This window comes from Stegostoma tigrinum, chromosome 5 (assembly GCF_030684315.1).
Source record: "Stegostoma tigrinum isolate sSteTig4 chromosome 5, sSteTig4.hap1, whole genome shotgun sequence".
NCBI classification, from domain to species: domain Eukaryota; kingdom Metazoa; phylum Chordata; class Chondrichthyes; order Orectolobiformes; family Stegostomatidae; genus Stegostoma; species Stegostoma tigrinum.
In genome coordinates this window covers 22,292,457-22,436,635 of record NC_081358.1, presented here as the reverse complement: position 1 = coordinate 22,436,635, position 144,179 = coordinate 22,292,457, and the positions used below count along the sequence as shown (strand labels likewise).

Sequence of the window (144,179 nt, the reverse complement as noted above, 5' to 3'; positions counted from 1 at the left end):
AGGTTGCCTTATTATAGAAGGGTACTCAGGTAAAGCCAGTATCCTCTTAAGTTAGAGATGAATGAATTGATACATAAGATTCTGAGGGGATTTGAACATGTGGATATTGAAAGGATATTTGCTCTTGTTGGATAATCTAATACTAGGGCTCATAGCTTAAAAATAAGGAGTTGCCTACTTAAAACACAGATTAGGAAATATTTCTTTCTTGGAGGCTTGTGAGTCTTTGGAATTCCCTACCTTAAAAGGCAGTGGATGCCGAATCTTCAGATATTTTTACAACGGAAGTTGAATGATTCTGAGAGTCATAGAGATGTACAGCACAGAAACAGACCCTTCGATCCAACTCATCCAGGCTGACCAGATATCCTAAATTAGTCTAGTCCCATTTGCCAGCACTTGGCTCATATCCCTCAAAACCTTTCCTATTCATGTACCCAGCCATTGAGTTAAGGTCTTAGAAGTTCTCCGGAGGGGATTCTAATCAACCTAACTCAGCACTTGTCCATACTGTGCCTAGCTCTGGCTTCATCAGGCCCTGCATTCCACTTCACCTAGAGTAGGCCATTTCCATGCAGACAGGTCTGTCAGTTCAGGAGATTACAATCTTCACACTTTGCACATCTATGTCAAACTCCTGTCACGCGTGGCTGACAAGATTCTGATCAAGATTGAACCCACAGCACTGATGCTAAGAGATTCACTGATAATAATGAGACTGAATGTTGGAGGGGTTGGGTAGAAAGAGATAGGAGGGTATTTTTAATACTCAGTCTTGGGACTTGGGCATCGCTGGCTGAATCAGCAGTTATTACCTATCGTTAGCTCCTCTTGAGAAAGTGATGGTAAGCTGTGCTCTCAAACCACTGCAGTCCACATGTTGTAGGTTGATCCACAATTTTGTTCGGGAGGGAATGCTAGGATCTTGACCAGCAAATCTGAAGGAATAGTGATAAAATTCCAAATCAGAATGTTGAATGGCTCGAGTGGTCTTTTCTGGTAACGGTATCCCCGAGTATCTGCTGCCCCTGTCCTTCTACATGGAAGTGACCGTGTGTTTTGAGGGTGCTATCTGAGTATCTTTGGTGAATTTCCGCAATGAATCTTGTAGATAGTACACACTGCTACTACAGAGCATCAGTGGTGGAAGGAATGGATGCATGTGGTTGTGGTGCTAATCAAAGAGGCTACTTTGTCCTGGATTGTGTCAAGTTTTTTGAGTGCTGTTGGTGCTGCACCCAACTAGACAACTGGGGACTGTTCCATCACACTCCTGACTTGTTCCTTGTCCATGGTGAACAAACTTTGGGAAGTCACTGTGTCAATGTGATAAGTCCAGTTGTGTTTCTGGTCAATGGTAACTCCAAGAATGTTAATGGTGGAGAATTCAATGATGATAACACCATTGAATCTCAAATGGTGGTGGTGATTAGATTGACTCTTATTAGAGATGATCATTGCCTGGCACTTTTGTTGCAAATGTTACTTATCAGCCCAAACTTAAATGTTGGCCATGCAAGCACAGACTGCTTCAGTATTTGAGCAGTTACAAATGGGACTGAACATTCTAAACTTGATTGCGTAAAGTAAAAATCGTCTCAAGCTTTTTTCTGCAATTTGTGCCCTGATTACCAATTGTATGTGAAGTGGAAATTCCAGGCCCTTTTTTGTTTCTCTTTCTTCAGTCCAGGATTAAGGTAGTGCGCCACTGTTAGGAGTACTGTATTTCACAGGTGACATTAAACTAAGGATCCATCTGCTTTGTTAGGGAGGTGAAAAGAATCCAAGTCCATTATTCAAAGAAGAGCAGATAGTTCTCCTAGTGTCCTGACCTATATTTTTCTTGAATAAACCCCACTAAAACAAATTACTTGGCATTTGTTTCATTTTTTTGTGAAATCTTCCAGTGTGCATGGTGACAGCTGTGTGACAACAGTAACTGTGTCTCAGAAATATTTCTTTGGCTTTATTCTGCTGTCATGAAATGAAACTTACATTCTACCCTCTCTTTCTAAACACTATTATAGTAATGTTGAAATCACTTTGGCCATAAAAAATGCTCACTCAAATATGTTTGTAAAAAGAACAGCAATGAATTCAATCCTTTAATTTGCAAGCTTGGCTACTCAGTTTCATAGGCTGAATATAACTTGCTCAGTTTTGTAGATCAATGGCCTACTATTGTGTCAGTTCACCAAACTAGCTTCTGCTCATTTGGCAGTTTCAGTTCAACATTCGCATGAACTAATAGCTTGTCAGTCTCCTGATAAATACTCTGCCTCTCACAAACTAACACTTAACATTTCAGGGCACTCAGTTTCCTACCAGCGAACACTCTGTCTGTATTCAAGACTTTGTTTTAACCCCACGCACCAGGCCAGCTAATGCTCGGTTACGGCAAATTAACCTTCTGCCGTTTTCAAGTGATGTAATCACTCTTACCAAATCACTCTTTCAGTTTTGTATTAAGGGTGCCTCTAGAATCTCCATGCAGCATTCGACTGAATATGTGTTTAAGATTATCCTCACATATCAATTCGGATTTTGATTGGGAATTTGTACATTAATGTTAATAATACAAGACAGTTCTTGACACCTTTCAAGTATCTTCAGTAACCGGTGTATCAAAGTGTTTTTCCTAAATGCTGTCTTGATTTGCACTTGAAAATTTTGTTAACTATTTCAACCATCTTGTAAATGCTGGTGCAGTTTGAAACTAAGCACATCCCTTTCAACTACTTTCAATGCAGCTTGAAAAATTATGTTCAACCCTTCAGATAGTTTCCTTACATTTCCACGTGTGTGTATTATTTAGTCCATGGTAAGATGAGTGGAGTGTGTTCTCTGCAAGCATGGAATCTAACAACTAAACCAATTAGCAGATCCAAATTACATTAGATTTGACCCAATCATCCACTACAAAATCAGTACTTTCACATTGTTCATATTGAAAGCAAATGAAATTAGATACAAAACCACAAGGAGCACAAATTAGAGAAAATATTTTTTATCAAATATACATTTTCTGGCTACTGTACATTGTACAATAGTATTTTTCATTTCAAATGGTTCCAGCAGAAATGATTGACTACACATTCACCCAATTTTACTTCAGTAATATGATACAAATCCTGAAACTTCAAATTGTGACACATTTGTGCAATTTACACCACACTTTGCATCAATTCATAAGGCAATATACAGCAAAGGATATCTATAAGTTCATGAGAAACACACATCATCTTGCTAAGATTGGGCTGAAAGCTGAACTCTGAATGATACTAGAATTAGGACAAAGCACTCATCATATATGAGAATCAATCATGAAAAGGCAAAGAAGGAGATCACATAGAACATTAAAATCACCAAAATAGTATTTAAAATAATGGTAAATACAACATTTATGTTTAAGCCACAATGAATAATAATGCAAAGTTACATTCACTTTGGTTAAGGATGTTAAGGGTGGAAAATAAATAAATGACACCATTTCCAACAGCTGCACATCCAAAGAATGAATAAAAATATTTTTCATTTTCATTGTAACAATTAACTTTTTAAGATATAAATTGTGTGAAGCATAACATGAAATAATAAATGGTCCTTATGTTAAAATCAGAAAAGATGCATAAATGTAACACAGTGAACTTCCAAATTAGATAATACATTGGATTAAACTTTCCTATACAAAGCCATTTATTTTTGACTGGTTGGAGACAGTTTCATAATTAAATTGCATATATGTATGTGTTTGTTTCCCATATTCATAGAATCCCTACAGTGTGGAAACTGGCCCTTTAGCCCAACAAGTCCACGCTGACCCTCACAGCAACCCCACCCAAGCCCCCAACGCCCCCCCCCCCCACAAAGACCCAACCCCTAACCAACACACCCCTGAACACCATGGGCAATTTAGCATGGCCAATCCACCTAGCCTGCACATCTTTGGACTTTGGGAGGAAACAGGAGGAAACCCACGCAGACACGGGGACAATGTGTAAACTACACACTGACAGCCACCTGAGGGTGGAATTGAACTCAGGTCCCTGGCGCTGTGAGGCAGCAGTGCTAACCACTGAGTCATCGTGCCGCCCACAAAAATCAATTCATGGCCATCATTAGACCCTTAATTCCAGATATATATTAAATTCAAATCCCGCCACCTGCCAAGATGGAATTCAAACCTGGGTCCCCAGGATTAACAGTCCACCAATAACACCACTCTCTCTGTGGGTCCCTTGACTGCTCCACACACCTCTCCAACAGCACCACACCCAGCAGTTTCCCCTGCAACCACAGGAAGTGCTACACTTGCCCCCACACCTCCTCCCTCACTCCCATCCCAGGCCCCAAGAATACTTTCTACATCAAGCAGATGTTCACCTGCACATCTGCCAATGTGGTATACTGTATCCGTTGTGGCTTCCTCTACATTGGGGAAACCAAGCGATGGCTTGGGACTGCTTTGTGGAACACCTACGCTCGGTTCGCAATAAACAACTGTATCTCCCAGTCGCGAGCCAATTCAACTCCCCCTCCCATTCCGCAGACGACATGTCCATCCTGGGCTTCCTGCAGTGCCACAATGATGCCACCCGTAGGTTGCAGAAACAGCAACTCATATTCTGCTTGGGAACCCTGCAGCCCAATGATATCAATGTGGACTTCACAAGTTTCAAAGTCTCCCCTTGCCCCACCGCATCCCAAAACCAGCCCAGCTCGTCCCCGCCTCCCTAGCATGTTCTTGCTCTTACCTATCCCCTCCTCCCACCTCAAGCCACACCTCCATTCCCTACCTACTAACCTCATCCCGCCTCCTTGACCTGTCCATCCTCCCTGGACTGACTTATCCCCTCCCTACCTCCCCACCTACACTCATCTTTACTGGCTCCATCCCCTCCCCTTTAACTTATCTGTCTCCTCTCCACCTATCTTCTCCTCTATCCATCTTCCCCCTCTCTCCCTATTTATTTCTCTACCCTGTTGTCACACAGCCTGCCATTACACACTACCTATTATTAGTCATTAATTGTCCCCATTAACAACTATTTATGCTCCCAGCTCAGATCGTTATCAACTCCTTTATCTCTCTAACTGTTCTTCTCTATCTTTAGACTCTATCTTATTGTATATTCCCTAGCACACCCCCTCCCTATTTTCTGCATATAAACTGATGTTTTTCAAGCTACCGTGAGTTCTAAGGAAGGGTCACTGGACCCGAAACGTTAACTGACTTTTCCTTCACAGATGCTGTCAGACCTGCTGAGCTTTTCCAGCAACTTTTGTTTTTATTCCTGATGCACACATCTGCAGTTCTTTTGGTTTTTATTTAATCCCTCAAAATGTTATACTTCACTTGGAGGCTATAAAACATCACAACTAATGGGCAAGAACTTAAGGAACCTGTAACACACAATGCCATAGCAACACAAATATGAAAATGGCCGATTGACAGGAAACAGAGTCCTGGCTAGGGATTTTTGTTTTACTTTGGAGGATGTTTTAGGGGTAGTTCGCCAAGGCTCAGTTTTTGGGACCTTTGCTTTTCCAAAACATTAGTGGAACAGGCACAATTTTAAACTTTGTGCATAACTGAAAAATTCAAAGTACTCCAAACTATGAGGTGGAGATAATGTAGAACCCCAAAAGGACATAGACGAATCAGTGGTACAGTTGGAAAAATGCAGATGAAAACTTACACAGGGAAGTTTGAAGTGATTCATTTTGGTAAGAAGTGTTCAGAGAGAGACAATGTAAAACACCCTTTTCTAAAAAGGGTGCATGAGCAGTAGGACCAAGGTGTCAATGTGAGTCATTGAAGATGACAGGTCAATTTAAAGTGGGTTGATGAAGCTTACTGTATTCTAGAGATAATGGGAACTGCAGATGCTGAAGAATCCGAGATAACAAAGTGTGGAGCTGGATGAACACAGCAGGCTAAGCAGCATCTTAGGAGCACAAAAGCTGATATTTCGGGCCTAGACCCTTCATCATAGGCCCAAAACATCAGCTTTTGTGCTCCTAAGATGCTGCTTAGCCTGCTCTGTTCATCCAGCTCCACACTTTGTTATCTCTTACTGTATCCTAGGCTTTATTAATAGGAACCACAGAGTACAGTGAGGTCTAATGTCTCTGTGTCTAGACAAGAATTGTTGCCCCTGGACTTATCTATGGAAGGAACAGTCATAATGTGGCCAAAAGGTTGATTTTTAGGCTGATTATTAACCTGTAAATCCTTCCAATAGATCTATGAGAGGTGGTAAGAGTGGGACAGTCTCATAGTCAGTTATGATTGATATGGAGTGGTGCCCTTAAAGCTATAGACTTTGCTGACTCTCTAGCAACCCATTTCAGGAAAAACTAGCAATAGAAATAGTCATAAGCACATATTTTGTCTGCTTCATGCACCACTACATGTGGGAAGAGAAATGAAGACTAGAAGAGTTAGGATTTTACATTTAACTAATATAAAACACTCTCACCCTCAACTGGGATATTGCATACACCCCTGAAGCCATACTTCAGGAAATATGTGAAGGTTTTAGAAAAAGTGTACAAAACATTCTTGGAAGTTATTCCAGGGTGAAGAATTTTAATTATATTGTTAGATTGGAGGATTTTTCTCGAAGGGAAGTTTGACAAGAGATTTTATCAAGTTATTCAAAATAATAATGAGATTACAAAGTACCTAGGAGTAACTAATCCCACTGATGGAAGGTTGAGGAAAAAGAGGGTGTAACTTTAAGGTAATTGACAAGACAAACAATGGTAGATGTCAGGAAGAATATTTTCACGAAGTGACTGGTTAGGATCTGAGGGTACAGTGGAGGTACAGTCAATTGAGGCATTCAAGAGGAAGTTTGATAATTATTTGAAAAAGGTTAATGTGCATGATTACAGAGAGAAAGCACCGGAGTTGCCCTGCTCATTGGGAGAATTAGCACAGATATTTTGTGCCAAATGGCCACCTTCTGTCCTATAACAATGCCGTATGATTCTATGAAAATGTAAAGCAAAACCAGAGTGGCTCAGTAGTTAGCACTGCAACCTCACAGTGCCAGGGACCTGGGTTTGATTCCAGCCTCGGGCAACTATCTGTGCGGAGTTTGCATACTCTCCCTGTGTCTGTGTGGGTTTTCTCCGGGTGCTTTGGTTTCCTCCCACAGTCCAAAGATGTGCAGACTAGGTGGATCGGCCATGCTAAATTGCCTGTAGTGTTCACATGTGTAAGGGTTATAGGGGGCTGGGTCTGGGTGGGATGTTCCAAGAGGCAGGGTGGATTTGTTGGGCCGAAGGGCCTGTTTCTACACTGTAGGGGATCTAATCTAATCTAACCACATTGCATCCATACTCTAAGTGCTGCTTACTGCAATGCACCATTTGATTATTATACACTATCTATGACAATTTTAATTAAAATGAACTTGTAAGCTGATTCATTGCACTTAGAAAATTATGCAATAGAGTTGTAAAATATATAGCTTAGAATCTGTTAAATTTTCTTAGAGGAAACCATGATATTAGGATTCTGGTTAAATCCAGTATCCCAAAATTATATAATTTTATTTTCAGCGGGATTGAAAGATTTGCTTGTGAAAAGATTTAGTAGAATACAGTAGAGTTAATCTTCTCTAAATTAGCCGATTATGCACAAATTCTGACCTTCAAAGTAAAACACCTACTTGCAAAGAGATTTCGGTTAAATATTCCATTTTAGATTGATCGAACACATGACAAGAGACAGCTATTGGGCTATGCACTTGTTCCAAGAGTTAAAGAAGAAGTTGGAGTTATTAATGAATCGGATCATCTGGGTATTATGTGTTAACTGCTGTGGATTTGATTTGTCACGTAAAATAATCCAACCAAAACATAAAATTCTAGCTGCAAGAAAAAAGTAGGTTTGACAGCTAATCAGAATCTCAGAATCAGCTGGACTTCCAAAGGGCTGTACCTAAATTCAGGTATCGTAGCCGCTACAACAGCAGCCACCCCTTCATCCTCAGGGTTAAAAAGGTGTTGCTCACTAATTATTTTGCAGTAGTCCATCAGACCATAAAACATCAGAACATCAATTGACCATTCAGCCCACCATAAATGCCCTGCTATTCAATAAGATCATGGTTGATCTCAAAGTCCTTTGACTCTGCTTTTCTGTCTTTTCCCACACCCTTGATTTCTTTAACGCTTAACAACCTGTCTAGTTCTGTCTTCAATATACTTAACAGCCCAGCCCCTACAGCCCTCTGCAGTAAAAAAATTCCATGGATTCACTCCCATTTGAGAGAAAACAATCTTCCTCATGTCTGACCTAAGTGGTTGACCCCTTATTCTGAGATTATGTCCTTTGGATCTAAACTCTGTCACAATGGGACACAACCTTTCTGCAGGTACCCTGTCAAATCCCCTAAGAAACTTCAATGTTTCCTGAAGGTTGCTTCTCACTCTTTTAAACTCCAATGAGCACAGACCCAAAATTCTTAACATCTTCTGACAAGACAGCCTCTCCACACATGGGAACAACCTCGTGAACTTTCTCAGTACAGCCTGCAATGCCAATAAGGGGCCAAAACCAGTTAAAGTATTCCAGCTGGTGTCTTACATCATTTTAGTAAGATCACCCTTTTTTTTTACTTTAAATTTCCTTTGAAGCAAAGGCCAAGATTCCACTTGCTGTCTTTATGACCTGCTGAATTTATATGCTAACTTTTTGTGGAATGTGTTTATATCCATTCTCAATTCTTCAGATAATAAAGCATTCTACAGGCACTGATACAGACCATTCAACCCCTTGACCCCTTCTGCTATTCAATTAGATCTTGAATGATCTATGATTCATCTCCATATCCTATCTTTATCATATTTGCATAATTTATAGAAAACATTAAAAAGCCGATAATCTCAGATGTGAATTACCAGCATCAATTCTCATTGTGGAAGGAATTTCTGATTTTCTATGTTTTATATTTTTAAGCAGTTCCTAACTTCACTCCTGAAGATATGGCCCTATTACTCACAATGCTTCCTAGTCCTCGTTGTCAACACAGTGTAAATAGTCCTTCTCTATTTACCCTATCTGTTCCAATTAATATCTTGACATTTTTAATCCAGCTGCCAGCCAACCCTCTACATACAGGGAATAGAATCATAGAATCCCTACAGTGTGGAAGCAGGCCATTCAGCCTATTGAGTCCACACACTGACACTCCAAAGAACATCCCACCCAGGCCCACTCCCCCAACCCTATCCCTGTAACTCTACATTCCACATGGCTAACCCACCTCGCCTGCACATCCATGGACCCTACGGGGCAATTTAGCATGGCCAGCAGATGTTTGGCTAACAGGTCTATCGTTGCCAAGTTCCTCTTATCCAATGCCTCTAAATAGCACAGTTAAACGTGTAATTTCCTAATCTAACGAAGAAATATCTAAATCAAGAAAACTTTAGTTTATTTTAGAATATTCCCAGATCTCATTTAAAATCTTTGGATGGAAACTATCTGGTCCAAGAATGGATCACTCTTTACTGCTGAGGTAATAAGGTGTAGAGCTGGATGAACACAACAGGCCAAGCAGCATCAAAGGAGCAAGAAGGCTGACGTTTCAGGTCTAAACGCTTCTACTGTCATTTTCTCTATCACTGTTATTTTGCTTATTTTAAGTCGAGGTAAGTCACCACACTTGATTCAGTAGCAATTTCCCTGGCTGGTTAGAGACAGTTCACTCATCACTGGATGAATGATGCCACAAACGTACATTATCACAGTGACATGCCTGCCATTTCACTGTTTGATTTACACATCTCGTGTTTAAGTACGCTGTGAAGTGGAACTATGATTTCCAATGCTTCTTTTTTATAAGGGATTAAGCACTTGAATGAAACATTTGTTCTCATAAAGTATCATGTAATCATAGGACTGTAATTGTAGAAATTGGCTCTTACAAATCAGAGAGCCTTTTGTAAATAAAGTTTAAAGTAGACTCTTATAAATTTATTTAATCTCAGCCTAGATCCTGAGGTCTGCCTATAATAGATTTTGAATTAATTAGCATGGTAGGTATAGGATAAAGAATGGCGTAACGGGCATGGGTTGGCACTATGTTGGAATAGTGGCTATGAGGAACCAGGAGGAGTTGGTTGATGGCATAGGTTAGGCTATAAAGGATTGTGGGGTGATGGGTGCAGACATATTAGTTGATATGGGTGGTATAGGAATTATGAAAGTGGGTGGAAGGCATGGGGTGGCATGGAGGCTCTGAAGAGCCATGGGTATGGATAGCGTTCATGAGATGGCATTTGTTTGCATCAATGGGACATAGGGAATGTTTGGCAGTGGAGGGATGTGAAGGTTGGAGGACAATTTAGGGTTTTCTTTATAGTTTGTCACAAGCTTGGAACACTGAGATAGGCCTCTGTAGGGGCCACGTTTAGCACCCATACAGAATGTCAGATGATCTGCCTCTGCGTTTTTGACCCTGGGGAGAAACCCCAGGCCTTGGAGCTCACTTTCTGCTGCTTTTGGACAGTAACCTGAAAAGTTTTTATTTCCTACTTCAGACTTTGCGAGTAGGCTCCTGTCAAGAGATGATCTGTCACTGGCCAGGTCACATATCTGTTGCAGGAAGCATAGTTAGTCTTCTCCAGTTTGGAAGGATCCCAAAACAAAGAAATTCGAAGCCTATATAGTCAATTTCTTGATCACTGGCAGCGTCATTCTTGGCATGCCCTGCAGGCCCAGTGTAAGAGGTAACAGAATATGTGAGCACCTCCTCCTAAAACACAGCTGACACACACTGCAGCTGACTTAGCTGGAAGCAAGAGAAATGCTTCAAGAGGACACTGGTGAACAGTGATCTACAAACCCTTCCCCCTCCTCCTCTTACGCCTGTGAGCAACTTGCTCTCTTCTTTTCTGGTCTTGTTCTATCTCCCTTTCATGTTGCAGTCCTAAGGGACGTGTAGCTAAAGCGTCAATGAGTTGAAGCAAATATCTGTCTGGAGGTAGTGTACTCACAGTGAAGACATTGACACACAGCACTATTCCCTCCAAACTTCAGCAACTATAGCCAGTTCTTCAACATACCAAGCATTTGCACAAACTTAAATAGCCATTGACAGTGTTTGATTAATTAACATTAATCAGCAACCAACATGATTTTGTAATCCTGGTGGTAAAGAAATGGCCCTTCCACTTGCTAGAGATAAAATCGCATGGAGCTGGAGGAACACAGCAGGCCAGGGAGCATCAGAGAATCAGGAAATTTGATGTTTCAGATCGAGGCCCATCTTCAGAAATGGGGAGGGGAGCTCAGGAATAAATAGAGGGAGGAGGGGTGGGGCTGGGGAAGGAAATGGGACGGTAGTAGGTGAGTGCAGGTAGGGAATGTTGTGGATTGGTCAGAGAGGTGGGAGGAGTGGATAAGTGGGAGAGAAGATGGACAGGTTGTGTCAGGCCAAGGAGGCAGGGATGAGAGAGAGGGTTGGTCATGGGATGAGGTTGGGGGTGGGGAGATTTTGAAACTGGTAAAATCCACGTTCAGGCCATCGCGCTGTAGGCTCCTGAGGTGGAATATGAGGTGCTGCTCCTTCAGTTTCCGGGTGGTGTCATTGTGACACTGGAGGAGACCCAGGATGGACATGTCACCCAGGGAGTGGGAGGGGGAGTTAAAATGGTTTGCGACCAGAAGGTGTTGCTGTTTTTCATGCACAGAGCACAGATGTTTTATAAAATGGTCTCTGAATCTCCACTTCAGCAATGGAAGCAGTCGACCAAGTTGATGGATGTGCAGGTGAACCTATGTCTGAAGTTGAAGGTGTGTTTTTTTTTGCCTTGAATGGAGGTGAAGGGTGAGGGGTAGGGGCAGGTGTAGCATAGTCTGCAGTGGCAGGGAAAGGTGCCAGGATGGTGGGATTAGTGGGGAGTGTAGAGCAGATGAGGGAGTCATGGAGCGAGCAGTTCCTGCGAAAGGCTTGATAGGGATGGGGAGGGGAACATATCTAAGGTTGTGCGATCAGCTTTAGGGTGGCAGAAGTAACAGAGACTGATACATTGGAGGCAGAGGTTGTTGAGGTGATATGTGGGGACAATTTTTGTTTGTGCTGGGGGAGGCAATATGAGGGCAGAGATATGAGAGACGCAAGAGATGCATTTGAGGGCATTTTCAATCACTGGTGGGGGTAAGTTATGCTTCTTGAAATAGGAGGATATCTGGGACATGGGCGAGTGGAACTGGTGGAGGAATTGGGAATAGGGGATTGCTTTCTTGCAGGAAGGTAGGTGAGAGGAGGTATAGTTTAGATAGCTGTGGGAGTCAGTGGGTTTGAAATAAATTTTGATTACAAGGCAGTCATCAGAGATTGAAACAGAGAGGTCCAGGAAGGAGAGGGATGTATTGGAGATGGTCCAGGTGAATCTGAGGTTGGGATGAAAGGTATTTGCAATGTTAGTAAAGGTGTTCAAGCTTCTCATGGGAGCACGAGGCAGCGCCGATGCAGTCATTGATGTAACGGAGGAAGACATTGGGATGGGGCCAGTGTGCAGCAGACGAGGGACTGTTTTACATATCCTACGAAGAGGCAAGCATAGGTTAGGCCCATGAGGGTGCCAGTGGCCACTCCCTTAGTTAGTAGGTGTGTTAGCTGTATACGTTAAAGCAGGGCTGTTTAGCTACTGCGGTGAGGTCAAAATATCAGTCAGTGTCAAATCAGAGACACACAATAACTGAGAACACAGTCAGTTACCTCTGTATGCTTTTGGTACACAGTTCTGGCACCCAATTAATGTCTTCTGAATGGGTGCCACATGACTGATGCTGATGCTGGTAAAATGCCATGGCCAGATTCGTAAGAATATAACAGATGTAATGGATCTAGAAGTGCCTAGATGCCCAACACAATTTTCTTTTAACTATCCACACAGCACATTTGCTCTTGAATTAATACTATCTAAGTTCTTTTTTAATCTTTTTCACATCTTTCCATCATGGAACATTGACCACTTATTATCCACCTTCCCCACCCCTTTGTTTCTCTCAATTTAGGATCAACATGGAGTACAACTCCTATGCCTTTCTTTTCTGCCTCTTCCCACAAGTGTCAGAGAAATTACTGAGTAGATTGAGACAGTCTCCATCTCTCTGTATATCTAAGAGAATCGAGACTGCCAGTTACAACAGGGTTACATCCATAGGAGAAAAGGTTGTTTCATCTCACTTCTGTCAACACAATGCCATCTGCCAGATGTTTAGGCCAATAGAGCTCAAATAAAAAATGTGTTTAAGCTTCAAGAGAAACACAAGACCTCTAAATAGTATGAATCAGTTTTAATTCTCCAGTTTCTGCCAAATCTACAACCTTGAAGATAGCTAGATTAGACTAGATCAGGCAGGGGTTGGCAGTACCATATTTCATGGAGCTATTGTGCCAGGCTGTGAAGACCTTCACTTATATAAAGCAACACCGCCATGTCCACAGCTGCCACCTATCTTCAGAAGGTTATCTTCAGGCTGTTCAAGAATTATAGGATTTTTCTCATTGAAGTTGAACTTAAAGTCAAGCTCATGTTTGTTATATTTATTTTGTAATTGTGGTCACATCTGTGAGTAATAAAGGTCTTCACTACAAATGGAAAACTGTGGGAAAGGAAATTGAGGTAACCATTGCAACAGTGACCAGCCGAACAGGCAAAGTTGAGAATAGATTTCTAAGAAACCAGAACCTTAAAGCATAAGATAAACACTTGACACCATCACATTACGTGGCCTTTATTCTGATGTTGCTCAAATTCTTTCTTTGTTCAATAACCTGCACAAGAAAGCTGTAGTTTGAAGGAAATCTATGATTTGTTTGTAAAGCCTGCATTGATTAATGTGTTAGGGTCAAACGGAGACCTGAAGATTCTCATTCTAATCATTTTAGAGAGGCAGAACAAACACATTTGTCCTGTTCGAACGTCTTTTCCTGTTTCTACACAGTTTCCTTTCTTGGTGAAGATTGCTTAGTATTACCTATTTTGAGATACTGGAATTCGAAATACGTAGCATCAGATTATTTTATCATCAAACAACAAAGACATGGGTTGTTGGCACAGCTAAAATATTATTTGCAACAGATCTTGCAAAAATCTTTTTGGAAGTGATTGGTGACCTACAGTAAATTGCAAACATACATTTGACGTAAGTCCTGTGTTAATTACAGTGCCAATGTTCCAGATCAAGGTTAGGTTTGGAAACCTCATCAAATAATAAGAATGGCTGAGGGGGTCAGGAAGCGTTGCTGGATAATGACATGAGCCCCTGTTTCTGTTGAATTAGTATGAGTCATAGAGTCATAGATTCACACACCACGGAAACAGACCTGGCTGTCCAAATGGTCCACACCAGCTGTGCTCGCAAACCGAATTAGTCCCATTTTTCTGTGTTTGGCCCATATCCTTCCAAATCTTTCCTATTCCAAATAGTCCTTTAAATGGTGTAGCTGTACCTGTATCCACCCTTTCCTCTGGCAGTACATTCCACATACGAACCACTCATGTGTAAAAAGTTGCCCACATGTCCTCTTTAAATCCTTCTCCTTGCACCCTAAAAATAAGCCCCCTAGTTTTGAACACCCCCACCCTAGAGAAAAGACCATCACTGTTCATATTATCTATGCCTCTTGTGATTTTATGAACCTCTATAAGGTCAACACTCTTCCTCCTATGCTGCTGTGAAAAAGTCCCAGCCTATCCTCATAAACCAAAACTGAAACTGAGTGTTGAAGAGCTGTAAAAGAAAGCTGGATTAATGCAGTGAGCATTCCATTTTATATAGGCACATCATTCCTTTCTTCTGCAAACATTGTTTGTGAATGTTTTCTAATTTATATAAATATATGTACAATGACATAAGCATATGGAATAAATAACATCATTCTTTTCTGTTTGATTCACCAATATGATTTGGATGTACATGCCTCAATAGATTATAGTTTTCAGGACAGTATGAATGTTGAAAAATAAGTGATGTATATCAAATGGTTAGAAGTAATGCATTTCCAGTTTCTTTCTTCATTCATTTGATGAGGGTGTTACTAGTTATTACCAGCATTTATTGCCCAGAAGGCAGTTAAGAGTCATCTATATTTCTGTGGGTCTGGAGTCAACAGTGTTTAAATTAAATCCTACACTATAACAGTTTTAACATGGCAGCATCTAGACTAATCTATAATATCTAAGAGCTTGTGGTATGTAGGTACCCATCTGTCATAAAATAAAGCTTTACTTTGAACTGCAGGTAGAACTTATTTGCCTGACACCCCACCCTTCAGTCCCTGTTTTCTTTTCTCATAGGTATGGGGACCTGCTCTGCTTGTGATAAGCGTAAGATGAATTTATTTCTAACTTTGCATTTATGTGCAAATACATTCACTGATATCCTGTTTGCTGTGATTTTCATTATTGTGAAATCACCAGAGCTTTTGGCATGTGCAAAATAATATGTTCTGTGGAAAATTTCTTATTCATAAATTTAGGAATAGGTCTGGATTTACCTCCAGTGAAATATTGCAGAATTCCCACCCCAAGTAAACCAATAGGCTGCGAGATCTCTTTTCTAACAATCAGTGGAAACTATCAAATTAAAATGTGCAAATGGCTGTCTAGAGATGTTCTAACAATGGTTAGTCTGAACAGTAGTCACTGTCAGCAATTAGGAGAGGTTGAAGGGCAAAATATTAAGCTTAGTGACCAGCTGGGGGCTGGTTTGCAGCAACAAAATGATTTTTATATATCGTCCCATCCCCCATATGCCTTTTGCGCACAGGAGAAACCTTGCCCTTTGAGAATAGATTCCAGCTGTTCCCACAGACAGATGGGTCCCTGTATAAAGCTCAGTGCGATATTGGTAAAACAAACCTCGGGCTATGTTCGTCTCTGCTGGTGTACAAAGAGGAATCTTAATAATATTGCAACTCATCGTCATTATCCTTAACACTTATCAACAATATATACTGTGGTATTACAACTAAAACCATTAGCTGTTAATACAAGGACATTAAATATCTGAAATTTTAAAAATAACTTTACTTTGCAATAAGTATTAGAACTCCAAGCCAGCAATGTCAATTCCAGGCCGCACCTTGAAAATGACATTGCTAGACTTTTCCTGAAGGTTTAAAACCTTATAAACTACAATAATTCCCTGATAACACAGGGCCTAATGAACAAAGGAAGAAAAACCTGAGCTCCTACTATATGCCCAGACCAATGTAAAGTAAGCTGACCCACTTTCTGAGATTTTTATATTGATGACTAGAAAATCAAAGGACGCTGGCTGACTTTGAGCACAATAATCATTTCTACTCAGAATATTTCAAAATTAACTCCACTTTGCTCCAGTTATTTGTTTAGTCCTGATCTCATTGAGGATCATTTTAAGACTTATAATGCTCATTGGACAATGCTTGTTACAGTTGTATCAACTCCCAGCTAAGACTACAATAAGAACAGCTATGTAAATGGGCACAAATTTAACAGCTTTAGTGGTGCAGTGGTGGCGTCCCTACATCTGCATCACAAGGCCTTGGTTCAAGTTTCACCTGCTCTAGAGGTGAGTAAAGACATCATTGAACAGATTGATTAGAAAATATCCATAAGCACAAATATTGAACCGCTTACACCCATTCCTCTCTAGGTCATGTGATGCTCATTAATGCCACGTACTATGTTATCTTAACAAACACAGACTTGACATTCAAAAGCAGGGCATCAACAATATCAGACCAGACCATCTTGCAACTACCCACGGTGAAGTCAGAGTTTAGTGCAGGTCCAGAAGAGGCTGTAGGCAAAAGTATTGTTTAAAGCCTTCCTTGATAGAAGCAGTGCCACAAGGAACACTTCAGTGTTCCAAGGCCCACAGTGAGCTAGAAGATGCAGCTTTCGGCTAACATTATGGGGACCATCCTACAGGGTATAGGCTATGACCATGGGAGTATGGCCTCAACAACTCAATGACCCAAGTGTAGACCATCCTCTTTAGTCAAGAAAACTAAGGCTTCTAATGTGGCAGAGAGAAAAAACAACTTTCTGGTCTAAGTAGAAGATCTCTTGTAGTTAGGAAGACATAGCATATTGCATGTTAGCAATTAATTACAGACAACATTGACATGATAAAAATTATTACAGAGGCTTTGAGCAGGTCTAAATGTTCGGTTTCACTCCTTTAAGATCCAAACATGTTCTGTCCTTTCACCTATATGGCATCATCATAATTTTTGCTGAATGTTAACCCTTTCAGAAACTTGTACAACAAGCACCTGATCTGCTTGCCCAACTTTTACCCACTGACGGGATAGCACTAGCATTAGCATCACCTCAAAATGGGACCAGTCTGTGTTCTTGAAATCTTGGAATTACATACCAACCCATCTGGAAGAATTTGTGACTTACCATGCTGGTTCCTCACTTGGCTCAAGTTAAACTCAGATATCTTTTATATCTGTCCAAACTGAGCCTCTTTAAACCTCTTCAGATTAAGCAAATTTGTAGAAAGCTTATTGTGTTGATGATAGTGCAACAATATGGTCCTGAAGGAGCTTGATAGCATGACTCCATCATTCACTAAACTCATTAAGGCCTCAAATTGTAATTCTGATCTGCTAGTCCCATAATTCAACCATAACTTCGAAGAAGCATTGCAGTGACTCATTATTAAGAACAATGGAAGAGATATAAGGTTATAAGAGACTGCTGAGCTGAAATAAAACAAGGCCAGTGAGGAATTTAAAAATGAAGACAAATGCACTGGTGGACAGAAAGGCAGCAGAGATCAGTGAAGATTCATTTGACAAGTGACCAGAACATTGCTCATTTTCATGGCCTGCAGTTTAGTCGAATGGTCAGTCAGCACTGTATAAATCCAGGGCATTGATTTCTCCATTAATGCCCCAAGTTTACAGCATGCTTGGAGGGGGTATAGAGGTAGTGTCGCTGCTATTAAACCAGGTGGCCTAGGTCCAAGTCTCACCTGCAACAAAGGTGTATGATTGCATCTCTAAACAGGTTGATTCAAAAACATCCATAGATTGTGTTGTCCAGTTTTGTCCTGTGCTTCACCTATCAGGTAACCAATAGACTGACCGTATCAATGGTTGATGGTTGAGGCTATGGTGAGGCAGGATGCTGCGCAGCTCCAGGTCACAGGTTTCAGGAACATTCCAAGGGATGACATTTTCGTTCTGATGAAAGAGCATTGATTGGGAACATTTACTGTGTTTTCCTCTCCAAAGAGGCAGTCTGGCTTGCTCAGCATTTTTTATTTTCACTTCATTTTCTGGAGAGCTGTGAATGTAGAGCTGTGATTGTCAGGAAACATTCCCACATCTGACCTTACAATGGAGGGAAGGTCATTGGTGTGATAATTGCAGGTGTTTGGATTTAAGTCACTACACAAACTGAACATCCCTGACAGCTACTTGTTGAATAAGTGTCACTTGATAGCATGATCAATGACAACTTCCATCATCTTACTAATGATTAATTACAGGCTGGTAGGTAATCATGGAATGATTGGTTTTGTGCTGCGTTTCACGGACAGGATATGCTAGATGTCAGTGTTATTTCTATACCAGAATAGGTTGGCTAGGCACATTGCTAATTCAGATAACAAATCTTTAGCCTTGATGTTGTCATGGCCCATAACCTTTGCACTCAGTACCATTTTTTGACTTCACATGGAGTGAGTTGAATTGGCTGGAAATCAGACATCGATTTTTATGGTGTTTTGCCCTCCAGGACTGTCCTAGAGTCTCAAAGAATCGAAGATAACTCTCCATGGCCCTTCTGAGATCAATCGTAAAGAAAAATCACAACGACATTTAAAACGATTGTTATTTGTAATTTTCTTTTGACATTTCTTTTCACCAAATATAAAAATGTTGAAAATCAGGTAAAATTGCCATTTAGTTGATAGTCAAACATCATCCAAATGTCCATTGAGACTTTTTCCATTCCAATCAATAGAAGTCAGTGCAACACAGAATGGATGCGTTGGACACTTAATGACTTGAGAGAGGCTAAGTCATTTGACGACATTTCCAGGAATGCATTTATTTGCAGCAAGCCAACCTATTTGGGAAGACTGAGATAGACCATCCACTCAAAACTTCAACATGGAGATGGTTGCTTCAAGCATCCATTTATATTCTGTTGTCCACTATCATTGATGAAGGGAATTCTTATGGAGGCTGCATCTGCAGTTTGCTACAACTAACTGAGCAAGTGCGCTGGAAGTTGAACCCAACTATTCCCAAAATTATCACAAAAGTTTAAGATTTTTCAAAATTTGCAAAGTTCCCAATCTACCTGACTTTCAGACCCAGATTGAAAGAAAGCATGGACTAAATTTTTGTATTTAACATTGATTACTATTTATTAAAGAAATTCGACTTTAGCTACAGACAAGCTGTTATCAACATATAATACAGCTGACTAAAATTCTAATCCCCTGATAAACTTCCCTTTAGACACACATAGAGAGGCAAACGCACAGGATAAAGAGATTATGGACAAAGGGGGAAGACTGGGGGAGACTGATAAGTGGCCTTTGTTCCCAGGTACTGTCATTGAGCTTATCTTTATGGCTCTTCTGCTGGCCAGCACTTTACTTTAGCTGTTCATCTCTGATTGTGCCGCTTGTTGGTGAGAGACAAGAGGTGGCTGGTCCCCTTATAGAAAGCCTATGATTTATCACCTAAAAAGTCACAACTTACTATAACTGTTTCAGGAATGATAAATTAATTTTCTTCATGTTTCAAGTGAGTTTTGGTGGCAAGGAGCAGATGTGGAGGTGCCGATGTTGGACTGGGGTGAGCAAAGTCAGAAGTCACACGACACCAGGTTATGCTGCACCTGCTCTTCGAAAGTTTGTGTAATTCCAAATAAAACCTATTGGACTATAACCTGGTGTCGTGTGACTTCTGACTTTGTAGAGAACAGAGACCACACCTGAGCTGGGAAGAACTCAACACCTCCCTCACTCTCTATCTGTCTGTCTGTCCATCTCTCTCTCTCTCTCTATAACTTGTTGCCAGCTCCAACCTGTTCATTTTCTTGAGAACCAACCACACAGTAGTGGGCGGGATAAGAAAAAGGTCCCTGTCATTAGGAACTGGTCACTAGCTCATAAACATTTAACTTTTTGTTGCCAGCAAAAGCTGCATCAACATTCCCTCAGTTCCAAATTGTCTACAGCTCTACAATTGCTGCTTGTTCAAGAATTTGTTTACATGATGCATGGCACGGGTATTAGCGTACTTGCTTTTCAAAATTACAGCCACTCTTTTAACCACTGTTCTTAGTTTCTTATCTCTGTCCCTAGTTTTGAAAAACACAAAATAAAAAGATGAGCCCTTACAAATTAGTGTAGAATTAGAATGATGCATTAAGGCTTTAATCTTCCTTTCTTAAGGAACAGATCTTTCTTTCTGTTTCATGTGATAATGCAAAATTGTATGTCATTTGTCTTTTCAGAAACAAGACCACCAACCATCCAATCCTCTTCACAACTTAATGTGGCAGACTGTCGACCTCTTACCCATTGAATTGGACTTGGGATTATTCAGCACCGTTAACATGATGCTTCTGCGGTTTCGTGTGTTAATAATCCAGTGTTGTATTTGTCAAATAGACAGGTTATTTTCAGCAACGCTTTGTGCTACTGCCGACTGTTCTCCTTTATGCTTCATTGAATCAGGATTGTTCTCCTGGCATGATGGTAATTGCAGAGTGAGGGGTACCTCAGCCCAATTTGAGGTTACAGATTGTAGTGGAATATGTTACTGCTGGAGTTGATGGTCCACAGTGCCACATGGGCGACCAATCCTGAGTGACTGGATTTATGCTGGTCATGATGAGCAACCAGCCAGACGGTGTACTCAATGTGAAGATGGGAATTCATCTTCAGATAACTATACCAATCCTCAGGAAAGATAACAAAGTGTGGAGCTGGATGAACACAGCAGGCCAAGCAGCATCTCAGGAGCACAAAAGCTGATGTTTCAGGCCTAGACCCTTCATCAGAGAGGGGGATGTGGAGAGGGAACTGAAATAAATAGGGAGAGAGGGGGAGGCGGACCGAAGATGGAGAGAAAACAAGATAGGTAGAGAGGAGAGTATAGGTGAGGAGGTAGGGAGGGGATAGGTCAGTCCAGGGAAGATGGACAGGTCAAGGAGGCGGGATGAGGTGGTAGGTAGGAAATGGAGGTGCGGCTTGAGGTGGGAGGAAAGGATGGGTGAGACGAAGAACCGACTCCGCGACTCCCTTGTCCGCTCCACACTCCCCTCCAACCCCACCACACCCGGCACCTTCTCCTGCAACTGCAGGAAGTGTTACACTTGCTCCCAACACCTCCTCCCTCACCCCTACCCCAGGCCCCAAGATGACATTCCATATCAAGCAGATGTTCACCTGCACATCTGCCAATGTGGTATATTGTATCCATTGCACCTGGATACATTCCTCTACATTGGAGAAACCAAGCGGAGGCTTGGGGACCGCTTTGCAGAACACCTCCGCTCGGTTCGCAATAAACAACTGCACGTCCCCCAGTCGCGAACCATTTTAACTTCCCCTCCCATTCCTCAGACAACATGTCCAGCATGGGCCTCCTGCAGTGCCACAATGATGCCACCCGAAGGTTGCAGGAATAGCAACTCATATTCCGCTTGGGAACCCTGCAGCCCAATGGTATCAGTGTGGATTTCACAAGCTTCAAAATCTCCCCTTCCCCTACTGCATCCCAAAACCAGCCCAGTTCTTCCCCTCCCCCAACTGCATCACAAAACCAGCCCAGCTCGTACCCTCCCCCCACTGCATCCCAAAACCCGCCCAGCCTGTCTCTGCATCCCCAACCTGTTCTTCCTCTCACCCATCCCTTCCTCCCACCCCAAGCCGCACCCCCAGCTACCTACTAACCTCATCCCACCTCCTTGACCTGTCCGTCTTCCCTGGACTGACCTATCCCCTCCCTACCTCCCCACCTACACCCTCTCCACCTATCTTCTTTACTCTCCATCTTCGGTCCGCCTCCCCCTCTCTCCCTATTTATTCCAGTTCCCTCCCCCCATCCCCCTCTCTGATGAAGGGTCTAGGCCCGAAACGTCAGCTTTTGTGCTCCTGAGATGCTGCTTGGCCTGCTGTGTGCTAACTACTGAGCCATGTTTACAGATATTTTGTATATCTTATTTATTTTATTCTTTGTGAAGATGTTTCATAGTGAGTTGGCTATTATAGACTATCGACTATATTTTCTTAGAAATGCTTTTCAGAAAATGTCCTGCTTTACCTTCTATTCAACGTTTTGGACGAAAGTTCACTCAAATTACTGCAAGTGCATCTTTAATAACTTCCCTGGGGATTTCTATCTACAATAGTCTACAGAAGACCACGTATTGCAAGTGTGACTTATCATGCAGCTGTCAATCATTAAACAAAGTTGCAAGTTGCGATTTAAATGCATGCTGAGAACTAGAGCACTAAATCAGCCTGCTCTCTTCACCTAAAAGTGTATTTAGGATTCTCCATGAACATGTCTGAGGATCTTAATATGCATATATACCTTCAGTGAAAACAACGTCACAGGTAAATCAGACGTGGCCAGTTTTATTATACAGGTAAACTTCATCATATTATTTTGTAATTGTATGTCTTTGTTGTGTTGCAAATCAACAGTGGAATTTTCTAGGCTCAGAGCAGAACATCCTAGCCCAGCGAACACACATTTTGGAGCATACAGAGTGGGAAGGCGTTGGAAAATGATATTGAGTTGGGGAATTACTGTCTGGGAAGGCTTTGATCAGTTACATTGAAGAGCTCTAACAATGAGTACATAGAAACCACTGTTCATATCACTCATGCACTCAGAGAGTGCTCTCACTGCTTTACAACTGATTGCCAATATCTTGGAAAACATTTCACCTGTCCAACACTTCACTCACCTTCAGCTGCTGCCAGTCTTGGCATGGGAACACTTTTCGCAGTACCACCTTCCGGATCTGCTGACCGACAAGAGTGATGCTCAATGTGTAAACTTCAGAATTTTAATAAATGTTCAAAGATTGAAAAAAAAATCAACTAAGATAAACTGTTACACATGGATTGAAAGAAGCTGCAATATCTCCTTTTCTGCAATAAATTGTTTCTTGAGCTGAAGGGAACAAGGAGAATCTATAATAAAAAAGAGTTACAACAACATGTGAATTGACCATCCCTGGAAAGTAGAAACGTAAACAAGCTGTTTCCCGGGAGAGAGGAGATAACACTTACTGGATAATCTGTGCCTTGTGATTAATGGACAATTAGAGCTGCCTGCAGAAGCAAAGCTCTGAAGTAAAGGGGTAAATTGCAGGAAGAAGCTGTGTTTTAAATAGGTGGCTGACCCTGACTGTAACAAGGAACAAATAAGTTATTTTTGATTAGAAGACAAGCCACAGACTTGAAGTTTCCTCAAGTATAGTCAATGTTGGAGCTGGAAGAATCTAAAGGATAACAATAATGTCACACTGCAAAAGCAAATTACTGCAAGTGCTGGAATCTATACTGAAAATAAGTGCTGGAAATCACAGCAGGTTAGGCAGCATCCATGGAGAGGCAACAAGGTAACGTTTTGAGTCTAGAGGCTTTGATGAAGATGAGTCATCTAGACTCAAAATGTTAGCTTGCGCTCTCTCCATGGATGCTGCCTGGCCCTCTGTGATCTCCAGCACTTGGTGTTTTCATGTCACTCTGCAAACTTGAAAGAGAGAAAATTGTATAAGAAACTAACACCAGAACGAATCAGCAGTAGAGCTTCAAAGGACCAAATCCTGAAAACATCCACAGACAGTCTGTTAAATTGGTTGAATCCTGGCCAGATTTCACCATTAATCCAGCAAAACCAAGCTGGGTCACAGGCTGATACTTGCCTACTTGAGGGGTCTTAATAACATTTATATCATTATTTCAGTATTTGATTATCAGTGAAATTTCTTCATAAGTAACTGTATTTAAGATAACTTGTGGTAGTTAACCCACAATAAATACCAACTGCTCCAGTTGTAGCAACCTACTTCACAGTTGCAATGGTCCAATACAAACAAAGAGAGGATTAAGATGAGGAGGCTATCCATACAATCCCTCCAGTGGGGAAATAGGCCATTCAGCCCAACAAGTCCACAATGATCCTCTGTACAGCATCTCACCTAGACCCACCCAACCTGCACATCCCTGCACAATTTAGCTTGACCAATCCACTTAACTTGCACATCTTTGGACTGTGGGAGGAAACTGGAGGACCCAGAGGAAACCCATGTAGTAACAGGGAAGCCTGGAAAAAGAGGAATCTGTGGAACTGCAGGGTGTGTTGTTCTGAGAAATCATATGCAGGAGAATGCTGGGAAGGTCAGTGTGGAGTGTTACAACATTCACCTTTGCAAACCTTTCTGAGGTCTTGAAACCAGCTGGTGCAATGTTTCCAGTTGGAGAGAGCACACTCCTGCTCTTGACTTTCTCAATCACTTCCATCAGGTCCTGCATAATTAAGAAAATAGGAGCCAGAATAAGCCAGTCAACCTGTTCTGGCTTTCCAGGTCATTGCCGATCATCTATCTCAAACCCATTTTTCCAAGCCTTACCCATATCCTTTAATGTCATCAATACCCGGTAATCTATTAGTCTTTCTTGAACATACTCAGGATGAGCTTTCACAGTGCTCTGAGTTAGAAAACGCAACATTTCACTGCCTTGAGTGAAGAAATCCCTTTTTATCCCAGTCCTCAATGACATCCCTTTATTCTGAATCTGTTCTCCCTGGTTTCAGAATCACCCACCTCACTAATCACCTCCATCACCCCTTCACCACCCAGCCAGAGAAACACTTTTTCTGTTCTACACTGTCTAGCTCTTTAAGAATTTAGTAAGTTTTAATAAGATCTCCTCCCATTTTCCTAAACTCCAGTCGACATCAGCCCTGATCCACAAGCTCTTCAAATAAAACAATTCTGCCATCCCAGGACCTCCGCTGCACACCCTCTCTGCAAAGTAAATGGTTAGAAGTGATGTCCTGTTCTGCTGTTCTCAGGAAGGCTGACCTCATTGCAGAACCTCAGATTTTATAGCAGGACGTTCAGGCAGCAGCCAGACACACAATTAGGCCTGATATCCTAAACATGGAATTCACCAGTTTTAAAATGTCCCCACCCCCAGTTTCATCCCATGTCCAAACCTCCTTCTCATCCCCACTCCTCAACCTGACACAACTTGTCTATCTTCTTTCTCACCTAACCACCCCACCCATGCCACTAACCAATCCTCACCACTCCCTACTTGCCCTCACCTATCACAATATCACCTAACATTCCCTAGCCCCACCCCTCCTCTCTATTTATTTCCCATCTCCCTTCCCCTTTCCCATTTCTGAAGAAGGGCCCCTACCAAAATGTCAACTTTCCTGCTCTTTTGGCCTGGCCTGCTGTGTTCCTCCAGCTCCACACTGATATCTCTAACTCCAGCATCTACAGTTCTTGCTGTCACTAATGATTTTCAATTCTGCTTTCTCCCTGGAGATGAGGTACAAGCAAATAAGTAATAAACGGCATTGACATTTAATGTAAAATGCATTAAGTGTAGAAGCATGTGTCTTCCCCAGTGACTAACCCCAGCCCACCAGCAAGAAAGCCCATAATTAGGAATTTATGCACAGATTCGTGGCTTCTCAGCCTGTGAGATGACTCAGCAGTGATGTGCTGTCCTGCCTGAAGCTTTGATTAACATTTTGAGTTCAATATGACTCTTCTTCAGAACCCTAGCATAGAATTCTTCTTCAGTGCCTTGTACAGACATTTCAGACAGCAATTAATGCCAGTCATTTTGTAGCCCGATGTGGGTTGACACTTGTGAGAATGGCAGATTTTCTTTCTCTAAAAGCCATGAGTGAACTGGATGTTTGTTAAAACAATCAACAATGGTTCCATGGTCACCATTAGACATTAGACTAGCTTTTGTTTCCAGATTATTTTATTTCAAACTTCGCCATCTACTGTTTTGGGATTTCAACCTATATCACCAGGGCATTAGCTTGGCCTCTGGTTATTACTCCTACAGCACCACCCTTGTAGGATATGCCAATACACCCAGTCCTCCCTCTATACCTGAGTCTGTGGGAAGCACAGGAAAGTAGGATTGACTACTCAGCATACTGTGCAGACAAATCAGTACAACCAATCTAGGAGAACAGCAATTGTGTAGCCAAATCATACTTTGGGTTGGAGTGGCCTACATGTACTTCAGGTGTAGAATAAGCTAACAAATCATCTTGCTCTGGATGATCTCCCATTTCTCCATCAGCCAAGGTTTGATGTAAAGTCACCCTCACCATCTCCAGCTCTTCCTCCTCCATTCACGTCAGTGGGATCAGACCAAGGCATCTCCAGAATGATGTGCTCTCTTCTTTTGCAGGAGGAAGAGAGGAAAAGTTATGGGAAGGCTGTCCCTCACCCATTCCAGCATGATATATGCATTAAAATGCTGCACACTTCATTGTTCAAATGAACTCCATATATTAGGATTATTGATGCCTCTGTGGTTTCGCTGCCTGCTTGGCCTGACAATGTCAAGGAGATCTATGAGTGTTCAGCTTGTGAGCCAGCTAGTTTATACAGTGCTATAGACCTATCATCTAGATATCACTGACCTTATCAGATATAAAGCAGAGCATTGAGGCAATTTCTGCACAGCATGTACATTTCTGAGTCACTACCCAGATCTGACATCTATCAGGACTTCTATCTGTGTCTTTGTGGTCTCTCTTGCAGTATTTATTTTTCTGGACTGTGGGAACAGTATATCTATCTTCTCAGAGGAGTGCATGTGTTAAAGTCTCAAGGGAGACATCTCAAAAGCCTGGCGATGCTTACCCGGGGGCATGCTGGCCCTTTGAGATCTCTGTTGCTCTAATTCTTCAATGAATGGCAAGTCATGTGATGCTTACCATTTCAAAATCACCCTACATCACTAGATCTTGACACCAGGCTGTCAGTTAACCGGCTGAACTCACTCCAGGCCGATTATTGACTTTGTATTTGAAAAGTACGTGACGCCACTTAAGTTGATGCGATATGGAGTCAGGACATTGGCATTGTTTTCTCAAATCCACGTTGAAAATCCAGCCGCAACATTAGGCTTTTTGCCTTATCCTACTTTCTAATACTGTTTGATATCCACTGAGGTCTCGATCTGTGAGTCCTATCAATTCTCTTTGTGGGAGAGCACTTGTTCTGATCCTTCTTTAGCTCTTCGTTGGAAAAAATCCTACTGTTATCGTTCTGTTATTGTTGAAGAATTGGTCTTGTAAAGCTACAATATCCAAAATGTACTGTGAAGAATCAGACAGAAGATCTGTAATAAATAACAAGACATCAAGAGTAATGATGGCTAAAAATACACACTTTTTTTGATTTCAGCATAAAATGAGATAGCCTTTAAATAAATTCCTCAACATTACTCTGTTATTTGCCGTTAGGTATCCTGCTTAGTAACACTGCCAGGGCTATTGCTTTCACTGAGGCCAGAGGGGCTTATTTACAGAGTGTTTCAGACTGACCTGAAACATTTGGCCTAGAATCAGTCTGCCAGTCAAGCCCATAGCGATAGACCCATTGCACCTAATGAGGAGTTAGTGGTTGAAAATTTGACAAACTAGCAAACTGCCGAGTACATTTCAACCTGAATTAAAACTTCAACAAGAATTGCAAACGCATTGTTAGGAAAATCAGGACAATAAATCGAATCTAAATATATAAATAAATAAAGCCTTTAAAAATGTCATGTGATTAACTGGGAACGCGAGATTTTGAGAAAGAATAATTTCTACCTTATGCAGGTTTTATAAATTAAAGTTACATAGGTAGGTCCTGTTATTTCAATACTTAGCAGCTCTGTTTAAGTTTTATTTTGTTCAGTATGACCATGTCAATGATCGAAATTACTTCCCCCAGTCCTTAGGCTCACCATAAACAAAATAATAAACAAACTAATACTTAAACCATTCATTTCTCCATAATAACTGTGAATCTTAAGAGCTGAATGTGTTCCCTCCGATCCCTGTAAGACCTTCAATGTTCTGATTATTTTTCTCCATAAATGCACGGTCTTGCCAGCACTATCTTTTTTGCAAACATAAATCATTGTTCCGTAACTGTTTCATTACCCTGCTTGGTAACATCATCAGTGCAGCCTCCAATGAAGCGCTGTCGTGTTTTCTCACCAGTTATTTAAACTCGGGAGGCCGTTGAGCTGGATTACCTCACTTCCGGTTTTTCCTTCGCAGTGGAGTGTATGTGGGGTCAAGTTCTATGTGTTTGTTGATGGCTTTCTTCGTGGAGTATCAGGCTTCTAGGAATTCCCATGCTAGTCTCTGCTTTGCTTGTCCCAGGATCCTCGTGTTGTCCCAATCGAATTGGTGGCTCTCCTTATTCATGTGGATGGAGGTGAGTGAATATTGGTCGTGTCTTTTTGTAGCCAATTGATGGTCGTGTACCCTTGTTGTTAATTTCCTTCCTGTTTGTCCAATGTAGTGTTTGTCGCAGTCTCTGAAGGGAATCTTGCATATGACATTGGTCCTGTCCATAGTGGGTAGTGGGTCTTTGGTTCAGGTGAGCAATTGGCAAAGGGTTGATGTGGGTTTGTGTGCTACTCTGATGCCCAGTGGTCATAGGAGTCTTGTGGTCACTTGACATGTGTTCCTGATGTAAGGTAGTGTGATGAGTGTGTTGGGGCGTATAGTATGTTACTTGTGTCATTCATGTGATAGGCATCTTCTGACCCAGTTTTTTGGGTATCCATTGTCTTTGAACACCTGGAAGAGGTACTCTTCTTCTTGGTGTAGCTCTGTGTTGCTACAGTGTGTTGTTGCCTTTTTAAATAGTGCTCTCACGCAACTTCATTTGTGTGTGTTAGGGTGGTTGTTGTCGAAATTCAGTACTAGGTCAGTATGTGTGGCTTTCCTGTGTATCTTTATTAAAAACTCCCCATTTGTCCTGGGTTCCACCAAGATATCCAGGAATGGGAGCTGTTTGTTCTTCTCCTCTTCTCTGGTGAATCTGACCCGGTGAGGGCACTGTTTACTAGTTCATGTATCTCCTCTAGTTTGGTCCATTTAATACTGATGAAAGTGTCGCCTATATAGCACATCCACAGTTTATGTTGGATTAGCCGAAAGACTGTACTTTCAAGTCTCTGCATCACTGGCAGTGCTATTAGTCCAGAGATAGTTGATCCCATGGGTATCCCGTTGATGTGTTCATATATCTGACCGTTAAAGGTGAAGTAGGTGGTGAAGCATAGGTCCAGTAGCTTCAGCATATTGTCTGTGGAGACGGTGTCACTGGGTCATGTTCTTGTTTTAGTAGTGCTGTCATTGTTTCTCTTGCTAGGGGTATGTCCATCAATGTGAATAGGGCAAATAATACCATTGTCTCATTGTCATCTATTCTTATGTCTTTGATGGAATTGAGGAACTCCTGGGCTGAGTGGATTGAGTGGGACGAGGTGCTTTAGTGTCCTTTGCAGCTCCTTGGCTATTCTTTGTGATGGCGTGCCTGGCAGGGAGACTATGGGTCTGAAGGGTACTTCCAGTTTGTGTATTTTTGGGAGGACATAGAATCGGGGTGCGTTAGCTCCTGGACATTATGGTGGAATGCAGGACAGATGGGGAATTCCTAACAAAGATGCACAGGAAAGTCACACACGCTGACCAAGTAGTGAATTTGGACAGCAACCACCCTAACACACACAAACAAAAAGGCAACAACACACTTTAGCAACACAGAGCTACACCAAGAAGAAGAGTACCTCTTCCAGGTGTTCAAAGACAATGGATACCCAAAAAACTGGGTCAGAAGATGCCTATCACATGAACGACACCAGGAACATACTACACACCCCAACACACTCATCACGCTACCTTCCATCAGGAACACATGTCAAGTAACCACAAGACTCCTATGACCACTGGGCATCAGAGTAGCACACAAACCCACATCAACCCTTTGCCAATTGCTCACCTGAACCAAAGACCCACTACCCACTATGGACAGGACCAATGTCATATGCAAGATTCCCTTCAGAGACTGCGACAAGCACTACATTGGACAAACAGGAAGGAAATTAACAACAAGGGTACACGACCATCAATTGGCTACAAAAAGACACGACCAATATTCACTCATCTCCATCCACATGAATAAGGAGAACCACCAATTCGATTGGGACAACACGAGGATCCTGGGACAAGCAAAGCAGAGACTAGCATGGGAATTCCTAGAAGCCTGATACTCCACGAAGAAAGCCATCAACAAACACATAGAACTCGATCGCATATACACTCCACTGCGAAGGAAAAACCAGAAGTGAGGTAATCCAGCTCAACGGACTCCAGAATTTAAATATCAGGCGGGAAAACACAACAGTGCTTCATCAGAGGCTGCACTGATGACATTACCAAGCAGGGTAATGAAACGTCTGTGGAACATCAGATCAGCTCAGTGAGACAACCAACCACAATATGCATCACCCGAGCTACAACTCTACCCTAAAATCTTAGAAATATAAATCAAATGATTTCCAGTTGACATAGGACATCACAAGATTTGGTAATAACATGCAAATTAAGTTTCTACAGCTATTTCAGTTTATGCAGCTTAGTCATTTGCTAATATGAATAAATTTCCAAGAACAAAATAAAGAATGATCAAATTAGAAGCTAAGTTTCGACACTCAACTTTTAGTCACCAGCCCCAGGGACAACCCATTTCAGAATTACGATTTTTAGCTACAAAACAGAGCTGTTTATCCATTGGCCTGTGTACGGTTTTTATTTACAGGACGTGAATGTTACTGGCTAAGCCAGCATTGATTGTACAAAGTGCAGTTGAAAGCCTACCACATAGCTGTGGGTTTGGAGTCACATAAAGGCCAGAGTGGACAAGGATAACAGTTTCGTTCCCTAAAAGACACTTATGAACTGGGTATCTTTTTCTTGACAATCAACAATAGTTTCACGGCCATCATTAGACTTTTTAATTCCAGTTTTTTATTTAACTGAATTCAAATTCCACCATCTGTCATGGTGGTATTCCAACCCAGGTCCCCAGAACATTATTTGGCCCTCTAAAAGCCTAGCAATACTATTCAGCCATCTCCTCCTCTATTACAGCAATGTTGTCTGTTTTGGAGATTGTAGTGAATGTTCCCCCATCAGGCAGGATGACTTGAGACTGAAGGCAAAGATTATACAATGAAAGAAGTTTTTAAGAGCTATTGGGCAGCATGGTGGCTCAGTGGTAATCACTGCTGCCTTACTACACCAGGGGCCAGGGTTCAATTCCACCCTTGGGTGACTGTCTGTATGGAGTTTGCACATTCTCCTCGTGTCTGCGTGAGTTTCCTCTTGGTGCTCTGGTTTCCTTCCACAGTCCAAAGATGTCTAGGCTAGGTGGATTAGCCACACTAAATTACCTGTAGTGTTCAGGAATGTGTAGACTAAGTGGGTTAAGTGAGTCTGGGTGAGATGCTCTGAGGGACGGTGTGGACTTGTTGGGCTGAAGGACCTGTTTCCACACTGTAGGGATTCTATGATACTACTGGACCTGAGGAGGCAATGGCCTAGTGGTGTTATTATTGGACAATGAATCCAGTACTCAGCTAGCGTTCTGGGGACCCAGGCTCAAATCCTGCAGGACAAATAGTGAAATTTGAATTATATAAACTCACAATTGTCAGAAAGGAAAAAGCTATCTGGTTTACCAGGCAAGGCAACCTGTCATCCTACATATGCAGTTATGTTAACATCATTGAAGAACCAAATTGATCGTGTAGATTTTTAAAACTGATGGCAGGATTTGGGGTTTTGGATCAAGACCTCGCCATTGTGGTTGAGAATAGTTCAACCTTTCACTGTGCTGGAAGGCAGCTCAAGAGAAGCTGCAAACAGCTGATCCAAATACAGGAAGTGGAAGGTGCCTCCAGCTTCAAGCAGCCTCTCAACATTTGTAAATCTTTACAATGCAAAAATTGTGAAGAGGGAAGCATGACATCTGTGGCCAGGGCTGTGACAAGTGCAGATGGAGCACAGGTTTCTTGGTCTGTCTCCAGCCAGCTGGCCTGCACCAGACATTGGGCGGGGGCTACCAAATGACCAGAAAATTCCCATCAGCCTCTGACAATTGGCCTTATTTGTAGCTGACCGGATGTCTTAACTTTGCTGGGACAGTCCAAAGTTTTCATTAAATTTCAGATGTCCTGACAATTTCCTAAATGCTCCAGCTTTCACAATATCCATTTTGTCAAATATCTGGGGTCTAAAACAAGCTGTGAATGCATCCTTCTTCCTGTAAACACCCAACACATTGCATTATGTGCAACAGATTTGTATTCCAATATATACCAGCAACTCCCACTCGCTCTTTCATTGATGCCCCCAAGGGAGTTGGCACTATATTTTATGGCCAGTACCTGCATTGCCAATGATGCCTTTTAAACAAGCTTACAAAATACAGTTTCCAAATCTGGCTGCACATATTGTAGGAGATATCACCACACAACCTCTCACTTTCAACTGACCCGCCCGAGACTCTCGCAATTGGTCCCCCAATGCATCAATCGTCATGGAGCCACATCTTTGAACTTTTCAAAATGTCCTAGTTTTGACTTCCAAAAATCTGGTGACCATACGTATGAAGTTTTCAAATCACTTTGATCAGCAGTACATCACTTGCAATTACTAGAAATATAAAATTACATAGAAAGGAGGGCCTTTCAATGCATTTATTTCATCTAATTTGTTCATGAGATTTGGATGTCACTGGCTGGGTCATCCCTAACTGCCCTTGAGAAGATGGTGATGAGTGCCTTCTTGATCCATTGTAGTCAGTAGCAGCATCAGCTTGGGACATTACTGTGAATTACTGTGCAGCACCAAAGTTTCTAATATTAGTCAGTAACCATAGAGAGGTTGCTTCCCCTCTGCAAAGGGACTATCAGTGACAGTGGATATAAACACAAAGACAACACAGTATGGAGCTGGAGGAACTCAGCAGGCCAGGTAGCTTCAAAAGAGCAGGAAAGGTGGCATTTTGTGTTGGGACTCTTCTTCAGAATTTCTGAATTCAGGTAACAATCTTGAATTTTACATTCAGAGGGAGGTCATTGTCTTTGAGAATATGTTGTTTACCTGCTTCAGACATCACAGGTAACATAGCTCCTCAGTGGTGAGCACTGCTGTCTCACAGTGCTAGTGACTCAGTTTCAATTCCAGCCTCAGGCGACTGTCTATGTGGAGTTTGCACATTCTCCTTGTGTCTGCGCAGGTTTACTCCAGTTTCCTCCCACAGTCCAAAGGTGTGCACGTTAGGTGGTATAACTATGCCAAATTGCCCATAATGTCCAGGGATGTGTAGATTAGTTGAATTAGCCATGCATGGGATATGCAGAGTTACAGGGATGGGATGGGCCTGGGTGGGGTGCTCTTCAGAGGGTCTGTGTGGACTCCGTGGGCTGAATGGCCTGCTTCCACACTGTAGGGATTTTATGATCATGACATTGACATCAAAACCAACAAATGCTCTCCAATAAAACACTGCTATTACAATATATGCCTGAGCATTAAACAATCATTCTTCAATACTAATATAATAAAATGTGAGGCTGGATGAACACAGCAGGCCAAGCAGCATCTCAGGAGCACAAAAGCTGACGTTTCGGGCCTAGACCCTTCATCAGAGAGGGGGATGGGGTGAGGGTTCTGGAATAAATAGGGAGAGAGGGGGAGGCGGACCGAAGATGGAGAGTAAAGAAGATAGGTGGAGAAGGTGTGGGTGGGGAGGTAGGGAGGGGATAGGTCAGTCCAGGGAAGACGGACAGGTCAAGCAGGTGGGATGAGGTTAGTAGGTAGCTGGGGGTGCGGCTTGGGGTGGGAGGAAGGGATGGGTGAGAGGAAGAACCGGTTAGGGAGGCAGAGACAGGTTGGACTGGTTTTGGGATGCAGTGGGTGGGGGGGAAGAGCTGGGCTGGTTGTGTGGTGCAGTGGGGGGAGGGGATGAACTGGGCTGGTTTAGGGATGCAGTGGGGGAAGGGGAGATTTTGAAACTGGTGAAGTCCACATTGATACCATATGGCTGCAGGGTTCCCAGGCGGAATATGAGTTGCTGTTCCTGCAACCTTCGGGTGGCATCATTGTGGCAGTGCAGGAGGCCCATGATGGACATGTCATCAAGAGAATGGGAGGGGGAGTGGAAATGGTTTGCGACTGGGAGGTGCAGTTGTTTGTTGCGAACTGAGCGGAGGTGTTCTGCAAAGCGGTCCCCAAGCCTCCGCTTGGTTTCCCCAATGTAGAGAAAGCCGCACCGGGTACAGTGGATGCAGTATACCACATTGGCAGATGTGCAGGTGAACCTCTGCTTAATGTGGAATGTCATCTTGGGGCCTGGGATGGGGGTGAGGGAGGAGGTGTGGGGACAAGTGTAGCATTTCCTGCGGTTGCAGGGGAAGGTGCCGGGTGTGGTGGGGTTGGACCGCAACTTCCCCCCCACGGTGATTGAGGACCGCAACTTCCCCCCCACGGTGATTGAGGACCGCAACTTCCCCCCCACGGTGATTGAGCAGCTACCTAGAATACACCTCCTCCCACCCACCCTCCTGCAAAAATTCCATCCCCTATTCCCAATTCCTCCGCCTCCGCCGCATCTGCTCCCACGATAAGACATTCCACTCCCGCACATCCCAGATGTCCAAGTTCTTTAAGGACCGCAACTTCCCCCCCACGGTGATTGAGAACGCCCTTGACCGCGTCTCCCGCATTTCCCGCGACACATCCCTCACACCCCGCCCCCGCCACAACCGCCCCAAGAGGATCCCCCTCGTTCTCACACACCACCCTACCAACCTCCGGATACGACGCATTATCCTCCGACACTTCCGCCATTTACAATCCGACCCCACCACCCAAGACATTTTTCCATCCCCACCCCTGTCTGCTTTCCGGAGAGACCACTCTCTCCGTGACTCCCTTGTTCGCTCCACACTGCCCTCCAACCCCACCACACCCGGCACCTTCCCCTGCAACCGCAGGAAATGCTACACTTGTCCCCACACCTCCTCCCTCACCCCCATCCCAGGCCCCAAGATGACATTCCACATTAAGCAGAGGTTCACCTGCACATCTGCCAATGTGGTATACTGCATCCACTGTACCCGGTGCGGCTTTCTCTACATTGGGGAAACCAAGCGGAGGCTTGGGGACCGCTTTGCAGAACACCTCCGCTCAGTTCGCAACAAACAACTGCACCTCCCAGTCGCAAACCATTTCCACTCCCCCTCCCATTCTCTTGATGACATGTCCATCATGGGCCTCCTGCACTGCCACAATGATGCCACCCGAAGGTTGCAGGAACAGCAACTCATATTCCGCCTGGGAACCCTGCAGCCATATGGTATCAATGTGGACTTCACCAGTTTCAAAATCTCCCCTTCCCCCACTGCATCCCTAAACCAGCCCAGTTCATCCCCTCCCCCCACTGCACCACACAACCAGCCCAGCTCTTCCCCCCCACCCACTGCATCCCAAAACCATTCCAACCTGTCTCTGCCTCCCTAACCGGTTCTTCCTCTCACCCATCCCTTCCTCCCACCCCAAGCCGCACCCCCAGCTACCTACTAACCTCATCCCACCTGCTTGACCTGTCCGTCTTCCCTGGACTGACCTATCCCCTCCCTACCTCCCCACCCACACCTTCTCCACCTATCTTCTTTACTCTCCATCTTCGGTCCGCCTCCCCCTCTCTCCCTATTTATTCCAGTTCCCTCCCCCCATCCCCCTCTCTGATGAAGGGTCTAGGCCCGAAACGTCAGCTTTTGTGCTCCTGAGATGCTGCTTGGCCTGCTGTGTTCATCCAGCCTCACATTTTATTATCTTGGAATCTCCAGCATCTGCAGTTCCCATTATCTCTCATTCTTCAATACTGATTAGTTGAGAATTATTTTCTCCAACTCTGTTCTTTTCCTGACGAAGAAATCTGATGTTGTAACATATATTTATACCTGAATATTATGTAAGTTCCCAATAACAACTTATGTAGTCAATACATGGAGCACCATGATCCCTCATAACTCGATATTTTTTTTTGGCATCAAGCTTTGACACCTGTTGTGAAGAATCGTGATTAAGTTCTAATAAGCTAACCCCTTTCTGGAAATATTCGGCCAGGCATAGATTTCTGAGGAATTTCAGTACAGTAGTAGTGAAAGGTTGCTCTCTGTTGACTCTGTAACAAAGTAAGGTGCTCATTGTGAGGCTTGGGAAAGATGCACACAGCAACTAATAGTGTTTAGAAAGAGATTTTTCAGGGACAGGACCCTGACAAGAATACTGGTGGTTATCTGAACTCACCAAGCAGGTATCCTGCTGCAGCTTCCTAGGTCTTTGAGAACACAAAATCCATGCAAATCATAGCTGTGACAATGACAATGAGTTTGAGTTGTGCAAGAATGTGCCCTGGGAACTGTTGCACTGGAGGAAGATAGACTGGGTGTCTGGCAACTGTGGTGTTCCAGGTGTAACAGACAATGTTTAATATCAATCATGAACATTCATGCATGTTATTGAAATGAATAGAAGTGAAACGCAATTTCTCTTAAGATCGCTTGATTATGGGCACTACAGAGGCAGTGAACAATGGGGTTAAAAGCAAGCACAACATTTGGTTGCTTTTAATTGCTTTCACCATTGTTGTTTATCAATAACATTCCACATCCAATTTGAAACATCCTTTCACTAACTGGAAAGTTGAGCATTCCATATGCAGCTGCGCAATGTGTTTCAGAATCCCCACAACATGTATTCCTTTTTGCAAATTTATCTTTGCTTTATTATTGCTTTGATTTGATTTGATTGAGAAGTTAATAACTGTCCAATTTTCTATTTCATTTCATTCTATTGCTGTTGCTAACATTTAACATTCTTCTCAGCATTCCTTTAAAGATTACTATGCAGTATGATTATAAGAATTGACAAACTATCCTGAAGGCTTTGGCAGTAAAATATGGTGACTGTCTGGCATATAGTTTATCTAAATACTTGCTGTTGAAATGAGGGAAGAGAAAATGGTCATCAATACATGGTTCTATAAAATCAGTTAGTGATTTTGTTAGAAGCAAATATTGCTATTCCTTATATATCAGCACAGTTCTAATGCATTACATATAAGATGGTTATCAGCCAGTAAAATTTGTATAGTTTCTCTAGGGACATGGCTCTAAAGTGCTCTGTCAGAAACCTAACAATCAATGCTGCGAAGAAGCATTTGGGAGATTTATCCTTACCAAATAATTAAATATGACTCCGGTTTAAGATACAAATTCACAGCATCATCGCATCGGAAAATAAGATCCCAAAATAATTATTAGTCTTATCGTTTTGCACATCATTGATTGCATTGGTGTGATGAGATCAAGCTGACAATAAAATTCCTTATCAGCATATGAAGAAGACTTAGATAGTCAGACTGGATTGCACAGCAAGTAAATCAGAAATTCAATATAAATGCATCAATGAATATTCAAATGATATCTCCACTTGGGATTCATTTCGTATGGAACTGAATCTGAATTGTATAGGAACGATCCTGCCATCAGCTACATCTGAGTGCCAACTATCAGAAGCAGTATTTAGAAACTGAATAGTCATTCCTGATTTCATATCAAAATCAAAAATAGCAAATCCTAGGTATATGACACAGAGAATATTGCAAACTCACAGCACGTCAGTCACTAGGTCAACATTTGGAGAGTTGGCTTTTCTTCAGAATTATTATATTCTTCCTTTTCTTATAAATTTGGGGGCTCCTGATGGAACATACATTTCCAGGGCTTTAACCACAAGAGCAGAAGGAAAGCTCATTACTTTATAATTAGGCTGCCTGAACCCTACCTTCATTCAGCCAGAACTCTAATACAATGATTGTCTGAATGATTTATATGGCACAGTGATTTGGCCCCTTCGTTTGGACCAGAAAGCCTAGGTAGAAGTCCTACCTGCTCCAGATGTGTGTCATAGTATGTCAGAATAGGTTTATTAATTGGTAAGTGTTACACAGAGAAGGCAGGACAATGGGATTAAGAAACATATAAGCCATGATTGAATGGTAGAATAGTCTTGATTGGCTGAATGGCTTAATTGTGCCCCTTTAACTTACAGTCTTAAAATAACTACAATTGTCACCTTGTATTTGGTTGAGGGACTTACCTAAAGCAGGCACACTTTTAACTTAGTGCTAGTGTTACTGCTGCTGAGCCAAATAATGCAGGGTTCAAATCCTGCACCAGACAGTCACAGTAAACTAAAGGTCAGAGTCCCAGCCTTGAATTATGCCACAATGCATGCCCATTCCTGTTTTTGTATGGGTTTCAGAAAAGCTTTCCAACCCTATTGACTGAACCATTCTTTGCACTTGTATCTCTTCTTCTGATTTCTATGTGTAACACCAACAAAAGTAATTTGAAAAGGGCCCAATCTAACTATTCAATTGGTTTTCCTGTTTTTTTTCTTCAAACTACATTTCCTGAGATGACACGTTTGTGTTTCTCACAACTGCAGCCAGTACTGAATTGTAATTGGTTTTGTGACCACTTACACTTTATTTTTCTTTGTTTTTTTTGTGTGTTTAGGTTTGATGTAGTCGTTCTAATCAATTCAATCAATCAAAGCAATTAATCACTGGAATTGATCTATCCAATCAACTATTCCAATCAATTCAATGAATCTGTTCAATGTATTATTCTGATTAATCCAACAGATGGAGGGGTTTTTTTGAAGGGATAAAGTAGCTATTCTCAGTATTCATTTGCTTGATTGAACTTTGCATTTGTCAGTGGTACTACTGATTATTTGTCGGTCTGACAATATTAGATTATGTTATGACGTAACTGGGCTGAGTGCACTGATGCTCCATTATTCCACAGGCCATTACAAAATGTATAAAATAGCAATTATCTGGGCCCTGTTGTGGCACAGTGGTAGTGTCCCTACCGTACACTGAGAGGTCTAGGTTCGAGTCGAACCTGCTCCAGAGGCCTGTGACAACACCTCTGACAGGTTGATTAGGGAAAAATAGGCTAAATACATTTCTAAAAATTTAAAAACCCACAGTCATAAAACTGAAACAAAGTACCCTTCAGTCATTGCCGGGGTCTGTTCTCAGCAAGCCACCTGTTGGACCAACATCCAACTACATTTTTAAAAAATCCCAATTGGAACTGCACCCATCTGTGGTGCAGTGGTAGCATTCCTACCCCTGGATTGGGATGCCCATGTCCAAATACCACCTGCTCCAGAGGTATGTAATGACATCTCTGAAAGGTTTGTTAGCAAAATTGGTTGGATTTTTAAAAATTAAATTCAAAATCAGAGTCCTTGCAGCACACTAGTAGTGTCCCTCCTGCTGGACCAGGAGGCAAATGCTCAAGTCCTATCTGCTCCAGAAGTACATAATGATATTTCTGACAGGTTCATGAGAAAAAAAAATGTTAAATTAAGAAAATCTGAACATCAAGGACCCTCTTGTGGCACGGTGGTAGTGGCCCAACCCAGGATTGGGAGGCTCAGTTCAAGTTCCACCTGCTCTAGAGGTGCGTAATAATATTTCTTAACAGCCTGATTGAAAAATAGGTTAATTTTTTTTTAAGAAAATCTCAATTACAGTTCTTTGTGGTGCAGTGGTAATGTCCCTACCTCATCGCTAGGAGACCTACATTCAAGTCCCAACTGCTCCAGAAATGTAATAATGTCTGTGAACAGATTGATTAGGAAGATATAAAATACCAAGATGACGAATTTACTGCTACTCAGGACAAAATCAAATTGCAAAACTCACTTGCAATATAATAGCCCAACTCCAATTTTGTTTCTTTCAGTCCAAAAGGAGAACAAAATAAGCGGTGTTTTACATTTATTTGGCATTTAAAGAGAAAATACTGGAAAAAACTGCTTGTAAATAAGAAATTGCCCATTTAAAAGTGAGATAGGTCCTTTTTCCTCGGACAGGGGTTTGTGAGTCTTTGTGAGCCTTGTACATCAAAAATACACTGCAAGGCTGGCAACATTTGTGGGGACAGAAACTGAGCTAGCAGTTCAGTTCAATAATCTTGTAGTACTGGGAAAGGAGAGAAATGCTTTTAAGTATGGTAAAGGAGAGGAGTGGAAAAGACCAAAGGGGAATGATTATGTTAGAGTGGGAGATAGGAGAGTTAAATAATTATTTGAGTTAGGAAAGGGAATGGTGATGGGAAAAGTAAAGAGCCAAGGAGTTGTGTCTAGAGGAGGTGTGAATGGCAGATGATTAGCTGCTTTGCAGAGACAGAGCCAAAAATGACACAAGAATCAAAACCTGCAAAGGCATTAAAATGGGAGATGAGATTTTGGTTCAAAATTGTGGAACTGCTGGATCTGGAATGTCTATGCAAAACTTAAGGTGCTGTTTCTTGAGTTTATGTTGAGGTTTGTTGGAACACTGCAGAACAGACAAGTAATTGTGTTACCAAGTGAGAGAATTAAAATCCAGGTGACTAGAGGTTCAGGGACATGCTAGTAGACTGAACAGGGCTGTGCTGTAAAGTGGCCACACAGCAGAATGTGGCATCCCAGTGTTGACAACTATAGAGTAAACCATTCATTGAATGTAGAACAGGTAGATCATTGTTTCTTAACAGATACTTCCTTACCTGTTCAGCACTTTTCACTACTTCTTTATTTATAATTCAGATATCCAGCAGCTGAGTATTTTGAATTTTGTATGTCCATTTCGCTGAACTCCAACTCTCAAGTTTGGATTGACCTGAATACATCTTCCTATATTGATGCCATTTGAACTCTTCCTTGGTCATATATGTTGTCAAATAATAATTTATTTATCAGTGTCTTCAACTGGATAAGTAACAGATATTCCACAATTAAATAATTGACCAGCTTTCCTGCTCCTCTGATGCTGCTTGGCCTGCTATGTTCATCCAGCTCTACACTTTGTTATCTACAATACTACTGTAATTGTTTGTAGATGAACCCAGAAATGGGGATCCTTTAAGACACAGATAAAGGGAACTTCTCTTCAAAGATTGTGTGACTTTGGATGTCTTAGCCATGAAAGGTGGTGGGAGCAGGGACACTGAGCATTTCTAGAGGAAAATAGATTCTTGTTAGGCAAAGGAATCAAAGGTTATTAAGAGTTGCGATGTGAAATTGGAAGCACAAACATAATAAGATCAGCCATGATCTTATTGAATAGTGAAGTAATGGAGGACCAAATAGCCTACTTCCATTCCTAACTTTGTGCACTTATACATTCTAACTTATTCATTTAAAAAAAAACTGCCTGGTGTTCCAGGAAAAAAATAAACTAAATTCTGCATTTGGCAAGGAAAATAACTTGAGATAAAAAAATAGAAAAAGCCTTCTCTACATTCGACAGAAACTAATACAGGGAAGTATCATGAATATGTAGTTATTTCCAAATGTCCAAGCTATTTAAATTCATACAATTCTGCAATATTTCAGAGGACAACTGTTTGGATTTTGTCGCAACTTTCTTTTTCCTGATTGCTATGGACAGTCCTGCAAGCAGGAAACCAAATTATTGTCTTGTACAACAGGGTGCATTGTCAGCCAGTAAGGAGCTAAAAGTGGTTGCTTTCAATGTTCCTTGAGCACCACTGCATTTAGAAATGCCAAAGTAAGGCATTTTTTTTAAGTTGATCTCAGTCCTGCTGGGAGCACTGGTGATGTCTCAATTACTCTGTTGTATATTTTGAAATTAACAGCAGTGCCCAATGGAACTAAAATCATTTTAAAAATTGGCTACAATGATAGCTTTCAACTGATCCACCACGGGCAGAGAATAAGCAAGCTGAGCGAACATGTTCTATCACTTTCACACCTGAGTCTGCCAACAGTTTGAGGGAATTACCAAATTTGTAAAAATGGTTACTGAGGTTTCTTGTTGGCATTTCGACAGGACAAGTATTTGCATTCAGTGACAAGGGATGTTTGCTTCATGTCTGTAGCTCGCTCCCATGTTTGAATTTCTAGTCAACAGTATTCCTCCATGATGCTGGCAGTGGGGGATTCAGTGACTGTAATGCCATTGAATGCCAAGGCAGATAGTTCATATCTCTTGTTGGAGATTGGCACTACTTGGAATGCCCAAGTGTTATTTTTTGCTTATCAGTCCGTGCTTGAATGTTTCCCCAGGACATGCTGGCTGTAAATATGGATGTCTTTGGTATCTGAAAAATTGGGATTGGCACAGAGTCCTGTGCATGTTCACACATATGAAAAGATGAAGGGAAATCATTGATGAAGTAACTGAAGACGTTGAACCCAGGACACTACCCATGGGAACTCCTGCAGTGATGTATTTTGGTTAAGATGATTGGTATCCAATGATCACAAGCTTCTTTCCTTGAGCTGGGTTTGATTCCAAACGGTGGAGCAATTTGATGTCAATTTTGAAAGAGTTCCTTGGTGCCATAATCAAGGCTTAATCCTACTTGGCTAAGTGCCAGTTGCGCCAAGGTTTTTGAAGGCCTTTTCATGCAAGGCCTAGAAAGTTACCTAAACAAATCTTACCAAACTTACCTCATGAACTACCTACCATACCACAGATATATACCGGTCATCCAATTCTATCACCATCTTACTATGTGCCATCTCTTCCAGAGGAGCTCACTGCTCAGCAGATATCTGCTGGAAGACAAGCATCCCTGGTGGCTCAGTTATATTTAAAAAGTATGCCCCCGGACAGCACTGGAATTCTAAATCTTCCCGTTCGGTGATGTACATACTGTGTGAAAATGTCATGGGAGAAGGGGAAGATGGTATCATGATCTTCCAACAGCCAGTTGGAGGTGCCGGTTGAGGGGGTGGTGCAAAGGAAGGGCATCTTTTTTCCAGAATACTGTCAGGAGGCCATACCACCAGACCCTGACAGCCTTTTCTGAGGCTGCCACCCAAAGACGTGTACTTTCCATACTGTGATAGAATAGCCTCACGAGTATGTGTAATACTCTTCCACCCTCTACCTCACACTCACTCTGTCTCAGCTAATGCACCAACACTCACCAAGGCTTATGCTCAGCCATTCTATTGCCTGAAACATCTTCCCTCTCTTGCTTTCACCCACCCAAGTCCTCACACCACTGACCACGCAAGGCGTCTGTGCTACGTTCTCACTCCCTTGAAACACCTCACCGCCTTTCATCCAATTGAAATGGCCCATGAATCTGTGCAGTTCACACAATCCCTCCGTTTCTCTAAACCCAGGAGAAGACAGCTCACAATCGGGCAGAGTGAGGCCAGATGTGTGGATGAGTGCCCAATGACAGACTCCTCACCTGTCATGGTGTAAGAATTATAAGACCATACAGAATAGGATAAGGAGTAGTCCATTCGGCCCCTTGATCCTGCTATGCCATTCAACAGGATCATGGCTGATCGAATGCTGCTCACATCCCTCTTCCTGCCCCTTCCCCAATACCCTTAATTCCCCAACTGATCAAGAATGTATCTGTGTCAGCCTTAAGTCTACTCATGGACACTGCCCCCACAGCTCTCTGTGGCAAGGAATTCGAAAGACTCACAGCCCTGCAAAAGAAGAAATTCCTCCTCATACCATTTTTAAATTGGCACTCTTTAATTCTGACTCTATACCCTATGGTCTTCAACTGTCACATGAGGGGAAACATTCTCTAAGCATTTACTCTGTCATGCCCCTTAAGAATCCCAAATGTTTCAATGAGATCACCTCTCATTCTTCTAAATTCCAATGAATAGTGTTTAACCTTTGCTTATAGGACAATCCCTCCCTGCCAGGGATCATCGTAGTGATCCTTCTTCGAACTTACTCCAAGAAAATAATATCCTTTCTTCAATGAGGGGGCCAAAACTGCTAACAGTACTCCAGATGTAGTCCCTGGGTAACCACTGTCCTAAGTCATTGTGACATTGCTGCCAGCTTGCTGCACATGCAGGCTGTTTGCCACCTAAGCAGCTGGCACATGATGTAGGGGTAAGATTGACATAGCTCACTGCCACACAACCAGATGCGCTCTCACTGAGGACTGATGCCTGGTCATGCGACTGCACCAATTCACAGGATAACATAGACAAGGCACGTGAATGGTGGGCACATGCAGCTAGGTGCTAAATGAGAGAGCACTGAGAGCAAACAAGCAGCCAGATGCAGCCTGGTCCAACCTGTGAGCGTATAGTGTCCTCACAGCAGCCTTTCAATGCTAGTTGTCAGTGCATCCTGCAGTGCTTCCTGCAGATCCTGCAAGTGGATCAGAGAAGTGCCAGAACGATCATGGGGGGCTTCCCAAATGTGGGATGCCAGTGTCTGTGAGAGAGGGATGCAAAAGGCCGGTGTTCATGTATGGTGTCTTGTGATGCTGCTTGAAACAGAAGCTGTTCGCACTCAGCCATGAGTTGAAGTTGCCAGGCACTCCCTCTGAATACCATGTCAGGAACTTTCCATGTCTAGCTTGTTTGGAGGATGTGGTAAAGTAGGGTGCTGAATGTTAATAGGTTGTGCCATTAATAAGGTGTTTCACAAGCAGTAGCTCCCTCCTTAATTTCAACTCGCTGTTGCTTTGTGAGAAAGTCACCTCACTGCTTGGCAGATACGTAAAAGATGCAGCGAGGTGCTCCTGATGTCACTTAGTCTCATTGGACATTGGAAAGTGGGATAAAGTGGTATGTGGACCAGGCAGGAAAGTACAGTTGAGACCAGGATAAGATCAGCCAGGATCATGTTAAATGGCAGAACAGGCTCAAAGGACTGAATTGGCTAATCCTGCTCCTAATTCTTATTTATCAGAGATAATGGGAACTGCAGGTGCTGGAGGATCCGAGATTACAAAGTGTGGAGCTGGATGAACACAGCTGGCCAAGCAGCATCTTAGGAGCACAAAAGCTGATGTTTCAGGCCTAGACCCTTCATCAGAAAAAGTCTAGGCCCAAAACGTCAGCTTTTGCTCTCCTAAGATGCTGCTTGGCCTGCTCTGTTCATCCAGCTCCACACTTTGTTATTCTAATTCTTATGTCACTATTTTATTCAGGATCTGATCTCAGAAGATTTTGGAGAATCTATCACAAATTTAGAGGTAGATAGAGAAATCAAATTCTTCAAATTCACATTCTATTCTGTAAACCATTGACTGCAGCAAAACAGGTCCATTTGTGCTTTCTGGTAATACAATAAGGGCAAAGGCATGTTGCATGTCTAGAACAGATATTTATAAATAAAGGAATGATGTCAAATTAATTCCCCCCTACCCTACTAATACCCAGCCCAGATGTGAAAATACACATCATATCACTCATTTGTTTTCCCAGTGTAACCTAAGGAAGGAAGTAGAATCATAGAGCAGCACTCAGCCAAAGGGCTACTCAATCTTGCTTATTAGAATGATTAACTTGCTCTACCCCCATCCACCATAGTTAATCTTGTGCAAAGCTCACCTCAGTCATACCCAATCCTTTCAAGAGTCATATCTGAAGCCAGGATTTAGTTATATTGAAGCGTGCTGTCTTTGGGAAATTCTTCAGACGTAAGCAGCTAAAAACAGTTTTAGAGTAAATATGATGCTTAATACTGAAGCATTTCCAGTTCGGCCTGGCTAATGTGGCAGCTAGCTCTGCAACCACTACCCCCACCCCTAAGATTCTGTAACATTCTTGAGTGCTGTCCCTTCTAATTAATGCAAAGGTGTCAGTGCCTCAAGAGGCTTGTTATTGAACGATCAAAGCAGAAAAATCAATTGCTTTCAAAGCTATTGTATTCTCCCTTCCATACAGTCTCTGCAGCATCTGCTTTACAACTTTATAGTTGGCAAAAGGGTTTGTCTAAGTGCTTAATAATGCATGAAATAACTCGATTACTATCCAGTGTTCGAGTGATACAGAAGTCAATTGCTCTAAATTATAAAGTGGATTACAATTAATTCACAAAGCATTAATTACTCAAAATAAAAGACTTACGAATATTAAGAAATTTAGATTTACTTGAAACAGCCTAAAGGTTATTCCTGCAACCCTACCCTGCACTGAGCAAGCTGGAATTAGAGGAGGATGGAACTCTATAGCTTGGTTTAAGAGCCTAGGACTAAAGATGTGGAATAAAATCATCCTGAATTCCTGTCCAGTCCTGAAGAAGGATAATACCCAAAATGTTGACTGCTCCTTTCCTCCAGAAGCTGCCTGGCCTGCTGTGTTCTTCCAGCCTCCTATTTGTCTACCATGGATTCTGGGATCTGCAGTTTTTTTTTGCCTCTAACTTAATTCCTGTCCCAGATCACATATTCAGTGATCTCTTTCTGAGGGGTACATTGAAGTGGAGAAAGGGCAGAGTTGTAATGCTCGCTGTGGTAAAGAAAATGGACTGTGCAACAATGTGAGATACAGTTTAAAACAAAACCAAAAGAACTCTGGATGCTGTGAATCAGGAACAAAAGCAAAGTTGCTGGAAAATCTCAGCAGATCTGGCAGCATCTGTGAAGGAAGAAACAGAGTTAACGTTTCGAGTTCGGGGACCCTTCCTCAGAATGATCACATGAGATACAGTTAGTAGGAAAGGAAAAGGAATTACAAATCTGTCAATTTAACACCAATCCACCTATTCTGCTTCTACAAAAATGGCCATGGGGCGGAATGAAGCTGAGGAACTGTCATATACTTTAAAAGTGTGTCACAGCCTGAAAGGATTAATGCTGAGGAATGACTTCAACAGTGCCAGTATGATATCTTGATGTGATTTTGCTTCCAACTCTGTGTTTTGTTTGCTGTGGTAATGCATATGTTATCTCCCAAAATATAGGAAACCGGGCATGGTTATCATGATATTGAAGAATCCAACAGACATTTACTACAGATAAGTATCAAATTCAAAGATTATGTGAAGACTGTGTTTCCAGTAGTGTATCATGTTACAAGTAAAAATGACAAATGCTGGAGATTACAGAGGGTCAGGCAGCATCCATGGAGCGAGAGAGAGCAAGCTAACGTTTATACTCTGGATGACTCTTCGTCAGAGCTGAAGTCAACTGTGGGGGTAAAAGCGTTTTTGCTACAGTTAGGAGGGTGGAGGGTTAATGGGTGAGGGTGCTGGTGGAGAAATGATGTTGATAGTTCAGATTAAGTGATTGGAACGTTAGAATGTTGTTCCTCCAGTTTGAGCTGTCATTCCCTGAACACTGTAGCATGCCAAGGACAGACAAGCAGGCCTGCAAGCAGGATACTGTTAAAATGACCAACTACAGGAAGGTCAGGGTCCTGCGTACACGCAGACCAGAGGTGTTTTGCAAAACAGTCACCTCGTCTGCATTTGGTTTCTTCATTGTGGAGTAGACCACATTGGATGCAGCAAATACAATACACAGGATTGCAGGAGGTACAGGGGATGGTTGCTTCAACTGAAAAGATTTTAGGCCCTTGGATGGTGAGCAGGGAGGAGGTGAAGGGTCAGGCATTGCATTCTGTGGTTACATGGGAACGTGCCATGGATGGGGGTGGTGTTGGTGGTTGTGGAATGGACTAGGGTGTCCCACAGGGAACAATCCCTGTGAAATGCAGACAGGGTGAGTAAGGGGAAGATGTATTTGGTGGTGGCATTCTGCTGGAGTTGTCTGAAATGGCAGAGAATGATCCTTTGAATGTGGAAACTGTCGTGAGTGATGGGAAGGGGTCGGGCCTGAAGCATGGGCGATAGGTCAGATGCGGCTGAGGGCCCTGTCAACCACGGTGGGTGGGAAACCTCGGCTATGGACGAAGCAAGCCATGTTAGCAGCGTTGTTTTGGAAGGTGGCATCATCCGAACAGATGCGATGTAAGTGAAGGAACTGGGAGAATGAGATGGAGTCCTTGCAGGATGTGGGGTGTGAAAAGCTGTAGAGAAGGCAGCTATAGGAGTCAGTGGCTTTGTAGTGACTGGCAGTAGATAGTTTATTCCCCGAAATGGAGACAGAGATGTCAAGGAAAGGAAGTGTCAGAATGGACAATGTGAAAGTTATAGACGGGTGGAAACTGGAGGCAAAATGAATGAAGTTTTCAAGGACCAGGCAGTAGCATGAAACGGCATGGAAGCAATCATATTGTCTCATGATGTTTGACCCCGGCAGGTAATGGCAGAGCCTGCAACTTACTGCCCCTTTCCAGTCATATGATTTGCTGATGCCCTCGAATCTGCATATTTAACAGGCTCACTATCACATGGCAATGTGTGCCCAGCCATGCCACCTCCTAGTGCCACTCCCACCATCGGGACCCTCAAAATCAACGAAGATTTCACCCAGGCTCTGCTGCCACAAGAGAACACTACCTGCATGTTCCCATCAACCAACACATCCATCCTGGCTTGGATCTTATCTCAGATTCTCCAGCATCTGCTGTTCCTATTATCTTGGATCTATAACTGATGTTCCTTCACTGTCACTAGGGGATCAACTTGGGTCTTTTTCTCTAACAGCACTGTGGGTGTACCTACACAACATGGATTGTAGAACGGGGGCTTGTCACCTCCTTCTCAGGGACAATTAGAGATATGCAAAAATTGCTGGCCTTGCCAATCATGCTCATATCACATGACAGAATGAGGAAAATATGAAAAGACCAACAATGGATAGATTCACAATTAATTTAGTCAGTGCTGCCAATATATTGTAAATGTTGGAACTATCTGGGATGCCTTGAATAGATTCATGACTATTCATCCTTCTTATTAGTCTGAGCCTCTGATACCATGTGGAGAGAAATATCCACACAAAATCTTTGGAGGAAGATCAACGCAATTGTGATGAATTGATTTATTACTTATTACTTAGTAGTTAACGATATGCAATCTGAGATACATGATCATCTTACAAGAAACAATCAGTCCTACAATTAAGCACATAATGGCTATTTCAGCTAAACATTGTTAAGACAAAGAACAACCACTGAAGGACTACAGACCCTTTGATGAATACAGGCAGAACTCCTAGGACACAAAGAAAACCAGTTCATTCCTTCCACTAACAACCTTTTATATCCTTATGGGTGGAGCTTATCTTGCAATGTCATTTAACCCTTTCAGGAACTGGCTGTATTAGTTAACACTGAGGAATGAGCAAGTAAGTGAATTCAAAGTTGCAGAACATCGAGGTAATAGCAACTACATGCTATAAAACCTGTCACATGTTAAAGACATAAAGACAGTTAACAGATTGGAAATGAATTGCTTTTGTGAAGGGGAAAAAGTAGAACTTGGAAAATAAAATGGACAACATGTAGAAAATCAATGAGAAACATTTGAAATGGCACTCAGCAACGTGCAAGTAAGATGTATAATGTTAAAAAGAGCAAACAAATACTAATGACAATCTATGAATGGTTGAAGACATGGAGGAAAAATTGAATGTTATGAAAGAGACATAAATTTATTACATCGACAGCAGAGGAGTTCACGATGAGGCAGAAGACTTCAGGATTAGGAGAGAACTAAACAAAAACTATCAGGGAGGCAAAGAGAAGCCAAGAAATTGAATTAGTAAGGAACAGGAAACAAAACATTGAAATATTTTGCAGGCTAATCAATAAAAATAAAGAGGACTAGAATCATAACTAGGTCGTTAATAAATAGGTGGATTAATACCACATGGAATTATAGAGAGATAGCAGAAACATTAAATTAAAAAGAAATGAAGACTTGTGGGTGCTAGAAATCAGAAACACAAACAGAAATTATTGGAAATCTGGCAGCATCTGTGAAGAGAAAACATAGTTAACATTTTGGATCCAGTGACGATTCTTCAGAAACAAACAAAAAATTCAGGGATTTCCCTTTTGAAGTTATTCTTTTGCATCTAAGTGTTCTTCTCCTTTAGTTAGGATTCCTTTATTTTGGAATCATTAAATTTTTGAGCAATCATTAAATGCTTTTCAGAGGGAACCAAGAGAGTAGACAATGATCGTGTACTACATGTAATTTACCTGGATTTTCAAAGGCCTTCAATAAAATGCTCCAAACACACTAAAGAGTAAGGTATAAAGAAGTGCAGAATCAAGAGAATCAGAATCAAGAATCAGAATGAAATTGTGGGCTGGCTTCAAGACAATTAAGGAGAGAGTCGGAACAAAGGATTCTTATTCAGAGTGGTAGAGTAGAAGTGGGTGTCCCTAAGGCTGGGCCCATTGTTATTTATAATTTATGTTATATGTTTGGGCATTGGAATCAAAAACATAATTTCTGAATATGTAATGATGCCAAATTACAGTACTGAGGAAGACTCCAACAAAATGTAGGACATCAATAAACTTGCAGAATAGGCATAAAATTCACAAATAAAGATCAATGCATGTATGAGGAGTGCATTTTGTTCAGAGGAATAAGGTGTTTATTTATTACTAGGAAGGTTGAGATAAAAGTGCAAAGTAATCTTCAAATTTCAAAATACCGATTACTGTAGGTTGAGCCACGGGTCAGTAAGTCCCCAAAGGTAGGTTATGCCAACACTCGGCTTTATTTCAAGAGGAACAGAATTGAAACGGAACCAAGTTTTGCTAAATCTGTATTAAACCTTGGTTAGGCCACATTTAGAGTACTGCATGTAAGTTTGCCACATTTGTGGTGATGGTAGGGTATTGTAAAATCATTGGACTGGTAACCCAAAACCAAAATCCAGCTCTGTGGTGATTTCAAATCCTACCACAACATCTGGTGGAATTAAATTCAGTTCGTAAAATATGAAACGTAATAAAAGTTTCATTAAAGATGCTCGTTAAACTATCATCAATTGCTGTAAAATCTCATCTAGCTCACAACTGTCCATCAAGGATGAAATTCTGCCATCCTTGCCTGATCTGATCTGTATGTAACTGCAGGCCCACAGTAACGTTATTGGTTCTTAAGCACCCTCTTAAATAGCCGAGCAGGCTACACTCTTCAAGAGCAATTAGAAATGGGTAACAAATTCTGGCTTTGCAGTGGTATATCCAGTGAAAGCTTTTTTTTAAAATGTATAAATAAGATTTGCAGACACTGTAAAGTGTGCCCAGAAGAATGATACAAAAAGCAATGTCACAAATGAATGAAAAGGGTAGGTCTCTTTTTTCTTGAATGTGATCTAAATACTGTGTCTAAAATTTTAAAAGTATTAAATAGAGTGGATACAGAAACCCTTGTAGTGAATTAGAGATGAGAATAAATTTATGTCACCAACTTTCATTGAATGAATTTTTAAGAAGTGCACAATTAAAATTTGTCAGTTTGAGATCATCATCAAGTAATGCAATAGAAAATTCAGAAGGAACTTGTTTGCCCAAAGATTAGAATCCCTACAGTGTGGAAACAAGTCCACACCAAACCTCAGTGCATCCCACCCAGACCCACCCCTATAACCCACCTAAGCTACACGTCCCTGAACACTATGGGCAATTTTGCATGGCCAAACCACCTAACCTGCAAATCTTTGAACTGTGGGAAGAAACCAGAGCACCTGGAGGAAACCCATGCAGACACGGGAAGAATGTGCAAACTCCACACATACGGACACCTGAGGCTAGAATCGGACCTGGGTACCCGGCGCTGTGAGGCAGCAGTGCTAACCACTGCGCTACTGTGCCGGCCCAAAAATTGGTGAGAATGTAGAACTCATTATCACAGAAAATTTTTGGAGCCAATGGGATAGTTGTATTTTTGGCAACACTAGACATGCATGTTTAAGAGAAGGAATATGGAGTGATTGCAAATATATTTAGATGAAAAAGACAAAAGGAGATGAGAGGAGCATAAACACTAGCATTAAACTGCTTGGGCTGAATGGCTTGTTTCTATTCCATATATCCTACATGATCTTCCATTGAAGACCTAATGTATCCCAACTCAAAGTGTTTTGCATTTGACTGTATTTTTCACAGTTAGACCAGGTGATATCTTACAATAAATTCTGGCTACAAAGTCAGATTTATATTCCATTTGCATTAAGTAGCCCTATATCGCCAATAACAAAAAGAAAATTGGCTTAATGAGATGTGGGCTTTACTGTCGATTCCAAATTGAACTTGAGGAGGCAATTTGTCAACTTTACTCCCTACTAGAACTGAGCATAATAAGGAGCCAGTGCTTTATCTATTAGTGCACATACATTTCTGCAGTACATCACAACAACATCAACCAACTATCTGGCTTAATCAAAATAGAAATAGAAATTTCCAATCACATTGTTATGACAGGCAAGAGAAGTGCACTGCTGTTTTAGTCCCAATACTACATAGCTCACAGAATCATATAAAAATATATTTTCCAGCTACCAAGATACCCACTTACATACCTTAATTATGTTTGATTTGCTTTAATTTATTATTGTCACATGCACTGAAATACAGTGAATAGTATTGTTTTGCATGCTGACCAGACAAATCATACTTTATGTAAGTGCATCAGGGTAATAGACTGTTGGTATGTGCTTTCAAACTTTTGTATCTTCTGCCCGACGGAAGAGGTTAGAAGAGAGTATAACCAGGGTGGGAGAGTCTTTGATTGTATCATCTGCTTTCCTGGGGCAGCGGAGGTATAGATGGAGTCAATGAAAGGAAGTCACACATTCCAATCACATACTCCTCTTCCTTCCCTGTCAGCCTTCCATAAGGACTGTTGCATCCGGGACATGCTAGTTCACCTCTCCTTCACTCCCAACACCCCCCACAGCCCCATGGCACCTTTCCCTGCAACCGCAAAAGGTGTATCACCTACCCATATACTTCCTTCCCTGTCAATATCCAAGGGCCCATGCACACCTCCAAGTGAAGCAGCACTTTACCTACACATCGCTCAGTCTGGTCTACTGCTCACAATGTCATCTCCTCTGTGCTGGGGAAACAATAAGTAGACTGAGTGACTGCTTGACAGAACACCTATATTCTATCTGCAAAAAAGATCTTGAACTTCCAGTTACTTGCCACTTTAACACATTACCTTGTTCCCTGGCCAATATCACAGTCTCAGGCTTGCAGCAGTGCTCCAGCAAGCTTAATGCAAACTGAAAGAACAGCACCTCATTTTCTGTTTGGGAATCCTGCAGTCTTCTGGACTCAATATCGAGTTCAACAATTTTAGGGCTTGAGGCACCTTCTCCCATCACAACCTTATCACAACCCCCATATACCAGGCCTTGTTATCACATGGTCTACAATTACACACAATCCATTGTTAACCACTAATTGCCTCCATCATCAGCTATTCATTCTGCCAACTTCACTTTTATTCATCCCTTTGTCCAACTATTCTTCTCTCACTTTGGGCTCTGTCTCTACCTACCATTTACCGCTTACCCAATCCTCCTACCCTATCTTCTGCAATAAAAACAAATCTTTTCTTCGCGACCATCAGTTTTGAGGAAGAGTCACTGGACCTGAAATGTTAACTCTGATTTCTCTCCACAGATGCTGCCAGATCTGTTGATCTACTAAGCTCTCTATCTCTTTCCTGTACTCTGTCTCATCATTGTTTGAGATCTGACCCACTAATGGCAGTGTCATCAGCAAATTGGTAAATGGAGTTAGAGCTGAATTTAGTCACACAATTGTGAGTGTATAAGGAGCATAGTAAGGGCCCAAGTATGCAACCTTGCAGGGCCTGGTGTTGGAAGATTTTTGTGGAGGAGGTGTTGTCACCTGTCCTTACTTATTGTGCACATCACTGCTCTACCCACTGGATTTAAATAAATGGTAAAATCCACTTGTGAGATGTGGGCAATGCTGGTTGGCCAGCATTTATTGCCTCATCCCTAGTTGCCTTTGAGAAGTTGGTGGTGAGCTGCCTTCTTGAACTACTGCAGTCTACCTGCTGTGGGTTGACCCACAAGGCCATTAGAGAGGGAATTCCAAGATTTTGATGCATTAACAGTGGAGGATCAGTGATACATTTCCAAGTCAGGATGGTGAGTGGTTTGGATGGGAATTGAAAGTGGTGGTGTTCATGTATCTGCTGCCCTTGTCCATCTAGATAGAAGTGGCCATGGGGTTGAAAGGTGATGTCTGAAAATCCTCGGTGAATTTTGTAAATAGTACACACTGCTGCTACTGAGCATCAGTAGTGGAAGGAGTGGATACCTGTGGATGTTGTACTAAGCACACAGTTTACTTTTTCCTGTATGGTGAAGCTTGTTGGAGCTGCACTCATCCAGGCATGGGGCAAGTATTCCATCACACTTCTGACTTATGCCTTGTAGATGGTGGACAGGCTTTGAGGAGTCAGGAAGTGAGTTAGTCGCTGCAATATTCCTAGCTTCTGACCTGCTTTTGTAGCGACTGTGTTTATGTGGTGAGTCCAGTTGAGTTTCTGCTCAATGATAATCCCCAGGATGTTGATGGTGTCAGATTGAATGCCAAGGGCAGGAGATGGATTGTTACCGGTGACGGTTATTGCCTAGTATTTGTGCGGCATGAATGTTATTTGATGTACCCTCACAGCTGTTCCCCCACGTGGTGTACCCTCATCATGGGCAGCTTCGTTGTGGGCAGCACAGTGGTTCAGCAGTTAACACTGGGTTGCCTCCTGGTTTCCTCTGGATGCTCCGGTTTCCTCCCACAGTCCGGTTGTGCGGGTTAGTTGGATTAGCCATGCAAATTTCCCAAAACATCCAGGGATGGGCAGGCTAGATGAATTAGCCATTGGAGATGTGGCGTTTTCTGGTTTTCTGGATAGAGTGGGGGTTGGATCTGAGTGGAATGTTCTTCAGAGGGTTCGTGCAGCCTTGAAATCTGAATGGCCTCTTTCTCCACTTTAGGTAGTCTATGATTCTGAATTTTAAGTGTGTATAATTCTGAACTAAATGAGTTAAAAGCTTAATGTTTGATCTGAAATGAACACACCCAGCTATTTTGGATAAGCCTGTTTGTCTGTGTAGCTGCTTTCTTACCAATTAGTGTGAGGAATGAAGATAGCTTTGTGCCATAGATTCATATCCACAGGGAATTGTGTTGAAATTGATCAGATACATCGAAGGAACCTTTAAAATGATCAAAGAAACAAGATCCTCATCATCTGATCCAAGTCCCAGAGGTGAGACAGCAAGCTTTGGAAACATTGTACACCCAACCCTCTGACAAACTCTTTTTGAAAGCTATAAAATGCATTTATCTCCTGTGCAATAAAAGGTTTTGTTGTTGCTAAAACTGATTACTTATTGAAATGACAATCCATGCCATTTTGCTCCCCCACTATCCCTTCCTCCAACTCGCAAACGCACATACACATCTTTGATATCTTAATGGTTCTGTAAAATAATCTCTGCAGACCTGTCTCCCTTGTGGTCTGTATAAAACACAGAAAATATCAAGTTGGATTGCTTCCGAGAGGACCTATAAGCTGATGGGATACACAAGTGAACTTAACAATTCCTATGCGCAAAAGGTCTTGTCAATAACTCTGTCATGCTGTATATAGTACTTTGTGTATAATACACATCAGAGCTAATTGCATTCAGAACTGCAGGGTGAGAGACAGGTAATTCAAGTTAGTATAGCCAATTGGTTTGCTACATACAATTACTCATTTCAGAAAATATTGTTTTGTCTCCAGTGATTATTGGTTCAGTTGCAATATTGTTTTCATTGACAATCCAATGAAGTGTTATGAATGGTATTTGATCGCAAACAGGCCTGACATCGCTGCTTGGAATGATGCCGAAAAAAATTTAAGTCATCCAAAAGTAGATTTAAAGCTAAGCAAGGTTTTTTAATTCCTGCAACCCACACAATGCTGGGTGGAATGTATGCTCAAGTTGTCTGTCAACTAGTAATACATTTTACATCATATAAGAAATTTGAAGTAAAGAACTTGCATGTTTTTAATCTTGACATAACCTCAGGATGTTCCAGACGCCACGTTATCCCATGAAATTATTTGAAACGTGGATATTACTGTAATGTAGGAATTGCAGGAGCTAATTTGCATAGGAAATGGCCCACAATCACTAGGAACAGGATTAAGTCCCTCAGTGCTTAAACCTCATCCAATGTTCAGTTAAATCGTGGCCAATCTTTCCCTCAAATCCATTTTCCTGCTTTTGTTCCATATTCCTGGAAACTCCTCACTATCTTAAGTCCATCACTCTCAGTTTTGAGAGCAATGATTTCCCTAAGATGGCCAACCTTCTCAAAGGAATCAGCTCAAGCTCCCAGTACCCATTGTTGGAAATAGTATGTACTGACTTTGCTCTTGAATTCTCTCATTACTGATTCCCTGCCTGAGAAAATCAATTTCCAAATCTACCCTATTGAATTTTTTAAATACTTTAAACAAAATAATCAGATTACCCTTCAGTTTTCTATGCCCAGCTCTGAAATAAACTACTAGATCATTTGATACTAGTTGAGGGATAAATATTAGCCAGATATCAAGTAATCTCATTCGCTCTTCGTTGAATTTTTTTTCACACTTATCGGAGACGACAGACTGGGCCATGGTTTAACGTCTAATCCAAATGACAGTACTTCCTGGGATATAGCACACCTTCAATACTGCACTGAAGTGCGAACCAAGGTTGTGCTGAACTCTGTGCAGTGTACTTGACCCACAACCTTTTGACTTATCATCAAGAAAAGACAATTAAAAATTAGCAGAGAGAAGACACAAATCGATCACTTGAGTCATATTCTCAGATTCAAATATTACTACTCTAAATGCAACATCAGAGTTGCACATCTGAACAGACACACAGACAGCCAAATTTGCTGCCTAAGTCCAAAAAAAATCACTTTTTACATTTAGGGGATAGCATCAATGTTCACTGAGGTAAAGTGTATGTCCATTGTCACACAATCCCTAAAATGTGCAAGCGGGCCATTTGGCCCATCAAGTTTACACCAACCTTCTGAAGAGCATCCCACTCAGGCCCACACCCCTACCCTATCCCTGTACCCCTGCATTTCCCATGGCAAATCCACCTAACCCACTAACCTTTTGACTGCTGTGGGAAACCTACGAAGACACAGGAAGAATCAAACCCAAGTGCTGGTGCTGTGAGGCAGCATTGCTAACCACTGAGCCACCGGGCTGTGGCCAAGACTATGGTGGCATTGCATTCAAGTCTTTCATGGTTCACGGTGTAAATCAGTTATGCGTATCAGTTATCAAATTATCTAAAAAGTATAATTGCTTTACCCTCACCTCCACCAATCAAACACTTGCCTTCAATGATGCTCATTTGCTTACCGAGCCAGAAACTGGCAAGGCAGCTTTTCATGAGTTTGAATAAAATGTACTGCTGTACCTTGGATGTACAGTCTTTATTTAGGAGTGAAGTGCCCCATTTTTCAGAAACTGTGATGTTATATTTTTAAAGCCAGAAACCCAAATATGGTAATGAACTACAGTTGGAATTATCCAAGTCTGAGAAAGGAAATGTCCTAACTAATCATTTTCTTGACTGGATATAAGCTTCAACCTGGCTAGGCACGGCAGAGCGCAGACACTGGAAATTGGTAGAAGTTTAAACAGTTAGGAAAGCTGGTTAGAGATTTTTATAAAAAATAGGAGGCACGTACAGACCCAGCACAACAATGCACATTCAGATATCCATTGTTCAATGTTTATGCTGTTGAATCACAGAGAGATAAGCTATTCTCAACAATGTTTTCCAACTCTAACTTATGGAGCCACTGTTCAATGTGGTAGAATGTACATTGAACATTGAGGCAGGAGACACTCAAACAAGCAGGAGATCTGCCAGGTAAGTGGACAAGTAATGCGACCGTGGAGACATCAGAATATGATAACATCATACTGCAACAGTCTGTTAAGGATAATGTCACTGCACCATGCATAGATGGTTTGAAAATGACACTGGATTATAGGTGGATTTTAATGATTTTACTGTGACCTTTGCAGATATATATTCTGCCCACGAACGACAAAGAGTCCCCTTTGGCATCAGGTTTACAGCAGGCTGGTGGTTCAAACCACAGTGATTAATTATCCGATCAACTGTCTGCTCTCCATGGCAACAGTATTATCTAGCCAAGATTGACTCGAAGCTGATACCTGTTGAAATTGAAAGGAAAGATTTACATTTATATGTGATCACCATGACGACTGAATTTTCAGCAATTTATGAGCCAGTTTAGTACTTTGTAAAGTGTATTCATGTTTAACACAGGTAATGCAGCAATTAATTAGAGTACACCAAACTCCCACTAACAGTAATGTAATAAAGGCTAAACAGTCAGCTTCAAGGCAAGTTGATCAACAAATAAATATTGGTCAGATCAGTAGGATTAATTCCCTTGTACAAAATAGCGCATTGAGATCTGTTACATCCATTAAAAGCATGAAAGCTAAGCATTGGTTTAACATCTCATCTAAAAGACAGCATCTCTAACAGTTTAGGACTGCCTCAGCGCCCCACTAGACTGTCAGCCTTGTTTTTTTTCTGTTCCAATCCTGCAGCGAGGTTTGGACGCAAAACCTTCTAAATCAAACGAAATTATTATGCACAGGGCTGTAATCTTCACTGGCAGCCTCCATGATCTCTTACCTGAGGAAGTCCATTGGATTCAAGGCTGTTTTTCATGATTGATCAGGCAGTTACAGTGACTGGTCCTCCAGAAGTAAACTTGTAATAGAAGCTGGGATTCTTCTCTTCTGACTTAAGATAACCCCGGGAGAAAATGCTGTAACGGATAGGGTCATTCTCATGAAAATGTAGCAGGAAACCAATCATTGCCCAGTTTTAGCAAGTTACTTCCAGCAATACCAGAAAGCAATATTCGCAATTGCTAATTTTTCTCCAAACAACCTGTACCTGAGAATACTGCAACTCAGTTCATAGAATCTCTGCTTGTGGTCAGTTTGTTCTGCACTTCACCTAAATGGGACATCCTCACAAGTAAATTTCTCAGTAGATTGAACGGGCTTGGTGACCCTCACGATTGATAATGGGTTTCTGTACCTGCCAGACTTGTAGCGGGTGAAAAAGAGTGTTAATTTATCCTCTTGTGCATGGTACAGTGTGCAGATTGTCAAAGGAATGAGGAAGAAGAAAGACGATAACATTTTAAACTATCTGCACCTACATCTCCTTAAAAAGATTTACTGTTGTGTTCTGGATGTAATGAGTTGACACAATGATTGTAATGAATAGATGAATGCTACGAGTGAATCATGTATTTCCATAGCAATGACAGCTGTGAAACTCAGACACTAATAATTCTTTTAAAAAAATACAGACGCCAATTACATTGCAGCTTAAGAAAATGGTGACAGGATGCCCACCTCCAGTTACTACTGACTTAGTTAAACAAATCCCACGAAAGGCAAAACAACAATTAAAGGACAAAACTAAAATGCAGAAAGCGTGCGAATGTAAATAAAATGGGATTTTCAAACACTGAATTGGTTAGTGAAGTGTTATCTTCCCATTGTTACGACCAGTCCTCAAGTGTGATTCCTCAATGTATTGGAATTGCAGAGAGGACATACCAAATTGTCCAAGCTCCTAAGAAAGGAGAGATAAACAGGCTCCCATCTTTATTCACCTGTCTCCCTTGGTTAGTCACAATATTGATTTAAGAAAAGCCCTATCTCTCTCCCAAACCAAATGAATTTAAGTTTTAAATGGAGGCAATTTAACCCAGCTTTCTTAAGTTAACGATAGGGTGAATTTTATTACTAACTAAATACAAGAAGAAATAATAACATAACACGCACACACTCTCAGATTAGAATTAAAGAACAAATCCAAAATATAAGTTGTCACTGTATTAAAAAATCAGTCTCTGGGTCATTCATGAAGAGTAGAAAGAGGTACGCTGACAATTGAGTGGACTATTTCAAGATTCTTGGTTTATAGATGAGCTGATATCTTTTGTACTCTTTCTTTTTGGTGACTGGAATCAAATCCAGGTCCCTGGCACTGTGTGGCAGCAGGGCTAACCACTGAGCCACTACGCCACCCATGGAAATGCTCAAGAAGCAACCCAGAGTAAGAATAAATAAACAGGGGGAAATCAAATGCCCTAGGAAAATGGGGGTCAAAATTAACAGGCAAAATTGTAACTAAAAAATGGACTGACTCCAAGGATGGAATAGTTTAGAAACAAGCAAGGTACATTCCCCCAAAGAGGAAAGGTTGATCAAGCAAATTCAGAGTTCCCTAGATGATGAAAGAGATGAGAATTGAAATGCAATGGATAAAGTATGCTTGTGATAGGCATCAGGTAAAAAATACATTTGAGAAACAATCTGAATATAGAAGCTTCAGGTGGGAATTTTAAAAAAAGTTCACAGTAAAAAAGAGATAGTAGAGATAGCAGAGACTGGCAGCTGACGGAAAATGGAATTTAACAGGCTTACCTAGGCTTACCTACGGAGAATTGGGAGAAAGTGGAATGGAACCAACTAAAGGTCAGAAAAGGACTCAGTCAAGGAGACAGCAGCATGGATGAGGTATTAAATGAATATTTTGCACCTACCTTTGCCAGAGTCAGAGATGCTATCAGGTTGTGGTGAATGAGGAGATAACTGAGGCATTTAAAGCATTTAAGTAGGTATTTTGTACATGAAGTTGCTAATAGAACATAGAACATAGAACAGTACAGCACAGAACAGGCCCTTCAGCCCACAATGTTGTGCCGACCATTGATCCTCATGTATGCACCCTCAAATTTCTGTGACCATATGCATGTCCAGCAGTCTCTTAAATGACCCCAATGACCTTGCATCCACAACTGCTGCTGGCAACGCATTCCATGCTCTCACAACTCTCTGTGTAAAGAACCGGCCTCTGACATCCCCTCTATACTTTCCACCAACCATCTTAAAACTATGACCCCTTGTGCTAGCCATTTCTGCCCTGGGAAATAGTCTCTGGCTATCAACTCTATCTATCCCTCTCATTATCTTGTATACCTCAATGAGGACCCCTCTCCTCCTCCTTTTCTCCAATGAAAAGAGACCGAGCTCAGTCAACCTCTCTTCATAAGATAAGCCCTCCAGTCCAGGCAGCATCCTGGTAAACCTCCTCTGAACCCTCTCCAAAGCATCCACATCTTTCCTATAATACGGCGGGGACGCAGTATTCCAAGTGCGGTCTAACCAAAGTTTTATAGAGCTGCAACAAGATCTCACGACTCTTAAACTCAATCCCCCTGTTAATGAAAGCCAAAACACCATATGCTTTCTTAACAACCCTGTCCACTTGGGTGGCCATTTTAAGGGATCTATGTATCTGCACACCAAGATCCCTCTGTTCCTCCACACTGCCAAGAATCCTATCCTTAATCCTGTACTCAGCTTCCAAATTCGACTTTCCAAAATGCATCATCTCGTATTTATCCAGGTTGAACTCCATCTGCCACCTCTCAGCCCATCTCTGCATCCTGTCAATGTCCCGCTGCAGCCTACAACAGCCCTCTACACTGTCAACAACACCTCCGACCTTTGTGTCGTCTGCAAACTTGCTGACCCATCCTTCAATCCCCTCATCCAAGTCATTAATAAAAATTACAAACAGTAGAGGCCCAAGGACAGAGCCCTGTGGAACCCCACCCACCACTGACTTCCAGGCAGAATATTTTCCTTCTACTACTACTCGCTGTCTTCTGTTGGCCAGCCAATTCTGTATCCAAGCAGCTAAGTTCCCCTGTATCCCATTCCTCCTGACCTTCTGAATGAGCCTACCATGGGGAACCTTATCAAATGCCTTACTAAAGTCCATATACACCACATTCACAGCTCGACCCTCATCAACTTTTCTAGTCACATCCTCAAAAAACTCGATCAGGTTTGTGAGGCATGACCTACCCCTCACAAAGCCGTGTTGACTGTATTCGATCAAGCCATGCTCTTCCATATGGCCATAAATCCTATCCCTCAGAATCCTTTCTAACACCTTGCAGATGACAGACGTGAGACTTACTGGTCTGTAATTGCCGGGGATTTCCCTATTTCCTTTCTTGAAGAGAGGAATTACATTTGCCTCTCTCCAGTCCTCAGGTACGACTCCAGTGGATGCACCAGGACTACATGAGAAGTATCCAAGAAATTGAGGGTGTTTGGACAAGTCAACATTGCAGGATCCAGTGGCATTTGCTAGCACCGGTATAAGTCAAAGGGTTGGATTGTGTTATGGACCAGACCAAACCCCTTCAAAATATATTAAAAAGATAGCCTAGATCCCAACATTTTCCTAGTTTTATGTTCCAGATGCAATTCAATTGGCCAAGCAATCCCAAGTTTGAAGCAAAACACACTTTATTCTTACACTTTAGTTCAAATGCAAACAAAAGGATAAAACATTAGAAATAACAACCAGAAGAGAAAACTTCACGAAATAATAGATTATTTAACTACCACTGATTAGCTGTTCCAAAATAATAATATCCTATGAATGCACTTTGACAGAGGCAAATTCAGTAAAATAGATTGTCTCACATGCAATTCTACAGTCCAGAAGGAAAGAACATCAAGAGAAAACTCCCTGAGAGCAAGAGAGAGAGAGAGAGACAGACAGACAGACAAACAGACAGAACGAAAACATTTTGCTGTAGCAGGAGGAGATGTATAGCAGCTTCCAAACCCTAACAGCTACTAAAAGTTAAACTTAAACCCTGGTTGTCTGGGAGCTTGGCCCAGCCCTTCATGCTGCTGCTATTGTTCCAACTCTTGAAAAAAAAGTCAGAGCTAGGCTATGCAGCTGAGCTCAAAGCAGACAGTTCGTCTCAAAGTTTATAACACCTGCTTTCAAAAGAAACATGACAGATCAAATCCCTTTTAAAGGCATATCTCCTAACATTAGGAAGGGAGGTCATCTGGTGAAACAGAGTCCACACACTCCCAACGCATCCATAACATCTTGAATTGATGAACTTTGCACATACTACTCCTGCCATATACTGATCAGAGCCAATGTAAATTGCCATCAGTGCCCAGTTAAACTAAAACACAATAAATGACATATAATAATGATATATCTACCTGAGTAAACGAGACAACTTGGCTACCCAAAAATAGGGCATGATGATGATGGGAGAGACTAGAGGAGAAGCAGAGCATTTAACTAGCCACCCACCAACTATTCTCATCAGACATGACTTTTGTGAAATCCATTCTATTAAGCATTAAGCATTAAGTTTCTACATTTTTTCAGGATTTGTGCATTAGTAGTTCTAATAACCAACAGAATAATATAGCCAACCCAATATCAACATTAAATATAGACATGTTGATATGAACGCCATACATTTTATGTTGAGCATTGTATCAATTTATGGAATAGTAATTTATCACCACTATCCTAAAATAACCATGCAATTCTGTGTTGTAGTTGGCGTCAAGTCCCTATTTCCGTTTTATTGTTGTGAAAAAAAGTTGACATTAAATGAAAGGGAATTCATCCTGAAAACTGTGACTCAAAATAAGACAATGTGAACAGAAAGGAGTAAAATTCATGACAGATATTGCAGTACAGAGCAAAGAGACTATATAGGGAAGGACAGGTCAATAGCAAGCTAGCTAGGTAAAAGCTGCTACCAGACAAGATGAAGAGTGAGGAGTCAGGATTAGTAAATAGGATGGACATGGACTGAAAGGAGTGCCCAGATTAACTGAAAAACATAAGAGGATCTTACAAAAGAAAGGTCAGGTAGCTTATCCAACCATTTAATCTGTTTGGTCTATGGACACAATGTATTTATGATGTTTGCAGATCCTTGTTGTTGTGCAGAAATCCCATATTCCCTGTGTCCTCTTAAATCAGGAATCCATTCATGTGCTTTTCAATAGATTAACTAAGCCCACTTTCAATGTACTCAATAGCTGCCAACTCAATCATTTTAAGGGCTAAATCTGCTTTTTGTATATTTTAGCCCATCTGTGCTCTGAAAGTGATGTTTTATTCAGTCAAAGCATCAGTTAATACCACAAAATATACTCCAAATTATTTTGGACATGCATTTCTATTCCTGCACTATAATTTAATTTTTCATAGGAAACAAATGTCTTTCTTCAAATAGTTGAGTGAGGAAAAACAGAACAGTAATTTCCTTTCATCTACTGGAAGCAAAATGTGATCAACACAGAGTTGAGGACGGGAATGGTACAAAATAAAACATTGAAGCTTTTTTTGAAACCGATTTTCTGCTAGTCAGTGATGCAAGTTTATGAAATTATGGAACGTGCAAATATTAGACCTTAGAACATAGAACATAGAACAACACAGCGCAGAACAGACCCTTCGGCCCTCAATGTTGCGCCAACCTGTGCACTAATCTAATCCCCCTCCCCCCAACCCCACACTATCCCATCATTATCTATATGCTTATCCAGGGACTGTTTAAACGATCTTAATGTGGCTGAGCTAACTATATTGGCAGGCAAGGCATTCCATGCCCTTACCACTCTGAGTAAAGATCCTGCCTCTGACATCTGTCTTAAATCTATCACCCCTCAATTTGTAGCTATAGCCCCTTGCACAAGCTGAAGTCCTCATCCTCGGAAAAAGACTCTCACTGTCCACCCTATCTAATCCTCTGATCATCTTGTATGTCTCTATTAAATCCCCTCTTAGCCTCCTTCTCTCCAATGAGCACAGACCCAAGTCCCTCAGCCTTTCTTCATAGGGCCTGCACTCCAGACCAGGCAACATCCTCGTAAATCTGCTCTACACCTTTTCTAATGCTTCCACATCCTTCCTGTAATGGGGCGACCAGAACTGCAAGCAATATTCCAAATGAGGCCAGACTAGCGTTTTGTACAGTTGCAGCGTGACATCACGGCTCCAGAGCTCAATCCGTCTACCAATAAAACCTACACACCGTAAGCCTTCTTAACAGTACTATCAACCTGGGTGGCAACTTTCAGGGATCTATGTGCATGGACACCAAGATCCCTCTGCACATCTACACTACCAAGAATCGTTCCATTGACCCGGTATTCTGCCTTCCTATTATTCCTCCCAAAGTGAATCACCTCATATTTATCCGTATTAAACTCCATTTGCCACCTTTCAGCCCAATTCTGCAGTTTATCCAAGTCTCCCTGCAACCTGCAACATTCTTCCACACTGTCCACCACTCCACCACCTTTAGTGTCATCTGCAAACTTACTGACCCATCCACCAATGCCTGTGTCCAAGTCATTTATAAAAATGACAAACAGCAGTGGTCTCAAAACAGATCCTTGAGGCACACCACTAGTAATCGGACTCCAGGCTGAATATTTTCCATCAACCACCACTCATTGCCTTCTTACAGAAAGCCAGTTTCTAATCCAAACTGCTAAATCTCCCTCAATCCCGTGCCTCTGTATTTTCTCCAATAGCCTACCATGTGGAACCTTATCAAAGGCTTTACTGAAGTCCATGTACATCACGTCAACTGCCCTACCCTCAACCACATGCTTGGTCACCTTCTCAAATAAATCAGTGAGATTTGTGAGACACGACCTACCTTTGATGAATCCATGCTGACTATCTCCAATCAAGTTGTTGCTTGCTAGACGATTATAAATCCTATCTCTTATAATCCTTTCCAAAATTTTTCCTGCAACTGACATAAGGCTCACAGGTTTATAATTACCTGGGTCATCCCTACTGCCCTTCTTGAACAAGGGCACAACATTTGCAATCCTCCAGTCCTCTGGTACTAAACCTGTAGACAATGAGGACTCAAAGATCAAGGCCAAAGCCTCCGCCACCTCCTCCCTAATTTCCCAGACAATCCTTGGAATAATCCCATCTGGCCCAGGGGATTTATCTACCTTCACACCTTCTAGACTTGATAACACCTCCTTCTTATTAACCTTAATCCTTTCAATTGTAGTAGCCCGTAACTCAGTCATCTCATCTACATTATTCTCCTGTTCCTCAGTGAAAACAGATGAGAAATAATCATTTAGCACCTCTCCAATCTCCACAGGGTCCACACACAACTTCCCACTCTGTCTTTGACTGGCCCTATTCCTACCCTAGTCATCCTCTTATTCCTCACGTACCTATAAAAAGCTTTAGGGTTCTCCTTTATTCTACCTGCCAATGTCTGCTCATGTCCTCTCCTTGCTCTTCTTAACTATCTCTTTAAATCCTTCCTAGCTAATCTGTAACTCTCCATCGCCTCATCTGAACCATCTCGTCTCATCATCACATAAGCCTCCCTCTTCCACTGAACAAGAAATACAATTTCTTTAGTAAGCCACAGTTCCCTTACCTTATCGCTTCCTCCCTGCCTGACAGGGACATACCTATCAAGGACCTATCTGTTCCTTAAACCAGCTCCACATTTCGATTGTCCCCATCCCCTGCATTTTGCTAACCCAGTCTATGCCTCCTAAGTCTTGCCTAATTGCATTATAATTACCCTTCCCCCATCTATAGCTCTTGCCCTGTAGCATGTTCTTCTCCCTTCCCATTGGTAAAGTAAACATAACCGAATTATGGTCACTGCCTCCAAAGTGCTCACCTACCACTAAATCAAACACCTGACCTGTCTCATTACCAAGTACCAGATCCAGTGTGGCCTCCCCTCTTGTCGGCCCTTCGACATACTGAGTCAGGAAACTCTCCTGCACACATTGGACAAAAACGGATCCATCCGACCTACTAGAGTTATAGCATTTCTAGTCAATGTTAGGGAAGTTAAAGTCTCCCAAAATGACCACATTGGTTTTCACTCCTGCCCAGAATAGTTTTGCCGATCCTCTCCTCCACATCCCTGGAACTTTGCAGAGGCCTATACAAAACTCCCAGCAGTGGGACCTCTCCTCTCCTGTTTCTGACCTCAACCCATACCACCTCAGTAGATGAGTACTCATCAAAAGTTCTTTCAGCCACCGTTATACTGTCCTTGACTAACAAAGCCACACCTCCCCCTCTTTTCCCACCTTCCCTGACCTTAATGAATGATCTAAACCCTGGAACCTGCAACATCCATTCCTGACCCTGCTCTATCCATGTCTCCAAAATGGCCACAACATCGAAGTCCCAGGTACCTATCCAAGCTGCAAGCTCACCTACCTTATTCCGGATACTCCTGGCATTAAAGTAGACACACTTCAACCCAGCTTGCTGTCTGCCAGCACTCTCCTGTGACAGTGAGGTCCTGTCCATGTCCTCCCTACGCTCATCCTCCTGTGTACTAGGACTACACCTCAGTTTCCCATCCACCTTCTGAGCTAGTTTAAATCCACCTGAATAGCACTAATCGCAGGATATTAGTACCCCTCTGATTCAAGTGGAGATCGTCCTGTTTGTAGAGGTCCCACCTTCCCCAGAATGTGTGTCATTGAGCGATGACGATGCTATGCTGGTCAATTTTACAGTATTCCCAGCAGCTGCTCAGGAACAGGACAGGCAGTGAGCTAGCAACACACTCACTGTCTCTCATATTCCCAAAGCCAGGAGATAGAAGTCTGAGAAGAGCTTAAAACGAGAGAAAATCTAGTGTAAGAAAGGAATGTGTAGAAAAGTAAAAATATCAAAAATGAAACTAGAATTAAGTACAATTACATCAGTTTACTTTGTTCGAATTTAGCAGATTTTGGCCTGTGGTAGCCATGGAAACAGTAATTTAAATTAATATATTGGTGAATGCATTACAGCCATTACTACTTCTCCCCCATCTCAGGCTCAAACTTAATGTGCCACAGGAAACAACTGCATTGAATGCAGATTACAGACCAACACAAAATGACAGGTTGGAAATGTGGCAGGCCAAAGAGATTACAGGCAGGATGCTAAGGTGCAGCATGAGAAGGCTAATGTCATCTGTGTAGTAATGAAAGTGCATTGCCAATAAGAAGGCTTTTGCACAGGGCAATGAATTCAGTTCTAACATATGCTCATCACAAATAAACAATCTCTTCTCAAGTGATATGTACAATTTCTGATATCTAACAATTTGTTTCTTTTTAGTTTTATAGCTATCTCTATGAAAACAAAACACAGGAAAAGCTTACTCTGTGAAAAAGACTCGTTTTAGAAAATTTTAACACATTAAATGGATATAGCGACAGATGCCTACCCCGAATATGATTTTGTTTAGTTGCTTGTCCTGCGGTTAGTTCACTGTGTGGATTCTCAAATGTGTGGTTTATCGTTTAATCATTTTCAGTCATTGCGTATATTTCAAACAGCAATTCATAAAGTCAAGGCATTCAGTAAGGCACAGCATATAATGCTAGTTAATAAGGTAAGAGCCCCTGGTTTTGGGCATTGTATGTTAGAATGAATAGATTGGCTAACTAATAGAAGGCAGGGTGTTTGGATAAGAGGTGTATTTTTAGGATGGCAACCTATAACTAATGGAGTGTCATAGGAATCAGTGCTGGTGCCACATTTATTTACAATACATACTAATAACTTTGAATGCTGAAGTGAATGGAGTATTGCAAAGTTAGCAGAAGACACAAAACAAAGTGGTAAGCAAATCATGATGATGACACTAAGGTATTTCTTTCATTCACTGATGGTATGTGGGCATCACAGGCTGGGCCAGCAGGTATTGCCCATTGCCAGTAGGTCTTGAGAAAGCAGGGACAAGCTGCCTTCTTGAACCACCATAGCCCATTTGGTGGTAGGGAGAGAGTTCCAAAATTTTGACCCAATGACACTAAAGCAAGAGAAATAAAATTCCAAATCAGGATGATGAGTGGCTTGGAGGAGAACTTGAGTGTAGTGGTGTTCTGATGCATCTGCTGACCTTGTTTTTCTAGATGGAAGTGGTTGCAGTTTTAGAAGGTGCTGTCTGAGGATCTTTGGTGAATTTCTGCACTGAATCTTGTAGATGGTGTACATTGCCGCTACCAAGCATCAATGGTGGTGTGAGAGTGAATGTCTGTGGATATGGTGCCAATCAGATGGGCTGTTTCATCCTGGATGTGTCAATCTTCTTGAGTGTTGTTGGTGCTGCACTGATCCAGGTAAGTGGGGAGTATTCCATCACACTCCTGACTTGTGCCTTGTGGATACAGACATGCTTTGGTGTGTAACTCATGAGTAACTCGCTACAAGATTCCTAGCATCTGGCCTGCTCTTGTATCCATATTATTTATATGATTAGTCCAGTTCAGTTTCTGGTCAATGGTAAGCCCCAGGATGTTGATAGTGAGGGATCCAGTGATGATAATGCCATTAAATGTCAAGGGGCAGTGGTTAGATTCTTCCTTGTTGGAAATGGTCACAAGTGCCAAATATGACTCAAACCAGTGGGGAGGTATCCCTCTCATTCCCATTGACTCCAGTTTTTCTGGATTTCCTTGATAATACAATCAGTCAAATGCAGCCATGATGTCAAAGGCAGTCACAATCAACCCGCCCCTGCAATGCAGCTCGTTTGCCATATTTGGAGGTGCAATGAGACCTGCTTATCATTGTATACTATTCACTGAAAGTTAACATGAAGGCAGAACAGAAGACAATAATATGTCAGTTTTCATAATAAGAGGACTCGAGTATAGAAGCAAATGTATAAGGTCAGACCACTCCTGCAATGTTTTGTGCAGTCTGGTCTCCTTACCTGAAGAATGATGTTCTAGCTACTGAAAGAGTGTGGAGAAGGTTTATCAGACTGATACTGAGGTAGCAGGACTGATGTATGAAGAGAAACTGGATTGGTTAGGTGTACATTCACTGGAACTCAGAAGAATGAAGGGGATCTCATAGAAACCTACAAAATTTGAACAGGACTACACAGGGTATGCACAGGAAAGATGGTCACAACAACCAGCAACCTCATAACCAGGGGTCACAACTTACGGAATTAGGGTAGACCATTTAGAACTTAAAAGGGGAGAAATGTCTTTACCAGAATGTGGTGAGCCTGTGGAACGCTCTACCACAGAAAGTGATTGAGGCCAAAATACTGAAGGAGTTAGATTTATTTCTAAGTGCAATAAGGACCAAAGGGTTTGGGGAGAAATTGAGTACAGGATACTGAGTGGAATGCTCAGCCTATTCCTACTTGATAGCACTGTCAAGAATAACTTGTATCATTCTACTGATGATTGAGAGCAGACAGATAGGAAATAATTGGCCATGTTGGATGCATCATACTTTTAGTGTGCAGGACATACCTAGACAATTTTAAACATTGTCAGGTAAATGTTTTATCTGTACTAAAAAAGCTTCACTGGGAGAACAATAAGCTGTGGAGCACAGGCATTCAATTCTATTGCCAGAATGTTCTTAGGGCCATTGCCTTTGCAGTAGCCATCTTGATATCATGTGAAGTGAATTGACTTGGCTAAAGATGGTTATCTGTGATGGTGGAGACCACTGGAGGGGGCCGAGATGGATCATCCACATTACATCTTAGCTACAGATTGCTGCAAATGCTTCAGTTTTACCTATTGCTCTAAAGTCCTTGGCTCATCCATCATTGAGGATGCAGATGTTTGTGTAGCTTCCTCCTGTAGTGACTTATTTAACTGCCCATCACCATTCGGAAGTAGATATGGCAGGACTGCAGAGAGGAATTGGTTAGCTCTGTCCATCACTTGCTGCTTATGCTGCTTGACATGCAAGTAGGTGGTGAGCTAACCACCAAGACAGAAAAACATTCTTGACCTCATCTTCACCAATTTGCCTGCCAGAGATATATGTGCCCATGGCAGTATCGATAAGAGTGACCATCTCACAATATTAGTGGAGCTGAAGTCTCATCTTCACATTGATAATACCTCACATTGTGTTGCATGACATTATCACTGTAATTGTCATTGTACTAAAAGAGGTGGACTTGGAATAGAATTAGTGACTCAAGACTAGATACTCATGAGGCGGTTTGGAAGCTTCACCAGGTTGATACCTCATTTTTAGGTATGCCTGGTGCTGATCCTGGAATGTCCTCCTACACTCCTCATTGAACCAGTGTCACTCCCCTGGCTTGATGGTAATGGTTGAATGGGGGATATACCAAGCAGATTGATGTAGCAGATTGAGTTCGAGTAGACTTCTGCTGTGTTGATGGATGTTGAATTGAGGAATTCAGTGATAGTGAAACCATTGAATGTCAAATGATGATTAGGTTCTCTCTTCTTGGAAATGCTCATTACCTAACACTGGTGCAGTGTGCATGTTACTTACCAATTGTCAGCCCAAGCCTGGATTTTGTTCACTTCTTGCTACAGTTAATCATAGATTTGCTTCAGTATCTAAGGAGTCACAAATGGTGCTAAACAATGTTTTGGGTCAAGTAACACTTCTTAGAATGGGTCTGAAGAAGGTTAACTGAACCCAAAATGTTATCTCTGCTTTCTCTCCACTGATGCTGCCAGAATTTTTCCAGCTATTTCTCTTTTTGTTCCATTTATACACTTGTGAATTCAACGGTGATACACCAACTAATGATCAACATGTGAACACTGCAGTGCGATGTCAGATTGCTACCCAGCAAAGTGAACTTGTACCTTGCAGGTTCAGACTGTTGTCATCATGGCTGTGGACAATGTTTACAAATGGTTTCGCAGGATATCATGGCATAACAGCAACAGATACTTCAATAAATTACTTGAATCATTGGGACATAGTGTGGGAAAGTGGCAGTGGGTCCACAGAGTTTAAACATGTTGATTCCTCTTAGAAAGACTGCAATTCACTCTCCCATCCTTACCATTCAACCAGAGCCCTTACCGTCACATTTCAGAAGCTAGCCCAAACAGCTACCACTAATGTTGGTAATCTGCATCTGTAGTATCTGAGTCCAAAGCTAGCTGATGTTAAATTTCAAGGTCATCTGCAGTCTAGTCCACTTAAGTTCAAACGCCTTTTGACAAGCTGAAGAACTGCGGTCACACTGCATTGGAGCACGAAGACAGGTTAAGGCACACGGAAAACATGTACCAAATAAGTGCACCAGTATGTGAAATGCCACATGCAAAATGTCACAGAAGGAATGACATCGGCCTGAATGACTCACTGTCACATAACAGTTGGACATCAAGGGGATACAGTCCTTTCTGTCCCAATATCAGCCATGCAGCCAGGCAGTCAATGGCATCCTCCATCTAGAAAATCTACTATCCTAGAAAATCCATAAGCATATTCCAACTGCTTGTCTCTGGCAAGAGACAATGAGTAGAGAACCTCAGAGACCTCTTTTATAAGAGAGTGGGCAGCAAAGCTCAGGATGTTGAAAATATCCCTGACTGTAATCTAAGGAGACCCAGACACAGAAAACTTCACTATCAGGGTCACCTTCACATCCATTGGTAATGCCTTACTTGTCCCACTTTCAGGTTGCACATGTGGCTGCAGCAGTTGGTAGACTTCAGTGAGAACATTCTTGTTGAAGCATAGATGGCTCACAAGTTCCTCCTTGTTGAGGTTCAGCTTGGAGAGTTCCTGTTTGATACCATAAATGCATATCATATATCCCTTTTTCTCTCTCTCACTCTCCCTTCCAACTGACTGTCCTGCTTTGCATGCCCTCTATTTTTTCTCCAAGTCAAGCTATATTACGAGGATAATAATTATTGGTGCATCTATGCCTGGGAGAGACTGTTTGCTGCACAATTTTAAGTTAGCAGAAAAACTTCTTCTGTCATGTTATTCTGTGAAAATTTTCAACCATAAACAAAGATATACGAAGCAAGAAATACTTTGTATAAGCAAAGTCACAATGTGAAACTAATCAGCAATAAGCCTGCAGGTTTTTGATGATCTTTTTAAATAGTGATGGTGGAGGGTTTCTCCCTGCTGTTGAATTAATGTGCAGCTGTGTGGCCTTAAGAAAGTGTTAACTGGAGATTTGAGCTCCAAAATGGTACCACTAGAGCATACTGTTTGTCATTAGGATTCATCTGCTCTGCATATTTTTCAAATCACACAAGCTAATACTATCACCAATATGTCATCCAGTAGAATATGTCATGAAAAGATATGTGCACACAGCGGTTAATTTTGTTTTAATCTATAAGGGTAATCATAGCACCCAATAATAATGAGAAGTGAAATTCCAGTTTCAAAATACTTGAAATGTACAGTGGCACAATTAATTGCTCATTTAATGCAAAAAAAATCCAGTTCAACTTATATCTCACATTTCCTGAAGAGGGCCACACCCAAATATTCCTCTTTTTTGCTTTTACTTCAAATTTATCAAACTTGCATCTTTTTCCCAGTTAAATCAAAAACATTTAACAGCCATCTTTTCTTCTGAATTAAGACATATATGAGTTTTGCTGTAAATTACATTAGAATATGACAATGTGCTTTAGTGAAGACAATTCATAGGTTTAACCCTCACTATTTGGAAAAATAATAAATACTTTATCAATTAATCATAATATGCTACCTTTCCAATATCTAGTGAATTATGTTTCAATTTTACTATTAGTTTAAACATCATTTTGAACATTATCTCAACTACAAATGAAATGAACAAGTTATCCCTGAAAAAATCTTAAATTGAAGTTAAATGAACTCAATATATTAGTGATTACATTATGTTAGACAAGCATACAGTGAGATAGGGAGTCAAAAATGCAATATCCATTGGTTTAATGAAAGTCATTGACACAAATGCATCACTGCATGTAGATTTATTTTGTATGAATATATGCATTCAATATTGCAAAAATTTAGTTTCTGCATTTATTTCAAAGTTTTAAAACCGTGATTAATTCCCAAGGTTAGCCTTATGGTTTGAGAGACAGGAAATAATTCCTTGTGCAGAACTATGGATCATAAAGCCTATAAGGCTCAGATTCACGGGCACATCAGAAACACACAGCAGCATTTGGTGCTCCTAGTTCTCTTAAACAAGACTGCAATCCCTGTACTCCACCCACAAACAGCAGCACTGCAGCTAAAACCCATTTTTTAAAATGTTAGCTCTGCCTGTTACTTCTACTTGGGCCATAGTTAACTGGCATCTGTTTTATTTAGCTTTTTCTCTGAAATGCCAATTGTAATGTAAATTTTGGTAATAAGTAATCATTTAATGTCAAGTATCTGTAAACCATCTAGAACAAGTTCTTCTTAAATGCTTTAGTGCAAGAGCAAGACTTTAAGCTAATCTTCAGTGCAGTTAGCTTTGAGTAGTCAGGTCCTAGAATTGTGACATTTTCTATTTGCATTTTGGCAGATATGTTAAGAAATAAATGCAGCCCAGTACTTAAACCTATTGAGGTTGCATTTATATTTATTAAAAATATGAACGGAATTTCTAGGACTCCAGTTCGGATTGATTTTGGTTGGACTGGAAGAATGACATTTACTGGTCTTAGGCTGCGTCAATTACAATAGAGAGTTAAGTGGACTTTGAATAATCACCTTCAACAGCGCTCACTGTCCAAATGAAAGCAGCTTTTGTAGTAAGGAAGGCAAACAACTTTGTTGTAGTGACGGCAGTGGTGGTGATGGTGAGTTCAGTCACCCTGCAAGATATTTGGACACACTAATAAACCCAGAGCCAAATAAGTGATATGCGCTGCCTACAATAGATTGGGTCTCAAGCAGAAAATAATGCATGCTTTCCACGATGTTATGGAAAAACAGCTGCAAAAACAAAAAGAAATCTGGCTGCAGTTGTAACCCCCTGCCTTCATCAGTAGGAAAAGCTAGAAACGGTGAAACAAATGAGCAGAAACGAAGGGGAAGTGTCTCCACATACGTTGCCAATCGTTACACATAACACTGTTGTTCAGAATTTGTCTTGAATTTCCATTTTCCACCTGCCAGCACCCTTGAGGCTTGCTCGATCATTTCTCTGTGTTTTCAGTGTGCTGACACGACTTTTAATGGTAAGAGTGCATTAGCTGATTGAAAGCCTTACTTCAAGCATATGCCAACACCCCCCGCCGGTTAGCCCGCAAAACCAAGGCATTTGCTACAACTGAAGACTACATAGCAACTGTGGCTGTACTCACAATGGATTAATTGAAACTCGAAGTGTTTCTTTAGAGTTTCCTTTCAGGCAGAATTTAATGCATGTTAGGGCGCGGCTGTCTCTCCCCCTCCCCCTTTGAGTGCTGGGACATTGCAGCAAATGTATTGAAAACGTCCCATTTTCAACAATCGAGGTTCAGCACCACGGAGAGCGCCTAATGACGGCGCCAGAAGAGCACTCGGAAGAATTTTCAGCAATTATAAAATGTACTGTTTCCAAAACATCAATTCTTGATACCAGACATTGAACATCTTGCATGGAATGTGCCACTGGAATAAAGAGGGGTGGTTCCATATTTATTACCATTTTCAAACTGCATACTGGCACTTTGTGCTTTAGCATCATTGGTGGATCAATATTTAATACCTGGAGATCCAGAGAACGCACCAGTCGTGTCAAGGGATCTGTTCAGCCAATCTGCTTTGCTTGGCAGATGATTATTATTCATAGAAGTCAGCCTGTATTCTTTCCCTTCCAGAGCTCCACACTGCTGACTCAGTGCCTTATTCAGTCATCTCTGTACGCTGCTGTAGCTGGACCCCTTTCCCTCCCAGCTTCTGAGCATTTGCAACCTCCACCATGTCTAAAACAGCAATCGGTAAGAATTCCTTACTTTTTGTCATACCCGTCTTTAATTTCTCTCAGCAGAAAATTTTGTGTCTTCAACTAAGTAGATTTATGAAAAAAACAAATCTTTTTATGGTGGCTTATTTCTAAAACAAAACGAATTCATGTAACTCATTAAATCTGCTAGTCGTTAAATGAAAAGTCATTTTTCAGCATTTCCTCGAATATATCTGTTCTGTTAGTACAGTGCATTCAAAAATGCCCAGTCATGACAGCAGCACCTCGAAAATTATTATCATTAGCTTTACTACTCGTAATTTGAGGTAAATGTTATAACTGTAGGTGAAGAAGGCTGTCACGTAAAAAGGAAACATTTAAAGTTTTAAAGATTCGATTAGGTGTAAAACATCGGTGTAAAAAATAGCAACATAGTGTAATGTTTGCTTTATTGTTCTATGAGATTGGTTTATATTTCCTTCCTTAATGGTTGTAAAATCCTTAACATCTTCCGAGAATAAAGGTACATTTGGGTATTTTGCAGTGGTGTGCTTGCTACGTTTTTTTTTGACAGAACAGAACACAACACAATGCAGGCAGACCCCACCCATGTGGCTTCTCTTTCAGCATTGAAGATACCATTCAAAATTTATCCATTTTCATGTTAATTGGCTGGAATTCCTGTGGGAGATATGAAGATCAATATTATAGAAATTGCAGATATTACAAAAAACTTACAATATTAAATATGTTAGATTAATGTAGACGAACAAGTATCTGCAAAATTACAGCAGCCCACCTCTTAATAAGTGAGAAATTATATTTCAAAAAAAATCAAACTATCCAATAGCTGCAATATTTGCTATTCACACTCAACAATGGCTTAGATCTCAAAGAAGGAATGATGGAGCAAGACATTGTTTCAGAAAACTACCAGATGCTAATTAGAAGGTTCTGTCCTGTTATTAAGTATTACCATCTGGGATTTTCAATAATATGAACACATCACTGAAATTAGTTCTCTCTTCAGAGACAGATGTCTCCATTTAGGCTTGTTGAGGAAAAGAGGAAATCTGTATGTAAATTGCGTGTGCAGTCAACGGCAAATAACAAGGTGGGAAGGGTTGGGTTCTCAATCCGAAATGGAGCTGTTTGCATATACATTGAGACTAAACGCTGGGAGAGAAGCCAACCCTGCAGTGCCTACAACAATGATCCCTCCCCACTGCACCAATCTGGTAATCAGAATCGATAATTTGTAGTTGTGAGAGACTGATCACTGCAGAAAGCCCAATTAAGAATGCTGTTGCCATGGAAAGCTCTTCAATTGATTAATAAGCAATTCATGTGTGGCAACCTGCTGTTTTGGCAAAAGATAAGGCTGCTATGAGCAGTAGCTGAAAAAGACCACCAATGTGAACCAAAGTTCAAGGCAACAGAAATACCAGATGTGCTTTGTATTTGGATAGCCAAAACAAGTCTCAGGTGTTGTCTAGGATGAAAGCAATTGTACAGTTATATAACCCCATCATCATATTGTTTATCATGTTGGGCTCAATTAGACAGGAATTAAACCTTCTCCAATTTCCCTTAATGCAATACCTTCGACTCAGTTGTTCTTTAAGAATATTTGTATTATTCAGTTTTAATTTTACTGACTGATTTCTTTATTGAAGCTGCAGATATTCTGAAGATTTTGTTTTTCAGAAAAGTAGCTAATTCTCTTCTGCCACTTTATTATTGCATTTTCTATAGTTTAATCTCAGAATAAATATAAAAATCCAAAATATTTACTATTGTACTCTTGTTAATAAGAAGTACAGATAAGAATACAAGACTTTATCATAAATTGGCTCATGAAATGGAATCAAAGTGTGTGTGTATATATATTATATACATATACTATTAACATAAAAGCATATAAAATGCTATTTATACAATTTCATATATACTTTCAACATTTTATTGACTTTTTTTCTTGCAAGCCATAAACCGTCCAAGCTTTTTCAGTTAATTGAGAAGGCAAAAGTGATCTTGGTTATTGACTGTTCAAAAATCACTGCCCATGTCATTCCATGACCAGCCACCAGACAGTGCTCGTCATGATCAACAGGACAGACTCATTAACGGTCTAGGCCCGAAACGTCAGCTTTTGTGCTCCTGAGATGCTGCTTGGCCTGCTGTGTTCATCCAGCCTCACATTTTATTATCATTAACCCTCCTCCCATTCAAGGCAGGACACCATGCTTCCACGTGGTGCTCTTCCTTTGTACTGCCTGGTTGGGGATAGCAATTCAAGTAATGGATAGCTCTTGGACTAAAACCTACAAATTGTAGCTGTAAGTCAATTCCTGAGCCACTATATATTGGAATCTTTTTTTTCAAATCTCTGCAAGCAAATTTCTAACCAAATTCTTACCCATTTGACATTTTCTTTTTAATCTGCATGACCTTGAATAGAGGTTGTTGTGTTTAAGCACATGATTAAAATGTAGCCTTATTTCAATTTAATTCTCACCATTCAAATCCCCATTTTCTTTATTGTCAAAATAGTATCAACACATTTGTTTATGTTTACATAAAACAAAATTAATATTGGGGTAATTTATTTTAGTTATTTGCATATCATGAATACTAATCTTTCAGGGGAAGATGAGATTCCATCTGCATTGCTCTCATTTCAATGACATTAATTATTGCACCTCAGTAAGAAAGAATTAACAGTAGATCAGAAATATTACCACAGAAATGAATTTCTCTTTTGGAACTTTAAATCATAATAAATAAATAAATGAATGAAATTATTTTATGTGGCAGTATACAGAACTGTCATTGATCAGTAAATGTCTAAACACATTAGATGGAGTAAAAATAAGTCTTTGAGAACTACCTATGGTTTGACACAGATTGATCACTGCTGTTATGATTTTATTGCTTGGGTATTAATATGTTCTGACATATACAAACTTGTATCTGCAATATGCTGTTAAACTATATTCCCAGCCAAAATACTTCCCTTCCAATATGGCTGGCTCATCGCAGCACTCTGAGGATATTAAACAAAAAAATTAATAGCAGCAAACCACCATAGGTGATTCCACAACATTCTCAGAAAAATGAAATTAGCAAAACTGTTAGCCTTGGCAACAAAGTCCCAACCCTGAGAATGAATTTAAAATAAGCCTTCCACATTCTCTCAAATACTTCCAAAGAATCTTATCTCTAACTTCCCCTGTTCTTCTGCACTTTGCCATAAAACTTTGCTCAGTAGTACAATGAATATTTAATTATGAATTCATCTTCTGGTGACATCTTGTAAAAAATTGCTAAAATCATTCTTGTGATAATATTTAAAATTATTTTAGTAAATGACTGAAATACAATTCTGTTGTAAGGCATTTTATAAAGTGAGCAGTATACATATGAAACAATAGGTTTAGTTCTTGCGAATAATGCAAAAGCTGCTCACTTGAGTGGAACGCACAGTGATGTGCAATATCAACAGAAGTTAGATGTTTAAGAGAATATTTCAGCCTTTATGAGAGCACTTTCAAATTTTTTTGATGTTCTCAATGAAAATAATTCTGTCACAAATTTCACCGGCGGAAATTATTGACAGGAGTAAAACATTAATATATTGAAAGTAATGCAATAGCAGTAAAATGTGTTCTCTGACTGTTAAATACAATGCAACAAGAACTACATTTGTTGAGAACAAAAGCAAAACACTGTAGGTGCTGGAAATCTAAATTAAAAACAAAAGTGCTGAAAATATTCAGGGACTCGGGCAGCAACTGTGAAGAAAGAATGTTTCAGCTCAGTCACTTTTAATCAGAATTGAAGGTTTTGGAATAGCAAATTGTTGTTAACCTCAAGTAGGCACAGTACAGTTAAGAAATTAGGGACATGCAGGGTGCGAGTGAGCAAGCAAGGAGTTGGGGCTGACGTTGAAAGGTATGACTAAAGCAATAGGTGACTTTTTAAAAGGAGGAAGACATGTATTAAAGCAAATAACTTTGAATGCAATTTCTGAAGTGTGGGGAGGAGTAGAATAAAGGTTCTGCCAACGAAGACAAGTGAGAATATTCAGTTGGTTAGACTATCAATAAATTGGATGGAGTGTCAAAGGTGGTTGCAGTGATGTTCTAGGGATTATAATATTAGAGAATGCTAATTTTGAAGTAAAAATGCTGAGAAATAGGAAGCCAGTGGAGTTTAGCCAGGGTGATAAGTGAGTGGCATTAGTGATGGGGAGGTGGATGGCAAAAATCTACAGGAATTGAAGTATATACAGGATAAAACTTGGGAGATTGCCAACAAAAAGATTGAAAAAGGCAAAACTAGTGGTAACAATGACACAACTGAGTATTCAGCCACAGTGGAGGTATTGAAAGGAAGGAAACAAATATAGCTGAAATTGAACAGGATACTACATAATTGAGTTTGAGCTAGCTTTCAGGAGGGTGACTGTCAGTGGGGGCTGCAAGAGTATTGGATGTCTAAAGAAAAACGGAATTGCTTCCAATTCAACAAGCTACAGAAATATAGTCTATACTTAGTTGCTGAATAAATTTTAATTTTAACAAGTGCGTTAAAGCAGGGGGGTTTTCAATCCCTTCATAACCCTTCATAGTTTAAAATTTCTAGCTGGAGTTTGCCTGGAAATGGAGACTTTAGGCTAAATTTTGATTGACGGGGTATACATGGTACTGAAATTTTCCAGATGTAGGTTACAAGAGAGATTTTCCCACAATTTTACAACTGCACAGAGTGCATCAGTGACTTACTGATATGTTTCCAAGCTCTACACTGAAAGTAGCCATTGAGAAAATTATTTGTTTGGCTTGAATTCTATCTAATCTAACATTATGAAGGCTTGTTTCTGCTATGACAATGTGGGAGGATGGACTGTGAATATTATTCAGTCTGGAGCAGAACTTTGAGGTCATCTGAGTGGCATTCTACACATACCAAGCACTTACATGCGGGAATGATTCATCTAACAACTGAATGTACTTAATTTACAACTGTGTGGCAATCCAATAGCCATAACCTCTTCTTCAAACTTTGAAAACCACATAAAGATAATTGCAGCAATATTAAAAATGCAAATTTTAAGCAAACCACTCAGCTTGAAGTTCAATTCTGTGATGTGCCATTGTCTGTGAGAGAAGATGCTCACAGAAAATATATTACAGGAACTTGCAAGTCATCTATTTATGATTGTCACCCAACGCCATCCTGTCCTGTGAAAACTGATCAAACCTCCTAGTACAAGGCAAGTTATCACAACTATCAGGAAGTTCACTGATATTTTATATGTAAGAGCTAATATACTCATAAACATTTTGACGTAAAGGTGAATTCTAATTTGTTTTATACTAAAAAAAAGTTGTGTTTCTTTTATATTTAAAAAGACTTGTATCTATTTACACTTTCCATTTACTTCATCATTAAACTGATTTTGGTAAAATATATACCAATATTATAGCTTGCTGTAAGTGCATTCCACAGTTTGATTCAGTATCACATGATCAGAAAGATCCAAGTACCAAACCCTGGTCTGTGCTGTGATATGACAGTAGGATTACCACAGTTGGTCTATTGTTATAAGCTTCGGTGCTTCCAGGTTTCCTGCTAGCAATTTCAGATACAGGATTTTCTTGGAACCTACAGAAACTCGTGATTAATCTCCTGACAACTGCTGCAAAAATCAAGGAGAGAATGATGGAAGCATTTAAAAATGCTATTTTTTTAATTTTCATCAAACGGTTTTTGTTTCTTTGGTTATGGATGAGGGACAATAAAGGCTGTCAGCCAGTAATTATGTCAAGGAAACAAAGTGGCTGCTTTCTAAATGGCATAGGAAAACGGTGAGGCAGTTGTAAGAGATCGTGTGATCAAACCTCTGGGATGATATCTAAACAGAGCTGACAACCCTAGATAGCAAAGTGTGAAGCTGGATGAACACAGCAGGCCAAGCAGCATCTCAGAAGCACAAAAGCTGATGTTCCAGGCCTAGTCCCTTCATCAGAAAGCTTCTGATGAAGGGTCTAGGCCCGAAACGTCAGCTTTTGTGCTCCTGAGATGCTACTTGGCCTGCTGTGTTCATCCAGCTCCACCCTTTGCTATCTTGGATTCTCCAGCATCTGCAGTTCCCATTATCACTTAGAGCTGACAACCCTATTGTGATCACCTGTCAGAAAATGCATATGCATATGCATGAGCAATTAAACAGATGGGAGTTAGGCTATGAGACTGTGTCAATAGTCACATAGCATTGCTGAGGCTTTAATATAGAGAGTGGTGGGCTCCTACGCCCAACCAGCAGAGAGACAACAAGCATCAGCCTTCAGTGTCACTGAGTCAAAATCCTGAAACTCCCTCCTGACAGTATTATGAGTCTACACACACCAACTGGACTGCAGTGGTTCAAGAAACCAGCTCGCCACCACCTTCTCAAGAGAGAATGGACAATAAATGTTGGTTCAACCAGTGAAGCTCACAATCAAAATGAAGAACAAAGCAGGATTTTTATTTTAAAAAGGATAAAATGAATTTTTTAACGTGTCAAATGCTGTGGATTTTTTTTTGAATTTTAGCTTTTATTTTGTCTATTTGGAGCTAAGTACAAAGGAGCAGGCTTGTGGAACAGCAAGTCACTGCTTGTGCGTGCTATGTCTTAAGGTGGCAAGATTCAGACTTGCACCTGCAATTTCCCCATGAGGTAAGTTCACATATCACACACTTCTACGACACATCACATTCAGGGGGAACAAAATGGAAAAGTAAAGTCAACTCCTCTGAGGTTCCCTGAATCAACACATTACAGTGTGGTGCTGCCAAGCCTTAAATACTGCAATCTTTTTGATTATCAGCCATTTTGATTCAAAATGGTTCTGTTGTGCAGGAAACCATGAACAGGAAAGAAAATGCCAAAATGAGCTGTCATTTGACAAAAAGAAAGGTTTTGAAGAGTTTTGTCAACTCCAAATCTGCTATCAATATGTGAAATTGATGGCTTGAAAGCTCAAATAAGTAAAATGTCACAATGAGGAAAACAGTGTGAAATACAGAAATACTACTGTAATTAAGAATTGTCATTTTATGTCAGTCATATTGCTGCAGTATATTGTATTTCATTGTAATAGTTGCCTGATTTCCTAATGTTTTCCAAGCAACATAAAAAGTGGGAAACCACACTGTGACCTTTGCTGCTAGCTAAGTAATGGTATCTTATTTTATTCTCATTATCAAATACTTTCAAGAGGGGAAAAGGATCAATAAAAATGCATGACTTAATGATGTTTTAAAAAAGAAATGTGATGGTTCTTATAATATTGACTACATTTATCAGAAATCCTGACAGAAATCTTTTGGCATTGAGGAAAATCATGGCCCAACTATGACACAGGTCCTGTATCAGAGTAAGGCCATCGTCAAAACGATCATTGTAAATGCAAAGCATTAATAATTACCATGGAAAAAGTAATGGTGTATCAATTTCAGGATATTTTTCTGGGACTCTTCTCCAAGTATTTGATTTTGAATCCTGTTTAGGTCTGGGTACAATCTAGGAAGTAGAGATTCCTTGTTGGAATGGAAGACAAAAAACTGATTATCACACAAGCTTCTTATTGCTCAATATTTTTCAGGTTTTATGTTTGGACCTTGATATTTGTATCTCTTTGTCCAAAAATACAATAAATTCCTTATTTTTTTTCTATACAATTCTGTTGAAATTCCAGCTATGCTCATAGAGTGTACAAACAATATTACAATTTGAACCTATTCTTCAGAAAGTCATAGCATGCTTTTCTAATCTATTGAAACTCTTTGTTCCAGTAGAAATCTTAGTCACTTTTAGTCAGAATATTACTCTCTAAATGCTTTCACATATAGCTTGTGCTATAGTGGGAAAATGTTATGGTAATGTTGACTTTTTTTTCTAATCTCAGGACCAAAGATGAAGTTGTCTTTGGAAGTAGTTTATTTTATCTCATGGGTAAAGGTATGCTGAAATATTCACCATATTAAGTTATAAAACACTATAGCTACTTTAACCATATAATGCTCCTGTCTTGATTTTAAATCAGATTGAATAATCTCATATAATAAAATGTGAGGCTGGATGAACACAGCAGGCCAAGCAGCATCTCAGGAGCACAAAAGCTGACGTTTCGGGCCTAGACCCTTCATCAGAGAGGGGGATGGGGGGAGGGAACTGGAATAAATAGGGAGAGAGGGGGAGGCGGACCGAAGATGGAGAGTAAAGAAGATAGGTGGAGAGGGTGTAGGTGGGGAGGTAGGGAGGGGATAGGTCAGTCCAGGGAAGACAGACAGGTCAAGGAGGTGGGATGAGGTTAGTAGGTAGCTGGGGGTGCGGCTTGGGGTGGGAGGAAGGGATGGGTGAGAGGAAGAACCGGTTAGGGAGGCAGAGACAGGTTGGACTGGTTTTGGGATGCAGTGGGTGGGGGGGAAGAGCTGGGCTGGTTGTGTGGTGCAGTGGGGGGAGGGGATGAACTGGGCTGGTTTAGGGATGCAGTAGGGGAAGGGGAGATTTTGAAACTGGTGAAGTCCACATTGATACCATATGGCTGCAGGGTTCCCAGGCGGAATATGAGTTGCTGTTCCTGCAACCTTCGGGTGGCATCATTGTGGCAGTGCAGGAGGCCCATGATGGACATGTCATTCAAGAGAATGGGAGGGGGAGTGGAGATGGTTTGCGACTGGGAGGTGCAGTTGTTTGTTGCGAACTGAGCGGAGGTGTTCTGCAAAGCGGTCCCCAAGCCTCCGCTTGGTTTCCCCAATGTAGAGAAAGCCGCACCGGGTACAGTGGATGCAGTATACCACATTGGCAGATGTGCAGGTGAACCTCTGCTTAATGTGGAATGTCATCTTGGGGCCTGGGATGGGGGTGAGGGAGGAGGTGTGGGGACAAGTGTAGCATTTCCTGCGGTTGCAGGGGAAGGTGCCGGGTGTGGTGGGGTTGGAGGGCAGTGTGGAGCGAACAAGGGAGTCACGGAGAGAGTGGTCTCTCCGGAAAGCAGACAAGGGTGGGGATGGAAAAATGTCTTGGGTGGTGGGGTCGGATTGTAAATGGCGGAAGTGTCGGAGGATAATGCGTTGTATCCGGAGGTTGGTAGGGTGGTGTGTGAGAACGAGGGGGATCCTCTTGGGGCGGTTGTGGCGGGGGGCGGGGTGTGAGGGATGTGTCGCGGGAAATGCGGGAGACGCGGTCAAGGGCATTCTCAATCACCGTGGGGGGGAAGTTGCGGTCCTTAAAGAACTTGGACATCTGGGATGTGCGGGAGTGGAATGTCTTATCGTGGGAGCAGATGCGGCGGAGGCGGAGGAATTGGGAATAGGGGATGGAATTTTTGCAGGAGGGTGGGTGGGAGGAGGTGTATTCTAGGTAGCTGTGGGAGTCGGTGGGCTTGAAATGGACATCAGTTACAAGCTGGTTGCCTGAGATGGAGACTGAGAGGTCCAGGAAGGTGAGGGATGTGCTGGAGATGGCCCAGGTGAACTGAAGGTTGGGGTGGAAGGTGTTGGTGAAGTGGATGAACTGTTCGAGCTCCTCTGGGGAGCATGAGGCGGCGCCGATACAGTCATCAATGTACCGGAGGAAGAGGTGGGGTTTGGAGCCTGTGTAGGTGCGGAAGATGGACTGTTCCACGTAACCTACAAAGAGGCAGGCATAGCTGGGGCCCATGCGGGTGCCCATGGCCACCCCCTTAGTCTGTAGGAAGTGGGAGGAGTCAAAAGAGAAGTTGTTGAGTGTGAGGACGAGTTCCGCTAGGCGGATGAGAGTGTCGGTGGAGGGGGCCTGGTCGGGCCTGCGGGACAGGAAGAAGCGGAGGGCCTTGAGGCCATCTCCATGCGGAATGCAGGTGTACAGGGACTGGACGTCCATGGTGAATATGAGGTGTTGGGGGCCAGGGAATTGGAAGTCCTGGAGGAGGTGGAGGGCGTGGGTGGTGTCACGGACATAGGTGGGGAGTTCCTGGACCAAAGGGGAGAAAATGGAGTCCAGATAGGTGGAGATGAGTTCGGTGGGGCAGGAGCAGGCTGAGACGATGGGTCGACCAGGGCAGGCAGGTTTGTGGATTTTGGGAAGGAGATAGAAACGGGCCGTGCGGGGTTGGGGAACAATACCACCTCCTACCGCCTCCTCGATCATGACCCCACACCCGAGCACCAAACCATCATCTCCAACACCATTCATGACCTCATCACCTCAGGGGACCTCCCACCCACAGCCTCCAACCTCATTGTTCCCCAACCCCGCACGGCCCGTTTCTATCTCCTTCCCAAAATCCACAAACCTGCCTGCCCTGGTCGACCCATCGTCTCAGCCTGCTCCTGCCCCACCGAACTCATCTCCACCTATCTGCCTCCATTTTCTCCCCTTTGGTCCAGGAACTCCCCACCTATGTCCGTGACACCACCCACGCCCTCCACCTCCTCCAGGACTTCCAATTCCCTGGCCCCCAACACCTCATATTCACCATGGACGTCCAGTCCCTGTACACCTGCATTCCGCATGGAGATGGCCTCAAGGCCCTCCGCTTCTTCCTGTCCCGCAGGCCCGACCAGGCCCCCTCCACCGACACTCTCATCCGCCTAGCGGAACTCGTCCTCACACTCAACAACTTCTCTTTTGACTCCTCCCACTTCCTACAGACTAAGGGGGTGGCCATGGGCACCCGCATGGGCCCCAGCTATGCCTGCCTCTTTGTAGGTTACGTGGAACAGTCCATCTTCCGCACCTACACAGGCCCCAAACCCCACCTCTTCCTCCGGTACATTGATGACTGTATCGGCGCCGCCTCATGCTCCCCAGAGGAGCTCGAACAGTTCATCCACTTCACCAACACCTTCCACCCCAACCTTCAGTTCACCTGGGCCATCTCCAGCACATCCCTCACCTTCCTGGACCTCTCAGTCTCCATCTCAGGCAACCAGCTTGTAACTGATGTCCATTTCAAGCCCACCGACTATCACAGCTACCTAGAATACACCTCCTCCCACCCACCCTCCTGCAAAAATTCCATCCCCTATTCCCAATTCCTCCGCCTCCGCCGCATCTGCTCCCACGATAAGACATTCCACTCCCGCACATCCCAGATGTCCAAGTTCTTTAAGGACCGCAACTTCCCCCCCACGGTGATTGAGAATGCCCTTGACCGCGTCTCCCGCATTTCCCGCGACACATCCCTCACACCCCGCCCCCGCCACAACCGCCCCAAGAGGATCCCTCTCGTTCTCACACACCACCCTACCAACCTCCGGATACAACGCATTATCCTCCGACACTTCCGCCATTTACAATCCGACCACACCACCCAAGACATTTTTCCATCCCCACCCTTGTCTGCTTTCCGGAGAGACCACTCTCTCCGTGACTCCCTTGTTCGCTCCACACTGCCCTCCAACCCCACCACACCCGGCACCTTCCCCTGCAACCGCAGGAAATGCTACACTTGTCCCCACACCTCCTCCCTCACCCCCATCCCAGGCCCCAAGATGACATTCCACATTAAGCAGAGGTTCACCTGCACATCTGCCAATGTGGTATACTGCATCCACTGTACCCGGTGCGGCTTTCTCTACATTGGGGAAACCAAGCGGAGGCTTGGGGACCGCTTTGCAGAACACCTCCGCTCAGTTCGCAACAAACAACTGCACCTCCCAGTCGCAAACCATTTCCACTCCCCCTCCCATTCTCTTGATGACATGTCCATCATGGGCCTCCTGCACTGCCACATTGATGCCACCCGAAGGTTGCAGGAACAGCAACTCATATTCCGCCTGGGAACCCTGCAGCCATATGGTATCAATGTGGACTTCACCAGTTTCAAAATCTCCCCTTCCCCCACTGCATCCCTAAACCAGCCCAGTTCATCCCCTCCCCCCACTGCACCACACAACCAGCCCAGCTCTTCCCCCCCCACCCACTGCATCCCAAAACCAGTCCAACCTGTCTCTGCCTCCCTAACCGGTTCTTCCTCTCACCCATCCCTTCCTCCCACCCCAAGCCGCACCCCCAGCTACCTACTAACCTCATCCCACCTCCTTGACCTGTCCGTCTTCCCTGGACTGACCTATCCCCTCCCTACCTCCCCACCTACACCCTCTCCACCTATCTTCTTTACTCTCCATCTTCGGTCCGCCTCCCCCTCTCTCCCTATTTATTCCAGTTCCCTCCCCTCATCCCCCTCTCTGATGAAGGGTCTAGGCCCGAAACGTCAGCTTTTGTGCTCCTGAGATGCTGCTTGGCCTGCTGTGTTCATCCAGCCTCCCATTTTATTATCTTGGATTCTCCAGCATCTGCAGTTCCCATTATCTCTGAATAATCTCATGGTCATTTCATTGATACTTGATTTCATCTCTAATCTGTTCCCTCCTTTCTGGAGACAACTATATCTATCTTTCCTGTACATTGCCATCAACATCTGTCCCAAAACTGCTATTTTTATTGTTTTTACAGGAGATCTTCACTATCCTTCCTGGAACTTAACATCTTTTTCATTGTTGACGCTGTCATTATTATCTTTCCCAAGATGCTCATCACTATTCTTCCTGAGGGCGCTTATTTATACCTCCCGAGGTTGCCATTCCTAACCTTCCTGAAGCTGTCATCATTATTGTTCAATTTATCTCTACAGTTTCCTTCTAAAATTATTATTCTACATTCACTTCTGAGTCCAATGAGTCTAATAAAGTGCTTCAAATTCTACCAGTATTTCCAAATGAGTTCTAATGATTTTACGACTGCTAATTAACCACCTACAATTCCATTTAAATTGAAATGCTCTAAAGAAGAAAAAACAGTTCTTGTTTAATATTTGCCACTCTACCTGTTCAGAAATGTTATTACACATCTCTGGAGCAGGTGGGCCTTGAATATAGGTCTCCTGGTTCAGAGATAGTGACACTACAACTGTGCCATAAGAGCCTCACAATTTTTTTTATATCCAGAAGTGCTCTTACACACAACTGGATGTCTTTTTGTTCCATCACCAAAGTTTTTTTTTGATCTATTAATCCCCACCAGTAAAGCACCCATGTTTTTCAATTGATTAATTCATATACAAAATCTGTTAAAGGCAGTGCAACTATCAAAGGTGAGTGACAGGACTAAATCAAGCAGTTATATTTTATTTAATCTAGTTTTCTAGTCAACCTGTTCAGAGATGTTATTAGACACCTTTGGAACAGATGGGACTTGAACCTAGGCCATGCACTACATAGGTAGGGCCACTACCACTGTGCCACAAGAGGGCCCTTTCAGTTGCTTTTTTTAAATGTAACCTCTTATCTATTGAAACCAACTGTAAGTCACTTACATGTAGTGATCTACTTTGAAGTGAAATTATGATCGCTATTTGCACAAATGCAGTAGATGTTTTACACGTGAATATGAAAACATTATTGTTTATGTTGTGAATTTAAGAAAAGATTAATATTGATCAGAGCCTTTCAACCTTTTCTCTTCTGTCAAAGGCCGCTGTTTTCCATTTCTTTTCCTCTGGATTTTCCAAGAAAAATTTAGTGGTTCTACCCAGCCATATTCTGAATTTGTGTTGAATATTTGCAACTAGATTTTACATCCTCCACTGGAGAGGGCATGGAAAAAATAATTGAGCAGCCAACCCATGGACTCAACACCACCCTTTCCCCTTCCTGCATCCTGCCTCATCTCCACTCTGTCACCACATTACAGCAGCGTGAGGGAAGCCTATCTGCCCTGAAGTCTATTGAGGTTGTAAATTGTTCAGTTGGTGGCCACTTAAGGACTTCATTCAGCCTCTGATGTGCTGCTGAGGAAGGGAGAAACAGCATGACCAGCCCAACATATTTCACAGTCCTGGCTTCCCCAGCTGAGGGTAGCAGGGGTGAAGAAAGAGTGGGTTACCTCCTTTGGGTTTCATTGTGCTTATCAGGCATAGTCCAACATGGTAAACACACTTTGTGCTTCTCCCCTAGCCTCTAAATGTGACCTCCGCCATCTCTCCTGCCGTGCTTGGGTCTGCAAACTCTGCCTGGCCAAAGCATCTGGAGTTAACTTTAAGTCCAGGGGACATCTTCTTCCTTCTAGAGCACTGCCTGTAGACCTAATAGTGACTACTACTGTCTTCTGGCATTGCCGTGTTAATAGAGCTCTTGACCAATGTGACCTTATAAAGGTTTATAACATTATGAGGGGCATAGATAAGGTGAATGGTGGGGCGGTTCAAAACTAGGAGGCATACTTTTAAGGTGAGAGTAGAAAGCTATTAAAGAGAGCTGATGGGCAAATTTTTGACTCAGAGGGTGGTTTCTGTACGGAGTGGACTGCCAGAGGAAGTGGTAGATGCAGGTACAGTTCTGACATTTAAGAGATAGGTACATGAATAGGAAGGTTTTGGAGGGATATGGGCCAAATGCAGGCAGGTGGGACTGGTTTAGTTTGGGAAACTTGGTCAACTTGACCCCCAAAGGGTCTGTTTCTGAGCTGTATGACTTATAGCTCTGTAACTCAAGCATGAGACTATCCATCCTTGAGAGGAAGCCCCACTCCATTAATTAAGGCCAACTGCTATGCATTAAGCCTGCGGGAAGTCAGGCTTAAAGGCAGCAAGGTTCCAACTGACCTTTTCACCATAGGGGAGAGGGATACATACTCCCAAAAAAATCCACCGCTTGAAAATTGTTAATTTACACATATCGGCGTCAGAAAGACTCAGCACATTTCCGGTCAGTTTATGAGCCTACTTGAAATGAGCTTGCCACAGTGTAGAATATAAATCTGCAACGATAAAAGTTGTTACACCAGCAAGTAAGATTCTTATGGCCCACTTGTAAAGTGAAAACTGACTGATATAAAGCAAGAAACAATGGATAACTGAATTTCTTTCAAATTTTGGTCAATAAAGATTTCAACAATGTTACGTTTTCAATATGAAGTGATGGTAATCATTTAAAAGCACTGAATATTGCGTAAATTTTCCAGACATTATTTTGAACCAAAAAAACGAATAAATATTGTGGGCGCTGGTAGATTTTTTACATGTTATACTCTTACCCTTATTTATTCAATCAATGTTGATAAAGAAACTACCTTGCTATTGGCTTATTGTCTTAAAGACATTTGTTGCTATTTTGCCACTTAACTGCATCAAATAGCAGGGTTTCAGCTGAGCTGTCAATTTTGACCCAGGTAATGACTTTTTCAATCTCTACATGATGACCAAAATAATTACATTTTCGTTCCAAAAGCTTACACTAGGAAGGTTTATTGCTTTCTGTGACAATTTATATACTCAGAAAAATCCATAATGGCCTTTACAAAACTTGCAAGCTGCTTAGAGAAGAAATTCAATTGCATTATGTTAAGATTTATCACATCAGTGGAAGGTAAGCATCTTCAAGACTGGGTCTTTTTAATGCAGTGAAAATAGCCAGGATTATTTCATACTGCTGTCAGAAATATGGTCACTACTGGTATGTTGTTAAACTAAACCTATCCAACATGCCATGTTCTCACATATTTACATGTTTAAAAGTATTGATCACATTGTTTTTAAATCAAAGACTGAAATAACTTGCGTAATGTCTGGTACTGGTGATAGGAAACGCAATCACACTCAACATGAAATGCTATAAAATAGACTTATAACTAATTCAACAGAATTTTTTTTTAACTTTACATCTCTCAATTAAACTAACAAGTTAGTTTCAATTTCTCAGCCTGTTCAAAAATCTTTATAACATTGTTTGAGTCACCAAGTCTTACAATGTAGAAACAGGCCCTTTGACCCACCAAATCAGTGCTGACCAACAAACACCAAACTACACCAATCCATTCTTCACCCAGAGATTGGTAGAAATCTGGAACGTCCTGCCTGATGGGATGGTGGAGGCGTCTATACTCATAATATTTATGTAGCCTGATGAGGACTTAAAATGCCAGCGCATAGTAGGCCATGGGCAAAGTGCAGGTAAATGGGATTGTTGGTCAGCATTGACATGGTGGGTCGAAGGGCCTGTTTCTACATTGTATGAGTCTGTGACTCCAAATAGCTTGTACTTCTGTGTAATTTCCTTGCAGATCCATTTCTGTACATCTATCCCCCAGACTGGTGGCCAATAGACTACACCAATCTCCTTACCTCTAGCCAAATCAATCTGTCGTTGGACCCTCTGAGACATGCTTTTCCTCCAAGTCCCTGGATGGTTTCTTCAATCTGCAAATGCCAAAGCAGCTGCACCCCTACCGGCCACACCCAGGCTCCATGGTGACTTTTGGGGGATAAGAGTTATTGTAAGACCATAAGACTGTAAGATACAGGAGCTGAATTAAGCCACTTGGCCCATCACGTCTGTTCTGCCATACAACCATGTCTGATATGTGTCTGAACCCCATCTCCTTCTTTCACCCTGAAACCCTTGATCCCCTTTCTAATCAAGAAATTACCTACTTCTATCTTAAACATATTCAATGGGTTGGCCTCCACAGCCTTCTGCAGTAGTGAGTTCCATTGATTCATTGTTCTCTGGCTGAAGAAATTCCTCCTCAACTCTAAAGGGTCATCCCTTCACTCTGAGGCTTTGCCCTGGGTCCTACTCTCTCCTACTAGTGGAAACAGCTTCTCCACATCCACTCACCAGGCCTTTAAAGTATTCTGTATGTTTCAATCAAATCCCACCTCATCCTCATAAACTGCATGAAGTACAAACCTAGAGTCATCAACCATTCCTCATACAACAAGCCCTTCGCCCCCAGGATCATATCTTGTAAATCTCCACCGGACCCATCCAGAGCAACACATCCTTCCTTAGAGTGGAGCCTGAAACTTCTTACAGTGTTTCAAATATGGTCTGACTAGAGCCTTATACAGTCTAACAATACATCGCTACTCTTGTGCTCTCGCCCTCTTGAAATGAATGCGAACATTTCTTTCTCCTTCCTATCTGCCAACTGAGTATTAACCTTAGGGCAATACTGAACTGAAACTCCCAAGTCCCTTAGTGTTTCAGATTTCCAAAGATTTTCCCTGTTTAGAAAATGATCTTTGCTTCTATTCTTCCAACCAAAGTGCAAATTCTCACACTTTCCCACATTGAATTCCATCTGTCACTTCTTTGCTCACTCTCCAAGCCTGTCCAACTCCTTCTACAGCCTTCGCACTTTCTTAATGCTATCTGTCCCTCCACCTGTCTATGTGTCATCTGCAAACTTAGCAACAATGCCCTCAGTTCCTTTGCCAGATGGTTAATGCATTACATAAATATTTGTGGTCCCAACACTGACTGCTGTGGAACTCCAATAGTCACTGGCTACCATCCTGAAAAAAAACCCTTTATTATCCCTCTGTGCCTTCTGCCAGTCAGCCAATCCTCTGTCCATGCCAGTATGTTGTTGCTAACACCATGGTCTCTTATCTTACCTTCTGAATAGGTGGTTTCTGACACCCATCCAACATGCAGAGAGGCACAAAACCCAAATGAACACTGCCTGCATTGAACTGACCACTGCCATTTTGAAGTCGTGTTTCTGTTGCCTTGACCGATTAGGTGGTGCTCTCCAGTACTGGTCAGTCAAGAGTGACATAACAACAATGAAAAAAAAGGGCTGTTCCTGGGTGAGGAGGACCTGGAATACCACTTTTTCCCAGAGGAAGTTAGGGAGGAAAGGGTTGGCATACTGACAAGATTCGTGCTGATTCACTAATGTTTCACTTCAGCAGCTCTCAGCTCCTGTAACAGATGAATCTGTAACTCAACTCCCATCAGAGAGAGAAAAATTGCCAAACTGGCACACACATCTACATCATCCAATGGCCACACAAAAACAATTCAATTCAGGTTTCCACTGCCATTAACTGTCCCACTCAAAAACACAAAGGCCTGATTGATTTTATAAACAATTATAATTAACACAGGAGAAATAATTAGTCCAACAAGTTTAGAGATCTTCCTCCCAGTGATAACATAATGCAGTAACAGCATGGTACCTTGCCTTCTCATCCAGAGTTGCCCTCCTCTGGCTGAAGGTAAAGTGGGGACACTGTGCTCCCTTGTCTTTGCTCATGTCTTAGATACTTGTAGCTTTCTATACTCCAGAACTTTCTATACTTTGGAACTCCACCAAAGCCTGCTGTATCTGTTTCATTGCAGCTACTGCTGTCTGTCCCAGGACCTTGCTGCTGGACTATTCCTCGGAAACAGGGCCCATGGAGATAAAGAATGATACCTGTGCCCCACCTCACCCACAAGTGGTAGCTGGACCTCAAGCTTATTAGGCGCCACAGTCCTTGCTTACTGGATAAACCCATCAGTAAGGATACCAGCTATCATTTACTCTGTGCCATCAATGAGACTAAGCAGCAAAGATAGAGAGCATCTTATTCTTCCTGTATATTGTTACTGTGCTGCTCCTGCTTCTACTTCGAACAATACTGTGTACTTGTCTTCAAGACCTTGGCCACTCTCTTAGTTCAGGATCTAGTGTGTTGAAATCCCTAGATCATAACACTTTATGGACTCCTCCACCACCTACCCATGTTCTTGCAACACTTCAGCAATCTCTGACAATTGGTAAATCATTGGCCTTTGATTCTTCAGAGGGAACTTCTCTATGCATGACACCTAAAACCCAGTTTCTTCACCCCAGTAGAGCATTGCTGGTTCTGACCTCCATCCCCTGAAGGGGTCTGTGAAAGGTTGACCCTGTCTTATTCTTCTCCGTCCTCCTGCTCATTCAGTGCTCCTGATTCTAAGGTAAGGTCAGTACCACTGAATTGGGTGTGTCTGCGTTGGGACACTGTGTGGATATGTTCACTCTATGGTATTTTCTATCTTCTCCCCACCACTCACTTCCATTCAGATGTTCAGCAACAACTATGGTGGGACATTCAACTCCATCTGGTTTCCCCTGTGGGAAATACACAAATATGGTGATGAGCACAGGGGCTCCCACTCCTCAGCAGGTCCCTCCACACAACCAACCCAATAGGTAAAAACAGTGATTGAGGAGCCACAGTGTGCATTAGGTAGGAGTCTCCTGCATATCTTTCACTGAAAGAGAGTGCAGTAAAATGAGAGTGCTCTTCACAGTTTCAGTTTCATCATCCATGACAGCTGTGATGGCTCCCTTGCATTGATTTACACCATTAAATTTAAAGATTAAAGCTTAAACAGGTCTACCACACCACCACCTATTTGATGTCTACTGTGAGCCCCTTTTCCTGCAGGGTGGTGAGAGAATGATGTACAAGTCAACTGGCATCTCTCACCTATTACAGCTTAACATTGACATGAGCTGTTACCTTCTTCAATCACATTTCAATACTGCCTTATCAATTGTGCCCCATCTCAAGGCAATTCACTGCAGAGGAGATTCACCTGGATGCTACTTGAGATGGAAATTTTATGTTATGAGGAAAGATTGGACAGGCTTGAGTTTTATCTGTTGGAGAAGCAAAGGCTGAAGGATGATCTGATACAAGATGATGAGGGCATGGATGGAGTGAATAAGGAGCAGCTGTTCCCCTTAGTTGAAGGATCAATCAGGAGGGAAAAATGTTCAAGTGAGGGCCAGGTGATGCTGACGGGATGGGAGAAATTTTTTTTTAACCAAGAGAGTGTCGACAGTCTGGAATGTGCTGCTTCAAAGGGTGATAGAGGTGAGTTACCTCTTAACTTTTTAAAAAGCCCCTGGACAAACACTTGATATGTCATAGTATTCAAGACTACAGGTCAGGGGCTGGTAAATGGGATTAGGTTGAAGGTCAGGTCTTTCTCAGGTATCAATATAGATTCAATGAGCCAAGGGCCTTTTCTGCACCATATGATCCTGTGTGAGGATCACACTGATTTTAGTCCTCAATGATACAACTGGGAACTTGCTGTGGTAGTGTTAGAGCTCCATGCACCCAGTCTTTGTACATGATACTGAGGGAGGCCATTATCTAAGGGTTGTTTATCACTCACATTTACAGATCATATCCAATTATTGAATGCCTTACAATGCTAGACCCATGCTGTACTGGTCAATCTCCTGCAGGTAACCTGCGCAGCTGCCTCCATACAGTGGATTTCAATTACTACCCTTGGGACCTTTGCAATCTCTCCTTGGTGTATGGCTGCCACTCGCGCGGGTCAGTTAAACACATTTCTTTGAAAAAATGGTGATTTATTATTGTTGCGACTCCAGCTCAGGAGCCATTTTGCCTTTCCTACAGCCGCCATTTACAATGCAACCTGATGGCTGCATGACATTTCCTAACATCCCACAGCAAACAGCTGATTAAAAAGGACCCTTGTTTCACAGTGGTAAAGTCCCTACCTCTGGACCAGGAAACCTGGGTTCAAGTCCCATGTGTTCCAGAAGTGTACAGTAACAACTCTGAACAGCTTAATTAGGAAATACGAGGAAGGTTGTAACAGCTGGTAGGATCTCCGAAATGACTGCAAGTGAACAGGCAGCAGCTAAGCCTGATATGATAAATCCAGCACAAAATCGAAAGCATCAAAATTCTGAAGAAGGGTAATTTGGACTCAATGCACAAATGCTGTTTTCTCTCTTTACAGATGATTCCAGACCTGCTGAGTTTCTCCAGTTACTTCTGTTTCAATTTGCCCCCCAAATGCTTGTTCAGTTTGACAAACAAACAACAGCTGATTCCCTGAAATTAAACAGCAGATACCTTCCACATATGGGTTGAAAGAGTTCTGATGTGAGGAAGAGTTACTATGAAGATGTCTGGACCAGTTAATAGAACTGATCGCTACAGATGGTGGCGTAGAATTATCAACAGAAAACTGAGCCCAACTTTTGACCCATTAAAAACTTAAGAGCATTTCTCAGGAGTTTTTTTTTGTTTCCTATTTTCCAATTATCAAAAATTATTGAGGTTATCTCATGGGACATTTTAAACCAAGCACTCCTCTACATACAATTTCTCTCCAATTTACTTTTATGTTTTAATACTGGAAGGAAGAAGAGAAAGTCCTTTGTATATAATTGTAGGCCTGTAGCTACTGTCTCAAAACCATATTGGTATAGGGCATGAAGCAAACTATCTATAGACTCGGAGATAATGGGAACTGCAGATGCTGGAGGATCTGAGATAACAAAGTGTGAAGCTGGATGAACACAGCAGGCCAAGCACCATCTTAGGAGCACAAAAGCTGACATTTTGGATCCTTCATCTGATGAAGGGTCTAGACCCGAAACGTCAGCTTTTGTGCTGTTAAAATGCTGCTTGGCCTGCTGTGTTCATCCAGCTCCACACTTTGTTTCTACAGACCCGGTACTGTTTCCCCTCGCAAAACAAAGAAACTACAATTTTTGTACGTTTTCCATTGCCCTTGTGGCTTTGCATCAATAGGTTTAAAGAGCTTTGTATAGTTATTCATTAGAGAACCCATTAATATAACTACAGTGTAGTGCCACCATTTTATTTGACTTAAATTCTCTGAATCTACATATTCACTCTTAAAATTGACTTACAATGTGATGAAGCCAATATACTTGATGCATTTTTTTCCTATTTTCTGTCCAATTACCATATTTTCCTGTATTACCATAGATTTTTACTCCAGCTGCAAATTTAATGTGAAGCATCTTAACAAAACCAACTGAAATTCAAGTTATCTCCCATCCATCACAGTACCATTATCTACCCATTCAGCTACATGATCAAAGAATTGAATTAGGTTTTCTTTTTGAAAGCTTATTTTTCATTATATTCTCATTGGTTTGGGTTTCTATCACTTACTCTTGACAAATATTTTTAATTCAAACCTTTATATTGGACTCCAAAGATTTTCTCTTACAGACTTCAAAGTACAATCTACAATCATTCTCTATGGCTGTTTTATTATATGTAATGAAAAATGGATAATATATTTGAGCTAATCTTCTTCTCAACAACCAGTCCTACTGTGTAATGAATATCCCAACAGACATTAATATTCAGTGTAATCCTACTTTTCCATGATTTCAAGTACTGAGGCAAATTATTAAGTCATTAATCCTAATCAAACATTTCCAACCTTTCTTCTACTGAAAGGATCAAAACAATAATTAATCTTGGTGCTATTTCTTTGCACTTACACATAGACACCTACATGCAAAAAAAATTTACATTGTCTCCTCCTGCCCATCTTGAGTCTAGTGATTTAACAACTTCTCACGTTTTCATGTTTGCAGAAATTGTGTTTCCTTACGTTCCTGAAATGAAGTAAATATGAAAATGTTCCTATGGCCCATGAAACAGTAGCAAAATTATAAAGAACGAGGCCCCAGATGACTATTGGCAATTTGTTTGTAGCTTGCAGAATTTGCGTCTAAATGCCATATTGCTCTTGTTCACAATCTCACTTCCCCTTCTCAAGAATTATTCACAACGTTGAAGTTCGTTCCAATGGACAAATCTGTCCTCAGCAAAATACTTTAAAATCTCAGTTTACTGAAGTAGCTACACAATTTTGCAACATTATATATTTCTATCAACCACTATTAATCTCATTCAAGTGAATGCTTCTGTTTGGATATGGAGCTCTTTAAATGCATGTGTATGAATGTACATAAGAACAGAAATAGGCTATGCAGCCCTTCAAGCATGTTCTACCGTTCAGTGGCTGATCTGTGGCCTAACTCCAAGTAGCTGCCTTTGGCTCATATCCACTATTATCTTTACTCAACAAAAAAGTTATCTACCGAAGATTTAAAATTGACAACTGATCCAGCATTAACTGCCTTTGGTGGAAGAGAGTTCTAAACATCTATCACCCTTTGAGTGTAGAAGTGCTTCCTAATATCTCTCCTGAATGGCCTGATCCTAATTCTCAGGCTATGCCCCAAGTTCTATAAAGTGAAGATTTACAAATCATTTCCCCAGCAAACAATGATGTAACGGGCAGAATGGCCAGAAGTGTCTTCTCTATTCCACCAATCCCACTCCCTCTCCTCACTTTATTTCAGATCACAGGTTTAGTGCAAAATCTTTAAGCAAAGTTCACATTATAAAATTGACTTTCAACAGTAAAGGTAGACACAGGGAATGTTGGAATGAGAAAACTTGACTATTATTTGGACATTATCCCTTATCCTTCAGCTTGAAAAATTGCCTGTCACAAGTACAAGTTGCCAACAGTGTGTAAAATCCTACAGGGGAGGGAGTTCTTGGTGAAAAACTCTATCTCCAGAAACAATGATATTTAGAAATAACTACGAAAAGCAACGGGGTGAATTTCCATTAAATTACGCACAAAAGGGGAAATAGAGGGGAGAAAAGAATTGAGAAGAAATGGAGAAGGAAAAGTTTTATGAAGCCAACAGCTGAATGATACAAATTATTCAACAATTAACAAAATTTAAAAATCACAAGCTGTCTCTTTATTCCAAATTATTGAAGAGTTTCCGTGGGAATTACATGAAGCACGTCAAATTGTTATTAATTTCCAAGCAAACGTTGTACCACTCAATGATAACTTTTTAACAAGTAGTTTTATTTGTAAATGTGTAGATATAGCAGTGTACTTTTTGTCAAACTAGGCCTTGTGGTTTTGCATATTGTGCTGGCAACCCTTCTTCGTAAAAATTGAGCCTCAGCGATGGCATTGAGGGATTTTATGCAGATATCATAAACAGCTATATAGCAGAAGTCAATATAATATGACAGTTAAATTATGACACCATTAATTATCCAATACAAAACCCTAAATGTAAGACCATGTTAGTCTATTCAGAGTTTTCATGTCTCTGGGGTCTCTTCTGCTGGTCATTAAAACAAATACCAAGAACTGAACTGTTATAAGAATTTCTAAATTACAAACACATTACATGTCAGTGCAGTGTTTCAATAATTATTAAATATAACTGTGTTTTAGTAGTTTCACATTAAACCTGTCTAGAATGAGATGAGTTTTATCTCTTAATAGCCTTTTGAAGAGTCTGCATCTCAATAAATGATTTTCTCCACCTGAACCTGACAGACCTGGCAGTTTCTGCTTGATTGCACCACATAAGATGAATATATATGTTCCAAGAATTTCTCAAAAGAGAAATGTTTGAATGTGCAATCTAATCAAACTGTGTCCTCCTTCATTTTGAAAGCCAAGCAAGAAGGAAATTTGCACAACACAAACAGATATACAAGTCATTGTGTGGCAGTTACATTTGTACAGTTCAGTGTCTGTGTGAGCATGCAAGAATACATCTGATAGTATCTGCATTAGTGTTCAATATTTTTACATTTTCTCCTCACTTCAATGAAATAATTAGAGAAAAATATACATTGCTGTATTCAATACTAATCTATTTACTGTCTAAACTGGACTGAGTGGGAGAAATGGGACCTCTGACTGCGCCTATTTACACGTGTGAAGGAGAGACAAAAATGCCCAGTTTTGGGGACTGTATCCTCATACCCCAGGTGCCTGAAAAGTATCCCATGTTGGTTCAGAGATATCCATGGAGACTGTGTTAAATAGACACTGGCTGCCTCTCGTGTTGTAATGGCAAGACAAACTCCCTTTTAAGCATCCATCTCAAGAATCCCATGACAAATAAATAATCTTAAATTTTTCATATACATGTCCCAGCTCCAAAGCACCTGCTCCAGGCTACACCTGTTGCCCTCAGCCATTTCTGTTGGTCTTTTCCAAACCCCCTGGACGTACCTGAACTCCATTGACAGCATCACTCCAAGCCAAGATAACAAAGTGTGAAGCTGGATGAACACAGCAGGCCAAGCAGCATCTCAGGAGCACAAAAGCTGCAGTTCCCATTATCTCTGATCACTCCAAGCCAATCTGGATCTTTCTCAACTGGCAAGTTGCACCCAAACAAACAATTGGCATCCGTAGCTCACAAGAAATATGCTGATAAAATCTGAGGCTCAACTGCAGACAAATCTCAGGCATGCAGTTCTGGCATCTAGTCTGGGTGCCTCAAAACAGGACTCAGCAAATATCTCAGTTTAAGTAAGCATAAGTTGAATAAACACTCTTAGTATACTTATAAAGAAATCAATTATTACAATATCAATAATTCTACATCTATGATTAGTAAAAAGTACCACAATTAATAAAACTGGATAATAATTCAGGATAAACATCTCATGGAAGAAGCATATGTAATTCAAATTTAAAATATTATAGAACTTAACAATCTAATTGTACAATTGAAAATGTAGGTATGTGTATGCACTTACTGTCATGTTTCCTCTTTCTTTCCCTAATAAACACATCCTATTTTGTGGTAATATATCATTTTCTTTTGCAATGGGCATTAGCAATGAAGGCATTTCAAAAGCTGCTGTGAACCAGGAGGTGAGTTATCTCCACGACAAAATTCTGTTTTTGGTCATCTCTTGGAGCCGCAATATTTATATCGCCGATCCAGCCAAGTTTCTGATCAATGATAACCCGAGGATATTGATGGCAAACATTCAGTGATGATAATGTTATTGAACATCAATGACAGCTTATCTCTGAATGACAATGTTAATCACTTGGCATTTGTGAAACACAAATATTATTTACCACTAATCATCCCAAACCAGAATCTTGTCAGGTCTTGTTGCATGTCAAAATGGACAGTCTTAACATTCAGGGATGTTGAATGCCACTGAGCATTGTGAAATATTACCAAACATTCCCACTTTTAACTTTATCATGGAGGCAAGGTTATTTATAATGCAGTGTAAATGTCAATGCCACAGGCATTTGATCATGTTTGGACCAAGGTTGTAAGAAGATGAGAAGCAGCATTGCCCCAATAGAACCCAAACTGAGCATGGTTGAGCAGATTATTGCTCATTATTGTTTAGCATCATCAGTGAAGCCTTCATGATATGCAGCTAAAAGAGGGCAGACTGATAAAGCAGTCAGTGGTCAGGCTTGTCCTGATTTTGCTGGTTGAAACCAATGTTGGCATTTTTTCACATTGTTGACTAAATGCCAATGTTATAGCATGCCAAAAGAGCTTAGTTAGGGATGTGGCTAGCTCTGGAGCAGAGTGCTATAGCTCTCCTGGAACAGCTTGGCTAGGAATGCAACTAGTTGCAGAGCACATATCTTCAGTATAAAGAATGGCGCGGCCTTTTCTGTATCTGGTGTTTCACTCATTTCACTGTCACATGAGTGAACTAAATTGGCTGAATACTGGCATCTACAAAGCTGGGAACCACATAAGACGTTGAAGTGTATCATTGCATGGCATTTCAGGCTTCAAATATGATCAAATGCCCCTAACATCAATGTAACATTTAAATATGACATTATGGAGCCTTAGCAAAACTGTGGTTATTGGGAAGCACATGGAAAACTCTTCATTACTTTGAGTTACACCCAGCAGAAAAGTTCATAATTGTTAGAGGTCAAACATCTCAACTCCAGGACATCACATAGGAGCTCCTTAGAGTAGTGCCTTAAGATGGTTGCAAATACTTTAACCAGTGCTGAGGTCCCCTACCATAGACGGGAATATTTGTGGGCACGTAATCCCTTTCAGTTAATTGCTTAATCATCCACCCCATTCACAGCTGGACATGCCGAGACTGCAGAGCTGTGATCTGATCTGTTGATTGTGGGATTTCTTTTCTCCTTCAATCACATGCTGCTTCTGCCATTTGGCTGACAAATTGCCTCGTGTTGTAACTTCACAGGTTGAGATCTCATTTTTTTTTACATAAGGTGCATGCTATTCCTGATGCTATTCTGCACCCTTCATTGAATCAGGTTTGATCCCCAGCTTTGTGGTAATGGTATGGGGAATATGCTGCAGTATGAGGTTACAATTGTGATTGAATACTTTTCTTCTGCTGTTTTTATTTGCTTGAGTTCCCTCCTTATTTATAATCTGTAAGAATATATATTGTGTCATTATTACTTCTTGCATTTAATAATTAATAATGTTAAGTCAAGAACGCCAACTTAAATTGGCTCCTTTTAACACAGAAGTTCATTTGGGCCTGGGAGAAAAGTACCCACCAGGGAAGCAGTGTTTTAAAATTAACCTTGTCTGAAGGTTAGGTAAATAAAGAAGGGGAACCAAAAATTCATCCCCAGTCATTGAAGCTTTACAGTTTGGGTATTGAAATAACTCCACAGAGGCCAGTATCCCATCACCAAGTCACCCTTTTATTTACACGTGGCAAGCCCAACTTCCTCAGAGCCTGCTCTCGGAGAGAACAGGATGTCTGATACTTCCATTTTTATCTGTCAGCCAGGGCTTGCTAACTGGGGCTGTTAATCTGGTCCAATCAGGAAACTCACATTCCACGAGGTCTAGCTTGCTGACCTCACTATAATTATCAATATATATATCACTGTCGGTGTCCCATGTGGAACTGTGTCAAATTAGAGAACCTTGCCAAGAGTCTGACCAGAACATCAGTAATCAGACCATTTGAGCCAATACCTGCCACTTCTGACTCCATTGATTTCAACCCAATGAAATTTGTGATTTAGTCCCAAACACTGCAGTGAAAGCAGCAAAATTATTATTGTGCCTTTAGCAGTCTGAAGAAGGATCCCAACCCAACACGTCAGCTTTCCTGCTCCTCTGATGCTGCCTGGCCTGCTACGTTCCTCCAGCTCCATGTTGTGTTATCTCAGACTCCAGCATCGGCAGTTCATACTATCTCTTTAGTAGTCTGATAGCTGTCAACCAATTACAAAGAAACAAAGACTAGGCATCAAACATCAATGACTGCATTCTAGCCATTAGAGATTTTTATTAAATTGCCCCATTTGGGAGAAGCCATGAGCAGATCAAAAATCATGACCTGCTCACCCAAGTAGGAGCCTTAACAAATGTTTAAGATCTTTTGTCTCTGATATGAGCGTCATGAGGAAAGAGGGCCCAGTGGCAATGAAAATCAACAACTTCAACCCTCCCCAATCCAATTCTCACTGCTACATTTGAACTGCAAAGAAAATTTAACCATCTGATTTCCAGAAGTCACCTCTAAGGGCTCATACAAAGTGCTTACTCTGTCATAATGTATTGCTTAAGCAATATCTATGCTGTATATTGACAGCCAGCTAGCGGTTGTAACTAAAGTAGATAAAAGGGTCCCCATCTGCAATTTTTCTCAATCACTATAAAAGGCTTTGTGCAACACCCTGGGTTGTCACCTTTGTCCAAGGAACCACTAACCTGAAGGTGAAAACACAGAGATAAATCCTTCCAATCCATCTCAAACATCATTTTGTGTCCTGATAACCATCCAAGTTAGAAATGGAGGTCTGATAAATGATAATGCCAAGTTTTTGTGGAGCTATGATATGGAAGCAGTTAATTGCGCAGTAGTACAACATTGAAGGCAACATTACTTCAGATCTGTTGTGGAACCAATCAAAATTGGAATACCTTTTATCAGAGTGTGTCAATATGGGAATCTTGAATTAGCCTCAGGAGAGTGTCAGATATGCTGATGCTTTGTGAAATTTTCCATAGAAGGCAGTTCCAGCTATGTTGAATCCCTGATAATAGAGGTTCTCTTTGGAAATAGTTTAAATGAAGTTAGTTTCATTGTAACGCCAACTTTTAAGATTTGTTTCAAATAAACATGGGGGAGATAGTGCCTCAATAATTTGATTGAGTTTTTGAGGAGGTGATGAAGATGATTGATGAGTGAAAAGTGGTTGATGTTGTCTACATGGTCTTCAGTAAAGCTTTTGAAATGGTCCCTCATGGCTGACTGGTACAAAAGGTGAAGTCACAGGGTGAGCTGGCAAGATGGATTCAGAACTGGCTTAGTCATAGGAGACAGAAGGTACCGGTGGAAGAATGCTTTTTGGAATAGAGGGTTGTGAATAGCGGTGTTCCACAGGCTCAGTGCTGTTCATGGTCTGCATAAGTGATTTGGAGGAAAACATAGCTGGCCTAATTAGTAAGTTTGTGGAAAATACAAAGATTGGTAGAGTTGCAGATAGTGAGGAGGATTGTCAGAGGATACAGCAGGATATAGATCAATTTGAGGAATTGGTAGAAAAATAACAGAGTTTAATCTGGACAAATGTGAGGTGATGCATTTTGGAAGGTCTAGTACAAGTGGAATTTATACAGTGAATGACAGAACCCTTAGGAGTATTGATATGCGAGGGATCTGGAGTGCAGGTCCACAGATCACTGATGGTAGCAGCACAGGTAGGTGAGGTAGTAAAAAAGCTTTTGGTATGCTTGCCTTCATTGGAAGGGGCATTGCAAATAAGGATAGGCAGGTTATGCTGTAGCTTTATAGTTAGCTTTACTTACGCTACACTTGGAATATTGCATACATTTCTGGTCACCACATTACTAGACGATTATGGATGCTTTGGAGACATGACTGAAAAGGTTTACCAGGATGCTGCCTGGTATGGGAGATTTTAGCTATGAAGAAATGTTGGATAGACTGGGTTCAATTTCACTGGAATGTAGGAGATTGAGGGGGAGAAACCTAATAGAAGTTTATAAGATTATGAATGGCATGGATCAAGATGGTTCGATTACATGGATTCAAAGTGCAAGGAGGAATGTTTAAAAAAGATGTGTGAGGCAATTTTTTTACACAAAGTGGTGGTGAATGCTTGGAATTTATTGCCAGAGGAGGTTGTGGAAGCAAACATAATAGCAGCATTCAAGAAGCATTTGGATGAATATATGAATAGGAAGGGAAGAGAGTTTTAGTATGGAAGGGCAAAATGGGTTGGCAGACTGAAGGGCCTGCTCTTGTGCTGAATTGTTCTTTGTTCTTTGTACATACACAATGATTAAGGTCTTTACCATAAGGCCATAAGTTAAAACAAAATGTCATCCAAACTCTCAATTCCCACATATTAAGAAGGTGGAATATCGCTGGCAATTGATTGTAGATTCTCCATGAGGGAAAGCCATACACTTAGTATGAAGACTGGGTGAATCTGAACAAGTCTGGTATATGAGACTAAATCAGAAAATGCTGGAGAAACTCAGCAGAACTCACAGCATTTGTCGAAACAAAGCAGAGTTAATTTTTTGGGTTGAGTGGCCCTCTTCAGGAAGATGAACTCTGCTTCATCTCTACAGGTGCTGCCTGACCAGCTGAGTTTCTCAAGCAATTTCTGTTGTGGTTTTAGATTTCCAGCATCCATAGTTCTTTGTTTTTCTTTTATTTAAGTAGAGTATATGCACAGATCTCTTTTTTTTTGAGCAGAAATGGTTGTGATCAGTCTAAAGCTACATTCAGGATATGAACCATAATCTTTACACAGTCTGATAATTATCCTTTCTTTTCATCCTTTCATGATTTCAAACTCAAACAATGATTGATCTTATGTCAATTCTATTAACTGCAAATAGAATTTGTCTCTGCTGCTGTCTGTAGTTTCTTCACTGTGTGTGTAAACCACAAAAACACATGCCAGCATATGGCAATGTGCTATGAAAGGTGACTATTGAAAGTGGCTGAATAATTAGTGTTACATCAGTCATATTGCTGATTCTTCCAAAATCTCATAGCCTTCACAAGATTTTACCAGTTATTCACATATGTCCCTTTGCTTATTTCAGCAACTGAGATGCAAAATACTTTAATTTGTGTTCCAGTGATGCCAAATACATGGCTTATCCTAAGGACAGAATAGTTTGAAACTTCTTCACAGACTGGCTCTGATAGTATTGAATTTGGCCAGGCCCGGAAACAGACTTATCAGGACAATTGTAGATCTCTCCATCAGTACTCCAAAGACCAAAAGTAAATAATAGTCTCATACATGAAACAGATTACTTAGGCAATCAGAAGAGGAATCCATGGAACAGCTCATCAACTTCGCAAGGTCTAAGAGTTCTAGTTTGAAGATTCAATAGCCAATCCCAGCGGAGGTTGTGAACCCTGGCCACCATCAAGCCCCATGGGAAAACTTCCTTCCCAACTGTGTGCCTCAACGAGGTAAGAGAGCTCATTTTTGTGGAGGAAGTGAGCAGGAAGTGGATGAAATGGTAATTCCTCAATCAGTGCAGGGACGACTACAACTTCTAAGCAAAGCAACAATGTGCATTCAAAAAGTTTGTCAGATCCGCACACAGCATGAAATTGGCAAGCAGGTGAAACATTGCAGAAGAAACTGGATTAATTTAATAACAATTAAACGCAAGGTCACATGCCAAAGAAGTGGAACTCTTTGCGACTAATTCGCATAAATAGAAATAAAGATCGGGAGAGATGTAAAATGGGCTGCTGATTCTCTATTGTTACTGTTGAACTTCTTCCCAAGGCTCAAGTTGTGAGTCAATCCAGAAGACATGGGTTTAAATTTTAAAAATGGCCGCTAACAGTGAAGAATGAAGAATTTAGGAAGGATTTGTTTACAGAGAGTGCTGGGATTGTGCAGCTTGCTGGAACATGAAGTGGATGGCAATCACCTTCTGATTCTCCAAAGTCTATCCATTATCTATAAGAATCAGGTGAGGAGTGTGATGGACTGCTCCTCACTTGCCTGGATGTGTGCCGCTCCAGAAACATTCAAAAAGCCTGATGCCATCTAAGGTGAATCATCCTTCTTAACTGGTACCACATCCACAAAGATTCATCCCCTCCATCACCAACACTTACTAACAGGAATATTTGGCATATTTGGCAGAATTCGCCAATGGTCCCGAGCCAAGACCTTCCAAACCCACAAAGAGTAGGACAAAGACAGCTGATACATGGGAGTACCACCACCAGCAGATACTCCTCCAAGCAACAAACCTTCCAGACTTGGAAATACATTACTATTCTTTCAGTGTCACTGGGTCAGAATCCTGGAACTTCTTCCCTAACAGTCTTATGAGGTAGCTACACCCGATGGACTGGTAGTGGTTCAAGAGAACAGCTCACCAGCACCTTCTCAATAGAACCTAGGAATGAACAACAAGTATTAGCCCAACTTGTGACACTTACATCCCATGAATGAAGAGAAAATAGTTGCTGCATTTAAAAAGCAGTCGGGCGCAGGAAATAGAGGGATGCGAAGACCTAGCAGCCAAGAAATTAATGCTAAAAAATTAGTGTGGCATCAGAATAGGCGTGAACTGGTTGATGAGAATAAGATATTTCTGTCCTGCAGGTTTTATGGAAGTTAAAGCACAAATGAAAAACAAGGGGGCATGGTGTAATTTAGTTAAAATAGGCTCAAGATGAAGGCCAGAAAACAACGCTTCAGACAGGGAGTGGCGGACACAAGTATGGTATTAAAAACAAAAACCACAGTCTCTCAAAATGAATTACTTGCTATAAGTTTTGGAGTTGGTGATACAGCAGAAGAGGGGAAAAGCTAGCAGAAATCATTTCCATGAGAATCCTAGTTTAAGGCCCAGTTTTTGTTCTAATTAGTCCTAAGTTTGAGCCTGAAGTTCTCTCTCATATCAAATAGGAGCTTTCTTACAGACATAACATAATATAGAAATCGGTGCCACATCATGTTCTGGTGTTCTTTCTTCTGGAACATTCAGACAGATTTTCAAATGTTCCATCAACACTAATAGCAAGTGCATTAGGCATCTTCAAGGTTTTCTTGTAGATTTTTCTGTTTTCCCAACTCATGACCTCCTCATATTCTCCCCTCACCCACCAACCTCTCACCCCTCTCCACTCGCTAATAGTCATATACATTTTTCATGGTCTTTTTAATCAGAATTCCCTCCATTGGCATCAGAGGGTGCCCATGGTAACCATCTTCTGGATTTTGCATCATCATTTGGGCCACATTTTGTCTTCTGCTGAAACATGATCTGTCTCAAAATGCTTCATATGAGAAGAGTAGTGGTAAAAAGTAACCTAAAACTTGGATTTACCTTCTTGAAGACTGACTGACAGTAATCCGGACCCTCAGGAGTATGGTGCAAATGTGGCACCGAGGGAAAACCTTCCTTGAAGATATTTCATGCATCACCATCTTAAAGTCATTTATTCAAGATGGTCAGTTGCTGGGCAGTTCTTACACTAGATTTAACGAGCATCTGACAACACTGACAATTTGTATTTATATAATGTCAGGAATGTAATGCAACATCCCAAGGTGCTTTGTAAAATAAAGTGTAGCACCATGTATTTGGTCTGATGACCATGAGATTAATCAAAGAGTTAGCATATTTTGAGGAGTGTCATAAAGGAGGAAAGCAAGTTAAAGATGTGAAGAGATTTATGGAGAATAATCTGCAGCCTGTATTGAGGATAGCTAAAGGCACAGCCGGCAGTGATGGAGTGATCTAAATTAGAGCTACACTCGAGGCCAGAATTAGAGGAACACAGATATCTTGGAAGGTGGTAGGACTGGAGAAAAATACAGAGAGGTGAAGTCACAGAGAAATTTGAAACCAAGACTGGAAATTTTAAAATCAAGATATTGCTTGAACTTGAGTCAATAGAGGTCATAGGAGAACAGGACTTGCTGTGACAAAAATCCAGGGGCACAGAGTTTTGGATGGCCTCAGTTTTGCTGAGGGTAGAATGTGCAAGACCAGACAAAAATGCATTGGAATTGCCAAGAGTGCAGCTAATGAAGGTATGAATAAAGGTTTCAGCAACAGATGAGCTCAGGAAGGGACAAGTAGCTATTGAGCAGAGTTTGGAGTGGGGACTGAAACCAAAGCCTTCCACTGGTTTACAGAGAGAACATTTTTACTCATCAAATATTGAATACTGGATTAGAAGACTGATGAATTTAGCAACGATGGAGGTGTCAAGAGAGATGGCAGGAAGTCAGAGTTTGGGGGTCATCACCATACTTGTGTAAAATCTAGCACTGTGCTTTCAGATGATATGCTGAGAGCAGCATGGAGTCATAGAGTCATACAGCTTGGAAACAGATCCTTCAGTCCAGCTACTCCACATTAACCATGTACCCAAACTTAAACTAGTCCCACCTGCCTGCATTTGGCCCATATCCCTCCAAACATTCTTATTAATGTACATATCCAAATGTCTTTTAAATGTTGTAACTGTACCTACATTCACCACCTCCTCTGGAAGTTCATTCCACACACAAGCCAGTATCTGTGCAAAACAAAATGCCCTTCATGTCCTTTTTAAAACTTTCCACTTTCACCTTAAAAACAGCCCCATAGCTTTGAACTCCCCCCAGCCTAGGGAAAAGACCATTGCTATTCACCTTATCTATGCCCCTCATAATTTTATAAACCTCTATAAATTAATCCCTCAACATCCTACACTGTGGTGAAACAATCCCAGCCTATCCAGCCTACTTTTATAACTCAAACTCTCTACTCATGGCAACATCCTGACAAGTGTTTTCTCAACTCACTCCAATATAGTAATATCCTTCCTATAGCAGGGCAACTAGAACTACGCACGGTACTGCAGAAGAGGTCCCACTTATATCCTGTACAACCTCAACACATGTTTAGCTCTGAGATTGGGGAGAGCTAAAAAAAAATTTGAGTGGATAGAAAAGTACAAGAAAGGAACATGGCAGATGGTCAGATTAACTCAAGATCAGTGATAAAGCATTTCATGAGGTCTTCGCATTTTTTGTTAGAGGTGAAGAAAACACGGGAGTAAGTATAAGAAAACAGAAGACTAGTAGTGTAAAAAAGCCAAAGGTTATTGTTATATTCTGGGATGGCTTTGGAACAGTGAGCAGTTTTACCAGTCAACAGGAAGATCCAGTAATGGCTTTAAGTGGTCCAGCTAAAATGGTAGTGGATGACCAATTGTCCACCACACCTTTTTATATCTGCATCCTTTAACCTATAAGGAGCAATGGCAAGGGCATTTATTAAGGTACAGGCAGGGTGATTAAAAAGTAATGTCTCATTAGGGATGAAAACATCAAAGATGGAGATGAAGGCATGGTTAAAAAGATCAATAGCTGCAGAAACGTTTGCAGAATTGAGGCCCAAAAGCTGGGCATCTAGCACTTTGAAAGTTTACTTGTAAATGAGGTGGCAGATTTTTGTTACTTCCAGGATCAAACACAGAAGGACGTATGGTTGGGACATGGAAGAGAAATGTGCATAAATGGTAATACAAGGAAGTGTTCAAGGAACACTTATTTGTAATTGAAATGTAGATGCAGTAGGAGTTTTAAAGAGGAAACAAGATAGCAAATTCAGGTAACAGAAAAAATAATGAGTTCAGGCGGAGATCGAAATCACAAGAATGAGGAGTCCTTCGGTGCAGAGACTAAAGGAGAAAAGCAGTGAAGACATCTAATCATAAAATTTTTACAGACGATGGGGTCAGTACAAAATGACAATTTATAAAGGAGATGAGAGGGATGAAACAAAGTGAGATGCTCAATGGAGAAGACTACCACAGAGAAGTAGAGTTTTAGCCAATGTTGTGAACTGATGGTAAGCACCACTGTGCTACTGTGGCAGACTTGATGGGACAAATGATAAAACGTGTAGCCAGGTGGGGAGGCTTCAGTCAGGTGGAAGGGTTTCCATTAAGGTCAAATTCCAGTGTAATCACCTGAAGGTTATGGGTGGCAAGGGCCTTGGTCACAAAAGAATGGCCATGTTGGAAGGACATCTATAGAGAGATAGTGACAGCTGATCTACTGGCAGGGTCCTTGGGCTTGGTGGTAGGAAGGTGAAGTCAACAGAAATATGCTTGGAAAGTTAACCGCTGCAGGTGCACTGCAAACTAAAGTCAGAGAGAGAGAGCTGAGCTGTTTTGCCATGTGTTCCAATCCAAGGTCTGCCCATTTAGTCTTTGTAATGGGGACTGATGGGTTGACAGGCTTCTTAATGTTCTCCACGAGCTGTCTCTTTCTTTTGATCTACCTTCTTATTAAATTTCCCTTGAATGGCCAACACACTTTATAAAATTTGAATTGCACGATATTTTCCTAATTTATCAGCTCTATTAATGCTAACTCTCCCTGAGTTATAAACAATTTTGTAGAAGGACTGTGACTGGAAAGTCTAATACTTATAGTACATGGGGTTCAGGTTAAACAAATCAGTGCCTTTGAACATGGAGAGAACCAAGTGGTATTTGCATACCGGCGTGAATGCGGAGTTGCAGGGCAAGATCAGTCAACAATTTAATGAATAGCGGGCTGAATTGATTGATTATATGATTTATTCCTGCTACTATTTCAGATGCTCTTAACACAGTGCAAACCAAATTAGAACTGTTTCACACCTGAAGTTGAAAGTTGCTTCTCTATCTTTCTTTCAACGGCTTACACTTAAATGATAACATGATGTATAGGGCCGTGTAATTTTGCGCAGTGGGTAACTGATGTGATAGCAAGCGGAACCTTCTTGATTTTCAGCATGACTGTTTGTTTGTTTTTTGGTTGGGCAAACAATTTAATAAAAGGCAGCATGCACCAGCAGATTAGCCGACCAATTAGAGAGGGACGGTACCTCCATACTGTCAAAGAGAGGTTTCTGATGGGACAAATTGGTTAGAAGCTTCTTGTCGTGGAAACAACTTTGGCAATGGCAAGGAGACCTGGCAATGCTGCTCCCAATACTTATTTTAACCTGGAGCTCCTCCTGCTGGATAGAAGAGAGGCTGCAGTGAGATGAGCACACAAAGATGGGTGGAAGAGGACCATCTCTCCAACCAAGCAGACTTTGATGTGAATAACTAAGAAAGTCAAAAGCAGAGTTTACCCAGTCAGGACATTATTATCTGCCCATAACAAATCTTCCTAGGCCTTGAACAAAGTGACTATGGCAAGACGTTTGTGAAAATTACATGAGAAGTCAGACAAGGCTTTTCTTGATATTGGGACAAAAATGTTGCATTTCCCAAATAAATTCCAGATGTCAAGTCATGATTAGCACTCCTGAGAAATGAGAGGTCTACTAGCAGGGATTTATGTTCATGATTATCCTCATTATTACTTAATCTGGTCTCATTTAATGTGCAGCCAACCATTCTAACACCCGCTGAACACTAACTAGATGCTGAACATTCCTAACATAAAAGTCAGGGCAGTTACCCGTTCACTCCAGCTCGCCACTAATTCCTTCGGATCTCCATCACGGACACCCAGCACCAACACTCAGGGCACACTGAATGGGCATTGACTGCATGCACCCCATATCGAAAGACACTGACATACAACACATACAAGCCTCTCTGCACCATTATGGCACATCTCCAACACACTGACAATAAAATTCCGTACGTTGTAGCATACCAATACTTACCACTGTGATGCTGCTACAAGGATACTTTGTAAACAGGAACTGGCACCCAACTGGACCAGGCTGCTTGCTCTCATTTTGAACCTGTCTGGGATATTTGCAGCATCCTTGGTTTATTTTGCCATGCCATGCCTTTTTGCGCTTTGCCCGTCAGCCTGAGCGCAAAAGCTGACTGTCCTTCTGTATTGTCTTGCCTGTTAGCATAGGCACAAAGCAGTCAGCAGCAATCAGTCAAGGGCTGGACATGTTACAGTAAGGCACTATGCTACAGCAAACTCACATTTGTACCAGATGCCAACAAACAAAAGCAAAATGCACTTCAATTAATGGCCATGTCACAGAATCAAGCCCTTCAGTCAGCAGGTCCTGGAAGCTCCAATATCTGTCCAGGGGTGTGGCACAGTCAGTCAGGCACCCATGGTAGTCAGGGTCAGGCTTGTCTCCCTATGCGTGCTGAGGAGCCAAATGCCAGACACCCTGTCACCTGTCTCTGTATTTTCTGTCCTATCATGGACCATTTTGATTGAAAGAGAGATTGAATATGGTCAGAGTGAGTGGCACAGCTGTTAGTGCTGGCTCAGCTGGTGGTAAAATGGTTAGGTATTCTGACTGAGTAGACAGCATGCATGGTTAATAGTGAGGGGAGGTTGGATGGGTGAGAGTGAGTGAGGGAGGGTATCACCCGCAATAACAAGAGTGGTAGAACATGAACATTTATGGGAAGGTGGGCATAGTAACAGAGATAGAGTGAGTGTGTGGTTACAGATAATCTGGTCACACTTATCCTGTTGGAGCAGAGAAAGTGAATGACCACCTTCCTGCATTGCTGGGCATTCCTCCAGATAGTTCAAACTGCAATGACCTGACTAGCAACCTCAGACCAGGCTAGCAGAGTCTGGTAGCATGGCCTCCTTTGCTAGCCCTAGGAGAAGAGGACAGCTCTCCAGATTCCTGATTGCAAAGCGAGGTACCAATTTTTCCTGTGTGTTTTTTTTCATTTCTGGTGTAATGTCATGAACCATGTACGGCAGTTCCATGCTGACTGCTCCCAACTGGGTGCACAATTGCTTTTTAAAGATGGCACAATGCTGGGGATCCCAGGGTGTCCCAGGATATCCCAGCAGCATTAATGGTTTCCAACTGTGGTGTGTGAAAGAATTGGATTAGCATGGGATGAGAGGGGCATCCTTAGGAAGTCATTAATGAGGTGAGTTTGGGATGATCATATGAGAACACTTGCTGGATGTCCTGGAAAGAAATCTGCCATGAAACTCGACAAAACGTCACTTAGCCAAAGTTATAGTGGATTCAGCCCAATGTTTCTCAAAATGCGAACCCAAAACATTAGCCAAGTACCAGACAATCAGGTCATGAGGACAAGAGGAAAGAGATTTGTTTCAAACGTATGTGGAGAATTTGCTCACTCTAATTGTAAACTGTATTGATAGAAGATACAGGTGTGGTTGGCAACAGTTATATGAGACTAACAAGAAAAAATTTATCAGAATTTTGAAATTTGGATCAAAGGACACTCCTTGTCCTGTTGTAAATCTTCCATTTGTGTTTAACAACATCATTGACATGGATCCAAAGGTATTGCCTAAAAAAAATTTTCATCTTACATTTTATTGACGACTTTAAGAATTAATTTTTCTGCGATAACTTATAAGACCAAAGAATATAGGTACAGAATTAGGCCGTTCGACTTCCGAGCCTGCTCCACCATTCTTCATGTTTGATATGTTCTCAACTCCATTCTCCATCCTTCTCCCTGTAATACTGGGTCCCCTTACTAATCATGAACCTATCTCTGTGTTAAGTAGGCTCAATGACTTTGCTTCCACAGCCCTCTGTGGCAATAGTTCTACAGATTGACCACCCATTGGCTGAACAAATGCCTCCTCATCTCAGTTTTAACAGGTCATCCCTTCACTCTGAGGCTGTACCCTCAGATCCTCGTCTCTCCCAGTGGAAACATTGTTTCCACATCCACTCTGCTCAGGTCTGTAACTTTCAATCAGATCCCAGTTTCAGTCAGATCCTCCCGCATCCTTCTAAACTCAATCAAATACAGACTCAGAGTCCTAACCTCTCCTCATGCAGCAAGACTTTCACCCCTGAGATCGTTTGTGGAAAGCTCCTCTGGACCCCTTCCAACTTTCTATGTACATGGACCAAAAGAGCTCAATATTCCAAGTATCAGAGATAATGGGAACTGCAGATGCTGGAGAATTCCAAGATAATAAAATGTGAGGCTGGATGAACACAGCAGGCCAAGCAGCATCTCAGGAGCACAAAAGCTTTTGTGCTCCTGAGATGCTGCTTGGCCTGCTGTGTTCATCCAGCCTCACATTTTATTATCTATCAATATTCCAAGTGCTGTCTGACCAGAGCCTGAGACAGCCTCAGCAGTACATCCCTGCTCTTGTGTTCTAATTGCCTTGAAATGAATGCTAACACTGCATTTGCCTTCCTAACTAGCAACTGAACTTGCTCATTAACCTTAAGAGAATCTTGAGCTAATACTCCTAAATCCCTTTGTGCTTCAGATATCCTAAGGACAGGGAAGTTATTACAGATAAATAATGAATAAATTGATAGGGCAAGACTTGGGAGAACAGTGAACCATTTGATTAATAATGAAGGTGAATTTTCTAATGACGAGTTCAGAGCTGTGTGTGAAAGCAAATACATCATTGACATGAGTACAGCAGCTGAGAGAATGTTTTTTAGCAATACGTTTTGTGAATGGAGTCATGCTGTGTTTGTTGAAATGTTGCCAAAACCTTTGGCTGATCAACTAGTTTGTAAATTGAGAACAGCTCTGACACAACACAGACTTTTCGTAACTTCACTTATGACTAACTTTCCTATCTATCTTTGTATCGCCAGCAAATTTGACTACGATATATTCAGCCCCTTCATCAAAGTCATTTATACAGATGGTAAATAGTTGAAGCCCCAGAACTGATTCCTATGGCACGCCACTAGTAAGAGTTACCAACTTAAATTTACCATTTTATCCCAACTCTCTTTGTCTGGTATATTGGACAATCCTCTATTCCTGCTAATAGATAATATTTACATAGGTATAGTTCATGTCTTGTACAGAAACCTTTTATGAGATACCTCAGAAAATGCCTTTTGGAAATCCAAATACATTACGTTTACTTCCTTATTTACTCTGCCAATGAATCCTTGACCACTCAGCACCCTCTCCTCATGATGTATAAACAGTGCCTTTTTTTTCCAAAGCTAGTAAGAACTACCAGCACGGTGGCTCAGTGGTCAGCACTGCAGCCTCACAGCAGCAGGGACCCACATTCGATTCCAGCCTTGGGCAACTGCCTGTGTGAGCTTGCACATTCTCCCTGTGTCTATGTGGATTTCGTCCGGGTTGCCTTAGTTTCTTCCTACAGTCCAAAGATGTGTAGGGTAGGTGGATTGGCCATGCTAAGTTGCCCATGGTGCCCAAGGATGTTTAGGTTAGGTGGGTTAGACATGAGAAAATGCAGGGGTAAGGGAATGGGTCTGGGTGGGATGCTTTTTGGAGGGGCAGTGTGAATCTGTTAGACCAAATGGCCTGTTTCCACACTGTAGGGATTCTATGATCTAAGAACTGCCAAAGCTAGATTCTTTTGCTCATTTGATGGGAATCTGCTAATTGTGTACTAATTAAGAGTTTAGTTGTATTTACGTATTGAGGATTAACCAAGTATCCACTCATGTTCCTGTTTGTAGGATCAGACTGAAACTGTGGTGTTTGGATTTGGAAGTGTGTGCTTGTAATATGTGCCTCTGTAAGTCAAGGGGGTTGGTTAGTTCAGAGATAGTAAGAACTGCAGGTGCTGGAGTCAGAGATAACAAACTGTCGAGCTGGAGGGACACAGCAGGCCAGGCAGCATCGGAAGAGCTAAAAAGTTGAAGTTTCGAGTCAGGACCTTCTTCAGAAACGGAGAAGGGAAGGGAGCTGGGAAATAAATAGAGAAGAGGGGTGGGATTGGGAAAGAATAGGTGGAATGGTGATGGGTGAGTGTAGGTAGGGAGTGGTGGGGATTGGTCATTGGGAAGGGTGGGGTGGATAGGTGGGAGAGAAGATGGACAGGTTGTGCCCAGTCAAGGAGGCGGGGTTAAGAGGGAGGGTTGGCCATGGGATGAGGCCGGAGCTGGGAAATCTTGAAACGGGTAAAATCCATGATTAGGCCATTGGGCTGTAGGCTCCCAAGACAGAATATGAGGTGCTGCTCCTCCAGTTTGCAGGTGTTATCATTGTGACACTGAAAGAGGCCCACCAATCTGCCCCACCCATCCCACTGACCAATCCTCACCGCTGCCTACCTGCACTCGCCTATCACCATCCCACCTCCCTTCCCCAGGCCCAACCCTCCTCTCTCTATTTATTTCTGAGCTCCTTTCCCCTCCCCCCATTTCCAAAGAACAGTCCCGGCCTGAAACGTCAACTTTCCTGCTCCTCTGATACTGTTTGGTTAGCTCAGTTGGCTGGAAAGCTGGTGCATGACACTTACAACATGGGTTCAAGTCTACCACACAGGACTTCCCTACTTATTGCCTAGTTTTGCCTGAGGCCTGGTGATCCCCAGGCTAAAACACCACCAGTCATCTCTCCCTGATACAAGAGTAACCCTATGACTCAGTAACAACTTTACCTCTAACTTATTGTAAATTAAAGTCTGGAAGTATGTCAGGATTAGGTTCCCATTCTATTTTTATCTGCGTGGTTCTCATAAATAGATAACCAACTGCAACTGTCTCAGTCACAGAATAGCTCTGCAACAGATTATCCTTAATATCTGTCTCATCTGACAGGGCACTTAAAGAAATGTGTCAGTTTTTGCTCTGAGTTGTAGAGCTTACATAATATTTCCCACATTCTCTACACTTTAAAATAAGGATAAACTTTGTTACTTTTGTACATTGATGAGATTTACACTGAAATTCACACAGTATGCCATTCTGGGCTCAATATTGAGACTGATCTTGTATCACAGAATCCCTACAGCGCAGAATCAGGCCAGTCAGCCCAACAAGTCCACAACAACTCTCTGAAGAGCATCCAATCCAGACCCAATCTATCTCCATAACCTTGGTTTACCCTGGCTAATCCGACTCGCCTAGGCATCCCTGAAACTCCAGGGAAGTCAGCATTGCCTATCCACTTAACCTGCACATCTTTGTGACTGTGGGAGGAAACTGGGACACCCAGAAGAAACCCATACAGACACAAGGAGAAAGCATGCAAATTTCACACAGATCAGTCACCCAAGGCTGGAATTGAACCCAGATCCCTGGCACCGTGAGGCAGCAGTGTGAACCACTGAGCCACCGTTTCACAGAACATCTTAAAAACCTCCAAACAGATGTCAGGAAAGAAAAGCAGCCTTTCTGAGTCATTAGGAACATTGGGTCATGTAGGCTGTGTTTAAACATAGACCAAATTAGATTTTCAGAAACTCCTGGTTTCAAGGGGTATACAAATGAGCCTTCTGAATGAGAATATCTAAATCCTGCACATTAAGAAGAGAACCTAAAGTAGCTGACGATGGACAAGTGAAAATTAACCAGGCAGCAGAAAAGGGGCAAACAAATTGCAAGACTGAAGTATTTTTCAATCCACCACTGCACATTAAAATAATGTTAAACCAGTTATGATACTGTAGTGATTGGAACCAGGTGATCCTCTTAGACTACAAAGCCCTTGGCCTGGGTTAACAACCCCAATCGATCAGGGAAAGCCTTGACTGACAATCTAACCAGGAGATTAGAATCTCCTCAGTTGAGAGCTGACTCCGAGCTGGCTGGCCATAGCCAGTGGATTGTGCCCCAATAAATAAAGGGTGAGTTGTTGATGGGATACCGGCCTCTGAACAGTTATTTCAGTAACGACGGGAGAAAACAGACTGTGCCTGAAGAACATTCACTTACAACTGTCATCTTGGAGTTGGGGGTAAGCATTTCTGACATCATGCCTCTATTTGGGAAGCGTGACTCCTTTGACCCAGCTATGGAAAACCAGGCCCAGTATGTGAAAAGAATGTGATATTTTTTCCAGGCAAATGACATTGGAACAGATGAACAACAATGAGTAGTCCTTCTGACTGCATGTGGGCACATAGCATTTTTGGTTAGAAGGAGCTTAACTTTCCAAGAGTTAACAGAGTTGGTTCAGAAATACTACGAACCTAAAACCTCTTCTAATCCTGAGGCACTATTGGTTTTATTCAGCCAGTAAAGAACCAGGGGAGCCATACCGGAATTTTTGACACAGTTACTACAACAAGCAGAGGCATGTGATATTAGATTATCCCTTAATGAGATGCTAAGAGACCGTTTGGGATGTGGGATTAATGAAGTAACCATGCCAAAGTGCAGATAACAGTGGAAGCCCAGCTGGACTTCAGACAGGTACTGAAGTTGACCTTGTCATTAGAAAATGCAACAAGTGGAGCACGGGAACTACAGAGCATCCCAATGGAAGTGGAATCCTGACCTCTCCAACTGAGCTTGGGGAACACCACTTGAGTATAGGCAATCAGAGCATCATGTAGGACATGTCCTGAGCAGAAGGACCATAGGACAACCCAAAGCAGAACACCACAACAAAGCTGGCCTTTGGCCAAGTGACTGAACAGTTCTTCAGCATCTGGGCTAGCAAACCATTGTATGTGGACTAGAGACAGCAAAGGAGTCCCACAAGGCCTGACTTGAGTAAGAAAACTCATCGGCCAGTAAATTGCTTAGGGACACCCAAATTAGAGACAGTGAAAATCATTGTTTCGTTAAATGGTCACCCAGTTCCCATGGGTTTGATACAAGTGCAGCTGTATCTGTGGCTGCAGAATTATCTTTAATAAGATTTGTTCAGGACTCCAACTTTTAAGTTTGCGTAAGACCTTAGCCAGACTGAGAACATACTCGGGGGAACCATTGCAGATTAAAGGTAAGACTTGATTCCAGTCTGCCATGAGAAACAGTTAGTGCAGTTACCAGTGATGGTACTAAAAGTCTCAGGCCCAATCCTATTGGAGTGGAATTGGTTGACAAAGATTCATCTCAATTGGGTCAACATTTTTCAATTGGAAAATGGCTGCCGCAGTGAAGTCCCAGCAAAATACCTAGGAGTTTAAGAAGGGCTTGGAACTATCGAAGGGAACCAAATCCATTTTACATGTTGTCAAGGACACAATTCCAAGATTTGTAAGGCCTGCCAAGTACCATTTGCCTTGTCAACAAAAGTAGAGAGGGAAATCAGGAGACTGGGAGGTGAAGGATTCAGCAAACCAGTGTGATTTGCAGAAAGGGCAGCTCCAGTTGTACCGATCATAAAGCCTGACGGCTTTGTTCACCTTTTAAGCAAACAGTAAACCACTTCTCACAGCTGGATAAATACCTGATCCCTCGCATAGAGGACTTGTACACAGTGTTGGTGGGTCCATTATGAAGCTGGACATGAGCCACGCCTACCTGCAATTGCAACTGGATGAGGAGTCCCAGAAGTACACTACAATTAATACCCATCAGGGTTTATACCATTACACAAGTATGGTATTAGGTTATCATCAGCCTGCATTCTTTTCCAGCGGAACATGGAGAGCATTTTACAAGGTCTACCACAAGTTTATCTGGATGATGTACCAGTCACAGGGAAGACCAATAGAGGGCACCTGGAAAACTTGGAATTGTACTTAAATCTTTCTCCCAGGCGGGCAAACACTTTTTAGAGGGGAAGACATGTTCTAGGCACCCCAAATGACCTACATGGGTTACAGAGTCAACAAAACCAGGTTACACACGTTGGAAGAGAAAGTGAGCGTAATCAAAGGTGCCCTGGCCCCCATGTCTGTACTGGAGCTTAGATCTTTTGTTGGGTTAGTGAATTATTAACAAATATTCATTCATAACCTGGCCTTCATCTCAGCACCCTTAAACCTGCTATGGAAAATGTCAGGCTTGGAAATGGTTGTGTAGCCAAGAACCAGCCTTTAAGGAAGTGAAAAAGCAACTATCATCATCTGAGGTGTTGGGCCACTTAAAATCTGAAGCAAGAAGTCGTGCTGACATGTGATGCTTCTCCATATGGTATCGGGGTGGTATCAGCTCACTGATGGTCCAATGGAAAGGGACACCCGATAGTGTATGCTTCCTGGACTTTGGTTGACATCAAACGCAAATATACCCAGATGGAGAAGGAAGGTTTGGTGGTCACCTTTGACGTGAGGAAGTTCCCCCAGTAACTTTACAGATGGGAATTTGTCATCAGAGCACAAACCCCTGCTAGGGCTACTGATGGAAGACAAGGCAGTGCCACCCATAGCTTCCAATAGAATTCAGCACTGGGCTCTTATTCTCAGCACGTGCAATTACAAGCTACAACACCAACCAGGAAGCCAAGTGGCCAATGTGCATGTTTTGAGCCACCTCCCACTGGCAGATACTTCACTGGTGGTGCCTCCCCTGGAACAGTCCATTTTGGTTTTAAACTTTCTGGACACCCTTCCAGTCACCACAAACAATATCAGACTGTGGACACAAAAGGATCCGATCCTAGTGAAACTGAAACCGCTGGTGGAAGTGGGAGAAACAGAAGGGCCATCGCACCCACAATTGAAACCTTTTTGGACACAGCGAGACCAGATCACTGGAGAATGACATAGTACTGTGGGGAGCAAGGGTGATTGTCCCGAGTAAAGGTCGCTACCAGATAGTGGCCAAACTCCACCAGCATCATCCAGGGGTTTCCAAGATGAAGATGCTGGCAAGAAGCTATGTTTGGTGGCCAGGGTTGGATGCCAAAATAACTGCATTGGTGGGGCAATACTCAGAGTGCCAACAAGTACAAAAATTGCTACCAGCAGCACCACCCCTTACCTCATTCATTGGAATGGCCAGGAAAATCCTGGACTCTAGCATGTTGACTATGCCAGTCCTTTCAAGGGCTAATGTTCCTGGTTATAGTGGATGCCCATTCAAAATGGTTAGACGTGCATAAAGTTAGTTCAGCAAACTCAGGGATGACGATTGAGAAGCTGTGAGCATCATTTGCGAAACACAGACTCCCTGAATTATTGGTTACGGACAATTGGACGTCATTTAGCAGCAGGAACTTCAATATTTCCAATAATCCAATGGCATTCGCCACATAAGGACATCTCTTTACCATCCTTCATCCAATGGTCAAGCAGAAAGAGCGTTTCTAACATTGAAGGCAGCTTAAAGAAGCAGCCGACAGCATCAATTGAGACCAAATTGTGTCAGTCCCTGTTCAACAATAGGACCTCCCATATACAACAACAGGGATAGCTGCAGCAGAGTTGCTGATGGGGAGAATACTCCATACCAGGTTAAACCTAATATTCCCAGACCTGGGAAAGGGGAGAAGTGGCAGCAGGAACACCAATGCTCACCACAGGCCTCCTCTAAGTGAGAGAGAGACTGTTTAATTCCCGAGATGAAGTTCAGTGCCAGAACCATGGAAATGGCCCAGCAAGGGTATGTGACGAGGTTGATGTGAGGTCAGGTCCTGTGACTTACAGAGTTTAGGTAGGTGATACCAGTCCAGAACAAACATGTGGATCACCTAAAAGCTGTTACCTCACAAACGGAGCAAGAGCAAAACATACGTGGTCCCTCAGAACACACTGAATGACCAGCAGAAACCATAGGTGCTCCTCCTCCATCTAGTGTCAAGCAAATCTCAGAGTCTGAGATGGATGTAATCTTGATACCATTATCACCAAAAGAAGTTAAGGAAACTCTCCCAAGACGTTTCAAGTGCAAGAGACGGGCCACTGTCTGGTACACATCACCCATGTCTGAGTCTGAGTCAGAGGAACCAGACCTGGGATGAAAACACTGCAAAAAAAGCTACAAACAAAAGACCAGGCCTCCATCCCCAGACTACGTGGGTGGGGAATTCATGTAGTGATTGGAACCAGGTGGGCCTAATTAACTACAAGGTTCTTGATTGGGCTTGTTAACCTGGGCTGACTAATATAACCAAAAGATTAAAATCTCCACAGGTCAGGGGATTGACTCTGAGCAGGCTGGCTACAGTCATTGTACTGTACACAAGTAAATAAAGGGTGATTTGGAGATGGGATACCAGTCTTTGTGCAGTTATTTCAAATGTCGTGAAAATTAACTACTGGAAATTAAATCCTTTAGCGGTGACAAATATTTATCAGTGCAGTACTGGATGATGAAGCTAAATTACCAAATGTAAAACTAAACCTTTCTTACTGTACTGTGAAATATAGTGGAGTACAGCTTCATATAAACATTAGGTTAGATGCAGAGAGATAATATTCATGTAAAGTATCAACATGTGTGTTATCAGCTTTCCAATAAATTATCACCAAAACCCAAGAGAACTTCACAACATAAGCCCTGGCTAACCATATTTAAATAATGAAATGATAACGCAAGTATTTCTGTTCAAAATGTATTTAAATAAAGGTTCAATGTTCACATTGCATTGATTTCTTAAGTGTGTTTTGGTTTGAACGGTTCCTCAATGAATTTCAGTGAAATATTTGCTCACGTATATGGGATGTTTGAGAGCACAAGGACAGGTTTGCATATCCATTAAAAATGGTATCTGTTTCCAAGAGATGTTGTAACAATGGTCATTGTAATATTTGTTTATTTTATTGCAGCTCCCATCTGTTAACCCTGTCAGTCCCCAATCTCACAGATCAAGCATTATAGGCTGATCATTTACTTTCATTTTGCAATGCAGTTGGAGCTAGTTCATGTAGATTTTTAAAGACTGGAGAATAGTTCCCATGACCTTCAACTTCAAAAGTGATCTCCATCGATTATTTAAACTGAGTTAAAACAACATTTAAAAGGCATCTGGATGGGTATATGAATGGGAAGGGTTTAGAGGGAAAAGGACCAAATGCTGGCAAATGGGACTGGATTTAGGTCAGATATCTGGTTGGCATGGACTGAAGGGTCTGTTTCTGTGCTGTATAACTCTATGCCTCTATGAATGGTTGGAACATACTGCAGTATCAGTGCATATCCTGTGATGTGCTATTGCTTTTAACAGGTGATAACAGACAGTCAGTCAGCTACTTTCCTACAACTTAATGGGGCATGTTGGGAAATAAGCTGTCCTTTCTTAAGCAACATTGCTTTTGGAGACTATTCTCCATCTTGATTGCATGTTTTGCATTTCTCTCTCATATTATTGATTATAAATTGACAATTTCAACTAAAATATTCTGCCTCTTTTTGAAAAATAGGCTTAGCTATGAGACATTTCCCTAAATGTAATAAAATCCCACTTTCAACTTATAAACAAGTTCTTACCAATTCAGGCCCAAGGCTGTATTGCTGTTACAGGTGGTCCCCCAGATAAACAATTTTGTCTTAGTCTGCCCTTTGCATTGAGTTCCATTGTGTTCAACCTGTATTTTTGTCAGCCTTCTGTGTAACATTGTGTAAAAAGAGTAAAAATTAATCCTGTTTGCTTTTAATTTATTGCAGCATATAAAGAAAAAATGAAGGAGCTCTCCATGCTCTCTCTGATATGTTCCTGCTTCTATTCTGAACCACATGCTGCCACGTTCTATAACTATGATGGTGAGTCATTCTTGACAGTCTAAACTCACAGTCTAACAGGAAGCAGTTGCTCATAACAATTACAAAGAGGTGACAGAGCTAATTGCAATAAAAGATGTGTTTTATGGAGCTGATGGTAGTTCAGATGGATTTTTTTTCTTAAAATTAGCGTTCGTCTGATAATTAGTTTGGACTCAAAAAGTAATCATTTAGTATAGATAACAGTCCTAAAAGAAAAAAAACACTTTCTCTTTTCAGTATAGTTGCATAGTAAAGCCTGGAAAATGTTACTGTGTGGCATGAGAATGACCATTACATTCAACAAAAATTGTTTAAGAGCGACTTGTGCTCATCAGGAAAAAGTAAGGCATAAAGTTTTTGTCAGATCAAACAGTGTTTTTAGTTGTTCACAATTCATTCTGACTGTGCAGAGCCACAAGCACCTATTTTTCTGTTTCCAATTGCTGCACTGGTTTGTAAAATGCACATGTTTGCATTACATCAAATCTTCTTCAGACATGCAAGTTAAACAAATCAACAAGCGAGCCTCGGGTCAGTCCTTTGAGGTGATCTTGAAGCCACCTTCACCAGAAGCAGTGCCAGCACTGGATCGTCCTCTGTCTCCTCCAAAGAAGAAGGACCTTTCTCTGGATGAGATCCAAAAGAAGCTCGAGGCTGCTGAAGACAGGAGGAAGGTAAAAATAATTCTTTGGATCATACCAAATACAATTCAACTTGCAAAATGAAATGACAGGGCTTCATTGATGATTGTGTGTGGTACTTGGCTTTTTTAATTCTCTCATAGGATATTCAACTTTAATCCCTGATCTGCAAAAAATTGATAATTTCAGCTACAGTTAGCAATAGGAATATTTGATTTGACTTCCATGTGCATGTGGATGTCAGGGGAGGCCTGAACTATCATTGTCCCAATGTTTGTCAGTTCACCAATACTCACTACTCAGGTTCTAACATGGATATTTGTGGGAGGTTCTGAGCAACCATCAGAAACTTGAAACTGCCTATTAGTTGACAAAATGCCTTTAGGAGAATTTTTTAAACACATTTTCACCATTAGCTCACATTTTAATGGAATTATTTAATACTATCGCTTAGCAATATCAGCAATACAACAAACTATCAGCCCCATATTTTCTGTAAAGTCTGCAGAAATAATTTGAAGTGCATAGTTCAGGTATTGAATGATAAATTATGCACTGTACTCAGGCAAAAGCTTGTACCATTCTCATGCCTTTTCAGTTGATTAAAAAACAGAAGTTTCTGAAGGCCATAAGACCCGAAACTCTGGTTCCTCTTCACAGATGCTGCCAAACCTGCTGAGATTTTCCAGCAATTTCCATATTTGTTTCTGATTGACAGCATCTGCAGTTCTCTCTGCTTTTTCCTTTAAGTTGTTTGCTGCCTCCTGATTACAGTGTTTCTGATTGCCATTTAAATCATCAGTAAAATTTTAATATTCAATTCTATTTGGTACTGGAGGCTGCTAAGTTAAATGCATCTTCAACACAGCCAAGAGAAAAGACCTGAGTCTCAGAAAATAGAATTTTCTGCCATTCTAAGATTGCTTATTACTTATGAATAATTCAGGCACATTCATTATTGCAATGTCTAAGCTCATAGTGAATTTAAGAGCAAAAACACATATTTGAGTTTTGTATCAATAATACATGAATTTTAGCAAAGATATTGTATATCAGACCTTCACTGTTTTGACTGAGAGCTATGTGTTATTGGACAATGCATCACACATAATTGAATGAATTGAATCTAAACTAGTACATCAAAGTTTGTTGCTGAAGGCCCAATAAGAATAACTGAATATTGATGAAAGGAAAGAATTTTCTGAAGCTCTTCATCTTGTAGTCACCAGGTTAAGCTCGAGAATGCTAAATAACAAATAATCACAACTATTTACATGACAAAAGAAAAGGCTGCTGATTGGCTAGTAGGTCTTCCTTGACTTGTTGTTCCGCCAGCACCTGTGTATGTTTGAAAATGTTGTGATCATTTGAAATTTGCATTCTTGCGTTTGACCTGATGAGTGCAATATGAAAAACTTTGTTAACATGACTGTCATTTATAAAATATTAGGCAAGATTGAGTCTGCACAGCATGTTCAGGATTGTACGGATTAAAGTTTGTTTTATTTTTCCTGAGGAGATGTGACCAACTTTCAATATCAGTGATATTTTATGCCAGATCACTGTTAATGAAATCACAAACCAAGATTTATTTTAAAAGTCTGTCGCAATAACTTTGTGATCCATCAATGACAGTACAATGCTGCTGAAGCTAATATTCCGTTTGCTTACTGTAGCAGGATGTAACTCAGTATTGCAATCTCCCCCTTGACTCCATGCAATGTAAAATCAAGCAAAGTAAACAGACAAGCTTCAGACCTGAAATCCCCCTCCTCCCACTGGGCTGATTGGTTTAGCACTCACCTTTAGATATGACAATAAGTCTGCTCAAATTGAGCTAAATTATTGCCAGATTGGGTCTGATTCATGCAGTGCATTTTGTGTTCCTTGGAGTCATGGTGTTGCTAGCCAAATTAATTTTATTCGCCTGTGCACCTGGTAATAAGTTTTGGAACTCTATTCGATCGTGAAATATTGGTAGCAACTTTAGAACTTCAGTCTTTGTATATCTTGTGCGATCAGAATTGTGCAACTTAGCCAAATTACCACCCCGCTAACCTAAGGAAGATGAGCCAAACTGATATCCTGACACTTTTGTAAACCTACATGCTTTAAAATGGTCTAGGCCTGAAACATCAGCTTTCCTGCTCCTATGATGCTGTTTGGCCTGCTGTGTTCATCCAGCTCTACACCTTGTTATTTCTGCTTTTCAGGCATCTCTCTCTAATACAAAACCTGAAGGGCAGAGTCTTGTTGAAGCACTGGGGGGTCTTGCCTGCCTGTTAGAGAGCATTTGCACAGGGGGTGTCTGCTGAGAAACAGATCAATCAGATAATAGCAAAATTGCAAATGAATCTTCCCTTGAACTTGAAAACTCAGGGCAGATGTCCTGCCTGTCAGCAGATGCTAGCTAATCAGATGCGCACAGCAGCACTATAGAGGAGGCCATGAGGAGTGCCAGAAGAGTAGATCAGAATGCCAGCATCACTGGGGGGGCCAACACAAAGGCAAGTGATGTTGGGGGTTACAGGAAGAGTGCAGCAGGGTTCTGAGCACCTGCCAGAGGACCAGTCACTTGATCAGGCACCGGCTGCCTTGCAGGAAGTGCTGGATTGACTCAACAGGTATAGAAGCGTAACTCCTCTTCAAAAAGCCATATTGGACTCCAGATATTACCCCTGCTTCCAGGCTGACAGAGTTCCTCCAGCACTTTTATTCTCAGGAAACTCATGTGGTCAGTGTTTCCATTTGCTCAATCTGCACTGTAAAGAAATAACAATGCACCAGAAGTCATGTAGCATGAACAATGCAACAGTCAAACATTAGGCCTTCATCACCTCACTAGATTAGGTTCACAACATGTTTCTTTCTAATTTGGCACATTAGATAAGCAGAAATTTAATGATTGCTTTTTTCGTAATTAGCTTTCATGAATACTTGAAAATTGACTCACCTTGTTGGTAATGCGATTCCACATTTATGGTGTAAATGATTACAAGAAATTGATAAAGAACAAAGAAAACTACAGCACAGGAACACGCCCTTCAGCCCTCCAAGCCGATCCAGACCCTCTGTCTAAACCTGTCACCTATTTTCTGAGGATCTGTATCCCTCTGCTCCCTTCCCATTCATGTATCTGTCTAGATATATCTTAAATGATGCTATTGCGCCCACCTGTACTACCTCTGCTGGCAACGCGTTCCAGGCACCCACCACCCTCTGCGTGAAGAACTTTCCACACATATCTCCCTTAAACTTTTCCCCTCTCACCTTGAAATCATGACCTCTAGTAAATGAGTCCCCCACTCTGGGGGAAAAAGCTTCTTGCTATCCACCCTGTCTATACCTCTCAATCAGGTCCCCCCAAACTTCCGTCTTTCTAATGTAAATAATCCCAATCTACTCAACCTCTCTTCATAGCTAGCCCCCTCCATACCAACCTCCTCTGCACCCTCTCCAAAGCATCCACATCCTTTTGGTAATGTGGCAACCAGAACTGTACACAGTACTCCAAATGTGGCCAAACCAAAATCCTATATAACTGCAACATGACCCGCCAACTCTTGTACTCAATACCCCGTCCGATGAATGAAAGCATGCCATATGCCTTCTTGACCACTCGATCGACCTGCGTTGGCAACTTCAGGATACAATGGACCTGAACACCCAGATCTCTCTGTGCATCAATTTTCCCCAGGGCTTTTCCATTTACTGTATAGTTCACTCTTGAATTGGATCTTCCAAAATGCTTCACTTCGCATTTGCCTGGATTGAACTCCATCTGCCATTTTTCCACCCAACTCTCCAATCTATCTATATTCTGCTGCATTCTCCCACAGTCCCCTTCACTATCTGCTGCTCCACCAATCTTAGTGTCATCTGCAAACTTGCTAATCAAGCAATCTATACCTTCACCCGGAACATTTATGTACATCACAAACAACAGTGGTCCCAATACAGATCCCTGTGGAACACCACTGGTCACAGTTCTCCATTTTGAGAAACTCCCTTCCACTACAACTCTCTGTCTCCTGTTGCCCAACTGGTTCTCTATCCAGCTAGCTAGTACCCCCTGGACCCCATGCAACTTCACACACTGCAATAATTTGTCAGTCTGACCTTAAAGAACAGTTTGAATCATTGAACGATAGCATAGGAATAAACTACCCTGTGCTGTAACATATACTAATTGCAATACCTCTCACTGTAATATATGTTACAATAGCTCCCCAATGTGATACATTATTAATAAGAATGTAGTAACCCCTCAGTATGATACATTATTTATACAGATTCAATACCCACTCATTTGTAACACATGGTTTGTGACAATAAGGACCCTTCCCATTGTGCTGGAAATTCAACTTTTTATAATACTACTGTTCTTACAAAATTTTCAGCTCTCCATAAAGCTCAACTAATCTGTTACATAAGCAGAGAAGCAGAGCATTTAGGTGTTCTGACCAATTTAACAACATTACTAATTGCATTAGAGACCCTAAGTAACATTCTACATGGATTGGAAGAATCGATAGGAAATTAAGTTCCTGTTACTCAATTCTGTTTAGTCAGAGGCGATGATTTTCCTACAACTGTACTGGAGAGCAATGAAGTAAAAACTAGCCTATAGCTTCCTACTTTATCCCTCACTTCCTTTTAAAGGGACTGCCATATTTACAGGTGTAAATGTTGTTTTCCTGGTGTTTCCATGACTCAACTGGAGATTCTGAGGAAATTCGCCTCCAGTTTTATTTAGTACTTTCACTACTCTCTCATGCTTCATTACAAACTGCCCACTTGTTCAATCATAGTCGTACAGCCTGGCAAACAGACCCTTCGGTCCAACTCATCCATGCTGACCAGACACCCAGTCCCATTTGCCCATATCCTTCTAAACCCTTCTTATTTATATATCGATCCAGATGCCTTTTAAGTGTTATTATTCTATCCAACGCTTCACTTTCTCTGGCAGATCATTTCCATTTATTCATTGCCCTCTGCATGAGAATGTAACCCCCCAAGTCCTTTTTAAATCTTTCCCCTCTCACCTTAAACTAATGCCTTCTCATTTTGGACTTCCCCACCCTAGGAAAATGACCTTGCCTATTCACCCTATCCCTGCCCGTCATGATTTTATAAATTTCCATAAGGTCAGCCCTCAGCCTCCTTTGTCTTTATCAGTTCTACCTTTACTCAATTATCTCTTTATATTATTAATGTTCTGCTGAGAAGAACTTCTCTATGTTTTCTCTCCTTTTATAGAATTCCTGTTCTACAGTTTCCTATATACTGTACATTGATCCATCCTTCCATTTATTTTGTGATGCTCTTCTTAATTATCAGGCCCTTCACAGTATTCTTTGTCACTCTCTATTCAAATATTCTTGATTTTCACAATGCCAAATGCTGTTTTAAATGCCTCATATTATTGCTCTGTTTACCAGTTCTCCAATTATCCAGGCTCGAAGCAAGGTGCTTTCTTTAAAAAAAAATTCAATATAATTGGCTTTTGCAAATCTAGTCACTTGCTTTACTTTTCTCTATTCTCACAAAGAGCGCAGTTGTGGTTACTGCCAAACAAGGGATAAACAAGCTTGTTTATTTTTAATTCGTCATAAGCCAACAAAAAGAATTTTCACCAGCACCTTATTGTAAGATGCATGTAATTATGGATGAATTTGAATCAGTTTATTTGGAGACGGATTTACTGAATTATACATTTCTGATTGCTCGTATATTTAAGAGGACAGTTCTCCTAATCAGACTCCTTTTGCTTTTTTGCATGTCTGCTAATGAATGTGGCTTCACCTCTATACCAGTGTCTTACATTAACTGCTAATAACTGCAGTTTATGACATGAATGCCTTCTAATCGATATGTTGATATTTCTTCAAAATCAAGCTATATGATCAGAAAACTGAATAAATCCAGTAAATCACCCATTGATTTTGAACTGATCATTTTAATAGGAAAGTAGAATTAAATCTTGTTTATCTTGTAGCTCTTCGCAGGATTGCTTTAATGACATGCACTCGTAAACGCACAGTCAAACAAAACTGTTATAGTTTTGTATATATTCTGTTGTTTGCAGTCTCAGGAGGCCCAGGTACTTAAGCAGCTTGCAGAGAAGAGAGAGCATGAGCGAGAGGTCTTGCAAAAGGCCATGGAAGAGAATAATAATTTCAGCAAAACTGCAGAAGAGAAACTGATCATAAAGATGGAACTGAACAAGGAAAACCGTGAGGCTCATTTAGCTGCTCTTATGGAACGTCTCCGCGAGAGGGTAAATATTGAGCAGAGATTTCCTTATTGCCAGCAATATCTAGACTTTCAAACATTCAGGGGTTATATTCATCTTCACTGTGTAAGTATAGCAGAGTATGTCAACTGTCTGTTGTCAAACCAATGTGATTTTCATCCCATTATGATGAGCTGTATAATGGGTAGTCAATCCACTCCCATATTATCACCCAGCAAGTGCAGTTGAAAACTATCCATCTGGTCAAAACATAGCTCATATTTAAAGATAAACTCTTCACAACAATTTTAAAAACCATTAAAATCTTAGAACAGCAACATAATCCTTCCAATGTTGTTATCGCCAATAGCATGTGCTTATAAATTTCAAGAGGTTCGTCGTTCTTTCATGAGGTCTCAAGAGATGATCCACCTTCAAATTTATTCAGCAATTTCCACAATATAGTACCTTCCACATAACAGTCACTTTACAGAAAAGTGCTGGGAAAGAGCTGAAAGTGGTAAAGAGAGTGGTCAAAGCTGTGGATGAGGTGGGAGGTTTTGTCAAAACACTGAAGATGGGACAAGAGGGTGATGTCTCATTTTGGAAACAACTCTTCAGGGCCATGGAGCAGAAAATTTGTCTATCAGTGCCAGAGCAGAAGAAAGGGTGTCTGGGGGCACACAGAGCTGTAAATAAGTGAGGGTTGAGTTTTAGTTGGTGAACAGGTGGGACGAGGAAAGGGTGTATTCCTTTCCCCTGCCATTACAAGATGGCATAGCAATGAATGTTTTTTAAAAAAAGGACATCAAATAAGAAGAGTTAATTGGTACAGGGGAATTTGGAAAAGAAGGGTGTTTGGAGGCCAGGCATGGAGATACAAAGGCTGGGTAATACTTTTGGCGGGTTATGTGTCCCAATGCACACAGGTCATCCCAAATTTCCTTCGCACCTTTTCAATAAAGTTGTTTAAAAAACATCCTCCTCACTTTTGCTCCAATGCACATGCTAATGGCATTATGACACGGGCAGCATAATATTCAAGCCAGTTGGCTTGTTAACACATTAAATTTCCCATTGACGTTTTTTTTAAAATGGCAGGCAGGGTGGTGATTTCAGTGACTACCATGTTATGGAGACTGGGTAAAGAAGGTGGTGGACCAGTCACCCTATGAAGCTTTAGGCTGTTTTCAGAGCAAACCTCAAAGGACAGCTGTTGAGGTTACGCTACAGCCTTATGCTAGATGTGGATGTGTAGAGTAGACACTATAGATGTTTCACACTTTCATAACTATAAGTAGCCTAGATCAGTTCTAAAAAATTCATACCAAACTCAAAAAGTTAACTGTGTTTCTCCGTCCACAGATACTGCCAGACCTGCTGAAGTTTCTCTGACATTCTTTGTGTTTGAACCAATACAGGCACCTCATTTGTGCAGCATCCTTTCTATCTGAGCTGGACAGGCTGCAAGAAGTTGCATCAGGCAGATCTCAGCATTAATGGGCTGGCCAAGATATGACCCTCGCTCCATTTTCAGATTAAAAACGGTTCATCCATCAGTTGCAAATTGACCACATCACCACTTCTATTTCCAAAAAAGATGTTTTTCCTTAGAGGTGATATGTATTTTGAGGAATAGTCTAAAATGAGCTATATCAGATCAGCTCCTGCCTCAACAGACAATAGCAGAAATGTAAATGTAGATATCATGGGTGGTACATTTTACGCTATTTGCAAAAATCACTACTACCTTCATTCTGTGACGAAGCGTCATACGATACTAACCAAACGTCTCAAAACCTCTCTGACTGTGCCATCTACAGGTGTTTTTGGGTATTGTGGTTATCTGGAACCATTTTCACTGTGAAATTTCTAAGGGAGATGGTCCAAATTAGAGTTCTCAATGCATTTCGAAGTAGAACATTGTGACCCACCTATCTTTTGAATATTTAATAGATATATAAATTGGCAATATTAGCAGTGCTACTGATCATACAGTGGTCGAACTTGAATATTACTGAATGTTTTGAATTTTCCATTGAGGTGACTATTCATCATTCTTTGTTTCAGGTTAGTTTTGTTTGACATCTACTTTGCTTTGTTTTTCTCAGAGTCTACTTAGACGTGAAACACAGTTTGCCTCTTATGATGAGGTCAGCAGAGAATGATGAATTGTCTGGTACCCTGGACTTTCCAACAAGCAATGATTAGATCACACCATAATCACATACTATTGGTCACACAGCCAACTTCCATGAGACCATTGCAGCATCAGATTTTGTAAATATCTTATTATCTTTGTTTTATCTTTGCAGGAGAGACATGCCACAGAAGTCCGTAGGAACAAGGAACTTCGGGAGGGAATCTCCGGCTGAGAGATAATGTCTAATGCATTTCGCCATCCTGAACAAAGCCTTCCGCCCGTATATTCTGGATAGTGATACATTAGTATGGGTGTCATAAGACATGGTTTAAAATAAAATCAATAAGTCAATTAATATAATCCAACTTTTAGTTCAAAAAACACACAAAGGAAAGTGAACCAATCAATTTGCAAAATGATTTGCTTGATGTGGAAACACAACTTGGGTCTTGTTTTATAAGTACCAACTTTTTGTTAACAATCATTCAATATACAAGCTGTTTCATATCTTACTACGTCCTGCAACATGTTCTTTTATGTTGTCTTCTTTCACTGATTTAACATTGCTGAATCTGTTCTTTAGAAGCTCTGTACTCATCAGTATAAAGGGAGAACCTAAGGAATATCAAGGTCAGATAGTCAATGGTGCTAGTGATTCCTGCATACACGTCTACCCAGAACTTCCATGTTCTGTATTCCACAACACACGCTGGCCTTGACCCTTCACTCTCAAGCAACATGGTATTTTTTTACTCTGTTCAAATCCCATTGATCTGTGAGCAGGGCGTTGTACTGGTCTTTTGGGGGGGTGGGGGAGGGGGGTGGGGTTGTGCCAAGTAAGGTCACTGAGAGCACCCACAACCTGACAATTAGTTCCAGCTGTTAAAGTTATTACCGAAGAAGGTTGCTGCCTGTTTATTCTAATCTTCATTAGTGGTATTTTCATGTATGTCATTGTGAGCAAGCTGTGATAATAAAGAATGGAGTTCTGTGAACTGTAAAATGTACAGTCTATTCATTGCCTTATTCTCCTCTGGACATGGCTGTTTTCAATGACAGGTATTTCATCTGGAGACAGTTTTCTTCTCCAATGCATCAGCAAAACACTCCCTGATGGTTCAGCTGAATGTAGTCCAAGGACATACAGCCCTATAGCTGCTCTACCATTCACCCAGAGCATGGCTGATCTTTACTTGGCCTTAATTTGTCTGCCTTTATTCCACATCGCTTGAAGATCAATAATAGCTGTCTACAGAAAGCGTCAATGAGCTGCCGTACTCAGAGGTACCGAGGTTACTGATGTTTTTCATTTATTTTGTGAGATGTGAGTGACTTTGCTACCATTCCTAATCAGCGTTGACAAGGTGCTAGTGAGTGTCCTTCAACCGTTGCAGTCTAAGTGGGGTAATGTTTTTAGAAAAGGCGTTCCCAGAAATTGATACAGTGATAGTGCAGACAAAGAAAACGTGTGACTTAGCATATACTTGCTTACTTAGAATATAGCCTATGGTCTGCCACCCTTTTCCATCAAGCTAGTCGAGGATTTGGAAGGTGATATCAAGCTTGGTGACAAGCTTCTTGAATGTTGTTAGAGCTGCACTCATTCAGGAAAATGGGAAGTATTCCATCCACTCCTGGCTTGTGTCTTGTAGATGGCAGGCAGACTACAGACAGTCAGGAGGTGAGTTATTGACTGCAGAATCCCTTGTCTTTGACCCATTTATATAGCCATTGTATTTATATGTCTGGTCTAGTTAATTTTCTGGTCAATGGTAACTCCAGGATATTGACAATTGGAGATTTGGTGTTTATAATGACGTTGTATATCAAGAGGAGATGGTTAGATTATCTCATGTTGCAGATGGTCTTTGTCTGGCAATTGCACGGTGCACAAATGTTACTTGCCATTTACCAGCCCAAGGCTGAATGTTGTCTAGGGCCAGGAGTTTTAGAATGGTAGCATTTGCCTTCCTCAACCTGAAGAGTCAGTGGCAGGCACTTTCCTGCAATCATTTAATGCTCCAAGTTGTGTTAATTGGGCTGGAGTTGGCTGTCCCATCCCTTGCCCTCAGAAGGGTATCAGCCAATCTGATTGACCAGCAGATCTCTACATCCAGCAGCAACAGAAGCAGCAGTGGCCAGGAGTGGGACTTCAAGCATTCTCAGAGTGCATGGCCAGGTAAGTGGGGTCTCAGGGCAGAGGAATAGGGTGAGGCTCAGTGGTTGGTGGATGCTGCAGAGACCATGAGATGCAGGAGCATCCAAAGGGATCAGATCTTTACTCAATGTTGAAAGCAGATCATTTGTGGAGGCTCCAACCTACCACTTTCCAGACTAAGGTCTGAGTAGGGTCACTTCACAAGCTTACCTGCTAGCCCTGAAACCCTGCTGCTTGCCTGAAAATGGAGGATGGATGGTGTATAGCCTGTCAGTCAATAACCAGTTATGTAAGGGCATTAAGTGGGAAATGGCAGGATGACTGGCCTAAGCGTCCACTATCCCAACATAAAATTACAGAGAGAAGGGGACAGATATGAGACTGGTGTAAGACCAGCTGGGGAATTTTACAGCTACTCCAGCCATACCTCTGCCTCCAAATTCAACGGCAGTGAGACACAAAACTCTGATCCTGTGGTGTACTGGCAGAGAAATTAGCCTGGAACATGGAAGCTGCTACACTCTGATTCCAGAGATGAGGGGTTTGTCTTAGGAGGAGAGATTGAGCAGTTTAGGCCTACACTGTGTGGAGTTTAGAAGGATGAGAGGAGATCTAATTGAGAGATATAAGATACTAAAGGGGATTGACAAAGTAGATGTAGAAAAGATGCTTCCTTGTGTGGGGCAATCTGGAACGAGCAACAGTTTTAGGATAAGGGGTGGAAGATTTCAAACAGAACTGAGGAGAAATTACTTCTCTCAAAAAGTCATGAATCTGTGGAATTCACTGCCCTCGAGTGCAATGGATGCTGGAACATTGAGCAAGTGTAAGGAGGAGAGAGACATATTTTTAATTAGCAATGTGTTAAGGGTTAGTGGGCAGTAAAGTGGAATTGAGGCCAAAATCACATCAGTCACGATCATATCAAATGATGGAGTAGGCTGAAGGGGCTAAATTACCTACTGCTGCTCCTAGCTGTTATGTTCTTACATTTTTGAACAGTGGCCCAGAAAATGATCAGAGGTAACATCACCTGTGACTGACACAATGGAAGAAGTGAGGACGTGACAGATGGAAAGACCAAAGGGGATGGTGATGAATATGGGCTGGAGTGTTTACCTGGAGTGTTTCCCTGAAGGATAAGAGGGCAGTGAAGAGAAAACACAAGTTGAAAGGGAAGTTGAATTCACAAACGTTGAGAAATCACTAAGTGCAGAGGCTAAAAGATGAAAAACTGTAAGCTGAGAGGGGTGAAAATGCAATAACCCTCAGGTTTTGCAGAGAACCGGAGAGAAAATTCATCATGGTTTACACACTTTACTTTTACACAAGACTGTTGTTGGTGAGGAAATGTTTGGATAGGCCACACAGTGATGGTCACTGTGATTGAAAAGCTGCCAAAATTCAAACATTTACTCCCTGGGTGCCAAAGAACAACCAACGTTTGTGAAAGGGTACACTGGGAAGAGTCAATTCTTCCAGAGTTTTTGATACAGGATGAAAGAAAAGATTATTTAATTAGTAAATCAGCTGCTAAAATTCAATTCACTCTATTCACAAAAAATAAGCAGGCTTCCCGTTTACATGGACCTCCTAGATTGGACAATCTGTTCAAATTCCAGGGACAGCACCACTATTGCATAGAATATAGGAACAGGAGTAGGCCATTCAGCCCCTCAAGCCTGTTTAATAACATCTATACAGTCAGACACAGGCCATTTGGCCTAACAAGACCACACCAATTCACAGTCCTACCCTGTACCTCTACATTTCCTATGGCTAAACCATGTAACCTGCAAATCCCTTGACACTATGTGCAGTTTAGCATGGCCAGTTCAAGAAACCAGCACATTTTTGGACTGTGGGGGGAAAGCAGAGCACCCAGAGGAACATGTACAAACTCCACACAGAGTTGCCCAAGGCTGGAATCAAACCTGGGTCCCTGGTGCTGTGAGGCAGCAGTGCTAACCGCTGAGCCACTGTGCCTCCCCTGTTTTCCCATTTGATAAGATCATGACTGATCGGTGTTTAACTCAGTATACCAGCCTATGACCCATATCCCTTAATAGCTCTGCTTAACAAAAATGTGTCTATCTCAGATTTAAAATTAACAACTGATCCAGCATCAATTAGTTGAAGCCAGTTCCAGACCTTGACTGCCTTTTGCGTAAAGAAGTGCAGTCCAAGCTCTTACAAGTGAGCACATGCTTTCAAGGAAATCTGTGATGTACCATAGTCACAGAACCTCAACTGTAACAGGCTTCACTTTCAAAACAATAACCATTGATATACATTTCCATGAAACATGTCCAGCTGAAACTGTATCTGTAAGAGAGACAGCGACTGTAAGAAGCGACAAGGAAGCATTAGGACAACAGTCTATGGCTTTGAACTACTGGGTAAATCAGAATGTTTGTGAAATTTCCAGCCTTTCGTGCTGTTGAAATGAAAATATGCATGTGATGATATATAAATGATAGAAGACTGATTTGGAATTTCTACCAGTCTCAGTGGCATACCTATTAAGTAGGTAGGGAATTGAATAAAATGCCTGCACAAGTAGGAGATGCAACTCTGTTATCAATACTGAGGAGTGTTACAAGCTGTTGGCACACTAGGTCTCTCTGAGGAACAGAATAGCCAGTTTGGAGAAATCTTGAAGATGCATTTTTAACCCTCTATTAACATTACTTATGAGTCGTAATTGTTCAACATCAGAGGTCATTGGGAGAAGGAGAATATTAAACATTATGTGAGAGCACAGACACCTAGCTGAAACCTGAGAGATTGGATGTTATCTCATCAAAGAGAGTGATGGCCTATTGGTATTATTGCCAGATTATTAATCCAGGGACGCTGGCAATGTCCTGGTTTGAATCCTGCCATGGCAGGTGGTAGAATTTGAACTCAATACATGTCTAATGATGACCATGAAACCATTGTTGACTGCCAAGAAAAACCTATCTGCTTCACTAATGCCCTTTAAGAGAAGGAAACTGCCATCCATACCTGGTCTGGTCAACACGTGACTCCAGACACACAGCAATGTGGTTGAAACTTAACTGCCCTTTGGGCAATAGTACTGGCCTGATCAGTGACACCCACATCCCACAAATGAATGAAAAAGGATTGTCTTAAGCATTAGAGTTCATTTTATAAGAGCATACTTACTGTGAGAGGAGAAACTTACTCGCAAAGAGAGCTATCAATGTGTGGAAGCTCTAAAGTGGCCACCCATCAAATACAGAGTATCAGTGGGAGAAAAGATAAGGCTTTTCTTTATACTGGGAAACATTCCAGGCCTAACAAGAGCAATACAATGGAAAAGAAAGGAATATTTGCAAAAGGGCCAGCAGAAATATCAAAGCCAGTGTATAGGTTATAAATATTGCACAGATCACCACTTAAGAAAAACATCCAGCACGTGGAAAGCAACATGCTAATTCCAAGAAGCTGCATCACTTTGAACTCAAGCATTTAGCTGGAAAGAAACAAAGCATGTCTATAAAGCTGAGAGATGTTTGGAAATAATTATGACAAGTCAATTCACACTAAACAATAGGTGGGTGTAGTGATAGAGGTGAGAGATAGTTTATGAATGTGAGATTGATGACTGCAAAAGGAGAGCATCAAGTGAAAGTGAAATGTTAGTTGGTAACCATGCTTCAAGCAACATCATGAACTTCTAAGTGTTGCGGGAAGTAGCTCAAGGTTATGACCCATAAATGTAGCCCTTGGCCATAAAGCGCAGACTATACAATCGATTGATGCTCATCCTAAGAGGATAAACAAAGCAGGTGAGCCTAAAGCAATGGGAAAAACAAAAATCTGCAGTTTCATGTTTTGTAAAATCTGCTCATCTTAATGAAGCAAATCTAAAACTTGAATTGGCAACACCACCCGTGCCAGAAGAGATTTGCAGTGCTCCACATGTCACTCAGTCATTGCCTGCTGAATACATCTGAGACTAGCCTCCAGCAACTATCCAGACACAAGAAATAGAATAAAGGAAAGTGGTAAAATGTGGAATTAAGCCTCGTCAATACATTGCTTTAAAGCCTCAAGTGAATAACATGCCCTTTTTTTTGCTTGTAATCTAATCTAATCTAATCTAATCCTCATTCCCTTCTACGGGAAGGCTCAAATGGTTCAAGAATTCTTAGGTACCATTACTGAGCTCTAAAGATCTGTTGAATGCCCATTTTGTCTGTAGTGATGAGTGCTACTCTTGCTGATTATTTATATTAGCAGAAAGTTAAATCTGTGCCTTGAAATTAGCTTTTCATTGCTGGTAGAAGCAGTTCCTCTTTACTTACTTCTTCTTAAAGTGAAGTCTCCCAAGACACAGCCCCTGCTCTGGTAATGTGGGACTCCCTGAGGATTCTTTTCATAGAATCTCTACAGTGTGGAAACAGGCCCTTCGGCCTAACAAGTCCACACCGACCCTTGCAGCATCCCACCCTGACCCATCCCCCTATAACCCACACAACCCTGAACACTACGGGCAATTTAGCGTAGCAAATCCACCTAGCCTGCACATCTTTGGACTGTGGGAGGAAGCCGGAGCACCCGGAGAAAACCCACGCAGACAAGGGGAGAATGTGCAAACTCCGCACAGACAGTCGCCTGAGGCTTGAATCAAACCTGGGTCCCTGGTGCTGTGAGGCTGCAGTGCTAACCACTAAGTCACCGTGCCACCCAAATTCGCTATTGGGTAAAGCCTTTAAACAGTCATCCTTCACCTCGTGCCTCTCTCTGTGTGCAGATATTCTGTCTGCCTCGTCCTTTGATTCCTCTGCTCTTGGAATAGATGGCATGGTAACCCATACTGATTAAAGGTTAAATCAATCTTTCAGCATTTCTATGGTCAGTAGGAAATTTCAAGTTGCTCCAGTTGTTCATCCCTGTGTTTTCATTGACTTTCCCTGACTGCAGAAAAGTCACAATCACCTAAGATGCCAATTATCAGGTAAATTCTTAGTCCCAGAACAGAGCCAATTTTATTCCATAACACTTTTGGCTTAGGAGTGTACATTCATTTGCCATTTTAACATTCAAGTGTTGTATCTGCCCATCCAGATCATACCCTTTCAACCTCTTTGGCACCTGCAGGACATTAATCTTCATGCCCTGTCATAATTGGCATGTCCTTTGCAGGACCAGCCAGCTGTGCCTGCACACCACTGCTTCTACAATGAAGAATTGGCTGTGTTGCACTACCTGTTGGAGTTTTATGCCCAAGACTTTCTTTACCTGCATTTTTTTAAGTTCTATCATTTGATAATATATATCTTCTTCCTCCATCAAAATGCATTGCTTCATACTTTTCTGCATTAATTGTCATTTGCCAGGTATCTGCTCGCTAGGTTCTTCTGTTTCTGCTTCCTGAAAAATCAGATATTCATATCAAAGTCTTCCATTCACTCTTGCTGGAGATGGGCTGCCGAAGGAATTGGCAGCCTGCACATCAGATACTGGCAACTCAAGACAACTAAATTTCCATACCCCATCTGCACCGTCCCAAATTTGGGCAGGCCTCCTATTGGAGGCTGCATCTGGCAGCTACAGGAGGATGGGAGCCCCTTCTTCATCAGTCAATCAAGGAGCCTCTGGGATAAGAAATTCACCACTTTAGCTTCAAGCAATCCTGTGAAGTGCAATTGCTTTCCTGACAATTGTGAGCACTTAAAACTCTCATGCTTGTTGAGACAGTGCATTCAATTTCAGGTGCCTTTGCAGTAACTGGACAGCAAGTACAGGTAGGCTTGTTATGTAAACGTCTCCCAAACAGAGTCAGAGTTATAGATAACAGAAACAGACCCCTCAGGCCGACTCGTCCATGCTGACCAGACATTCTAAACAGATTCAGCATTTGGCCCATATTCCTATAAACTCTTCCAATTCATGTACCTTCTAAATGTTATAATTGTACCCACCAGCACCACCTCCTCTGGTAGCTCAATCGATAGATGCACCAACCTCAGCATGAAAAAGTTGCATCTCAGGTCCCTTTTAAATCTTTCTACTCTCACCTTAAACTTATGCCTTCTAGTTTTGGAATCCACTGCCCTGCGGAAAAGACCTTGGCTGTTCACCCTATTCATGCCCCTCTACAAGGTCATCCCACAGCCTTCAACCATCCAGGGAGAAAGGGCCCAGCCTATTCAGCCTCTCCCTATGGCTGAAACCCTCCAATCTCAGCAACACCCTTGTATATCTCTTCTGAACCCTTTCAAGTTTGACATCTTTCAGCCCACCTCTGACCCATTCAGAACTGGGACAAAGGGTTGGCCTCTATACCCATCCCCCATTTTTTCCAAAGAACACAAGATTCCACTCAAGCCATCCCTTCCAACAAGGACTGTTTACAAAGACCTTCAATGACTCATAACTTATTCAATTTGACAGCTCTTCACACACAGGCACTTTAAACAAACTCCAAATTTTCCATGTCCTGCTCAAATATCTTGAAAATAAAGAAGTTCAAAACTTGTTTGTTTAGTTAATGAAAATACAACACTTTTGAAATAAACTAGGAAATTGTATTCATTTAAATAAAGGGATACAATTCCCATCAAATGCCCTTGATCCTCCACTAAAGTTACAGCCAGAGATCTGGAGAACCCTCGACGGAAATTCCAGGAGATTATTTTTAATACAAGCCACACAAGCAGAAGATGCACTCAATCTTTAAGAACTTAATTGTAGCTTAAGCTAGACTGCTTTCAAACATAGCGGTTAATTACACACTTAACAGAAAATGTCTCCAGATCTTGTAACTCAGCCTTTCAAGGTCAGGAAGTGACTGTCAATGCAACATTTCTGTTCTGCTTAATTTCCTGTAGTTTCCTGCAGTTGAGAGTAGGATTAACACTTTTAACTGCATGGATATTTGACTGTTAAATGACTTGAAAGTAGGAGCGAACATAATTTCAAGCGATGTCTGAGAGGCTAACTTTCTGAGAGGCAGGTAATAAAATTCTCCGGAATGAACCATACAAGAAAACTGAACAAGTAACATTTTTGCTGGTGGCCATTGAAATAAAAAAGAGTGAGCTCCATAACAGAAAACTTTTGCTGTCAAGTTTCAGTGATTGATTGAGTGATTTTATTGTCACGTGTACTGAAAAACAGCGAAAAGCGATGCAGGCAGATCACAGCAAACAAAGGATGTATAGATCAAAAAGACTTAAAGGCATACAGGTTACATTGCAGGTTACATTATTTGAGGCTAGAGTCCAGTCGACAGTCTGATAATGACTGGAAAGAACCTGCTCCTGAACCTGTTTGAGCGTGTGTTCAGGCCTCTGTTTCTTCTGCCTAACAGAAGAGTTACTGGGTTAATGAGTTACGCACATTACTGGGGTGCAATGGATCTTCAGTGATGTTGACCGCCTTTCCACAGCAGTGAGCTATGTAAATAGTTTCTATTTGATTCTGTAAGTACACATTTGTGACAAAATATTCTGCTTTATTTGGGCGAGCAATTTTAGATTGTGAAGAAAAGTTAACGTGAAGTGTCATGACCATGGATTGGATTTTGCACACAATTCCCTACGGACACATTGAACTTTTAATTCTTACATAGTTTTTTTTAAAGAGGACTGTTATGGCCAAACAAAATGACTGTGCATATTATTTCAGTTTTGAAGTGTCATGGTTGACAAGGAAGACTCAAAGGGATAACATAGGAGCACAGAAATTAAGAGTGAGAAGAGGCAACTCAGCCCTTCAAGTTTGTTCTGCCATTTAACATGATCATGGCTGATCTTATCCTGGTCTCAACTTTCCTGCCTGCTCCCCATAGGCTTTTATCCAACTTTTCATCAGAAACATATCTATTTCTTTCTTGAATCTGATGACTGATTCTGCCTTCACTGCACTCTGGGCCAGTGAGTTCCACAGATTCACAACCCTCTAATAGAATTAGTTTCTTCTTATCTCAGTTTTGAACCTACCTCTTCCCATTCTCATTCTATGATCTCTGGTTCTAGACTGTCCACAAGAAGGAACATCTGTCAATATCCACCTTTTCAATTTCCTTTATCATTTCATAGGCCTCAATCAGATTCACCTTATTTTTTCAGAACTCTAGTGATTACAAGTCGAAACTATTCAACAGCTGCTTGTACAAAAGTCTTTCATCCCTGGAATCAATCTGATAAACCTCACTTGAACCACATCCACCACATTCTTCTTCAAGTATGGAGACCAAGACTGGACACACTACTCCAGGTGTGGTCTCACCAATGCCTTACATAATTGTAATAACATTTGTCTACTTTTACAATTCAGTTCTTTTGCAATAAATGCTAGGATTCCACATGCTTTCCTTATTATATGTTGTACCAACATACCCACACTCTGTGATTCCTGTGTAAAGGCACCCAGATCCTTCTGCACTGACACACTTTGAATCTGACTCTCATTTAAAAAATAACTTGCTCTTTATTTTGCCAGCCAAAATGGACAACCTTGCACTTGTCCACATTAAAGTCCATCTGCCAGATTCTGATCCATTTTCAAAGCCTATCAATATCCATCTCTAAACTCTTTATATCCTCATCACAGTCTGCTTTTCCACTTATTAACCATCCACAAACTTTGCTATGTCACACTCTGTCCCTGCTTGCAGATCATTCACGTAAATTATAAATACTTGAGGTCCAAGAACTGAACCTTGTAGAATCCTACTAGTTACGGTTCATCATTTAG

The 144,179-nt window shown here is 41.6% G+C and overlaps 1 protein-coding gene across 1 annotated transcript; it reads left to right on the top strand.

Annotated features, from left to right (window-relative positions):
- The first annotated feature begins 75,339 nt into the window (after nucleotides 1-75,339).
- On the top strand, nucleotides 75,340-134,309 carry stmn2b (stathmin 2b). The gene is made up of 5 exons (XM_048530008.2): nucleotides 75,340-75,570; nucleotides 124,189-124,284; nucleotides 124,780-124,958; nucleotides 131,017-131,208; nucleotides 133,479-134,309. The coding sequence occupies exons 1-5, from the start codon at nucleotides 75,552-75,554 to the stop codon at nucleotides 133,536-133,538; spliced, it is 546 nt and encodes a 181-aa protein (XP_048385965.1). The 5' UTR covers nucleotides 75,340-75,551; the 3' UTR covers nucleotides 133,539-134,309.
- The last annotated feature ends 9,870 nt before the right edge of the window (nucleotides 134,310-144,179 follow it).

What these genes read in the sequence shown, in the direction of transcription:
- stmn2b (XM_048530008.2), top strand. An exon ending in CACGTTCTATAACTATGATG is followed by an intron (nt 124,285 to 124,779) that starts GTGAGTCATTCT and finishes AATCTTCTTCAG; the next exon opens with ACATGCAAGTTAAACAAATC. An exon ending in TGGAACGTCTCCGCGAGAGG is followed by an intron (nt 131,209 to 133,478) that starts GTAAATATTGAG and finishes TTATCTTTGCAG; the next exon opens with GAGAGACATGCCACAGAAGT.